The sequence below is a fragment of the Poecilia mexicana genome, unplaced genomic scaffold, assembly GCF_051168715.1.
Source record: "Poecilia mexicana isolate PSO_F unplaced genomic scaffold, ASM5116871v1 scaffold_17, whole genome shotgun sequence".
NCBI classification, from domain to species: domain Eukaryota; kingdom Metazoa; phylum Chordata; class Actinopteri; order Cyprinodontiformes; family Poeciliidae; genus Poecilia; species Poecilia mexicana.
The window spans coordinates 18,997,839-19,142,017 of record NW_028263386.1 but is presented as its reverse complement, the minus strand read 5'-3'; the positions used below and the strand labels follow the sequence as shown (position 1 = coordinate 19,142,017).

General features: G+C 40.9%; 1 protein-coding gene across 2 annotated transcripts; it reads right to left on the bottom strand.

Moving 5' to 3' along the window:
- Positions 1-32,153: 32,153 nt before the first annotated feature.
- On the bottom strand, positions 32,154-135,893 carry LOC106926308 (ephrin type-A receptor 3-like). 2 transcript variants are annotated; one of them, XM_088014615.1, is made up of 20 exons: positions 135,254-135,893; positions 126,077-126,151; positions 115,661-115,725; positions 106,407-106,607; positions 105,294-105,401; positions 103,282-103,633; positions 79,977-80,132; positions 77,533-77,868; positions 75,850-75,962; positions 72,353-72,515; positions 69,854-69,962; positions 54,975-55,042; positions 54,187-54,312; positions 53,442-53,627; positions 44,358-44,419; positions 41,620-41,829; positions 38,854-39,003; positions 38,535-38,728; positions 36,778-36,918; positions 32,154-36,611 (listed from the first exon to the last, which is right to left on the bottom strand). In XM_088014615.1, exons 1-20 carry the CDS (start codon positions 135,369-135,371, stop codon positions 36,512-36,514), a joined length of 3,033 nt encoding a protein of 1,010 aa, XP_087870741.1. In that variant the 5' UTR covers positions 135,372-135,893; the 3' UTR covers positions 32,154-36,511. The 2 variants fall into 2 exon arrangements, with proteins under 2 accessions (XP_087870741.1, XP_014856625.1); XM_015001139.2 differs by lacking the exon at positions 126,077-126,151.
- Between the last annotated feature and the right edge of the window lie 8,286 nt (positions 135,894-144,179).

Sequence of the window (144,179 nt, the reverse complement as noted above, 5' to 3'; positions counted from 1 at the left end):
TTCACTTCTTATGTGCATGTGCGCAAATCTGTTCTTTTGTCCATTTCTCCTTGAGTTTCCACTGTTTGAGCACGTTGCCTCATGCATGTGAGTGGAATATGCCATTCACGTCTGTCCTACGGTACTCATGTAATTTATGTATGGTTATGCCTTTGTGTGCATGAGGGGATTCATATTAGTGCCTGTAGATTTCTTTCTTTTTTTTTTTCCTTGTGTTGACTTTTAATTGTTCTGTTCTTTTGAGGCAGCATGTTTAGTTTGGTCTACAGCAATTGATCTGGAGAATATTGATTGGAAGAGAATCCCATGTCTCCAGAACCACTGTCTGAAACTCCTTGTAATTACCTTAGGGGACGTGGGCAATGAAGGCAGAATAAGAGGAATAGCAATAATATGTGAGCAGAGTATGAGGCCTAATTCTTGGCAGTGAAAAATTCCGCTAGTTTCAAAGAGGAACAGAGGGCTTCGTTTGCCATCGTAGATAAAGCACGATTTTTTTTTCCTGAATGAAAAAAATGCACAGGTTTTGTTCATTGATTCGAGGCAAAAACAAAATCACAGCTGACATAAATAAATACTTGAATTATATTGCTATGCACTTGATTAAGCTGTGCAATACTCAAGTGTACAAGCGTTACATTTTGGTTACATCAACTATTCTGTAATGCCTGATAAGCAAGTATGATTTGTGTGTCGTTCTGTTTCATAAAGAACTCATTTGTTTACATTAATGACTCAGATTTATTCTGTATATGGATAGAGACTGGAAGACAAAACAATTTAAAGATTTGGAGTCCTTCCCATTAGTTGTTAAGCTGCTAGCAGAAGGTCAGCCCAGCTGGTGTGCATGTGTGTGTGTTGTGATTCAGCAATCAGGAAACATGTTCATACAGAGCAAAAGGCCAGACACAAATCCACATCCTTCAGATTCGCAGCACTAACAAGAACAGGGGTGCAGCGAGCTCCCAGCAGACCAGCTCCTTTGGCAAATCATTTATAGCCATTATTTCCTTCTGACTCCCCGAACCTGTCATTTTGATTGTGCAGTACAATCTTGAATTGATCCAAATCTAAAAGATAAAGGAGAAAATTGAATCGCTGTTTATGCGATTGTACTTCTTTTTGGGTAAATAAAGGAACACGAATGAACAAGCGCGCACAAGTACACAAACACTTTCCTGAAAACAGAGCGATAAGCGTCGACAGTTACTCCGTCAATGTAGCAAATAGCAGTGCGCCTTTGTTGAGGTATCACCCCCTCTCTTTCGTTGCACATCCACAGAACGATCACAGCGGAAAGAGCGTGCCGACAGGACCAGGGAGCAAGAGAGCATGGGGAATAAGAGATGGAAGGAGGGACGACGGCAAAATGAAAACAGGAGATTACCAATCGACGGGGAACCCTGAATGAATATTTGATTTAGCCTTTTGTGTTGTTGTTTTCTTATCTGAAATCACACAGCATATTTCTATCTTGTGTTAGGGGAAAGCAGGGTTGGAGTTAAATGCTGGGTTTCCAGGTGGAGCATAAAAGCCAGCTCCTGCCAACGTTACGGGGCGTTTTGGAGTCTTATCCTAAATGCATTAATGGAAAAACCTCATCGATTTTGGTGTCAGTTTTCACTAAATCCTCTGAAGTACAAGACATTATCCAGATGTATTAAAGCAATTGCTAATGTCTGGAATTTTTGCAGAAAGTGTAATGACTAGCATAGTGCCATAAAAAGAATTAAAAAAAAAAAAGTTTAGCCCTTTTAAACTTCTTCTGTAAAGAACCGAGTTTAGAGTTTAGTTTGGTGCAAAACATTTTTTATAAACATGTTCAAGGAAGCATAATGAGTCACCTTTAAGGAAAGTTGTTAAGATTCAAAGACAGGAGGAGGAAGAGTTTAATTGATGCATCATTTCTTCCAAGTTTGAGTCGCCACATTACTGGTGCAGTTTCAGTTGCCACCGATAATGACGAGTCACTGATTGCTGCCAGTGACTCATCGAGGTGGGCATAAGAGAACCAACCGAAGAACTGACGGCCTCACTTGCATCACTTAGGATCAGTATTGATTGACTTAGTATCAAAGAAGATTGAGCAAAAATTTGAAAGTTTAAACCAAAAATTATTACTGACCTAAAAGAACACAAAGACCCATTTCATATTTCCCAAAAATAAGCACAACAAAAACAACAACAACAAAAAAAAAACATCATGATAATCCCCTACACTTAGGGGGAAAATATTCTGTTGACTTATTAGTGTAATAATCTGCAGCTGAAATCTTCATGTCCACCTCATGATGGATAAAAAAACAACAACAAAAAAACAAAACTAAAGTTTGACAAGCGGTCAAGTTCGAGAAGTCCATACTTGAATTTGATCAAAATTCAGTAGGATATCCTTAAACAAGTGACTCATGCTTCCAGTTGCACCAGTGAAGCTGAATTATAATAAGAGTTGGTCGAAATTGCTTCACAGCAATAAATGAAAAGTAAAACATAAATATCATTGCTGATCGCATGGAGGCAGCCGTTGCTGCCAAGTGTGGCTCAAACAGTTAGGGTTTTGGCTCCAATTACTTTTTCGCAGAAGGCTCAGTTGGCTTGGATAGCTTTTTCTTTTAATAAATAAAATCACATTTTCAGAATTGATTTTTGTACTTACTCAAGTTGTGTTTGGTCGAAAAAAAAAAATGTTGTGATCTGAAACTTCAATTTGTGACAGCGCAGCAGAAAACTGAAGGGGACCAGCAGTCAACACTGTGTGTGTGTGTGTGTGAGACACTATTTCAGAAGAACTCTATCACCGTTCATGTGAGCATTAAAGCACTAATGTTTTACTGGCTCCTAGATAAGGATTACGTCCTTGTACTGAAGATCATCAGCAAGCAGCGGTGCATGTCCAAGGGGTGATAACATTTTAAAAATGGATGCGACTTTGAAAATAACACATTAGTAGTTTAATGGCTTTGAGAGGTAGAGGCTGGCAGGTGTGTTTGCGTATACACACACGCGCACACACACACACCAGCTAGTCATTCCTGCCCTTGTAATTGCTCCTCATATTGCCCAGAAGCAACGTGATCTGGCATATAAGCTCCGTAATAAAGCATATTATGCGGGCTGGTAATGCATTTCTGCCTCTTCGTGCCTGATGACAGGCCAAATTGAGCTCTGCATGTTGCAGAAGGTGATCCATACTAAATTCCTTCAGGCAGCTTGGAGCACCATGTCACATTGCTGACCTTCCTCTGACAACTAGCATAATGAGTTTTGGAATAGCACTGTCTTTTGTGAATGAACAGGCTTGATGTTTTAGGTGTTACTTCGAAGTCCTCACACTTTGACCTCAGTCCATCGCCGTCTATTTATGTTCATGCAGCTTTTCCTTCTGCCTCCCCGAGTTTGTCCAAGACAACCAGTAATCTGAAGATTATCTTTCAGCTGTATTATATATATATATATATATATATAAAAAATAATCTTAAGTTGATAGAAGTCGAGCTGGATTTCAGGATTGTGGTTATCTCCAAAGCCATGCCAAATTTCCTGAGCTTTAGACTAAAATAAAGAAAACACTGTAGAAACCATGTTGCTTCTTAATAACAATCTCTTGCAAAGTAGAGATCGTAAAAAGCCTGTATTTTATAGTTTTTATGGGAAAGAATACCTTTATTTATGCCATTCGAGTTCAAACAAGTTCAGTCTATTTACTAATTCAATGACTTCTGAAGGCAGTTCATTGCACTGGATTTTTTTTTTTTTTTTTAGTGGAATAATACAGCTAAAAAAGTTAAATTCTTTTTGTATGCATGAGTTTTCCTTTTTGAACAGTTCTTGTGTTTGTTAGCGTTATCGGACTGTGACAGAATGAAAATGAAGATCGCCACTTTTGCTTTTGTCGCACCGCAGGTTTTGTGATAAAAACTGCACATCACCCATCAACAGTTCTCCTCTGTGGAACCGGTACGTCCCACTTTTTCCATCAGCTGTCCTCGTCAGTAGAAGCGGAAGCGGCGTCTTGACAAACATCTCCTTTCAGGGAAGTCTCCCTGTCTAGATTATCTGCCACAGACAAATCAGCGGCTCGGTAGGCAAACGCAAACTTGCCATTGATTAGATCTGTTGCGCACAACATCTGCCCGATTAACAAGCAAACGCATTCCACTTTTCCTCTCGTCTATGCGTTACCTCAGAATCCATCTTTTTTAGTCGATAACGGAGCCAAAGTGAAAATGTGCCGTCACTCATCACAGCCGCTCTCTTTAACAGATGTGCTGCTTTGAAACGACTCAGGGCTTCTCCGGCTGAAACAGGGGTCTGCATTCTTTGATCTGAGTGAAGGATTGTGTTTTTTTTTGTTGTTTTTTTGTGACAGCTGGAGATGATTTGGGAGTGTTAGAACTGTGAGACAAGTGATGCCAGAAACAATGGCAAGCACCTGCAGGGGTGCCATTTTTGCGCCTTCGCTGTAATTACATGAAGCATCCATGCTGTAGGAAGTATTTGAGAATGTTTTTTTTTTTTTTTTTTTTTTTAGGGTACCAGTAAATGGTAATGAAACATCTGCAAAATTTGTAACGGCACAGCACCACATTGGTGTTGACTGAGTTTTGGAGATGATGTCACTATTACCTAAAGGTTTCTCAATTTAGATTTATTGGTTTTCCATGGATAAAAATGAAGCGGTCTTGACCTTAATATTTTTAAGTGAACAGAGAGGATTGTTGGATTAGACACTTAATACCTGAATTTAATTTAATAATTCTAATAAAATCTGCAGATTGCACTCATTTATCGAATACACAGCACACACTTTTTTATTTGTTTTCTAATTCTTGTTTATTTAGTTGTCAGTGGTAAGTGGTTCTATTATTTTCATGTTTTTATCTTTGTTCAATCAGAGAACAAAGATAAATAGTTTACCTAATTTTTGAAGTCAATCCCAGTTGTACCAGGCAATCATTAACTGTGGAAAAAGTTCTATAACTCTGCAAATATAAGTTGTTTTGTCTTGTACATTTAATTTCCCTCCTCCCAACACATGCACAGTATGAAAAATATTTACATCATAAACATCTCAAGTGTTTTCTAAATCAGTGGTCCCCAAACCCCGATCCGTGGACCGGTACCGGTTCGTGGACCAATTGCTACCGGGCCGCGCAAGAAATAATTAAATATTTCCGTTTTATGTATTATTTGAGTCTGGAGGATCTTTTATTTTGAAAATCCTTTAACCGGATTCTCTCAGTTACTTGTACGCCAACACTGAGCCCACAAGCAGCAAAATGAGTAAGAAACGGATCAGATGTCTTTGTAAAGTTTCTTGGCAAAGGGGAAAAGGCCCAGAGAAGAGACAGGAGAATGGATTTATCCCGGACCGGCAGGTGAGTCAAACATTACAAGCCGCTCTGTGTAACATGCGGCGACGGGTGTTATGCCCAGAAACGCATGCCTGCCCAAAATTGCATCCCCTCTCGCGGGAGCGCGCATCGCTCAACGGACTGAAATATGACCGAAGAGGAAATTTTAAAGATATAACACCGGTCAGAAAGACGCATTTAGTTCAGTGTCCATGAGATGATATTCAGAAAGGATTCTTTTACTGATTGATTTTAGTTTCCTCTGCGATGAACTCTTTGCGTAAAGTCTATCACGTCCTCGCATGAGGGTGTTAATTATAACCTGTCAAATGACCGACGGGCTTTAAATTTTCATGTAGTTAAAAAAAAATAACCGGTCAAATACGGAAAATATTCCGCTAACGCGACCTCTGGGTCGCATGTAACGAAGCACAGCACATGGCGCTACACCCCCCCGCCATGAGGAGGCGGCACCCTGCTACAGAGCCAAGAAGGGCCGGTGGAAACGCGGTCACTCCGAAATAGAGCCGAGCCGAGCCGAGCCGAACCGGGTTGTTTCTATTGCCGGTGGAAAAGGGGCAATTGAAAGTCATCAAGCAAATCAGAACAGCGGAGAGAACTTAACAGAATGTCGCCAGTGAAAGTCCATGAGTAGGAGGAACAAAACAAGACCACCAGAGGGCGGTGTTGTCACATAGAACAGAATGGAATGGTCAAACACGTCACAGGGTCCGAGCTGCGTCACGTGTTCCCTCATGACGTAATTATTATAAGACTTAAAAGTATTTTTAGGCATTTATGGCGTGCTGCACAGTTGGCGCAGTTGGTAGAGCTGTTGCCTTGCAGCAAGAAGGTTGTGGGTTCGATTCCCGGCCCGGACGCTTCTGCATGGAGTTTGCATGTTCTCCCTGTGCATGCGTGGGTTTCCACCCACAGTCCAAAAACATGACTTTCAGGTTAATTGGGGTCCCTCTAAATTCTCCTTAGGTGTGAATGTGTGTGCATGGTTGTCCGTCTCTATGTTCCCCCTGCGACAATGATGGCGATCCGTCCAGGGGCGTTAACCCGCTCGCCCCCGATGTTCAACTGGCGAACGATTCGGAGTAATGTTTCGTCCGAAACGTTACCCTCTGTGAGGGCACCTGTTCGGGGGGATACTCACAGGGGGCTGAGGGTTAAAGTGAATGATGAATGAATGTTTTACCTCACATTCAAAAAATAACATTTTTCAAATAAAAATATTTGTTTACACGATTGTTCCATCAGAAATGGACGTGTTTGACCCTGTTCTATGTGACAACACCGCCCTCTGGTGGTCTTGTTTTGTTCCTCCTACTCATGGACTTTCACTGGCGACATTCTGTTAAGTTCTCTCCGCTGTTCTGATTTGCTTGATTGACTTTCAATTGCCCCTTTTCCACCGGCAATAGAAACAACCCGGTTCAGTGGTCGAGAGGAGATGAGTAGTCACTATTTCGGAGTGACCGCGTTTCCACCGGTGTTATGCCCAGAAACTCATGCCTGCCCAGCAATGAAGCTTCAAACTGCTTTGCCACGTAGAGACCAAGCAGGCTGTGGATATAAGCAACACTTCGGGTGTCGTTGTCTCCCATCACTCCCAGATGGGCCGTCTCGTTGCAGAGAAACAAGCTCAGGGCTCCCGTTAGTCATTATCGTGAGTTAAAATCTTCACGAAAGTAAAATGCTCGTTTTTGTGGCGCATCTGTATCTTATTTTGAAGGGATATGTAAAAGTTACCATAGCGACCAGAGTCAGAGCGTTTGGGCAGTGGTCGAGAGGAGATGAGTAGAGCTTGTGAGTCTTAAGTCTGGTTTAGACGGCAAGACTTAAGGATTGTCGGCCGATTCTCCAAACCTCTGTGACCACAGAGCTGATAAAAGTCCAACAGGTTCGATCGGTTCGTGTGTCCAAGGCAGGAGGAACCACCACACGAACATCCCGATTCCAGAGGATAATCCAGTAAAACCCCCAACATAGCATACGGGAATTTAGAATAACCAAACACGGATGACGATGTAGTTCAATAGTGACAGTTTGTGGAGTCATTTTAAGAGATAAAAGACGTAACAAAAAGAAAAGGCGGTGGATAAAAGATGCACTATGTCTATAAAAGACATAGTGCAGCTCTATTTGCTGCACTATGATTTGGAGGTGAATATGTTTGTTCATAGTTAACATTTTTAACTGAATAAACATATATAATAACGACCTTTACATAAAATAATAAACATTTCCACATATCTTCTCCGATATCCACTGGACTCTCAGTTGCGCGATATGTCAGCTGTTTGGGATTCCCCTCTGTTCTTATGTCACCGGGCTTTCTGATTGGCTACCTGTCACATTCAGCAGGTTGTATTCTCGTTCCCAGTCAGGGTAAACCCCACAGGCTGCGAAAAAAAGCCCAAGACAACCCAAATTAGAAATATTCAGGATTTAGTGGGAACACCAACATGCAGAAGCCTTATCTGACGGTTCACCCCCACCCCGGGCCGCAGCAAAATTTTCCAAGTCTTCACCGGTCCGTGGTAATAAAAACGTTGGGGACCACTGGTCTAGATGGTATGAGAAGCACCACAAAATGTGCTTCTTCCCTTTTATACCCGTGTAAAATGAGTTTTTAGATAAAACAACATATGTGGGAAGATCGCTGTGATGGCAGCTCAATTATGGCAGGGGTGTCCAAACTTTTTGGGCCAAAAGCATCAAGTCAGAAGTCCTTATGGGCCAAAAAAACCCAAAAAACCTAAAAAACAAAACTCAAGCAAGTATAGTAAAGAGATGCTGTTTGTTGTAGATCCAAAAATCTAAAAAGGATTTTGCAGGTTTGCTGTAATTGAAAGATATGCCTCTAGTTTTCAATTTTTTTTTTTTTTTGTTTGGCTGAACTAAACACATTTTATACAGGATTTGGGTCACTTTCTTTCAAAATGGTTGCTATATTTAACCAAGTTAAAAAAAAAATTAGATTAACGCCGATTTGGGTGCAGCAAAGTTGCCACTTCAGTAAAAGCTTGGTTATACAAACACTGATACTTTATCTTGTACTTAACACTTTACATTGTCAGAAAATCTCGTTGGTTATAATTTTACTCTTATCCCAAATAGAAAGCTTTCATCTGCATCAGCCCTTTGTGCTGGACGGGACAAACTTGTATCATTCTTGAATTGCATTTTTGGGGCCTGCACAAAATCAGTCCAAGGGTAACAAAGGGCCAACCAGGCCGCACTTCAGACAACCCTGATCCAAGGAAACCATGGAGCTGGTTTAACAAAAATGGCGCAGTATAAAATATTCCTATCTCTACCTGCCGCCAGAATAAGTGAAGAACAAAGAAGATAGTTCATCACAGCATGCTCACATCTCTGCTGGTTTCACCAGGCCTCATTATTATCAACGGGAACACAATAATGCATATTAAAGATGAAAGATGTAAAAAAAAAAAAAATGACATTATGCATACATATATAAGAGAGGCTGGTTAAAATCTTTTTTCCTTGCTGTTGGGAGAGTGTGTATTTATGTTCTGTGAGGGTTACCATTGCACCTTGTATTAAACTGGCCTGGAGGTGTATTGTCAGGGAATATAAGAGAGAGGCTTTGGGGGGCTTGCAGAGAGAGAGAGAGAGAGATAGGATTGTAAAAGAGAGCAGAGGTTATTTAATGATGAGAGCAGTGTAATTACCTCCCAGTGAGGTTCAGCCTTTTAGATGGATGATTATTCAAGGGGAGAAATCTCATTTGCATCTTGTACAGTAATATATAAAAGTGTTCATTCTACACTAAATTAAATCGCCATGTAGGTTTTTTTTCTTCTCTCATTACAGGAAGTCTTTTTTTTTTTTTTTTGTCAGGTGAATTACGGTTTCACATCTAGCTGAATTTAACTGTAACCACAAAGAACACGATAGTGTTTCCACATCCAGCAGATTTCCTGCTTCCTCTTGTCTCTAGCGCTTAACTCGCAAATCATTAACAAGGTGCCAGACGTTATGAGATGCCACAGAGCGAAACCGTGTCAGGGCCTTGTAGCTCGCTAAGGAAGGGGCATGGAGTATGGCTGTGAATAAACCTGTTCTTGCCATAATTATCCAGATATCTGCTGCACTCGCACTTGCAATCCACTTACCTTAGTCTCTCTTTAACGCGGCGGTTGCCGTTTCGGATTCCACGCCGCTCTCGCAGACACGTGGCTCAGCTCGACGAGCGCTCTGCTGGCTGTCGGTCTCTTCAAAGTATGAAATCATGGACCTTACTTTCATTCCCCGCACTACCAATTATAGTAGGAGTGAAATAGCATGGACTGAGTGTAATGATGGCAATCTAAGCTGCTTGGGGTGACGAGCCAAAGTTTCTTCGTTACCCTACGTTGCTGCATAGCACACAGAGACGAATACAATGAAATGGAGCGCATAAGAATACCAATAACTTAAAAGTGACTTAAGTAGAAGTAAAAGAGGCGTGGTGACAGATTAAACTAAAAGAGAGAGAATGACTGACAGAACAGCCGTCTGTTGAACTTCATGCTTATTTGGCTTGCATTGAGCCTCTCTCCTCCCCGACCCCCCTTTCCTCGGCCGACTTGCAGGTCAGCTGGGACCGATAGCTCGCGCTGATGTTTTTTTGGCTGACAGATGGGCGCAGGTACCGACACTGGTGCAGCCTGGAAAAGGATTCTCCATGCCTCTGTGTGCTGCCACAGCCATTTTACCCAGCTGTCAGTCACAGACAGCACGGTTGACGTTATCAGTTGTACCGCGCTTAGCTGGTGGAGGTCTGCTGCCGGGAAGGAGTCAGATGGCAAAAGAGAGTGAGAGAGGGAGGCGGTGGTGGTGCTGGGGGGCCCTGTGGGGTAGAAATATAAATTGAATTGGTGAGAGTGAGGGCAAAGAAGATTTTAGGACGGACTAAATAAAACACGATGACTGAGGGCAGGGGAATAATAATGCTAGAATTATAGTCAGCATGTAAATTTGACTCAGATTAAATCATTTTAATGCTATCAAAATAAATGTATGTTTCATGACCTGTCAATGAGAACAATGCTGTCTGAAGATGAATCCTAAAAAAAAATTTTCTGTGAGAATTTTACACAGCATTCAGAAAGAAGAAAACACCTCTTGGGCTAATGTTAATCAATGTCGTCTTATCACTGGTAAAGCTAAGCTTGCTAAGAGAAAGGAAATGATAAAAACAAAGGCTGGTTTAGATGTGACACAGTGATTGATTGAAAGTCAAAGTGGAATTTAAGCTCTTTTTTTAAGTAAAAACTAAGCACACTGAAACCCTAAGAGACATCACACATTTGTTTAATCCTCAAATACCCAGAGGAGGATTGACTGGAAGGTCTAAGCAGGCATCTTAGCACAGACATGTTGAAGGAGAAGAACTTGGGAAAAAGTTCTCATGAGACAAACACCCAAAGGATCTGCCCATATTCACATGTGCATCAGAACAACAACTGTTTCATTTTCAGCGTAAGGGACCGTAGCTGCGTGTCCATGCAGCTTGGAAGCATTTTATTCCTTCAGCTTGTGTCGATTCAGAGAAATATTTTTTTAAAAAGGACGGTGGTGGTGGTCTGCTTTTTGTTGGGTTTGGATGTACATCATTTTGGTCATTAGTGCATAGAGGTTGTTCTTAGAAAAAGCTACTAAAGGTTTAAACTGGGGCCAGGACTTTAACAAAAATCATTACGATTAATTAATTTCACAGATTTTAACTCATTAAGAGTTTGTAGAAAATTAAGCGCTTTTTATTTTCCACATATTTTCTGGCTGTATAAAAAAAGGTTCCAGCCGGAACATTTGTATTTGCGTGTTTCTGATAACGCCAATAAATCTGACACACAACAAGCGACCTGCTCAAACACACAAGACACAGCTGCTTCTCTTGTTTCAATGGGAATTAAATTTTGTTTAAAAAAACAACAATCTGATGGGACGATGGAACGGTTATTTTTGTGTGCAGGTTTTGCAAGAGAGAGTTGGTCTATCACCGAAGCTATTCAAGGCTAAAATATCATTTCATTGCAAAATATATTGCAGAAAGCGCAGACCTCCTCAGCAATATTGTCAGCACCCCCAGTCGACAATCCAAAAGAAGTTACATGAATAATCAGGAGTTAATAAAACACTTCAAAACTCAACAGGTACAATGACACTTTGCACCAATCTGATGGCCGGGTAATCTGAATAACAGATTAAATACAATGAATATGTTTGTTGTTGAGCTAATGTGTCTATTTGTATTCAATAATTTAGCAGCAAACAGGATTTTTGATTGAAAATGTTTCTTATTTTTGTTTAAATATAATGTTGTTTTTATTAAAATGCAATTAATTGTCATTAATCAATTACAGACTTTGCAATTAACTCCAAACAATGGGCTAAAGGCAATCTGAAATAAGCCAATTAGTCATTCCTCTGTGATGCCCAAGAGCTGCGTTGTGTCGCCACAAGTTCTCTTTACGTCCCTAGTAAACAAGAATATTCTAAAGATGGTTCCTAAGCCTTCTTTCTTCCTCTTCGTCTCAGTTAGAGATTTACAAGGCAAGTTATGACAGCACACAGTAATGACAGCCATCTATTACGCCTGCCAACGAACAGCAAGAATCGAATCTACCACAGAACAAAGATGCTATTTATAATCGTTTTGTGTGTGTGTGTGTGTACATTGAAATTCGCTTGTCATTGCCAAATGTGATTGTGGTACAATAAGTCTATCTGCTCGATTTATTGCCGTCGGTGATAAGATCTTGAGGACGAGAAGACTTTTATTGGAAGCACATTAAGAAAATAAACATCCATAAAAGAAGTGGTTTCAATCACTCAGAGATGAATTGCATGGACGCATGATTAAGAGATGTGTTCCTGAACAGAAATCGGAGAAAATAATGAAAGGAAAAGAAATAATAATAATACTAATAATAAAAGCTGCTTGAGTCTGAGCATCTAAAAGAGAATGACAGGAAAAGAGGAAAAATGACGATGTAAGGGGGGGAAAAAGGCAGCAAAGAAGTTACTTAAAACTGAATAAAAGTGCACATGGATCAATAGATATGGATGTGAATGGGGAGTCTTAAATAAGGCTCTCACTTGTGTCCTCAGATCCTGTTTCACAAAGAAACTCAAACTCTGCAGATCAATACCCAGCTCATCTCTCTCTGGCCCCTGTCCTGTACAGCCTTTAGCCACTGGCTCCTCTTGAATGTGTGCCTGTTTTGTCTCTTGTGGGACTTGAAACCTAGTCAAGCAGTCTCTGTATCTCTCAGCTCCCTGGCTCAGTCTGCATCTGAATAACCTTTGCTCAACTGATACTTGGTTATCCATTTTCCCAATGAAGCAGCCATCATTCCGATCAGAGACGGACAGATGCGTGCAAAGATTGTGCACACTTAAATAAATCTGCCATTTACAGACCTGCTTCAGATTCACTCTGCCAGTGCTTTTTGCTTTAAACTGACTTCTTACTAAACTGTATAGTAAAATAATGAAAGTGAATATGTGAGGTATTGTGCAACTGCTGTATTTGTAAGCAAGGTGTGTAGCATTTAGAACAACTATTGCACTAAAAATTAGACACCTAGGGTTGTTGATGATAAACTTAAATAGATTATCTTCGCAAACCCTGGAAACTGGCAGTATGCTAAGAAGTATTACCAGTGAGATGACCAATAAACACTCTATCTACATTTAATATCTGACTAAGAACCAGTCAGAACCAGCCAAGCCAAGAGTTATTGTGAAAAATAGCTTTTTTTCCCAATTTTTGTACGTCTGCTTTAATTTCTACTGGTTCTTGACAGCAAAAGATGGCTACCAACCCCTCCGGATGGATGGATGGATCGTTTGCAACATAGACTGTACATGTATTGGAATGTTTTCATCTTACATTCTTCTCTTCTGAGGTGTTTCTTAACCTTTTCATCAGCTAGTTAAAGAGTAAGACGATCATTGTGTGAAACATATTGCTTCTAACATACGGTTTTAATATTCCTGACCATCTACGATAAATAATTGAAAGCCCAGGGACATCTGTTATTGAGAGTCGGCAAGACTGCCAATAGGCATACCAGACCGGGACAAAGCTCGAGCTTGAATGAGTTGCAATAGCCTGTGGTCAAGACTGTGTCAATGGGCAGAGAGTACGGCTCCAATCTCCGTCGATGAGATTTTTCGAAATTTGGCAGTGGAAAGCTTTTGCATAAATACAAAGCTATGCACACGCGTTTTTCTTTCTCTCTTGCTTCAAGTAATGATTCGTTTTAATTTGTCAAATTTCTGACACAGACTGAGATTACATCCCCACGTCTGGCAGACTCTGCTCACACCCTGCTTTTGGTTTCTTTTCATTAGCAAAATGCTGTGACCAATGGTTCTGACTGTGCAAATGTCACCAAAGTCCTCCTCTCTGTGTCACCTCTTTGTGTTCCCCACCGCTCCTTGTAACACCTCCGGGAGCCTTCCTGCCCTTTCTCTGACAAGGAGCCATGGTGGTCTGGGTACATGGTGACCTCCTCCCCCCAACACACACAAAACAAAAGTGTGTGCAGACAAAGAAGGCGGTCCCCGAGGTACAAAGATTATCCTAATAGATGACAGAGTTTCATAAAAACCAGTGTGGCTTTGGACTTTTGCACCGTGCAAATATACAGCAAACTCTCCACTAAGCAGTTATGCATATAATTCAACACGATTCTTATTATTATTGTTCTTTCTTTGTATTAGACTCAGCTGAATGTGTGGGTATCAATCTCTATAATATATTTTATTCACTATGGTAACATTAATCAAAAGCTGTTCAGAAGTTAGTTTTTATGTCATCAAAGTGTCACATTTTATAAGAAACATGAAAAAGCATTTCATGTTGTATACAGTGGAGAAAGTTACGTGCAGACATGCTTATTTCTAATGGGGTTATTCTCATTATATTCACACATAAACTAATATTCAACTGATTTATCATGTAGTAATATGAAAAGTTATCCAAGAGCCTTGAACCACTCAAAAACACATTAACAAAGGCATGCAATTAAGACATAGTTTTTCTCTAAAAATGAATTAAATTATTTTTTGCCAAACTTAATTTTGGCAAAGAAAGAAAAAAATCACCACCTCTTTTGTGCAAAAATAAATAAATAAATCTGTTTAGGCAAAAAAAGAGAGACTATTATGATTTTAGGAAGGTGGCAAAATGTTAAAGAGAAAAAAAATCTGCAAAAAAGAACTAATCAATAGAAAGATACTGACAATGTGCCATTGAACCCTTGTCATGTAGGAAGCATTAGAGGAAGCAGATTTGTCTATTTTCCAAATATAGTTTTACCTTTTTAGCTATGAGGCTTTAAAGCTTTATAACACCCACAGTAAATGAAAACAACACTCCTTATGTTGCTTGGCAATAATAATAGAGACACCCACAACAGCTTCAGAAAGGCATAACGGATCCTTACAACAGGAAGTGTTATGCTGATGAAGAGGGCCGAATAGGAACAGAGAACAATCACCTAAAAATACCCTAAATAACAAAACAAATGCGTGTCTTATTAGAGTACCTATTTTAGCTTTTTGCACATGCAACACTTCAAAATGTGAAAAAACAGAAGTTACTGACAGTATTTTTTTTATATATGTATATGACATATCTAAAAAAACTTGTTTTTTTTTTAAATATGAAGTTGGATTTATCAGGAAGTATTACTGATGTTACGCGGCATTGTACTCTGACGTCTCCTACAAGCTGAAGATACGTGTTTTATCCAGGGAGCAGATGAAAGACTGGCTGCTGGGCAGGATGGCCCTGCTGAAGTAGCCTGGATTTGCCTTCCGTCTTGTTCGCCTCTTAGTAAGGCTGCTGCTCAGGGCGAAGTACAAAAGACGAGGAAGGCCGTGGGGAAAACCAGCGAGAAGATTAAGACGTCAGCTGCAGCGAGTTAGGAAAGTGTGGAAGAGCATGAGGAGACCGGCTGTAAAATATGACACAGGACATTTTAAACTCATGTAAATGAACAGCAGAAACTGTGACTTGAAGAACTTTTTTTCTTTTTTTACTTTTTCAGTTATAATTTGGCAAGGTCTAAAATGGCAAAAACATCTACCGATTAGAGACAGCAGCTTGCCTTTTACCGTTTAATTGTGCAGCATTTTGCAGAGCAGACCGTTTCAGTGGACAGAGGGAGTTTGAAGAGAGTTCAAGTGTGTGTGGTGGAGTAATTAGTCACGTCATCCCTCTCTATCAGGGACCTTTGTCGATAGTCTCTCACTTTGCTCTACCATGAGGGAGCAGAGGGGCCATGTCTGTTTATGCCACAGCATCCACACAGAAAAGCATTTAGGCTCTTACACTGATAAGTGATTGGAGTTTGATTTTGAGATCACTGAATAAAAAATATAATTGTCTGATGGTTCATGTTGCAGTGGAATGTCTGAGTAGTTTTGTTTTTTCTAATACTGCAACAAGACACACTGCAGTAACGCCACTTACCCCTTTCATTTCTGCCAAGCGTTTTCTAGTGTATAAAGTTGCACGCTCTTCACAATCCCATGATCACACGGATCAAATGGCAGTGACACCATTTTTGTGATGATTTATTTGGTAAGTGCAAACAAAAATAAGACAGGCATACAACATATTACCCTCACTTAAAAGTTCAGTGTTGCTTTTTAAATCAATCAGCTTCTATTTTTTTTTTTTAAATATTAGAGACATTAACGTGGTTGTTAAAACTGCCATTTGGATCATGGTAACTTTGATAAAAAATCTCAGGTGTTATTTTCTGTACTTTAAAGCTGCACATGCAGAAGCACAAAACTCTGGGCAGATTCTGAAATGACGAGTATTGAGGATAAAGAATCCTGATGGCCAAATTTTTGCAATAGATCTTTGTAAACATTTAGTATGCTGCTAAACAAAAACAGAAAAATCCCATAATAAGGCTGATATATCAAATAGTAAACATTTACATTTCACCCTTAAACACCCAACCGCAGACAGTAGGAGCTACCACTCTAATCATTTTCTCTCATGGTGAGCTGTCCGTCCAACTGTCGTATAAGTTGTAATTAAAAATGACAGGCTTCAATTTTTTTTTGTAAAAATACGACGACTCTTCAACATGACAGAATGTGTATGGACAATTTTTAGAACTTTTCACCCCATCCAATCCAATACTGACAAAACTATTTATAAAATTATCAGGGCAAAGACACACCAAACACAAATAATCAGCACTCCTGTTTTATATCATGTCGTTACTCCATGTAGTCAATACTTGATGTTCCCCTCTTACTTCATCAATCTATTAGGCAATCACTTTTTATTGATTTCTCTCGTACAATTGAAGCTCCTGTGAAATTACCACTGTAAAAACATTAAAAAAAAACTGGTAATTGTTGGTTAGTTGGATTGAGGTCAATTATCTTTTGAATGGTGAACATAAAGAAAAACGGGACAAAAGGGGACTGCGCTATCAGGAGTTTAATGGTGTATTAAGATTATATATAAAGTCATTTAACCTTTCACCTCCTTGCAATTATGAATTTCCTTGCCATGTTTCATCAATGGCGTCGATCCCTGTTGTTAGTTTTCTGTTAATTGGACTTATCAGAAGCCACAATCCTGGTCGCCACGTGTGAACAAGAGAGGTTATCATCAGCTATCGGCATGGAATAGCAATGAGGGCGAATGGGCGCAGGAGATAAAACCGGAGGCTCTGTGTGCGCAGCTGTTGTGTTGTCCTTTCGGGTGTGTACGTGTAGCAGGTTAGGGCGTCTGGAATGCTAATGGTGACGACACAAACAATGGAGAAAACCTTTATTCGCAACAACAACAGATCTTTTACTTTCACCTCATGCGCGCGCGCTGACTAATTGCTCCGTGCAGGAGTAGCTTCAGACTTGCAAACAAGAAGATGGCCACCGCAAGGTGAACCCCCAGCAAAATGAACTGACAGAAAAGGCACTGAGCAGTCAACATATGCCTGAACTTGTAATTATTTCCTTGAAGATAAATATCATTTTTCATGTAGGCAGGTTTTCTTTTTTTTTCAGGCAATCTAGAAAGTTTAGTTTCTGAATATAGTGTCTCACTTTATTATTATGAGAATAGTGGAGCACTATGGATCAAAACTCATTACTATCATTAGAGATTAATAGAGACTTTTCTGGAAGCCAGATTTTGTCTTGACTGTTAGTGATGCTCATTCTGGTCAGAACAATGCAAGAATTAAATGTAAATCCAGTCAAAAAAGACGCCGTAGATCAGTGCTTACAGGTCTTTCTGTAACAACACTCTTCAGAGTGACAGCTATTACTGAGTAAAGAAGACTTGGATATTTTCAGCGTCAGTAAAGTGTTTAAAACTGAAGTCAAGCTGGACAAGCTATTTGAAATGTAAATGTATTTTCCAAGACATTCTGAGGCAAATCTGCAGTATATTAAGGCTGAGGAGACACAAAGAAAGACCCAGGACATGCTGGAGGGTCGGCGTGTTTAGCTGCCCTGGGATCGCCCTGGAGGAACTGGGTCAAGTGACTGGGAAGAGGGAAGTCTGGTCTTCCTGTGCTTAAGCTGCAGCCCCTACGAAATGAACCCAGATTAAGTAAAACAAAGCAAAAAGAGAGAGGAAAAGAAGGAAAGAAAGAAACAAAAGAAAGAGAGCAAGAATAAAACTTATTTCTAATATGCCCAAAAGTAGAATTGAGTTTTTTTTTTTTATTATTTAAATTTTGGTTTGATTTCAAATAATTACATTATTTGTCAGCAGGTGCATTTGGATTAATCATCCCTGAGATGTGCCTAGATCTTTATTGGATCTCACCAATGTCAAACTGAATTGATTAGGCTCAGACATAAAAAAAAAAAAAAAGAAAACACAAACAAATCACGAAGTACAAAGACTTCCCTAAAGGCAGATAAAACTGCGGTGGATCATGAATCACTGCATGAGTATAAAACCATTTTTAGAGCTATGAGTGCTCCCCAGAGTCCTGTGGCCTCATTAATTGTTAAATGGAAGCATTTTCTAATTACAAGGTGTTGATTTGACCAAAGAGAGCAACTGAAGAAAAAGGAAATGTACGGCAGTGGGTTTTTAGTATGATATGCAGCATTTTAAAAGACATAAGAGATTCGCTTAATATGAAGTAAATATTTTTTTTCTGCTTTTTAGCAGCTACGTTAGCTATGGATGCTAACTAAAGAGAAGGAAAGTAAACAAATATCAAATCTTCCTCAAATCGCGTGAAAGGCGCAACACACCAGTGGCTTTTTAAGGAGCCCCTGAATCCGTAGACGACACCTTCTAGACAAGAGAGTGGCTCGTTCTCTGATAAATGGATAAATGTGGCAGTTCAAGGGTCTACGAAGCTTGCGGAAGCTGAAATCAACTGTGTGTCGTTTCCTGCAGGTCGGACTTCGATTGCTGAAGTTTAGGGCTTGAGGAAATACATGCATCTTTCTGTGTGTCTACAAAAACTTCTGAATATTGAGGGAAAATCCTTACATGTACAGAACAGATGCAGGTTGACTAGGAGGATATATGGCCTGTTGTGTTATTGCCTCTCGACTCAGGCGCAGCCTCCACTGGGGGTGGAGACATGGAAAGCAACATGAGCACAAACACATAAAAATGCATGTAAATCGATCTTCTTCTTCAGTTGTTCTTAGCTATGAATGAGCGCAGCAAATTTAGGGTCAGAGGATTTGCTTTTGTTGTGAGTTTTATCTGTTACATCAAAGTAAGTATTTGATTTTTTTTTTTAAGTTTCCCTCACATAAAGGAAGAAGATGCTTGGATGATTTATTGGGCAGACAGGATAAAAAAAAAAAAAAAACATCCAGAAAATCACGATATGATTTTTAAATTAGTCATTTAAATTTTATTTCTTGAAGAAAGTATTGTATCACATACCAAACATGAATTCCAGCTTTTCTTTTTTAAAGCCCTCCTATCATCCACTCATTACTTTTATGAATAGCAGCTATTTGAACTCATTACCTGTATAAAAGACACCTTTCCACACATTCAGTCAATCAGACCAAATTTCCTGCTACGGTGTCACAATTATGAACAAAGCTTTCAACCAAATATTAAATTCGATTTTTTTTTTTTATTGTATCAAATACCTATTTCATGTAATAAAATGCAAATCAGCTGCTAAAATATCTCACAATATGGTTTAATTTTTGTTCTTTTGTTAGATTTTGCCCCTACAGTGAAAATGATAAAATCTCTCCATTCTTTTTAAGTGAGAAAACATGAAAAAGTGGCAGCACGTCAAATAGTTATTATCACTTTAATAAGTTAAATTACCCTAAAACAAATTAGCTAAAGATACAGAAGTGTGAATTGTTCCTCTCTAATAAATGTTTCTTTTATTAAAAGCAGATTTCGGCCGGTTTTTCCATCCCGTTGATCCCGGCTTTGAACGGCACCTCCAGGCTTCGATCCCTGTAAAAGTTTGAACATGTCCCAAAAAAAAAAGACCTTCAGCTCTATTATTGTACGCTCACATTTAATTTTAGAGGTGATAAAGAAATGTTTTCTAGCTGAAGTCTCTCTAATTTTCTGGAGCTGGCTGTGGACCACAGAAAGAATGCCAGTTATCCTCTTAGAGTTCAGCATCATAGTCTTTTGCTGTTTTAATTTGGGGGAGTGGAAAAAGTTCGAGGGGTGTAAATACTTTTCCAGTACACCCTACAGCCTTGCCTACTACAAGCACCATTTTTCAAAGCTCTTAAATCCCCGAATTCTGCTGTGAGAGATCTAATGTCATCCTCGGTTCCTGTTGTGTGGCTCTGACATCAACGCTTACCATCCATCAAGCTAAACAGCTCATCACACCTTCCAGGCTCGCAGCAGAAAAATATGCAGATATGGCGGAAATCCTTTCTCAGCTGTGAAGGGCGGGAGAGTAATAAAAAAAGAAAATCATGAAGAGGAATGCAGGGAGGATGGGAGGAATAAAGGGGGGAAAAAAACGAGGGAGAAGAAGAGGAGGAGGGGGGGAAGAGAAAAAAAAAAGCCTCAACCTTTTCTAATCAATATCCATTCCCTCGAGCTGTCATGTCGCTGCACAAATGGCTGTTGCATTACCAAACAGAGAGCGTCTGATCCTAAATAAAATATCACCTTCAGTCCAATCCATCTCATTCATCTTCATTTAACAAACGCTCAGCTTTTGGCAATACCTTTTTATATTCCCGCTCCTCCATAGGCAGAATGAATATGTCAGAATGACAAGTCCTGGCACCCGAATGCGGGAACGCTTCTCCTCAGAAAAGACACTAGTCTGTAAGCGTCATTGTTCCACTGAGCACTGCAGACGAGCGATTCCACGGGGACGGATTGCAACGTTGCGGTTTAATTTGCAGTTTATGACTCATGGCCTTGTGAGTTGTAAATTGCACGAGGAAAGATTTTAGAACACGCAGACGTGAAATAAATCTAAAGAGAACGAGCACAATGCAGCGAACACTGTTTCTGTGTAATACAGAGTGGGAGTACGCTGGCGTTTATGTTCAGTGGGAACCCCCACCCCCCTTTTCCCCCTCCGGTTTGACACAAGCACACTTCCTCGTACTTGTGCTCGTGTCTGCTGTAATCTTGCAAAATCAGCTTTGCTGTGAGGCTTCGCACTCAGCCGTGCACGTGTCTGTTTGTGCATATTCGTCCCCTTAAACAAGTGTAGACTGACAGCTGACCTTATCAGCAGAAAGCAGCACCTAATTTGTGCAATGATAAGTCAGTGGAAAAAGAATATGTGAACGCAGAAAACGGCCATCTTCTTGTCCTCCCTCGCTACATCCCCTTTTGGCTGTTTTTGTTATTATTTCCCTTTGCCTCTTCTTTTCATCCTCATTTTTGGGTCTGTCACGAGTAAACAGTCAGCATTAATTAAATTATCTCTGTCTGCGAAACAAAAAGAATAACAGGAATATCATTGCATCCTTTCTGCTGGCTTCTAATGTCTCAATGCTCTCTGTCAGTGGACAGTCATGCAAAAGAGAGCAGATCTCATGAAAAGAGGAAAATATTTAGCCCATAATTAACAGAGTGTTACATCTGTGGGGAAAAAAAAACATTTTTTTGCATCTGAGAAGGTCAGAAAAAAGTAATTTTTAACTTTTTATTACCTCTGTTCTCTTGCTGATTAATTATAAAACAGTGAATTGCAAATCTCAAATCTCCTTGATGTTTCTCACATGTTGTTGCAGTGCACTCACTTGAGTCTAATTGTACTTGATGGTGGACCTATAACAAAGTAATGCATAGTTGTGAAGTGGAAAAAAAATACAATGTTTTCTTTTCTCTCCGCCCAAATAACCATAAAAAAGTGCAGCATGTTTGTATTCAGCCTCGTTTAGAAGGAGCCCGGATATTTTTGACTTGATTGCTGTCAGTATTCTACAAACTGGTAAAACTAACTGTGCATTTAATTCACATTGCCATAAATACAACTGTTCTCTGGAGGCTTTGGAGATTGTGATTAACAATTGAGGGCAAATAGTTATTTGATAGTGCTATATGATGAGGCTATATGATGAGGCTATGTGCCTGGGGAATAATGCTGCCTCTTTAATTAAAAAAAAAAACTATGAGAAATTCTGTTTGTAGTTTGGTCATTGCAATTATTTGAATTTGTTTCAATTCGTCCTACTAAAGGTCAAAACTGGGGACCACAGCTGTAAGAATTCACCTAGAACATGGATGGAATAGTTCAATCAGAGCTTATTCGTGTGTTTGAATGGTCTAGTTAAAGTTTAGAACATAATCCAGTTAAGAATCTGTAGTATGACTTACAAATTTGAATACATAGAAGTTCTACCTAACCTGTACATAAGTTAAGATGCATAAAACTTCTACTTTGTATCTCGTCTCCATGTAGTTGGAGATTAATTTGATTCCTCAATTTTAATGCTTTAATCCTTAATTGCAGCGTCTTTCTCAGATTGTCCTGAATAAGTCGGCGATCTGTCACGGGCTCACATCGGACAAACTGTTTTCACGCAGAATCGAGTCAAACGGATAAACGAGAAAAGAAAAAAATGATACGAAAAGGAAGTGGGGAAAGGTCTCCTCTCATCCCATTTGCCTGTCTCTTTGACCTTTCTTCTCTCTCACGGCTTTCTGCTGCTCGGCGCTCTGATCAGTGGCGCGGTGACAGGATCCCGATCCTCAGAGCTGCTTCTCCACTTCGAGTGCCAAGCCAAATGACCCGATGCCGCACTGGGAGAGCAGCGCGAGCCGAGCCATCATATGCATGCACACACGACGGCACACACAAAGCCTGCAGCCTGTGAGGCCTCGGGATGCCTCTGCTGCTCCTTTGGGGTCCGCTTGAGATGTCGTGTTTTTTAAGCAGCTGCTAACAGTCTGCTCCGGCCACTAACCCTGCCTGTTTTGGGCCAACACCTTACAGAGGAGCACTAACGATCTCTCTCCTTCTTTCTGTCTCGTTCGCTCTTCCATTCATCTCTCGTAGTTTTTTTTTTTTTTTTTTTTCCCCCCACTGCCTTTATTGCTGTTTATCTATCTCATTTATACTGCACCCTCTCTCTCGGTTTACTACGTTTCCTTTTGATTGCATGTATTTATAATCCCGCCCTTCAGTACCTGCACCTGCTCATTATTTTTTGTTTGTGAACACGTGTTGCTTGTAATCGCGCGTGCCACTTTGTATTCGCGGCTGGGCATATCTGTGTTAACCCACTGTCCATTAACATTGTGTTTACTGCCTCTGTATCATTAAGAAGCACAGACAAGTGTCCTAGTAAAAGACTGGGACATAAACTGAAGTGATGCAGCTCCGGTCAGACTCACATTATTCTCTGTTCTATTTCCATGGCTGCCTGGAAGCCTAAAAGCCCTCATAAATTACACTGTTATTTGGGTCAAACCTCTGTTAGTAAGCACGGGCTTGATTTAGAGGCTCGGCTTCCACCCTTATTTTTGAATTTGTGCTGTGCATGTTGTGTGACCTGCACACCACACACGTGCACCGGCCGATGCCCGGTTTGCGGTAAAACAAACAATAAACATTAATTCACATCCCACTGAGTGCAGCATATAGACGCAGTCAAACAGAAGAGGCTTAAATGGGTTTTATTATTTGCAGATAGACCACAAGAGGGGTTGCACAGTCTTTCTACATCTTGTGTGGTCAAACATCAGCTATCGCAGCGTGTGCGCGCTCATTGCATGTGGTTCTTTTGTGCACGTCAGCAAGGACTTATGTTGCTAAAACAGCAGAGCTAAAGTCAGTAAGAATGGAAAACATGGGAACCTTTTTTTTTTCTTTTGCCTCTAACTTGTAAGCAAACAGATCAGCTGCGCTTTCTTTCCACGTCTCTCATGTTTAACCTTTATTTTCCTCAACTGAGTTCAATTAGTGTACAGAATTTACTAGTTACGAAGACCAAGATCAGATTAGTCTGATCGGAGTTCTTACTCTGTGAAGAACTGAGTAATTGGTTATAAAAATTTAGGAACCTCAGAAGAAATTGAATATAAAACGTTGCACATATTGACGTAAATATACATTTATACCTGTATAAATGTATACCTGTATATTTATATATTTACAGGTATGTCATGTATGTTTTTACCAAATACAAAAAAATAACAAAGAAACTGCAAAATTTCCTTAGGCCTCAGCCAGTCAATGTCAAGAAGCAACACCCACTGGTCGATGGCAGTCATTATGTGGGTGGTAGTTAAAGCCGGAGGAGGAAGTGGCGTTACAGTGGATCAGTGGTGTTGGTGGGAATTTCACATTCCTCCTTTGACATTGGGTAGGTGGGTGTGGAGGATGATCTGATGATGGTTGACCAACAATTTTTTCTGAAATCCCTTTCAAGAACAAGTTGTGCTTTTCCAGAGGCTCTTCAGATATCTCCTCAAATAATGATATATGATGCGCTCTTGAAGGAACCACTTATCGTTAGGTACTTTCGAATACTTTTTCTTTACAGTATTTGTCTCCACGTGTCGTGTCCCTTAAAGTCTCGTGGCCATTAAAGTCCTGGGCCTTACAATAAATAGCACAATGTTAAGATAACTTATTTTTGGATGCAACACTGTTCCAAGGAAAACTTGTCTAGCTTACATGTTTTAAATACTTTTGCTGCCATTCAATATTTGTTGTAAGTAGATTGTAGAGAATGCATAGGTGTAAAAACAATTGCCTTTTTCATAATTTTATAGTTAATACTGGAAATGATTAAATATTGAAATGTAGCCAGGAGTTTCACACAAATTTGCAGTAAAGAAAAAAACAAACAATTGTCTCTACTAGTCTTTGAAAAAAAAAAAAAAAACCCTGAGACAAAATCAAGTAAAAACTATAGTCAAAACCAAAACTTTGAAAAAGTGCTCACAAGATTGGTCATGAAACTAAGACTGGCCTTGATTATCACACATAACCATGATCTAAACTTCTCCAGCACTGCTGCCTATTGTTTCTCTCGGTCTTTGTAGGTGTTCTCTAACCCAGTGGTTTTCAATCTCCAGACCCATTGACCTTCATGTTTAACTGCTACAGTACGCCTGAATCAAATTAATACATTACCTCCTCAGCATGCCATTAAGTGCTGCAGAGGCCTGGTAATCACCCATTTATTTAGGTCAGGTGTGTGCCCGCAGGGAAACACCAAAAACATCCAGACCAGTGGATCATGAGGACTAGGACTGAAAATTAATGACACAACCCAACTCTAAAGTCTTCACAAAACAGCTGTTTAACAACTGAGATTAAATAACACTCAGGTGGACTAATTGACAATTAGATGAATCCTGAAAACTTTGATTTCACTTTGGGGCTATCAGATTAAATGCGAGTAAAATGTATGCCACACTTTTCAGGTTTTTATTTAGCAAAATGTCAAAAACTAAACACAGTTTCTTTTTTGTTTTTTTTTAGATTCACAATTATTTTTTAACTCACAGGGAAGTTTGTGCTTGTAATTTAACAAATTCTTGATTAGATAAAATTTGTTTTCTTTTGCGAGGCATTGTGAACAGCTGAATTTGTAAATGGGGGCAGAGATTTTCAAAAGCGGATGGATTTGCACTGGGCAAAAAACAGCACTCTGTTTTTGAGGAATTTAGATTATATATATGAATAGAAGGAAATTAAATTATGATATGCTTATCCTCCAGTGGGAATCAGAACAGTTGTCATGAATATCCTCTTAGCTTTTCATTGATTTAGGCTACAGACACATTCTGAATAATACCACTGATGTCCTTATGTTGAGGCATTTCTAATCCTAACCAAAAGTGGCTGATTTTCTAACTGCGAAGGTTCTACTTGCACTCACAATTGCAAATGTTACACAGCAGAAAATGATGGGCCGGGCCACTTCTGGTGTAGCATATTTGTTCAGTTCAAACTGTGAACAGAAAGCACAGCAGTTATAGAAGCTACTCCTAATATCTGCTATAAGCCGTTTTCTCAGCAATGGCGGACTTTTTCATCGGACAGTCAACCGCTGAACACAATAATCAGAGAGCGGCACAATAGTAAAAACACACATACTCACTACTGACGTCAGTGTACATCTACTCCAAGTAACTTTCATTAACTGAACTCAAAATACATATATTTAGAAAATATTTTGCGGCCCTATTAAAGCCGACCAACTGAGCCAACACGAGCGCGAGCCATTAGCATCATTACTTTAGCCTGGTGCTAACTCCGGCTTCACATTAAGCTCAGCTGTTCAGTTCTGTTGAAGCACCTTTTTTCTGCCAGACGGTACATATCATAGGCTACTAGCGTTATAATCTGTATGTATTATTTATGACTCAGCTTATCTGTGAACAGAAAGCACAGCGGTTCTAGTAGGTGCTTCTAATATCTGCTGTAAGCTGTTTTCTCAGCAATGGCGGACTTCTTCAGCCTGCCGGAGCGTCAACCGCTGTTACATACGGCGCTGAGCGCCCTCTGATGGCGAAATTCATACATTGCTAGGTATAATAAATTCTAAGTTTCTCAGTAGCCTTTAGCATAAAAATAAAATGGGGGGGGGGGCTACTATTTTCATGCCTTGTTCTTTCATAATGCCACACAAAGGAAGAAATGGAAGAACCGAAAAACCTTTGCAGTCTGTATATTAGGGCAATATAAAACAAGTAGCACCCAAGCTTCTTAAAGGCATCATTCCAGCGGGAATTGGATTCCTCAAAGATGACTGGAATCTCCTCTTTCTGCCTTTATTTAGTTAGCATTTTTAACACATTTTTAGCAGAGAGTTTGGATATTGGTTTCTGCTGCAAATACAATTCCTGTATTTTTCCTATTTGTTTTTAATATTTTCACAAATGTACGGGTGTAATCCGAGACGGGAGCATTGGGAAGCCATCAGCAGTTTAACCGCGTTCTACTGCTGGAGAGCGCATGAATACGGCGTCTTTACTTCTCATTCTCTGCAAATGAGAAACAAAAGAAGTTGAGATGACTGAAACAGGAACAAAAATATGAAACAGTCAAGCTGCAGCTTGTTTTTATTGCATATACAACTGAGAAAAGATAAGCCAAACAAACGAAAAATTGCAAAGTAATGTAATACATGCTGCAGTTCTAAACCTCACCATTGTACTTGTGACCCTATGTTCCTCACATTTGAGTCTATTTACTAATAAGGTGATTTCAGAAGGAAACTGCTTGTACTTGTTCATCATTAATGCAGTTTTTGGCATTGGAACTGAAACACTTCAATTTTTTTTTATTATTAATTAACCTGCAGGAAACAGGTTAATTAATGGATAAAGGTGGTTTCTCTGGAAATAAAGCTCTACCTTCTAAAAAAAAAAAAAACAGTTTTTCTGATAACACTAAGCAGTCCAAGGACACGGCTGCAGCCTGAGCTGTGAGAAATCTGTGCTTCCTTTGACAAGCTGATGGGAAGTCCCATGTTTACGTAACTGGTGAATAGTCTAGTACTATCCAGGGAGTCTCATTTTCTCTGCTTGGCCTTTGCATAAATAATAATAATCAATTCGATTTTGATTCGTTCCTGATTGACTCAGTGGTTCCCCATAAATAGGATTTATTCATCTCCGTAACATCAGTTAATTGCTTTCTCAAACCTAATTGATATTGGTTGGGATTGAGAGAATATTCAAGCTGTTGGTTGAATTAAAATGTGTTGCCCTGAATGAGACATCGTAATTATGGCTGTATAAAAAAATCTTTATATTAAAACTATTTTTTTTTCAATTATGCAAATCAAGAAAAATAGTTTTAATTTCCAATAATTAAAAATTTCCCTCTGTATTTTATTTTATGCAACCTTCTACACTTGAGACACAGAAAACCTCTTCTCTGCGAATCTTCTATCAAGTTTCAAACTCTGCTCTCTCAAGATTTCTGTTTTAGTTTTTTTTACTTTATCTTTGACTTTTAACTATTCACGACTCCACTAAACTCAACCAATCTGCTATCGATTTGACACTAAAGCAAATGCCAGAAATTTTTCCACACACAATCAGACCCAGGTGTATCATCTCTGATGCTATTTGAACATTCTTCACCACTGTCTGACTTTTCTGCCCCAACAAAGAAGAAGAAGAAAAAAAAAAAAACTCGCATGAATCAAATCTCAACCCTGTCAGCATCCATTTTCCCGTTCCACCGCATCCTCAAGAGGACACACAGCGACCGCGATTCAGACATGCACCCGGGGTGGCGTCTCATTCCTGCGGCTGATGAGAGCCGGCATGATGGGAGTGAGGCATATAATGTGATTTATGGAGCTCGGCTCACTTTTCAAATTCAATCAGGAACTTTGATTACTGATGAAAATTTGAGACAGGAAATCGCTTTGATAGCAAACGAAAACCTCATGAGACACAAGAGTACTGATGTGTGCAAGTGTGCACAGGCAAACAAACACTGAGCCCATCTGAACCTGACCAAATCTGATTAGGGGGAACACGCGCAATGTAATCATAATCGACAAAGCAGGAAATCCTGAAAATCTAGCCAATAACTGATGAATCCTCTCGTCTGCTTCAGATCGGGGTGTCGGTAGACACAAAGCCAAACTGAGACACGATATCTGAATATAAATCAAGTCCAAACTGATGTTTCCATTTTTGTATATAGATACATAAACCATGCCTCCATCAGCTCTGATGAACTTTTCTGTCCCCGTTGAGGAAAAACATCCCCACACCATGACACCGCCACCACCGGCTGGTACTTGGTAGTCGATGTGAAGTTTTCTGCCACACACAGTATCTTGTAGTTTGTCACGTGGGACACGTCTTTTCCTGTTTTAATCTTTTGGTCAGCTTGCACTCATTGAGAACAAGAATGCTTCCTTTGTACATTTTTTTTTTCCTTCCGTCCAAGAGATTTCAGCAACAGCGGGCCAACCCGTGCGTCTTTCTGCCCAACCCAAACCCTCGGCGAGTAACGGAGGAAATGAAAAATGCGAGAAAAATGATGCAAGCCGATTCACTGATGCCTGTGCACCAACAAAGTAGTTTTCAGATAAAATATATGGTTTTCACAGTTCTGCGTTGGTGAAATGTAAATAAAAGATGCCATGTTTGTGAATGAACTGCTGTAGGGCTGCTTGCACATCGTTACCGCGTGAAGCATACAACTGCGATGAGTGAGAGTGAAAATAAATAGTGAAAGATTTGAGACTCGTCAGTCCACAGCAATTTAGTTAATAAAGATGAACCCATTATGTGACATTTGAGTTAAATTTGGTACCGGACAAAGGTACAGCTTTGCATATAGTATTCTAAAGTGACATAAGGTTCTCTAGCTTTATTATTATTATTATTTTACTTAAAAAAAAAAAAAGACACATTTCTAACCACTGTTAGGATTAATTGCTGTCATGACTGGTATTTATTTAACAGTGAGACTGTTAATGTCTTATTTAAAGGCAGTTATTAACCCTTTGGCATGTGACGACACTTGTCTTCAGAAAGTGTCCCACTATGTCACGATGGACGTCGAAACGACTTATGCGTGCATTAACTCCTGTAAAGCTAAAAGCAGACAGTCGGTAGCCTGATACTGCTTTTGTTTAATTGATTTCACTGTGAAAAAAGGGCCAAAGGATGCTGTGCGGTCGGGTGCACAAACAGACTTCTGGCTTTGTTAACGATGTGCCCCAAACATAAAATATGACTGCACAAGAAAGAAATTAGCAGCAGGGATTAACACGTAGAAAAAGAAACAAAATGTGTCTTTTGCAAAAGAGAAATCCTATTCAGAGATTTTTTTTTTTTTTATCAAACTGGCTCCTGATTGCCAAATCTTGTGCAAAAACAAGCCAATCTTTGCACTTAAATTTTCTAGCTTTTACATTTTCTTGTATATATTTTTTTTAAAGAGCATCTTTGCACACTTTCAGTTGAGGAAATAAAATGTTCTGTTGAAAACATATCTGTAATTCAACTGGCTCGCAGACGATGCATTCTGGCCCAGTAAATCGGAGCTGGTGATGGGTGTGATTCAGATCCTGCTTCGCACGCTCCAACACGCGCGATAGTTTCAGAAACCCAAGCATCACAAGCACACCGACGCAACCATCACACGTAATGTGCCCGACTCTTTGACAGAAGTTCTGGCTGATCTATGGCTGTTTGGTCTCTTGTGTTATTATAATGACTGCACATGAGGGGGACACTCAAAAATACACCTGACAGCATGACAGAGGGGCCCAATTACCTTTCCCCAGAGAAGAGTGCGTGTCACACACACAGAGAAAGAGCAGAGCGGAGGAACAGATAGAAAAGTGAAGGTAGAAAATGAGAGGCGCGCTGCTTGTGCATGTATTGCGGCAGAAACACGACAGGCTCATCAGTCACCAATGGCCTTTTAAAGCGTTTTCTGTGGGGACATCTGACCTTTTCACTTGATGTCAATAGCAGCTGCATGATGAATCAATCGCCTAAGCCTGTGGCTCCTGGAAGCCCCTGTTATCCAAAGTAAACATGTGAGATGACATTCGGCCTGTTGAGACACCCGCAGACAAAAGCCGGAGGTAATGGATCGGCTTTTAATGGAGAAACGGACCGAAGCGGTGCCGGCGAGGAGACCGAACCACGCCGTAATCCCCGTGGAGGAAAACCTTTGGACGTATGGCTCAATGTAAAGAGCTACAACTGCATATCGAGCATAAAGCGAGGCAAATGAGATAATGACGTAGTCAAGGTCAGAGAAGACTCTGCAACCTTACTGTCTGTCTGCACAGGATGGATAGGAAAGGGGAGGAAAAAATGGAACAGAACGAGGCCAGGGGAAAGATAAAGAGGAGGGCAAGGGGATGAGATAGATACTGCGGAAATGGAGAACAGCAGGGCCTGGATTTTTTTGGATGCCGAGCTGTGTGTGTGCGTGTGTGTGTGTGCGTTTGCCGAGGAGCCTAGGAGTGAGCAATAGGGGAATATGAAGCCTAATATGATGGACTAAATGAGGTGGAATGGAGGTAACATAGAGTGACAGCAACTGAGCCAGTGCATTAATGGGTTAACCAAGGCCAGGAGTCAATGACCTCCCTCCTCCCCCGAGACCGAATTATCTTTCAGTATAAAACACACACACTATACACACACTGATAATGAAGATGTGGTTGCCAGACCACTATATTTTATCAATCAAGCAAGGATGATTGATATTTTATCAATCATCCTTGCTAAAGCTATTGATCAGGAAAACCCGAAGGAAGGACTGAACAATTCTGAAGTAGTCATTGTTTTAATGAACAGATGCACTTAAAAGGGGTTAAGCACAACCCACGATAAGGGGGCCTCAGTCCTCATCGCAGATTCGATTCCCGGCCTAGTGATCTTTGGTGCATGTTTTCCCTCTCTCTCATCACCCTACTTTCCTGTCATAGCACTTTCAAATAAAGGCCATTAAAGCAAAAAAAATAAAAATAAAAAAAGGAATCCTTGAGAAGCACAACAAGCTTAAGGTGTTTACCAGAGATGGAATGATTTGAAAAAAAAAAAAAATCACGATTATCAGTGACAATGTTCCCAATCTGTAAGGGCAGATCTATCCACTCTAGTTCTATGCTCTGTGGGCTGAGTGACATCATGCTTTATTCATTTTACATCACATTTAGAATTCCTTATTGCACCTTCTGATCCATTTGAAAGGTTTGTTGCAGTTTCTGTCTATTTCTTACATGTTTGACCAAGCTTGTGAAGCTAATGGTGTATTTAAGTGTGTTGTGCTGGTGCACAGTTATCAAATGAAGTTGTAATTAAGTACATTTCTATCTGTATTAAAAAAAAAAGAAACATTTAAGTCAACTCAGCACTGTTTTTCTCTATTGATCAATGGTAAATCTCAGATATCTTTTCTGATATCAATCCAGACAAGTCAGATAAACGGAGGCCTCATAGTTGCATCTTATAGGTCTGAAAGGATCTGCTGCTAATATCTTGGTGCCAGAAGTTTTATGGCCCAGTGTAGTTTATACCCAGACGAGTCCCCGACTGTTACGGCGCAAAAAGTAGGATGAACACCTATTAAAGCTGCAGTCATAATGATGTATAAACTCAAATCTTTGTATAGGAGATTGCAGATACTCAATGGAAAAAAAAAAAAAATAGAAATGTTCTCTAAGAGCTCTTATGTCCCTCTCATATTAAGAGACATTTGAGTTTTATATCACTATGACATTTAAATTACCGTCTGCATTGATGGCTGTTCTGAGTAAGGGTTTCTAAGAGAGACAGAAAAAAAAAATAGATGAGCAGAGAATGTGTAAAAAGAAAAAGACAGTGCAGGCTGCAGGTGAGAAATTAGAAATATTAGCATATTTATTACAGCAACATGAAGACACAAAAATGCCTACACTCTTTACAACAAGCAATGCAGAGCAAATTGGCATAGGAACAAATAACCTTTATTGGTGGGCAACAAAAGAGAGAAGAGAGATGGCCAAGGGAGGAGAGAGAGAGAGAGATTCGACTGAAAACATCAACTGAGAATCTGATGAACATTTAATGTACGTACCAGGTGAGAAACAGAAACAAACACAGCATTTCAGATCAAGAGAACCAGCCCACATAGCTTAAATTGGCAAGGTGTGGATTGACAGTGGTGTGGGATTTAAGAAAAGGAGGTGGGTATGGAAGTGCTGAATAAGAATGCAAAAAGCACACTAATGATTTCCTTTATTTTTTGAGGCATTAATTGAAGACGCATTCCTTGCGGAGTTTTCCCATTTTAAAACAATTATGTAATGAAAACTTTTTTTTATTTATTTTTTTTAACTCAGCCAATTATTTGAGATATGAAAAGAAAACCCACTTCCTACTTCTTTCGTTTGCTTTTCAGGTTGAAGATTCTCAAACATTATTTTAGAAAACGACTGCTGGGGTGGCTATGTGGAGGTTTCTGCGATGTTACACGAGAAGGGTGCTGATGTGAGGTCGCCTTAGGTAATGCAAATAAATACAACCTGTATATACACTTTACTCTTAATATCACCTCTATATGACCATGGAAAGTATATAACTCAGTAAATAAGGCATCTAAAAGGCCAGCAGTCCCAGATAGGCCGCTAGAGTGTAATTATAGAGTTAGGAAGAGTAGAACGAACAGTTTTACTTGATCCCACTTCGACTTGTGTTGTAAAAGAGATGTGAAAATTGTTTGAAAGGACAGAAAAGTAAATGGAAAATTAGTTTTTGTTTTTTTATTGTTGGAAATTTTTATGAGCAGAAAAAAAAAGGTCACTTCACTGCCCTTGAATCCTCCATCACGTTACACGCTTAGTTTTTGGGATACAGCTGATGATGCACCTTATAATTTCCATCATAAGGAAGACAGAATAAGCCTTTAATTTCAAACTAACAAGCCAAACTTACTTGAAATGTGATTTTAAAAAAAATAAAAAAATAAGTTAACATTAACTTGGAAACCTGCATATGATTGTATTTTGTTAATTGTTCTGGTTTCAATATAATCAATAAAGTTACAACTCCTATAATATTTTAGCGATTAATATACTTTTAATACTTGACGTAGCATACTGTTGTGCAGTTAGCAGAATTCTAATAATTAGTCAAATTGTAGAGAAACAAACATGTTCTTCTGTGCTATTTTCTCAAAAATAAGATTGAATTTTCTACTCTTTATATATTTTGAGTTTGTTTACGAGGCTTTTCTATGCTTTAAATGTAAAGTCGCATTACCCGCCGTATGCGGGGAGCTTCAGCAATAAATTTAATTAGAAGTTTTCTTTTTTTCCTTTTTAATCACCATGCGCTTTCAAAAAGTGGCGTTTCGTGCAGTAAACTGGATGGAAAACAGGAAATGCGTAAAGTTTAAAGTGGATATGCAAATAAAACAAGCTCGAAAGTCCATTCTACTCATCCTAACGCCGTCATAAAAACTGCAGGCGCCGTCTCCCGTCTTTCAAAGCCGACGCTTCTCTCCTTTGCTACATTCCGTGTTCAATCTGATGGTTCGCCTCATCCTTCACTTTCCACCTGTACGAGCCGCCCCCTGAACGTAAACCTCGAAATCTCTTTTTCATATTAAAAGCACATCAAAGTCGTCGTCATTGTTGTCATTACAAACATTCTAATATTGGAAATTAACGCTGTACATATTTTACACTATGGTACAATCAAATACTCTACTTCATGTCACTGTTGGTCCTATGGATCACCACATGTATTAAAACCGAGTTTGGGGGAAACATTAAATCCAGGCTCAGTGCTATTAACGCAACGAACATGAAAAGGGTCCCTTTGAGTCTAATCGCGTAATTAATGTCATGAGCGAAAATATCAACAGACGTGTTGGCTTATTCTTGTAAACATTGTACTGTAAATTTGTAAGCAGTGGGTAGTGACTGAAAATAAGGATGACATAAACAACAAATAAGAAAATACACATCAGACAAAAAAAAAGAAAAAAGTTTTTTCTTTTTTTTATGCAAGATTTACCCTCTTGTGGTGGCACGTCTGAAATCCAACACTTCACCTCGTCAAGCGATGACGTCGGAAAACACAACTCTGTAATCGTGGTGAGAGTGCTGCGTGGCCGTAAGGACAGAGGAAATGAAAGTGCACAGCTAGAATTAAGGTATGTCGTCGAGATTAACTTTTTTTTCATATTTCTGTACATGGCACAAACCCGTAAAATCAAGTTAGACGTCCTCAACAGTGTCACTGGCTTTGCATCGCCTTTGCTCCGCACAAAACACTACGACCGTCTAAACACACCTGAAACAATGGAAGGCTTCATCTTAAGATGAGTTATTCCTTTAAAGTATGCTGTAAAACAAATATACTTTGCGCGCCTTTCAAAAGGACTCAGACCCTTAGAATTTTTTTTTTTTTTTCCACATTTTGCCACATTGCAACCACAAACTGTAATTATCTTCATTGGGATCGGCACAAAGTGTAAAAGAAAAAGAATTATGGTTTCCAATTTTTATTTTCACAAATAGACTATGAAAAGTATTGTGGGCAATTGTGTGCAGCCTGCTTTATATTCTGGCAGCTCAAAGTAAAATCCAGTTCATGTCTGTGCAACGTATTCTCGGTATGAATCAAGTCCGAGAACAAACAGCCTAATGAAGACAAATACATAAGAGATATTTGGAAAAAAAGTTGTTGAGAAAGCAGAATAGGCTTATGATGCCTCCGGAGTACCTGAAGAGATCCACAACTCATGGAAGAATATCTGCAGGACAACTACAAGCCATTCACTCCACAAATCTGGCATTTATGAAAGAGAGGAAGAAGAAAGCTGAAAGAAGTCAAGTTTTCAGTCGAGTACAGGAAACGGCAGAAGTGGAAGAGGGTGCGCACGAAAGATGAGACCAAAGTTTTGCTTTTTAGCCTTGGTGCGGTGGATCAATCTCAACGCCGCTAATCAACCTGAACACCGCATTTTCCACTTTATGTCCAATTTATTTTGAGACCAAGTAGGGAACGCCTTCATGTCTACAAGTGAAAGACAGAACGGGACCTACTGAATATGAGTCACAGCTACAATTTTAGCAAGAGTTGATTCCACCGAGTACACACTCGGTGGGGCTGAACACAAATCCAAACAAAACTTTTCATTTTTTGTTTTGAAAAAAATGTAAAAACCTTGTATTCTTTTCCTTACACTTAACTGTTATGCATAAGTTTGCAAAAAAAAAAAAAAAAAATCCCAATGCAAGACACTACACTGTGCTTAATGTGAAAAAATCTGAGGTACGGATCCTTTTCACGAGGCTCTGTAAACTATGTTTATTTTGTCAAAGATACTGGAAGAGTAACATTTCGTCATGTTCTGTTATTTCTTTGCAATCTGTAACACCGCACAGCAAGTGCACGCAAACAGGCGTACGTATATCGGATCTACTTTCTATGGAAGTTTGTCTGAGAGCGGTCTCTAAGGAAGCCCTTTTCCCGGCCAAATAAACTTATTAAAAACATACTTCCGTCCTACACACGAAATCTACATCCCCCTTATATGTCTACAGGTCCATTTATTTATCTCCTCACTCCCTTCACATTCATGTCATCCATAATCTCTTAGCTTTCTTTGAGCAGACACCAGTGGAAGAGTTGATACATTTACAACAACTGCTGTTAGCGCTGTGCAACCACAGATACAAACGTTAGGTCCATCTCTACGCTCGTGGCATACGCCGCCCATATAAACATATATCTACACATGTACACCGTCTTATGACCCCTTTTTGAAAACCTTCGCTATGAAAACGTAAAACAAACAAAATGACGGTAAAACCAACTGTACACCTGACAAACAGTGACGAGCATTATATTCAGTTTTTTTAGTCATTATGTTACTTTTTTTTTTTTTTTTTTTTGCTTTTTCTTCATTTATGTTTACATGATGTGAAATGGTCTCTGCGTGCGGCTTTGTTGGTCTCTGTGCTGCCCTGACATGGTGAGCGGTGTTGGCCAAAGGGCACGTCCAGGACGGGAATTATGGGAGGGTGAAGGAGTCAAGCGTCAATGTTGTCTCCATCTTAGTGTGCCACAAAAAAATAAAAAATAAAAAATAAATCATTGGAGACCCAAGCACAAAGTATCCATTACAGCTCCATTTGAGTGGCGTGGGGGGGAGACTCTCCACAGGAGCGTCCAGTTCAACTCTGTCTCTCTGTGGAAACTGTTATACTTGGACGTGTGTCCCCTGGGCTTGCAGGCTCTGCACGCTGGACAAAATCTTCTTCTGGTGGCCGGCCAGCGTCACTCCCATCTTCGCCAGTTCACTAGACGAAAGATTTAGGAAGACAAGCAAAGATATTATAATGCTGCAAATTGTAAATACACTGTTATGATCGTTACATTGGACATCCTCCACAAAAACACTGGAAACATTGAGGCCCAGCATGAGAGGTGCTCATTTGAGCAGGATAAGGCCCCTTGTGTCTGTACCTGACGCTGATGTAGAGGATGGAGTCCAAGCTGACGTATCCGGCGCTGGAAAAGTTCTCCTTGTACTGGCCCATCTTGATGGTGTCCAACCAATCGTCCACAGTGCTCACGCTGAACTCTGGGGTGGGCGGGTCCTCCCTGCTGGAATGGAAAAGCACACTTCAATCCAATGGTAGTCGATGCAGCTCAGAATTTATGCCAAGAAAAAAAACATATATGTGCAAGTCAAGTTAATAAAACACCCACATTTCAATTTTTCAGAAAAAAAAATTATAATCATAACAAATAAAAGCAAACTTTTAGGATAGAAATGGGATGTTATAGCCTGTAGAATCATGTCACTTCTGACTTGAAAGCTGTGTAGCAGAGTCACTGATGCTCTCCACGACAAGGACGCTTATCGCTAAAGAATATCCAAGTTTATCATTAGAAAGTTTAGTGGAAGGAAAATGTTTTGTGGAAAACGATGAAACGTGGAGTAGTACAGAGTAAAAGTTGCTCTTTGTCCATTGTGAAGATTTCAGAAGAGCAAAAAAAAAAAAAGGCTTGCAGTATGATGTGTCATGTTGCCTTGGTTTGAGGCGTTTGTGTCTGCACCCGTGTCATTTTTTTTATGATGTGTGTGTTTTTATTCCAAAACCAGATTTAAGAAATGAAGATGTATCTGCATTTAAACAGAGACATACATTGTTTTGATTCTAATGTATCTGTGCTCCCTGTGAAAAACAAAACAAAAAAATACAAATACATTTCCGTTAATGGACGAATATGATTGCAGTCTTTTGCCCCTTGGAAAGGCTTCTGAGTTTTCCATTTATTATGAAATGCTATAAACTATCTTAGCATTCATTCATTTCCATAAATCCGTTAAAAAAAACATGTATGGAGTGCAAGCATGAGCACATCAACAGAGATGTACACTCATGGTAAAAAAAAACAACAAAAAACGTGTATGTAAGTGTAGAAAAGTAAATTAATGGGTTTTATGTATTTTGGAGGCATCCTGGATTCTTTTGGGGAAAAACCTTTTTGTCTGGCTTTGTTTAATATTTAATGACATGCAGAAATCTGTGGTTTTAAGCTTGAGGTTCGATTTATATGATTTTAAAACGCAGCAAAGACCGGATCACAAACAGTAAAAGTTTTTAAATTAGAGTTAGTATTTTTTATTTTTTATTTTTCACCACATCTGCCCTGAATTACTTCCATCGATGTTAATGTAAGACGTGTTTCTGGTCCTGTGGTTTATTCAGCCTCTTCTAGACTCTCTGGGGGTTTAACTGAAGTAATTTTGAGCTTCTGCCGTCTGTTGGTTTGTGTTGAGCCTTGTTTTTTTTCTTTTCCCTCCACTTTCTGTTTAGAGCGTTTGTCTCTGAAAAAAAAAAAAAAAATCATTGTATGCTGCACTGATTCTGAACATCAACTAAGCGCCTGAGGTGTAAAATGTAAATGTAAAAATAATGATATTCTCCGGGTGCGGGCAATTCAGCTGGGGATTCAGAAACTCTAAATTGAACAAGGAGAGGGAAGCTACACCAGCTCCCCCGAACTTATATTCTTTCATTTTCTACTTTCAGAACTAGTTATTATGTTGGAAAACAGCTTTAAAGAATAGAATATATTTGAAAAATAACATTTCCAGCTTACGGATTTCAAAAGCAGTCTCATATTTTTTTTTTTCCAACCCGTTAAACCTTCAGACTGTCCCCATACTCTCATCCGACTGTACGTCGGTGAAATCCTTTGTTTCCACTGACCACGCTGAGCTGTTGGCCAGCTCTCTGAGGCTGGCTGGGTTTCTGATGAGCTTGTCCAGGATTGTGACAATCTGTCCAAACTTTGGCCGATCACTGCGCCCCTTCTCCCAGCAGTCCAACATGAGCTGGTGCAACACCACCGGGCAGTCCATAGGAGCAGGAAGACGATAACCCTCATCTATTGCTTTGATCACCTTCGCAGGGAGAGAAATGCAAAAAAAAAAAAATTCTATCGATCTGGTATTGCTTGAGATTAGCAATCTTTTTTTTTTTATTGTTTAGAAATGTCTGAAAAAGTGTCTGCAGGTTTGGGACTCACATCCTGGTTGGACATCTCCCAGTACGGTCTCTCTCCGTACGAAATCACCTCCCACATGACAATGCCATAGCTCCACACGTCGCTGGCTGAGGTGAACTTCCTGTAGGCGATGGCCTCCGGTGCCGTCCATCTGATGGGGATTTTCCCTCCCTGCAAACACACCGCGTAGACATCGTGCTTTCGCTGAAATTGTCTGACGAAAGAGAGTCTCGGTGCTTTTTTCCGTTTTGTTCTGATTAGTCGAAATTCGACATGAAGCTGCGAACATGTCAGCATTAAATGGATGGCATGTTGTTGCCCTCTGAGTGGAGGTACAGTCAGTACACAGATTCATGAAACAGTTCAGTCCTGTGCTGTAGTGAAGTGCAGTTGAATCTTAAGAAGCTCTAATAAGCTGTCTACAGCTAAAATGATAACATTTTGAAATACTGACTAGTTTGGACATTACCTAAAAAGATCCTGGGAAATTTAGTTTGTAAGAATGTATTCTTTTTTTTTTTGTATTCACAAGTACAACACATTACACAAAGTGTTCATACTCCCCCCCCTTTTTTTTTCTTTTTTAAAAAAAACAGACTTTAATGTATTTTGAGATTTTAAGGTGATGCAGAAGGGAAAAAAAGGACAATAATAAATAGCTTACATTTTTTTTTGTCAAATTTGAAAAGTGTGGCTTGTCTTTGAAATTAAACCCACTATGTCAAAACTTTACACCGTTCAAATTTTCACTTCCTTTTCAGCTCCCATCATTCTTTCTTCCTGGATGGAGAGGGTCTGTAAACGGAAACTTTACGGTCTTGAACTGGATTTCGGTCTTAGAGCCACTCCAGAATCTGAATATTTTTTAATTTACACCTTTCCACTGTAACTCTGGCTTTGCGCTTGTGACCATGTCCTGCAGGACGGTGGACGTCCAACGCCATTCTCTAATCATTTACAGTCTTTCACCGTTATTTCGGTGTATTTAAGTGAAGTGAAACTTTTCAGATTTTTATTTGCAGACAATTTTTAAATGAATGTATAATTTTCCTTCCACTTCACAAATAATGTATAATTATTACTCTGAATAATCTTCAGATAAAACCCCATAAAATCCATTATTGCTTGTGTTTGCAAGGTGACAAATTGGAAAAAGATCAAGGCAATATAAATGCACAGGTGATTTAAAGGGAAACACGTGATAGGAAAATGTTTGAAATGTCGTAATAAGTGGCGTTAACCAAATATCTGTCTCATTTTTTTTTTAGCTCCATCGTCTCATCAGCTTTGACCATTTTCCCCGTCTCTGCTTACGAGCTGCATCATGCTGCCACCACCAAGTTTTACAACGGAAATGACTATAGACCCCAAATCCTAATTTTATTCACATCTGACCAGACTACACTACTTGTATGGTGTCTCATTTGTGGGTCCATGCAAACTTTAAATGGCATTTCTTGTCTTGTACCTATTTCTAAATTTGTCTAAGAATCCAAATAACAAGTGAGTGTAATATCCCCAACACTGTCAGTGTTACAATGAAAACTGCGCACAAATTTATATAACAGCCACACAACAGTTTCCTGGGTAAGTTGGGGTGTTTTAAAATGTAAAGCATCTTCCATGTTTAGAATTGGAAAAAATGAAAAAAAAAATAAAACAATGCTCCACTATTAGTAGTCTTCTGGCTGTTCCGAGTGTGGAAAAACGCTAACCCTCAGTTCTTACAGTCTGTTCTCATTTAATGAGAGAGGTGGCGGGATAAAGAGTGTGTGTATCAGGTTTTTTGGGATGAATTCCCTGAGCTCCCCCTGCCTTTGTTGTTGACACGCAGATCAAAAGGATTCCATACAGCCCCCTGTATGTATAGGCGCCCCCACCCTCCCCGGTTCACTGACGCACGGAGGCGTCGCACCTCTATAGGCTCGTCTCGGCTTTTTAACATGCGGAAGATGCCTCTGCACCACCTAGCATTCCCCACCTCTGCTCGGTGAAAGTCAAATGAAAGACAAAGCTGCCAAGTTGCTCAGCACTGTACTTTAGTTCCCCCACCCCCCTGTCCACCCCTACCCAACATCATCTTTTTTTTTTTTTTTTCTCTTAACTGCTCTCATTGGATCACCATTCTTCCCCTCCCGCATCCTCTCTCTCTCCCCTTTTTTCCTCCCCGGGTCTCTGGCTCCTCCGTCTGTCTCTTCCCCATCTCCGCCTTTGCTCCCCTCCTCCATCAGTGCCTGCAGCTCACTATCTAGGTCTATTGACATCAGTGGGAGTTTGTGTGTGATTGCTATAGAGCTGTCAGCGGCTGATCCACTCCTCCTAGGGCAATGCTAATGCCACATTAAGAATAACTTCCCTAACTTTTCTTATGAATATGAATAATGCCGTCTCCTTGTGGACATTTTTGATGAGTTACTCCACAGTGGTTTAAGCTCATTGATGTTTGAGTTTCTATAGTTTTACTAAAGGGGCTGGGAGAGGATGCTGCAGTCACCAAAGACTGATTTGACTGCATAAATACAAAAGTGTTAGGGGGTTGGGTTTTTTTTTTTTTTTTTTGCCTCTGTCTTCTCTGTGTATATTAATTAGTTTTGTGAACAGTATATCTTCAATATCAATGTTATTATTTAAGTTAATACTATGTAGAACCGCTACTACTTGTCACAAGGTTTTGTTGGACATCTGTTAGCAACAACTACATTGTGAAAGTGCCTCAACGAAAGCCAATCGCGTTCTGTGTCTGATTGGCTGTAATTCAGCCAGCGGCAAACGGCGAGCAGCTCTTACCCTCGTAGTGTAGGCGGCCTCGGGGTCGTCCTCCAGAACTCGACTCAGGCCGAAGTCGGACACCTTGCACACCAGGTTGCTGTTGACCAGGATGTTTCGAGCCGCCAGGTCTCTGTGAACGTAGCTCATGTCTGACAGGTACTTCATACCCGAGGCGATGCCGCGCAGCATACCAACCAGCTGGATCACCGTGAACTGGCCGTCGTGTTTCTGAAGCAAAGCAGAAACAAACATGAAACGACGTGCGGAAGTCGAGTGTTTCTGCTGACACCGACCGGTAACGTGGCGGCGCACTGACAACGGCTCCAGCTGTAACTGGAGGGTTTATGCCAGGATTTGAGCTGCACTGGCAGCGTCCCAGAATCCCCAGAGGTTCCAGAGCGTGGCGTCGTATCGCGCTCAGCTCCTGCTAACCCTGCGCTCTGACCTTAAACTGAGGGGCTAGTGGGGGCGGATGAATTTCTGCTTCCAAGGATCAAAGGGGGGTGGGGGGGAGATCATGAGAACAAAAAAGTCCCACTTACAGAGGATTGAACCTGACAAAACTTTCCTCTTTAGCACTAAGCTTGTGTCGGCCCAGCTCTGCTTGGATTTCAGGTTTTGAGCTGTGGTTGGCTAAGACTTTGCAGCCTGTTGATCGATGATGGTCCAGCTCACCTTCCTCTGCCAATTATTCCTGCCCTGGGCCAACGATCTCTGTTAAAGAGCCATTCATGTTATCAGTCATCCCCTCTCCTTCATATCATTTCTCCTTCTTCTGTCCCTTTGTAATCTCCATCCATCTCCTTCTCGTCCCGCTTCTCTGTCGCAGAGAGGGGGAAGAACTCGGCTGCACTTTGATTCAGCCTCCGTCTATCTGTCTCCGTTCATCTTTCTGTGTCCATGCACCCCTCCCCTCCCCGCCTGTCTTCTGTCTTTTTCTTTCTCCCGTCCCTCGGCAGCTGCGGAGTAAGTTAATTAGCCGGTGGTTTTGTGAGATGCTGATTGATTGGACTGTCTAACAAACCTACAGACTTCCTCTATCAATCTGCCCACCGCACTGTACTGCCAGAAAGGAGGAGGCATGGCAGGAAAGGAAGGAGAAAGATAGGTTAGATGGCAAGAAGCATCTTTTTTTTATTCAAATTAATAAAATGCATATCTAAAAATAAAATCACTTCATGTGATGATAGATTGTGTTGGACCAAGAAGAGGGAAGCTGGTTTTGTTACTTCAGAGGGATTTCTGCTTAATAAATGCTCATAATTAAAGACAACTGTAAAGATACCACAGCTGAGCTGTTAAAACCATAAAAAGCCAGGCTCTGCAGGCACTTTATGACCTTCCTTTCAACACGTAGCATTGTACAACCCTCCCTCCCCCCCAAAGAAAAAAAAAAAAAACATGTATGTGGCATCTTTTTATTGCGTGTGAGTGAGCAGGGACGGTTGGGAACAATATTCTTGAGTCGTTTTGCATCTTGTCACTGCACTGTGCTTCAGTGCTGCAGATGGGATCTGCGCCTACTTAGAAACGGGCCCATCATCACAGCCTTAATGGCTCAGCAGCAGTGCAGTGATTTTACTGGCTGACAAACAAGGCTGAATATGAATCAGGGGAATGTCGAACATGAGGCGCACCAGGAACCATGTGCCATCTATCTGGGCCGATGCAAAGACGCGTTTCAAGGTTCCCCAGTTAAATCAGTGCAGCATCTTTGATGATCATAGCTGAAAACATATTTTGAATTTTCAAACACTGCAGAGAGCTGGGCATATTTATTGGCACCCCTCATAACAATGCATAAAAAGCCTGAAAGTAAATTGATTTTTTCTTTTTTTTTTTTTTATTACAGCTGCATCTTCTCATACTCATAAGAGTCCAACCTTTTAATTTGAGTACATTTATTCAGTGAGTGGGAAGAAATAAAAGTTATTAAATCACCTGGAGCATAATAATTGGCATCACTGCATTAAAAGTTAGCAATTCTTGTTTTTTATTTATCCTTTGTTTTTTAAGTTAAGAGTTTCTAAACACTTCTAATTAGTCGTAAACGTCTTATTTCACTTGAGTAGGAACCAGTTGTGATATATCCAATATTTCAAAGGTCTTGGTCTATTCCTACATTCTCTATGTTGAAATTCAGAAATCAAAAGTTTCCTGGAAGTTTGTGTAGTCTCTTTCTGATATTACAATCATGTATATTCTCAGACAGAGTCTTCAGTGAGTTTTGTCTGACATTTTATGGTTTCTGGAGACTTCTTTTAGCATAATAAGGTCTGCTGTCAGGTTAAAGTCACTTGGAAAGCCTGATCTAAGCATGTGGTAGCTGTTTTAACATCCCTCCATTGTAAAGCATTTTTTTTTTTTTTTTTTTTTTTGCAAATCTCTTAAACGATTTGTAAGCGTCAACAATCTTCTTTCTGAAGGCTAGGATCTCAACATGGTGTCTACTCTTACACATTCAGGAGCACACACAATTAAATATCTGAGGTTTAAACAGAGGAGACCTTGTTCAAAATATAGAGTAACACTGTTTCAGTCATATCCCCCCACATGTGAAACAATTGCATGTACATTTTAAGTGGGAACAAAAGTGGTGGTGCCTGATTTATTCACGTAGTTTTTTCTTTTTTCATTTTAACACTTCAAGTCACATTCAATAATAGCCTGAAAAACTATCTCGGGGTAAAGAGTCGTGATGCTGCCATAAGAGAAAACGAAAGTGCGGCGCTCTGTCCTGCCGAGACGAGACTCACCTTCAGGAAAGTGTCCAGAGACCCATTTTCCATGAACTCTGTTATGATCATCACGGGCTTACCTAAAAGAGGCACAATATAGGGCGGTCGTTAATAAGCCACAGTTACAAGGGAGAAACGCACAAAACTATAAAAAGACGGAAAAGAATCAGAGTCCACAGCTGTGACCATCCTCTCCCTTTTCGCCTCCGTGCCTCTCTCAGGGGGATAACGTGGTGTGTCGTCATCAGTCACACTGACAGCTTCTAATCAGCCCTCTCCATAAACGCCAGGAGATAATTAGAATAGACCAATCCACCACAATATATATGTGCATGTGTGTGTGTGTGTGTGTGCGTGTGTGTGTGTGTGTACGTGTGGGAGCCTCCTGAGATCTCATGAATACTAATCAGCCTCGAGGGAAGTGGTGGTGGGGGGGGGGGGGGATTGGGGGGACTTGCGGTTTGATCGCTGTGCACCTGCACCAGTGTGTGTTTGTGTGCAACTTTGCGGGTGATGAAGGGGAGCCTGAGTGACAGACCCCGCACCCTATGATCCTCTGCTTGGCATCTGGTGAGGCTTACAAATGATTAACAAAGTACCTGCAATCACACGCGCGCACACACACACCAAAAACAGCAGTTGTCCCTGGTTTACAGCTACCTCCACCCAGACCCCCACCCCGCCGCAGACAGGCATTGCCAATCACCAAACAAACTCTCGGCGTGCAGCTACAAATGACGGAGCACGGCTTGTAAACACACAGGCTATGTCACTGATAATGAATAGTTCGCATTTCCCAAATCAGACCTCTATGATGCGAGGGGAAAAAATAAAAAATCCTGGGGGAGACAACCTAACATAAGGAGGAAGAAAGAAACGGGATGTCTAGACAGGGAGTGCTGCTGTAAATGGGTCTAAACTAAGACAAAGGATGAGCAGAGCTAAAAATAATTTGACAATAAATGGACCTAAAAAGATTTTTTTTTTTTTGCGATGGAACCTCCAAATGCCATTTTTTAACGTTTGTGGCCAACCTTTGAACTCTGGTTTCTGTACAGCTCTAACATGCTGATACCTTTTTCAGTTAATTTCTTTAGATACTCTGAAACAGCAGCATTATTTTTTTTTTCCAGCATTCTTGCTGTGAGAGGTCTCTATAATTATTTAGATTAGAAGTAGAGGGAGTACCACACTACGTGTCTGGGAGAGCAGGTTTTGAAAAGTGGGCTGGCACTCATTTAAAAGATGAGATTGTTACAGTCAAGGTTCCTCCAGGGTTCTTGAGGTTTTAGGATCTTCTGGATATTTACACAATATGAGCCTTTAACTGGTGATATAGTAAAATGATCTTTTTATATTTTCCCCAACATGAAAGAAATCTCTCTGTAGCGAAGAAAACACATTTTAAAATACTTCTGTGGTTTATAAAACACTGAATGGCTGAGCACCGAAACACACTACAGACCTGTCATCGTCGCGTTAACCTTCCACACCTCTCAGCTCCTCCAGGTATAATCTACCCGGCATTCCCAGGACCAGAACCAAATATGGACACGCAGCATCCAGTTTCCTGGAAAAACTTCCAGAAAACTGCAAAACAGCTGAAACACCAAGTTCCTTTACATTGAGGCTAAAAGTCTACGTGTTTAGGAGTGCCTTTGTTTAAAGGACCTGAAACATTGATTAATACAGTTGATGTGTATTTGATGACGTTTCTTCCTGATGACTGTGATGTTTGTCGCTCGTTTCACAGCTGGTTATCCTGTCATGCTTGTTTTATATGTAATTTAAAGCACTTTGAACTTCCTTGTTGCTGAAATGTGCCATACAAATAAACATAACTAGACTTGACTCTCCAAAGAGGAACGCTCTGATTTTCAGTGTGAAGTTCTGGGATATTTAACCACTTTGGTGACTTGGGACTAAAATAAATCTGCTTCATTTCAAAATCTACAACTCTTGGACTTGTAAGTCATTTTAAATCAAGATTGGGGTGATCTAATTTAATGAAAATAAATAAATAAATAAAAATACTTGTGGAAGACAAGTGTGGAAAATCAAACATTTTCCATACTTTTTTTTTTTCATTGTAATCCTGACATGGGGATTACAGGTCAGTTCTTTTCTGCACTGCTAAGTATGAACATCAGCCACTTTGGGTGAATTCAGACCGTTTTCCCAACTTGGATATTACAAAATTCAATTGGGCTTCTTATGTCCACACAGTAAATGATAAATTGACTGAATTTGTATGGTGGTTTTTCTTCTCAAAAAGACCATTTAATTAAAGTGACTAAAGGGCTTAATCAAAGGTGCGTTAAAAACAGTCACACTTCTAAAATTCGCAAGACACAGGATGGAATCTGACATACGCTTTACTTTATCTACTACCTTTATTTACTACCTTTATCTACTACCCTACCCTTACTTTATTTACGCTGTATGTCTTTGCTTTAATCAAAAGTGAAAGAAAGTTATGACGACTACATAAGTGAAAATGTAATAAAACGCTAAAACACACACAAAAAAAGAGAAATTAAATATGTGGAAAGAAGGTGGCAGTCAAAACATATGAAGGAACAGATGAAAAAAAGAAAGAGAACAATGACAAAAAACAAGAAGTGGCAAGAAGGGAGAGAGGAGAGCAGACGGACATGAGGGAGGAGGCCGGTCACACGCCTGTCACAGACGGGCAGCAACAACACCACCAAGGCCTACAGTAAGATTGTAGGTAAAGACAGCAATACATCACTTTAAATGAATTCACTATCTTACTGCAGAAAACAGACACACACACACGCCCCCCACACACACACAAACAGAGTCGCCTGGTCTCTAGTGGTGGTGTCTTCTTTGACAGTAACATTAGTCTCAGGGATAAAAGTGAAAGAGAATTGGATTTTCTTCTGCTGGGGGTGAGGACTGCTGGTCACATTTATCTCCACACAGAGCCTCTCTCTCTCTCTCTCTGTGTGTGTGCGTGTGTGTGTGTGTGTGTGTGTATACAGGAAAGAGAGAGAGCTGGTTTCAGGCCATGGCATGAGGGGACGGATGGTGCTATAATGACAGGCTGATTTGAGCTCTGTTTAGAGAGGGAGAACATTTGTGTGCTCGGTATGCAAATGCAGCTGTAGATGGGTCTAATGCTGGCTGAGAGGGCAGCCGACTCCTCGCTGCTTTTCTTGTCGGTGTGTGCAGGTTCGTGTCGGTGCTCGTTGGTGTTCGGTAAATGTGGACACGTGTTTTGTATTGCATGCACATGTTAGCACCGTACAAAGTTAACACCCATGAAATGGGAAAAGGGACGATAAAACATACCTTAAAAACCAATTATGTGTGTGAGTGTGTGTTGGGGACCACACATGCAGGTGACGTTGGATATTGCCTTTGGGTTCGAGGCGTTGGATACGGTCAAGAGAGACGGACAATGAAACGCATTCATCCTGCTGTCCGGGCTTAGACAGCTACATGATTTGGGTGTGTTCTCACACACATGCTGTCTGTAGCGATAACAGCCTTAAAAGATAGAAGGAGCAGCAGATATCTGAGGGCTTACATTAGCTTGTTTTGTCTTTTCTGTGTGGTGACTGCAATGCTCTACAAAAAACTGAGATTTGGAAAGGGCCACACATTTCTGTTTAGTGGATTTCTAGTTGGGCTGCACAGTGGAGCAGTTGGTAGAGCTGTTGCCTTGCAGCAAGAAGGTTCTGGGTTCAATTCCCGGCCCCGGTCTTTCTGCATGGAGTTTGCATGCTCTCCCTGTGGATGGTGGGCTCTCTCCAGATACTCCAGATTCCTCTCACTGTTCAAAAACATGTCTGTCAGGTAATTGGTTTCTCTAAATTCTCCATAGGTGTGTGTGTGCATGGTTGTTTGTCTCTATGTTGCCCTGCAACAGACTGGCGACCTGTCCAGGGTGTACCCCACCTCCCACCTGGAACGTTAGCTGGAGATAGGCACCAGCACCTCCTGACCCCCCTAGGGACAAGGGTTTACAGAAAATGGATGGATGGATTTCTAGTTTTGATGTTTTACCTGTTAGCTTGATATGCAGTGGACAAGAAAGAAGCTTTCAGTGTGTCACAGTCCTTTATCATGAGGGTCGAGAAAAAGGCTGCTGTCCTTTGATAATGGTCTAATCATGTAGGAGTGGCACCTGTGTGTGAATGCATTTATCAGCCTGCAGACTAAGCACGCAGTCCAGTAAATTACATTATGAGAGGAGGTTTTGCTTCGCGTTGGTGTGAGTGTAAACGAAAGCGATAGAGTCTGTATACATCCGGACAATTACATTACGAGTAGATATCTGTGCGCGCGCCACTAGGCCACATTACTGCTTTATTGAATGAGGCGGCCCAAGGTACAAATGAGAAAATGAAATAACTTCTGCATTGATTAATGTTAAGGGCCTGGACTAAATGATACAAAGCTTTTAACACAGGGCAGATCTCTGTTCTGGGAAGTGCCATGTAAGGCTGTGGAGAACACAGACCGACAGAAACTCAATAACCTTATCTCCTCTCCTCTCTTCACCTCTCCTCCTACTTCTCTCCTCCTCTCATTTCCTCACGTTTGTCTCCTCAGCATCTCCTCTCTTTCCGTGCCACCGTCATTTAAGCTCAAGCCTCATCTTCTCTCAACTCCTCGCTCTCGTACCTTATCTCATCCATCCATGCCCCCCCGCCCCTCCACGTTCTTCCCGCCGTCCCGCACCCGTCGTCACCTTTTCCTCCGTCCCGTTTCCTGCCTGTGCTTTGCAATCTTCCAATCTCCATGTGTATTCAAAGCATGAATACTTTAAAACACTCTGACAGGAAACACTGAGACGCTTATTGTTCGGCGGACAAAGACGCGCGGTTAAATCCAATCACTAGTTTCTTCAAACAGAAGACGCCTGGAAAACACGACTTTGCCAGTTTTAATAGCACCTTTGTAGACCGGCCCTTTAATGACTGTGTGCATACGTGTGTGTGTGTGTGCGTGCGTGCGTGCATGCATGTGTGTGTCTGTGTCAGATGAGATTGAGTCCTGTAATTGAGGGTTTTCCAAATGAGCCGATTGTTGCAGTGATTGTACGACACATAAAGGACGGATGGATGAAATGAGGGACTGGGGAGATAAAGGGAAGATAAGAAGGGTGAGGGGAGTGGGGGTAGGGGAGGGGCAGGGATGAGCGGATGAGGGCAGATTGCTGCACTTTCGTTATGTGTAAAAAGCCCGATAAAGAAAAGAGGGACTTTTTCTGCATGCAGTGGTCTAATTAGCATAAGAATGGCAACAATCAGGTGACAGACAGCGGAGTAGGTTATTAGAGCTGCACATGGCAGCGGCTGGGGGGCTTATGAGGTTTTAAGCAGAAAACATTCACCCACCCACATGCACGCAGACAAGCAGAGCAGCTGGAAGTGGAAAATTCAGTTAAGAAAGAGACTCATGCATATACACAATCCCAGCACAATTACCAAAACTATTGCTCCAATAACTACTACAACTTGGTTATTTCAAACCTTTTACCACAGGCAAAAAAGATTGAAAGGGCTGCATGTAATTTTAAAGCTGCTATTAATACAATAAAATCTAAATGGAAAAGAAAAAAAAAAAGATTAATTCTGCACTACCATTAACAAAACTTATTATTTAGCATGCTGATTGGGTAAGTGGCCATACATCCAGCTCAGGAGGCTTTATGAGAACAATACTTTTGGAAAAAAACTAGGGAAGGCTTTTATATTTTCATAAACATAATAAAGGCTACCAGGATGCAAACTGTATTTAATCAAAGTGGAACATTTCTGCCCAGGTTGGATTAGTCCACATATGGCCTGAATTATAACCCTGGCATTTTTAGATTTAAGGTAAACACTTACATTTACCAAGATGTTTCTTCTGACTGGAAGCTTTTAATTACAAAAGGGAGTCATTGTAGTGAGCTGGTGAGTAAGAAAGCTTCAAAAACTCAAACACTTTTAGCTCACCAAAGATTAAGTTGTCAAAATTAAAGCGGCAACATGTACAAAGCTAGTCAGCAATTGCAAGAAAGATCTGACTGTCCTCATGCTCTCATGTTTTTCGCTTAACTTCAATCTCAGCTAGTGAGATCAAAAGTCTACTGACTCCTCCTTCTTGATATCATACCAGGGCTACTTCAGCGTTTTTTTTTTTTCTCCCAGCTTTTGCTGAACTAGCTTCAACGTAGCTCCTACTCCCACCACAGCAGAAAAGCAATTACTCCCAGTCCAACTTAAACCAATACTACTACGGCGTCTACTTCTACTCACACCTACACAAACCAATCCAGCACACCTGAGTCCAGAGCAATCAGGTCGGCCTGTCTGATTAGAGTGAGGGCAGTGTGAGAGGACCAGCTGGGGCCAGGGGGAAAAGGGGCCTGAAGGAATTATTGACCCATCTCAACTCTCACCCCCTTTTTGCTCGCACGTGCACACCCTGAGCCGTGACCTGTGAAATTACTGCTCTGCTAGTGAGATTTGTTTCTGCAGGGCTTTATCAGCTCGTCAATGTGCCGTGAAGGCAGGTGAGAAGGGACACAAAGAGACACGTGTGGAGAGGAGACAAGCACTCGTTGTGTATGGAGAAACAACGGCGACGCACAAACAAAAAAAATAATCGCACTCACAGAACACTACAGAGAACTTTATTATGCTGAAATAAATTGCTTGTCAAGTCATTTTTCAGTTATTTAGCTGTTTCTGCCGTCAACCATGTCATTGCTGTCAAAAAAAATCTTCAAGCACTTCGCAGTAATTATTGGATTTATTTTGGTGTTTCAAATTAGACTTGTGAGTTATTCAAGCGACTTTGCCATAATTACATGTCTACGTGTTGCGCGCCTCTCTAATGTCGCCAAGAAGAGGAAGAAAGGGAGTGAAACAATAGGAAGGAATTAATAAGAAGCTCAGTATGGTGTCATTCATAATACACACGCTGCTGAATATTCATGAGGCTAAAAACACAGCCAATTAACTTTCCCCGAGTATAAATATTCATGGTCGATGCAGGCGTATATCCGTTTGCTCTTTTGTTATTTGGCCCGGGCGCCGTAGAGCACTTCTGCGTGAAGGACTGAAGATCTGAGCGTGTGTGGCAGCGGCGTTGGGTGACAGAGGAGTGGGGGGCGGTAGGGGGGCAAAAGCGGATCTTCGTTTGTCTGCCTGCGTGTTCAAAAATCCTGCTTCTTTGTACCGCCTCTCTCCATCCCGCTTTCTTTGTTTGCGTCTAGATCCTCTCGCAAACATCTGCATAACAAGATGTCAGATCAGAAGAATGATGGAGCGGCGCACACCGAGTAACAGGAAGAGCACAGGGACACAGAGAATGTACAGTGCTTTAGATCGTTAATCTAAAGAGACCGAATGTGCTCACGCAAGTGGTACTTCTTTCTGCGTAGTTTTGGGATGTTTTAAGGGAGAGCTGCATCATAATAAAGTAAAGATATATAACACTCCTTAACATCTTGTTAAATCACTGGAGTCAGATAAGGTACATTTGTTGGCAGCTTTTCATAGTGCAGTTGTTGTACTGTAGTTACAAAACAATCCTTCTTGCAAAATAAAGTATTTTTTAAAGTTAAATGTTATTCACATTCGGCATTCCTTTAGCAATCTTACGCGATTAAATACACATTTTTTTTAATAGCAAAATGGAATTTGTTTAGGAAGTTATTTTAATGTTTTACTATTAAATATTACACGAATGTAATAAATTATTATTACATTTGTGTAATATTTAAATATAACATGTTTTTATTTAATTGTTAATGTATTATTTACTAATGATGGAAAAATCTGATTAAAATATTGCCTGGTTTTGCGTTACAGGCCGTTGCCGGTGGTTACAGGTGCAGGAAAGTGTGGAGGGTGCTGCATGTTTCATCACTGGAACTAAAATTAGCACAAGCTAGTGATGTCAGTCAAAATGTGGAAACTTTCTTTGACTTTTTTACGGTTTTAAAAAGCTCTCCAAAAGCATTTGTCGTAAAAATAAGTAGTAATTGAAGCTGTGTGTTCAAAGGCTTCGTGGAGAATGGAAAGAATGATTCTGTGGTTTGAAGTGGGGAAGAAAAATAAAATTATATAGCGGGATTTTTTAAACTCTGGTCCTTTAAAGTTGTACTTCAGGAAATGTTCTTTGTTACATTCCAGCCCTGAACACAGAGTGGTGCTGTCTTTTTAGATTTACTACCCAATACGTTTCTCATTTTAACTCCCATGCTTGCTTTTTGCAAAGGCTATCATGTGAGGTGGGTGTAATGGGAGCCACAAAATGACGGCTATACTTTCAGATCTATCATTATTTGCTGCTTTTTTCTTGCTAAGAATCAAACGAAACTTGGATTTCTGCTGTTTCTGATTTCAGTTGGCAGGAATACCAATTTATAAAACCATATTTTTAGTGTTTTCTTGTAACTGGGCGAGTTGTAGAACCAGTATTGAGTATTATGCAAAACAGGACAAGTACATTTCATATGTTGCCAACTTAGCATGTCTAGATTTGAGAATGCAGAAGAAACAGAACGATAAAGTGAAAATGGGGGGGAAAAAAATAGACGGAAAGAGACACAGAGAGAGAAAACGAGAGACCGAATGAGACGATTAGATGGACACTGACTGGGGAGAGAAAGCAGGAGTCCGAGATAGCGGCATGAAAGCAGGATGGCTGGAGAGAGCAGCGATAACAAATCAGGCTATCTTGTTGAACCAGGCCTGTGTCTGTCTCACCTGCATCAGCAACACACACGCTCACTCTAATTGCTCAAACACAATCATGTGAAGTAAACAAGTGGCCATTTGAGTGGTGGACAGTTACATCACGTGCACGCTGCCGTGCCATGCGTCACCGCTGTGTTGCCATGGTAATGGGGCTTTTATCTGATTCCAGGGTCAGCTCTTATTCACATCGATGACACATCTGCTGTGTTTCAAACAGGTATGTGACAGACAGACACCCACACCCACTCGTACGGAGAGGAATTAATTGAACGCTTTGCATGATTCGACCAAAATCTGGTTCCAAAAAAAAAAGCATAATGAAGAAACAGGGATTTTTCTTTCTTTTTTTTTTTTTTTTAACGTGTCCACTCACATTTCGTGACGACACCCTCCAGCCTGATGATGTTCGGGTGGTCAAACTGTCCCATGATGGACGCCTCGGACAGGAAGTCCCTCCTCTGTTTGTCAGAGTATCCGGCCTTCAGGCTCTTGATGGCCACGTAGATCTCCCTCTTCCCCTGAACACGCAGGCGGCCGCTGCACACCTCCCCAAACTCTCCTGCACAAACACACAAAAGAAAGATCAAATCTCAAAATGAATCGTTTAACATTGTACATATACACAACGTCCTTAAATGTTTGCTTATGAAAGGACATTTTAGTTTGGGGGTGTCCTATAACAACCACAAACATTTGTTTATTGACATTTCAGGCAAATAAATAAATAAAATACTACACATAGTAATGCCTAATTGTAGAGGTAAAATAGGCAACGGTTTTAAAAATACTCTACAAGACACAATGCTTATTAAACTGCTAAGTAAACTGGTGTCAAAATCTATTAGAGTATGCCCAAACTTGTTTTGCGCATGTAAAGTGTGAAATTGTTGAGCATTTTTAGTTTGTAAAGCAACTCAAATCCACTCAGATTAGATAGAAAGCGTCTGTGTGCAGTAACTCTAATATCCGGGAGCAGATTCTCAGTTGAATTTAGGTCTGGGCAGTGAACAGTTCTGAGAGGGACTGCATGTGCTCACAAAGTAAAAAAGCATGCACATATTGATGGTAATGTTGAACAGATTTCTGAGAAATTCTTCAATGCTTCGGCGCCAACTCACCAGCTCCAATGACTCTTTCTATGCGAATGTTGGAAGCATCTATCTCTTTGGCAAAGTCTCGGACAGCTTGGTTTGGGTCTTCGTAGGTGTGAGGATGGATGTACGTTCTGCTGCCTGGAAGCTTCACTGCATTGGAGGAAAACGAGAGAAAAACATAGACATTACTTACTTCCCAGATAAAAATCATCCGAAGTATAGTTCATAAAACTTCTGATCGATGTTACACACGTAGGAAAAAAGCTTTTTGCTGCTGCAAATCGCGAATCCTGCGTTTTTCAAACAAGGCCGCCCCACTTTGTTGAAACTGGAGCTTTATTTTTGACGCTCTCCATATGATGTAACACATAATAACACAATTAGACAATTCATCAGCAATGGTGCTAAAATGAGTCATAATTTTAATAGGAGTCCATATGGAGCAACACTCTGCCAGAAGACATTTATATAAGATTCTGTGAAAAAACAATGACTTTGACTGAGCTGCGAAGTCTGCGCACTCAGAGATCCGGGGCCTCGCTCTGTAACTCAATTATGATCAGCTACAAGACAAGCAAAAAAAAAAAAAAAAAAAAAAAAAGTAGTGCTCTTGTAAACAAACAGAGTCAAGTTGTTCTGCGCAGCGTCGTCACATCAAGCTTTTCCTCCCTCAGTCAGATGCTTCTAAGCTCCACATGCAGCACGGAACTGATTCATCTCAAGTGGGTGTAAAGTCTGGTTTTAAGATGAATGTCACCAAGAAACCGTTCCTTCATTTATTCACGAGGGCGCGAACGCATTCGTGTCTTTACCTCGGCCATGTTGGAATTGCATCTTTTCTTCGTCGGGGTCCTGCTTGGCCTTTATGTATCCACAGTGTCTGAAACAGAAATGCATGGTTGCGTTTTCAGCCTAGAAGGTAATGGCAGTTCTCCAGCCAAAAGCAGCTTGAGAAGACTGAAAATCCACTTAGATGTTTGCACATGATGCAATACTACATCATGTTTTATATGTTGTAGCATTGCGTGATGCGGCTCTTACCCAAACTATAGCTCAAAAACACTAACGAATCACGCTTCCTGAATCTACAAATATTTTTTCTACATCAGTATTTTCATGTACATACATACGTCTTTGTTCTATTCAGTTTTTAAAACTGAAATAAGACTTCAAGAGAGGAAGGTAATTTATGATTGACGCCAATTTGAGTTGGGTTTCAGTTCTCGTCATGTTGCAGCTAAATCAAAGAATACCCTGTAATGAGCTAAAAGCTAGAAAAATATTTTTTTCAAAGGATGGTAAGGTAATGGTTAAAGTGGAAGCTGACTGACAGATACGTATTCTGGATTACATTTTTTTTTGCTGGTTTTCTCTTTCTATGTGACGCTTTCAGTGTGAATAGGTGCATAAAAGGCTTCAAACTATTTGTGTTTAGCTGTTTTGGTTTAAAATGAAAAAAAGGGACTTTTTATGACTGTTTATTTAAAGAAGAAAAAATTCCTTGAATCATTCGTTTTACCTTTCCCTGACCTCGTGATGCACTCGTGATGTTAAAGAGAAGGAATGTTTGTGCCACAAATTTGTGTATTAAAAAAAAACAAAAAACAAATTTTGTTTTACCAGTCTAACCACGACCATCAAACACAGACCCACTAGTGTGTGCTGCTCACCTGCTACTGCACACTCGTGCACGCCTTTGGGCATGGGTCAATCAAAAGATCAATACAGAAATACTGACAAATTGATCAACTAAATCCTGCAGTGCAGCTGTGAGGATGTGTTTAACTTATTCTGTTCCGCAGACCATTGCCAGGATGTGTGTGTGTTTGTATGTCTGTTTTTTTTTTTTATCTCTGCTTTTTTGCAGCTTCTGTGTCAAACACTGCTAAGACGCATAATCAGCTAGTAAAATAACAACAAGAAACCTCTAAGATTTAGGGATCTGCTTTAAATTCTTAAGAAAGCAGGAATGTAAAACATGCACTAGCTTACTGCTGCTTGTCTCGTCCTTTTTATTTAGGGAACAGAAAACAGTTTAAACTAACAATATGACAAAAGAGCAACGAGACAAGAAGGATAATGACTCAAGTTTGGACTCAAGTTGCACTCAAGTCAATAGTACTTATTTGTGCGATAGTACACAAATAATTGTCTACTATCGCTATAAGATCCAGGAGGAGTTATTGCTGCAAGTCACTGACTCAATGCAATCTGTTGGTTTTCCTTGGATAGAAAACTCTTTAGCCAATGTGAATGGTAAGCTAAACTTAAATGTATTGTTTGATAAGTAGAATCCATTTGAAAAGTATTTACTGGACTTTGAATCTGCATGACTGGATTGAATTGACTTCTTTTGAGATGACGTGTTTTTTGAATTGTCACTATTTAAATAAAGTGAGTAGAAGTAAAAGACGCTCGTTTGCCACTAGTGCTTACTTGGTGGTTTATTCTTTATTTCTAAAAGGTCATTTTGTTTTACGTATCCGCAGACAGCCAGTTTAAGGTTGCAGGTCTCCTGGTACCGGGAGCAAAGCATCTAGTCAGTATACCCGTCCTTCGAGAAGATCAATTGAATTGGGCTCAGGACCAGGGGTAACTGGGAATCTACGGTACACACAGTATGTGATTTAAGAAATCAGCAGAGAGAAGGACAGAAGCGAAAACCGAGACTGAACGAGACAGAGAGCAAAGATTTGATAAGGAAAAGGAGTGGAGAAATGAGATGAAGATGGACAGAAGAAAAGCGGAGGAGATGGAGGGGCCTGCTGTGACTGAGAAACGAGATGGCGGAGCAGAAACGAGGAAAATCCGGGGTCTTACTATGCTCAGCAGCACTCACTCATTTGGTGTTTAGTTCTTCTGTTGACTTTACACAGCTGAAGGCCTGCTGTAGCCCTAACATCAATAAGCTGCATTGGGAATACACACACACATGCAGGCACATGTGCATAATGGTGGAGACTGCTGGTTGGTGTCTGAGGATAAAGAGGTGGGGGGGGATAATGTTCTTAAGAAGGGCTCATTTGGTCCCACCTGGTTATCAGCTGAGATCAAGCTAGCCGAACACTAAGGGACTATCATTACCCCCTTGACTTCCACTCTCATATACTCAGTGCTCTGGGCCATGTGTGTTAAAACATATGGGGAATGGGGACATGGGTGACACCTCTGCTCCGACTGTGAGAACCCCCAAGGGAGCCAAAGCCGTACACAAAGACACACACACGCACACGCACGCACACACACGCACACACACACACTCATATGCATGCACATGTTCTGCAAAACCTGTCGGAAACAGCTCCCCACCTCTACCCTCCGCCACTGCTGGGTGTGTTAATGTGTGTGCGTGACTCACTGAGTGCATGGCTGCATATGTATATGTGTGTCTGATGGGGAATGAACACATTTCCATAGTAATTAGAGAGCAGCTCATTCCTCCTCTCCAGTTAGAAGTGTCATGACTCATTAACGCAGCAGTCTTAAACATGGTGCAAAATCTGACACGGACATGCTTTTTTGTTTCCCTCGACAGCTGCGTCTGGGTGTATACGCTCCAAACAGCTATTTAATACTTTTAACTGAATGCGGCTGACCTTCGGTTCATCTGTTAAACGCAGTAGAATTGGACTCAGGAGGACAATGCGGCGATCGTTTTCCGCCAATATACGTACTTATTTGCCTATTTCTATTCCTTACTTGCGCACAAGGTTACAGCAAGTTTCAGAACATCAAAATTAAAACTGTGTTCTACTCTTTTAAGCCCGTTCAAATTTACATTTAAGTTACGCGACTTACTAAAAATCAGTTCAATGAGTTTAATTATTAGCCTTATTAATTGTATTTAGCTTATTTAGTACCTTAAGCTAGCTAAAAATAACTTTGTTAACTTGCGTTGATGTTTTTGACTTTGGCATACGAGTCTTTAACTCAGTGTTGTCTTACAGTACACATAAAGCCTCATGATGGGTTATTAAAGCAGATTTCACCCAGCTTTTGAAATGTGCCTGAAGTAAAAAATTTTTATTTCAATTGCACAGTCCTGTTTTGTCAGAAACAGGTTCAGTATATGTTTGTGAAATGTAGACAACAGAACAAGCAGTTGGTTAGATCAGAGAAGGACTCAAACGTCATCGACTGCCAGTTTGAACTTTATGCTATAACAACATGATCAAACTTCACTGAACCTCTTCCACAGAATTAAATATAAGAGGAAGTTGGTACAATCATGTTAAAGTGTTGTACTGATTGTGTGTACAGTGTTTTTTTTCACTGCCTCTAACGTTACCCTTTGAGCTGCTAAATATTTAGCTACGCTTACCAGTCGAGCTTTGACCACATAACTGGTCACAAAGCGTCACACGTCAAAGATTCATTTTGTCTTGAGAATTTCAACTTTTTCTTAATAGATATCTTAATCAACATTAAGCATTTGTTGTAATTACCCACAATTAATTGTTAATTGTGGGGATTAATCGGTGAAGTAATCCACAACTGCTTCCAAAAACCACCATAAAGAAGAGTTATTTCTGTGTCGGCATACATACACTCTTGAATTTCCTCCATTTCTACCCAGCTTTCACCTGTTGCGTGGTATGAACACCACCATCGACGGGGGGAGAAATTATCGCCAAACTTAGTCATCACCCAGCTTCACATAAAGTAGCACTCCTCCTCCCCCCACCACACATGCTACACATCCGACCCTGATGTAAAGCACACACTCTTGCACCGATGAGACAAAAACACACACATTAATGGACCACTGTATCGCTATCAGAATCCCAGCTCTCACCTTTCTCTCTGCCTCTGTTCTACTTCAGAGAGGACAACAGGCTACCCCTGTCCTCCAAAAGCCACACACTCCACATTTGCATATCAATTTACTTTTTAATATAATACTCCGTCACTTGAGACCCATTTGTCATTCCACTAGCAAGCCCCCGTCCATATATTATCGTTACTGTTGCCCCTCCTCCATTTTCCTTTTCTTTTCCATCCTGTCTCACTGCTCTTTATCTCTCTTAAGTTTCCCCATTTAAGCAAAGTATCCCCTCTTCCAAAAAAAAAAGTCTATTCTCCTTTTATGTTTACTGCAATTTGTTTATCCTCTTTAAAGAGGCTGTATCTGCTGTCCCAGGAGGGACTGTTTTTCCCTCCTATTTGTTATAAAGAGTGGACATGAGTGGCTGGGAAAAGGGATGAGGAGCGAGAGGGAGACGGAGAAAGAGAGTGATGACAGGCAAGGAACGCGCAATGGGGGTTCGAGGCTGCATACCCACTAACAAGCAATCAGATGGAGGGAGGAGCAAGGAGGGGTGGAGAGGCAGATATAGGAATAGAAAGTCCAAGGGTACCATAAGAGATGCAGGCAGAAAGTGAGGCAAGGCAGTGTTTGTGCTGCGACAACAAGAGCTGCAAGTTTAAAGGAAGGGGGGAGGGGGGGGAGTGGAAGTGCGAGAGGGTATGTAGTACAATAGGTAGAGAAAAAAAACAAGGGATGTTAAATTTTAATAATAGGGACGGGTGAGACAAAAAAGGATGTAGAAGTCAGATATGAGCTGTGTAAATCGAGTATTAACAAGGACAGAGGGCAAGTACAACATAATCAGTACATAACTCAGCCCTGGGAAGGGAAAGCGAAAAGAGAAAGAATAAATGAGAGGGAAGAAAAAGTATGGTAAAGAATCCCCTCTCTGAAAAACGGAGCACTTTTCCTGCATCTACTATGTTTTTTTTTAAAGCTTTTTATGTTCTCGAATCTGTTTAACATTTTGTCTCAATAGAACCACAGACCTCTCTAAATTTTATTATGTGTTCATGTGATGCACCAACTTGTGGTACTGAATGATTGACTGTAAAGTGGGAAAACTTGCACTGAGCCCTCCTGATACAATCTTTTGTTGCAGCGTTCCTTTTGCTATTTTTGTTGGGCTCAGTTAGACTGGATGGAAAGAATAAAAGAGCATACATTATCAATGTTTCAAATCTGGTTGGATTTGAATCTAGTCTGGACTTAGACTAGGACATTAAAAATAAAAACAAAATCTTAATTTGTGTTGACCGCCATTATGAAATCAGAGCAGGGGACAGAAATGACTCCCAGACCAAACTTTAGTCACCCCTGGTCTTGTTTGCTTTGCAGTTGTACCATACTTGTCATGTTTGGTTTTTGTCTGTCTGTACTTTGAACATTTCCTTGTTGATTTATTTCAGCTTAGCTCTCGCCTCCCCTAGCTCGTTCATTCATACTTTTTGTATTGTTGGTGCGTTTTTGAGTTTATTAGTGTGAAGCCCTTTTCAGTGTATACTTCCTCCTCAGATTCCATTAAAGTTTATTAGCAGAGAACGACCCTCAGCCTGCCTGTTTGCTCCCTGCTCTTACTTCACACCAGTTCCTATCAGTCATCTGTTTCTCATCCAGTAAACAGGATTCCCTGTATGAAGCCCCTCTCTCTCAGTCTTTCTCTGTTGGATCCTACCGTCTTATTTCTTCCCTGTGACTGCTCTGCGCTCGTTTCCCCTCCTGGTATTTTAATAAGTCTCCTCGTTTTGATGTTTAATAAACATTCACTACTACAAATTGTCAGTTAGTGGATTGAACAAAACTCTGTTGCTTTATGTTAAAAGCTTTTCATGTTGTTTCAACTTTATCCATGATCCTTGGTTTTCATTATGCTGTTTATACTCTTTATATTACCGAACAAACCTCTTGGGATTTCATATAAATGGGTGATGTCTGATGGCAAGTTGTTGCAGTAGATTTTATTTAGGGGTATCAGAGTAAAATGGATGAATTCAAATGAACACCATACATTTTTTTATTTGACTTTGTAAAATTACAAAAAATTTTTTTTTGTAATTTTACAAATTTTCCTTTCTCTTTACAAGTCTGCTCTACTTTCTATTACATGCAAGTAAAAGTATTTCAGTGTTTAGGAACAATAAGTGAAGGACGCCATTACATTTCTAAAGCGTTGAAGGTACAGTGCCTTTACTGTCACTGTTGCAAGAAACTGCAGAGGATGAAACAAGCCACTGAACAAGCATTTAAAATTACACCTTCATTAACTCCACCTCATAAAACTGCAACTCTCAGTCCATGTTCCTACCCACTTACTCCAGTTTAAGATAACAGGAAGCTGCTGGATCTCGTCCCAGTGAGCACTACCCAGAAATCATGGAGGCATCCCGGGCAGTTTGCCAGTCCATCATAAGACGAGCACCAGATTTACTCAAAAGCACAATTGAGATTATTCAGTTAACTTGACACTGGGAAGAAGTCTCGACCCAGTGGGGTCAACCTCGTGAACGCGGAGTAGGTAATGAACTTCCGTTTCTGTTGTCAAGTGATGGCTCCATCAACGCCCAAGCAATGTTGTCAGCTCTCAAATATGTGAAAAATTAAGACGGTGTAGAGCTTGAGGTGTATTTTCTCATAAGATAAAGATTGTGCTGTTAAATCAGTGGCAGAGCCGTACAGAAGTAAAACAATTTTGTTGCAAACGTCAGGATATTTTTGGGGGGATTTTATGTGACGGATCAACACAAAGTAGCCAATAATTGTGAAGTGAATGGAAATTATAGACAGCTTAGACCTAAAAAGTGAAAAGTTTGGTGCACATTTGTATTAAACTCCCTTGACTTTGATACTCTTCAATAAACCTTTGTGCAACCAGTCACCTTTACAAGGCAGCTAGTGAACATCCCATCTGTGCATGATGCAATTTCAGTAGAAACACATCTAATCTGTCATCTGACGTTATCGTTTCATTATATCAGCATTAATTAACCTTTTGCCTTTATGCGTGGTTGAAAGCTAACGCTGCAAATAGCCCAGGACTCACCACCCCAACATGGTCTGTACTTACATAGCGCTTTATCAAGTCCAGAGGACCCCAATGTGCTTCGCACTACATTCAGTGTTTCACCCATTCACATGTACACTCAAACACTGATGGTGGCAAGTTACTTGAAAAAAACAACAATAAAACAGAGCAAGTGACTCTGCTTTGCCAGAGCTACAATAGACTGCTAGAGGTCAAAGCATATTTGTGTGCTGGAAATGGCCTAGTCCAAGTCCAAACCTAAATCTAATTGAGAATAGAGTTCATGTTGGTTCCTTAAAACCCCAATAAAACACACTGAGGTTTGTGGTTGTAGTATGAAGTAGTACATTGCATCTGAATACCTTTGGGAGGAACTCTATGGTATTCGTATTAAATATTTTAACTAAAGAGAACAGAAACTTGCTGCCAATTTAAAATACAATTTGATTAAATTTGATAAAAAAAGACAAAATGTAACATTTCATTCTTCAGTCTGCATGGCTAAAGAAGCACGAGAGACAACGTTGGCCGTTTTTCTCCTTTGCTTGTATTTTTCATTTAAACATCAGCTGACCCCGGGCTCTGAGGCTGATTTTGCTTCCCTCTCAACTTGTCTCCTGCCTAACCTGACAGACACAACACGCCCCAGCTCTGACTTGTGTTGGCTGACAAATCCTGCGAAATCAGAACTCCTTTGTTGTCCTCTTTCCCGCCTTCTGTCCTCACCTCCTCCTTTCCTTCTCTCTCTTCTTCCCACCTCTAAAAATTTGCCCCCCCCCTCTTTCATTTCCTGTCTGTCTACGTTATTTTCTTGCCGCTAATCAAAATAACCGGGGGGGAAAAAATGGAATCAGTTAATCATTAGTCACCCTTCCAGTACGACACAATAAACTGACACATCTACCCTACTTTCTCCATCGCTCTCGCCTCGCGCTCTCTCACACAAACAAGCCGCTGCGCCCTGCTGAGGTTATCTGCTCTCATCATTACTCATGAAAATGGTTATTCCATTTAATATCAAGCCATTGAATCAAAAATAATTACAAGGAATGAAATCAATGGCTTTAATTCACTCATTATTCCACGGCAAAATTAAGCCTTCTTCATCACCTGAAAAAAACAAATCACGTTTGCTGCTCGGGTGCTAAAAAGGCCGAACGTGGAATCCGAGGAGCTTTGCAAATATGAAAAAAAAAAAAGGAAAAGTAACAAAAAGTCAGGGTGATTTAAGTGAGCGGATCAGAAGTGAGTGAGCTTTCTTTTCCCGGCCTCCTCCATCTCCGTCCTGGCTCCGGTTCAGCACTCTCTGACCACAGTGTAAAAAGATTTACTCAGCTCAGCCTAATTATTAGGAAGGGGAAATGATTAGCTGGAGACTTATGACTAATAAATCTGTCCATGTTTCATTAACACCCTGTTTGGAAACATTTCATTTGGAAGCCGCTCATTAAAGTGAGTGGTAAAGCTAAGAAAGGAGGAAGAGGACCGGGGCCAGGGAAAGGAGCTACGTTGCGGTAATTGGTGTAGCGTAGTAGAAGTTTTAACAACCTGGTTGAAAGGTCAAAATGGCAGGAGACAGAAGGAAGCAAGGAGGAGCATGTGATCTGCATCATTAATTGAAGTGTATCTTTATATTTGATCTGCGCATGGGAGTCAGTGTGAAACTAATTTACCTAATGATTCTAACGCTACTTACACCCACGCATCTTGATTAGGTCAAGTAACGCGTCCGTCTGAATGCGTTTACAAGAAGCAGACAAATTACTTTCACTCCCCCCCCCCCGTGACGTTTGCCGGACATTTGATCCATTTTTCTGCAGCAGCTGCTCATTTGCGTAGAGCATGTGTGGAGAAAAAGTTCTGCACCTGCTATCATTGCGCTGTTCCTTAGCTACTTTCAAGGCATTCTGCAGACAAAGCTGTATTTAGGTACACCCTGCAGCTTAGCCGCATTAATTGAAAACACCATATCGTTCAAGCAAGCACACACAAAATCTGGCTAATGACATTACACGCACCTTGCCATCATTAAGTAAATGCGCGCACACACGCGCACACACCTCTAAACACTGGCCTGTTTTGTTTCTGAATTTGTAAACATGGGATCTTTTTAGCTGCCAAGTCGTTATTAGTGCCGTTATCAAGCAAACACACCAACACCACCTAAAGGGAACAAAATGTATTGGTAAATTTTTTACCTTCACCCCCTAACGAATCTCTATCTCTCTATCTCTCTCTCTCTCTTTTTCTTTTGTCTCTCTCTCTCTCTTTCTCTCTCTCTTCTCAAAGGCATGTTTTCATTAGCAAGCTTCCCCCTTTTCAGTCTGCCTTTCCTTGTTTGTGTCATGAAGTTTTTAAGAATAACCCTGGGCTGCATGGCAGCTGCTGCTGAGGTAAAAGAGCTTAGACGCACAAACATACAAACTCGTGAACAAGACTTGTTAATGTGTACAGAAACTAGAGCAGTTAACACTCTCTGTTAGAGAGACTGAGAAGTCTGACGTTATTTTTATCATCCTTTTGATGACTTACTTTGCTTTGTATGTTTCTCCCTCAGCCGTTTTCGTGTTCTCCAATGAAAGAACGTCTCATTGAGTTTTTATATAATAGATACAGTGGCTTTGCAACCACAACTTTTGATGTACTTTACTGTGATTTTATGTAGTACAGCAGGGGAAAAGCTCAGAAGTCAGATGTCATGTTTAGACTCTCCACTGAAGCTTTTGTATTTTTATTTTTTAATGCATCCTGTCTTTGGCATTTCAGGCATACCATCTAGAGAAGATGGTTGCCTGCCCTACGTGTCCCAGGTGGGCAGGCCACATTGATGAAACAGTAACCTGTGTTTGTCTGACCTTCAGCCATTTAATTATATGTGTGTCAGTGCGTGTGAATATATGTGTGTGTGTGTGTGTGTGTGTGTGTGTGTGGTCAGAGTGTATGGGAGAAATGATTACTTTACACAAGCGGCACCCTACAACAGACCCCAGCCACTCCAATGCTGCCGTCAGAGGCCCCCAGGTCGTCCCCACACCTCTTGGGGCACGAGCAAAAGAGAACCACGATCCGCAGTGTTTGGTTGTGTAACTGTGGTAATGTGAAGAATTAGGAATAATTCAGATGTGTTTGTCTAAAGTGCTTTACAACTGGGATTGTGACTGGGTTGTGCGAGACTCTCCTGCCTGCTGAAAGCAGGGTTTCCCCCACCTTAACCCTAGAGCCCTACGTGGCTAGAGCAGTGGTCCTGCAACTTCTGGATGTGTCCCCTTCAATTAAATGTCTAAATTTTTATTTGCAAGAAAAATTCTGTGTGCTTTTGGTTCAATTTCACAATTTTGTGTTACACGTGAAATCCCAGTGAAATACTTTTGCAGTTTGTTAGAAAAAAAACAAAAAACCTTTGGAAAAGTTCAAGAATGTTATTCTTTTTAAAATGGTGAAAACATGGAGTACTAAAAATTGGAATATGAACATGTCTGACAAAAACTAATATGAATCAGATTTTGGGCAATTTTTCTTTTGCACTTCTTTTCATTTCATGACCCTGCTGAACAATATGCAGCTCAATCAAAAGTTATCCCTCAGCTAAAGAATTTAGGAAACGAAGTAGATAAACCATTTTAAAAATGTGCCTCGGTCAAAGACGGAACAAATTCATGTCGACTTGTCTCCAAAACTCCCACATTAAAAAAGATGCAGACAGAAAAACACACAGGAATCTGGCGTGCAACCGAAGCCCGCAGCAAATCAGAAAAGGAGATGTCTGATCGGCCGCAGGATCATTAGATTCCAAACAAAACGACGCCCCAAACCTGAGACACGCCGAGACACACAGCCAAAGACGCTCAGAGGCAGAAGCTGTAAGATGTTCAACAAGGAGTGGGAGAAAGTGAAGACCAAAGGGGGAGAATGCTTCATGAGTGAAAGGCCATCTGCTAAATCCATGGCAGTGCCAGTTTCCTAGTCGCTCCCCATCGTTTGCACCTGCCAGCCTGCCAAGGCAACCTCAGGAGGACAAAAGAGCAAAACTTCACATGCAAGCCACACAATGCTTGCAAACGCAGACTCGCCGAGCTGAGCAGTAATGGCATGCACACAGCAATAACTGGTGTGATTTGTCAGCAGCGTGCTGCGTCTGAGTAGCTTTGGGTGTTTTTTCATGTTTTCCCTCCCGCTGTAACAATAGCATAACAGCACTTTATTAAATGAGAACAGGAGAGAACAGAATCGCCTGCAAATCAGCTTGTTCATGTGGCAGAGTCGTTCGGTACGCTGCCGGCGAAGGCTGCGGCGGATGGTGAAAGTGTTTGAAGGTGAACATGGGACAGGAAATGACAGTATCAGAAAAGTGCATCTAGTTTTGTAATTCAATTCGAAAAAGTTCTATTTTACTATTTAACGTTTACCCCACTTGTTTTTTCTACTTAACTTTCCGATTTTATGCTAGGACAGCGCACCTTTAGGAAAACTCATCCTGCTTGTCAATGGTGTTTGATGGATAACTGTAGAGGTCTTCTAGATGGTTGTGTGCTCCCATACTATAACATTTCTTTGTTAAATCCCCCCCTTTTAAATTTGTCTTTATTTATGACATTCGCTTTTCCAAACAAACTTTAATTTTGATCTGTATTAGTTACATTTTCTAATAATTAAAATTGAGAGAAATACACATTTGAAATGTATCACTCCCAGTGTAATCTCTGTCTCTTCTTTGAAACATTTTATTGGAATAAATTTACATTTGAATGCATTTCTAATTTCTTGTAATAAACTGTATCCTTCAAATACAGAATTGTTGCTCCAAAAGAACAACAACAAAAAAAACCCTCAGCACTTTTATTCAGTTTAATGATTATTTAAATAGCTGGCATTTTGGAAGAGACGGGGGTCCTTCAAACGCCTGGTAGAAAAATCAATTAAAACCTGGCTGCCTCTCAATGTCAATTTCAGCCCAATCATTGTTCATATTGAGCCGGTCACAGCGAGTACATGTGATTGTCGATGGATTCATCCAAATGCAAATTCCAAGAACAAAACAGGAAATGAAAGCTGGAGAGTCAGAAAGAGAGAAGAAGGGGAAACATGTCAGAGAGGGTGGAGGGAATTTGAATGACGGATGAGAGGGGAGAGATGAAAAACGTGGAGGAATAGACAACACAAGAGGAGATTAGTTTTAGATATTTCCCCCCCCTCCACCCCCAATTCCTACCAGCTTCAAGGATGACAGTCCTATTGGACCTAACAGCGCAATCGCCCACCCATCATCTCCCCTTACCCTTTTCTCTCCCTGTTTCAAACACACTCGCAATCTGCCTTTTCATCTTCTGCTCCTTGCACCTCCGCTTTCTTTCCCCTGGCTCTTCGCTTTCCTCCATCAATTTCCTCCAGGCCTCCACCTCCTTCTCTCTATCTCTCACATCATCTGGAAATGTGGCTCTCCGGCGGCACCATTATGCTTCAGATGTACCTCTCCCTCCCCTCCCCCAGGCTCCAATCCGTCAATCCTAGCACCTTTCTAATATGTTTATTCTCCACTTGTGTCTCTCCCTTTCTCCTGCTTCTGTCCATCCTGACCAAATTTCTCTAAGCGCGCACGCACACGTGCACGGCACTCGTCGGCTCTCTCGCGATTCGGCTTTGATCTTTATTCTCCGGTCACAAACAAGGCGCACACTCCCACCTGTGAGCGCACGCATTTCGACAGATGTGCTTTAATAGAAAGCAGCCATCACCGTGTCTTCCCCCTGAGCGTCCAAGCCTCTCATCGGACAGAAGATAGAGACAGAGGGGAGGAGGAGGAGGAGGAGGAGGAGGAGGAGGAAGGCCTGAAATTGATGGTACGGCATCGACCTCTCCGTAAAACCTAGTTAACACCTCCCCAGCCTGTGAAATCTGATTAGATGAGTGTGAGTCTGTGTTTGTGTCATCACATGTGTTCATAACGCAAAATGTTTCACAGGTTGTTTTTTCTTTTTTGTGTGTTTTTTTTTTTTATTGGGGGGGGGGGGGGGGGGGACAAGCCTGTAATCCCTGTCTGATTAAAAACACGTTGATGGGTTCCCGTTCGTGTGCCCTAAGTGCTCTGTGTGTGTGTGTGTGTGTGCGTGTACATGTGTGTGTTCCACAGCAGCCAGAACAGTCTCCGCTGATTACATCCCTTCGAGTCAATAGTGAATAGAGCACTCAGCCTGATAAGCAATCACATGAATCAATACTAATGTTTTTAGCGTGTGTACATAAGCATGCGCGTGTTTGCCCGTGTGTCATTCCTGAAATGCGGGTAATCTAGTCGGAGCGCAAGGTGGGTAAACATTTGGTTACAGGTGTTGTGGTTTCAGGTCCCCTCTGGTCCGTTACTTCCTCTCCAAAGAGCTTTTTCACCTAACACCTGATGCTTTCATCATGTCACCTCTTAGAGATCGGAGCTCTTTTTATCCTCTCCCCCCTGCCCTCCCTCCACCGCTCCTCCATTCTTTCCGTCTCATCCGTTTCTCCTCTCTGGCCTCCATCGAGGCTGAGCCTTAACAAACCGTCTAACCTTCAAAGTGAGTGACCAAAGAAGTCCACGCTTGTCACATTCAGCGGAGCCCAACCTTTAATCAGACTTTTTGGTAAATGTCAGAGATGGACGCCCTCCTTTTTCACACCTATGTGTAATCTCTCCACAGACTGATGTCGAGAGGGACAGGAGGGAAAATCAGATTATAAATAGGTAAATGCAGCTTTAGATTGCCAAACATGCTCCTGGCATGTGATTGCTTTTAGCAGTGAAACGAAGTGAGCCTCAAAAAGCTTCCTGTCAAAATGTGCTACAAAAGTATTCGCTCCTCTTGAACATTTCTACATTTTGTCACGCTGTTTATTTGGATTTTATTTGCCTGGTCAACAAATAATAGTCTGTTATTATGAAGTTGAAGGAAAACTTGGCACTTTGCAGTTAAATTAAAGCGGCAATGTAATTGCCGCTTTAATTTAGTGAAAAGAAGACAGTCCCGATGTCACCATTTTTTGTATTTTGTTCTACTGTGGGGATGGTTTGGTTCAGGGTTACATGCAGAGTTTTCTCCCACACAGCAAACTGCATGCAAGTAAAAAATAAAAATAAAAAATTGAATTGTGATCTCCTACCGCCACAAAACCCTATTTCACGATTGATGCCTTCTCTTCAAGGGCTTTAGCAAACTACAAACAGGAGTTTTTATGGCTTTCTTTTAACAATGACTTTCTTCAAGCCACTTTTCTTTGAAGACCAGATTCGTGGAGTTCATAACTAATAATTGTCCTTTCAGCAGAATTTCTCTGTAGTTGTCCCTTACCGTTCCCAGGTTCAAATGGGAACAGCGCTCAAAACATGCTTCAACTTCTCCACTATTCAATCCTTGACCTGTTTGGTGATTCTCAGACTTCATGATATTGTTTGGCAGCATCAAGATGTGTAAAACACTTGATAAATGGCAAAGACCCTGAATAAACAGCCAAAGCTGCAATGCAATTGCTGAGATCAAGGCATATTCATGGGTTCGTGTGGCCCTGTCAAAGCTCAGAGCTGAATCTGATTGCAATTGCAAATCTGTGGCATAAAAAATACTACTTAAAGTAAAACAAAAAAAAAAAAAGAGAAAATCAATTTATAGATGTACAAAACTGTTAAAGACATAAACCAAGAGATGTGCTGCTGTAATCACATCATAAGGTGGTTCTAAAAAGTATCTCAAATACAAAACAGCTCCACACTTTTCAGATTTTAGTTTTATAAAACAGAATGAGGAAACATTACCTGTGTCTCGTTTTACTTGCCGTACTGTTAAATTTTACTTTCATATAAGACTTTGGGTTTTTGGGTGCCCATATCTTTCCCTTACCTTCCACTAACAACGAAGCAGGTCACCAAGAAGATGAGGAGAACAATCCCTCCTGCAATGGACACAACCAGAATGGTGGACTGGTTTGGGTCCCCAATGGCCAAGACGTCTGCAGAGCCAGGGAAGCAAAAAAAAAAAAGAAAGAAAGAAAGTGAACGTTATAAAAGTTTATTAAAGCAGGTCTTGGCGAGAAACGAATGAAGCCCACGGCATTTTCTGTTGGAGGTAAGGTGAGATTAAGGCAGGTTGGGAGTGAAAAGACAGAAAATGATACCACGGACGTGGCGAGGGAAAGAGAGAGCATGAAAAATTATAGTATTAGAAAAGACATAAAAGACAGAGGCAGAAGGGAGAGAGAGAGAGAGAGAGAGAGAGAGAGAGCAGTAGCAAACAGAAGCACAAGAGAGGAAAGGGAGGCGGATGGAATAGTAAGTAAGGCTCTTGATGAAAAGCTTTCTCCCTCTCGGTATCGCCTGTGAGGGTACAAGAGGAGACATGAAAGCCATTCCTATTCGGCCGCGCTGTCCAAATGGATATGTTAACATTGCACATAACAAGGCTAACGCCAAGAACTTTCTGCAAAGACGCATCGATTTTTACGCCACACCAATCGAGCCATTACTCAAAACAAATACCCCCATTTATCTGGCTTAGCTGAGCGTGAGCAGACATCCACGTCTGCAAGTGTGCGTGTGGCGCACATATGCATAATACGGCCGGGCATCTTGAGAAGTCGTAATAATCCAGGCATTGATCTCCTGTTACAGTCGGAGGCTCGCTCACACACACACACCGTCCTGTAATGATCAATGCAGCTGATCTGATTAGATAACTTGCACGTGATTGGTACAAGATCAGCCAATTAACATTTTACGACGCCTTTACTTTGATGTGGACCCGTTGTTGTGAGGAGGCTGTGGACCACAGAGACCCGTGCAGCATGTTGAGGCATCAAATTAATGATATTTGTTGGAGCGCCGGAGAAGAAGTAAGGCTCTGAAATACTTTTATTGACAACTGAATGATTTATAGGGTAATGCATGCCTTTTCTGTGCTGCACAGTCAATGTACTTTGAAGCGCTACACATTTACTGATTCACTCCACTCTCCCTGCCTGTCTAGGAATCAATGATCGCTTTGAAAGCCACATTAAAGGGAGTAAAAAAAAAAAAGAAAAGAAACCCCAAAGAGCTCATGATGAAGCAATATTAAAGGTGGCGAAATGGATACGTGACAGGGAGTTTGACAACTATATCATAGGGATTCCACATAGTGTGCATAGTATGAGGCTTATCTGGTCTGAAATAACAGGGCTTGGGACAGCCAGCTCTGTGACAGGGAGGGGTTGGATATAAAAAGATAGCTAAATCCTTGTTCTCTGACTTTAGTTGGAGAAAACCTGTTCAGTCAGTCATTTCACTTTGCTCCAAAAGTCTGTTTGAATTAAGATCTCCAGTCCAAACCCCTATTCACATTTTCCCCTTTCTTGTCAAACTGATTTGTCTTTCGTTTACCGGAAAAAAAAAAAAAAGTACTTCAGCACACTTTGAAGCCACTGGCTCAAATACGTGCACGGCAACACGCGAGACCGCCAGGGCGTCTCTGCCTCACAGCCAAACCGAGGAAGGAGCTGGGGTGAAAAGCAGGGAACTTTAAAACCACAAAGTGAATTCATTTAGTGAATTGGAAGGAGCGACTCATCTGATAATCATCATGGCAGCATGCATGTGTAAATATCTCGTGGTCTGAGATCTCGCAGTATCAAAACATCACGTCGGACTTCACCGTAAAATGGAGTGTGACTGGAAACGAGTGAATCGATTTCTGTCTGCTGTAAGAGATACTTATAAAAATACACACTGTACAAAACAAAACTTAGAATCTTGATTTCCTCAATGTCGGACATTACGTCAGACTTACGTTTTCCAACACTGCCAATCAAAAAAAATCTCTAATTGCATAATATCAGAATACAATAAGATCTACGGCAGTGTCCTGTTTATCAGTTCAAATAATTATATCTGGATATAAAGACTATCTGGCCATTACAACGTTTAAGAAGGAGACATTCGGTGCCACAAAGTTAAAAAATGATTTGATTTGAAGGTTGAAATATGTTTGGTAATCCAAAGTGACCTAAAACAGTAAAGAAAAAAAAAAGAAGTAGCCTGATCTACATGTCAGAAAAATTTAAGAAAAACACAATTTTTTCATTTCTGTAACCTTCACTAAGCTAAGGAGATCCAGAAACGTTACATGTGGCACAGCCTCCTCTTCTGTTTTTCTTTTATTGTTCCTTTTTGGATCAAAGGTTTTAATATTATTGATAATTCTGTTTGAAGAACTAGATTATTACTAATGTAGGTACAATTTGAAGTTGCTGCACCAAAACCATAGAAAAAACGGTGAGTTTTGAGCAGAAAAGACAATGGAAGGAAAACGAAAAAGTCAAAATATCTAATACAAAAAAATAAATATATATATATATATTTTTTTTACCCTCATGGCTGGTTTCCAGTTCAATCTCCCCACCGTACGTCCCGTAGCCCCCATCAGTCCGAGCCCTGACTCTGAACACGTAGGTGGTCCCAGGCTTCAGGCCGTCCACTGTCATCATGTTGGATCGAGTCTTTAAAACCGTGTAGTTCTGTTCCCGCTGGTTCTGAAGAGGAGCATTAACCAACAGGAAATAAAATAAATACTCAAAACAAGACATAAAAATGAGGACGGTTTTGATCTAGAGCTCTGGGCTGTGGTATCAAGAGACGCAGACTGAATAGAGATGTTTAAATCTAATAGAGCGTCTTAAATTGTTGAATTTAGCAGTCTCTCGGAATCTAATGCACTTCACGACATTTTCGGCACTGGCCCATTTGGCCACGTTTATATTTGAGCATCTGTCAAATCCCAAATCTTATCTTCTCTTAACTCAGGGGCAATATGTGGTTACTAAAGCTGCTTCGCTTTGTTCCTCGATTACCTTCCAGGTGCGTGCACGCACACTTAGATGTGTGTCTCAGTGTGTGTGTGTGTGTGTGTGTGCGTGTGTGTGTGTGTGTGTGTGTGTGTGTGGGGGGGGGTGTGTGTGTGTGTAGGTGTGTGTGTGTGTGTGTGTGTGTGTGTGTGTATGCAGAGGGATGATGAGAGAACAAGTTTGTCCGCCAGTAAGCTGATTCCCTGCTGAGACACTGATACTCCACCTAATGGAAGACCTTCTACAATACGGATTAACACGATTTTACTGTTAATACATGCCAGCACACATAGACACACAAGTCTAATTTCATCACCTTGGCTGTGTTTTACAAGGTTTGTTGGACAGATGTGTGGTTAATTAGCTTGATGTGAGCAGTGGAGGGGATATGAGAAAAAAAAAAAAAAAAGGCAGAGGAACCAGAGCGATAGCGGCACATTTGTGATGAAAAAGTCATTAGAGACATGGCCTTAGGCTAAACCCATATCCTGCCAACATGTAGGAGGAGCACAAGGAAAACAGGAATGAGCATTTAACTTTAATAAATCTGAAAAAGGCCTGCTGCAGTCAATTTGAAATAGTTGATTTAGAACAAACAAAGAGAAAGAAACAATGAACAAATTTAGATTACTTGCACGCTACACGTTATTGTCAAGACGTCTTTTAGGGTCAATAACTAACATCCCCAACCGCATTTAATGTCTACAGATAATTCAAATCTTCTGGTGTAAAGAACTACAGTATAAAAAATTATAAATTTATATGCAAATATGAAAAAATTTGTGAAAAAAAAATCATTTTAATGAGATGTCACAAAAGGTGCTGAAGCCACCACCAATTTCTCAGAGCATGCATCAATGTAAGCACTCCTCCTCCCTGAGCTGGTGCTGCACTCTTTTGGTCAGCTGGCTGAAATCAGGCTAACCAAACCAGACAAGCAAACCTGCAAAAACAATTTCAGATTTTATAGCAACAATAAAAACGTTTAATTGACAGCAGGTATTAAAAGGGTTTTTATTCTGTACTTTTGTTCTGATCTAAAGTAAAATGACTACACAAAGTAGCGCTGCTTTGCATCAAGAACATCCCCGAGTCATGGCTTTCCTCCACAATCCAAAAACATGCATGCTGCGTCAATTGTTCTATTTTAAGTTGCCCTGAGGAGTAAATGTGTGTGTCCTTCGTGTCTCTGTGTTGGTCTGCAAATGACTGTTGACCTGGTGATAGTCACCAAGGATACGCAGGAGTAAATAAAGAATGGATGGACACATGGCATCGATAACCCTTTGAATGATTTCTAAAGAAGCTGAGACTGCGCAAACAGACTCTCAGCATTGATTCTTGATCAATGCTGAGATCAGTGATTCTTGAGAATAGGGACAAAACAGGTCCTATGGATAAAGCATGAAATTTGAATAAAATATACACAAAATATATTTTTTTCAAATATCTACCTAAACTAACCTGGGTCATGTGAGCACAACAATGTATATTTTTCTTTTTTTTGCTGAATATTTTTTTATTTTAAACATTGTAGTCGGTGGATGATGCCTGTAAAAGCCCTTGTCCAGGAGCAGAACTCAACACATTCTTATAGTTTAAAACAATTAAAGAAATACTAAAATTATATATTATGACAATTAAGTATAAGTAGTCATATAAATAATTATAAAAGTATCGATAAATTGAATTAAAAATAATTTTTAGATATTTTCCAAAATCAGGCATTATTGGGGGGCACCAGAACTTCTGAGGACCCCATGACGTTGTCTTTTCTCTTCCTTTGCTAGGAGGGCTAGTTAGCTCCGGTTAGCTTAAGTTATTCTTTAGTTTTTTCTTCTGTTTTATTCCTAAGTTGTTTGTCACAACCATGATGTGTCAACACCATAACTGACAATTTACAAAACTTTGATGAAATTTTGCGAAATAAAAGCTTAATTTTGGTATAATGTAAAGATTTCATGGACCTGACGAGCTACAATATGGCCTCCTTCAGAATAACATCATATAAATTGAGGTAGTTTGGCATTTCGTCAACTCCGTCAGATGTCAACTCCATCAGAGTTTTTCTGACTCTTTCAGTGAAATTGCTGTCAAATCTCACTTAATTGTGCAACTAATTCATTTTAATGTATTTTACATGAATTGCATTACTTCACATGTACCAAGTTTTTCATTTTACTCACTAGTTTGTCACCACCTTCAGTTCTGTGTCAACTCCGTCATGCACTGTCAACTCCATCAGATGGACTTTTTCTTGTTTTTTGTTTTAAATAATATTTATTTTATTTCTTGAGAAGCATTTGTCTGTAAATTGAGTAAAAATATCACTAATGGGGTATTTTAAAAATCATTTTAGATTTATTTTTGTCAGATGGTGATGACAAAGTTTTGGGTCAGGTCGATTAAAAATGTAATTTTTTTTTAAAAATTCGCAACTGGGAGCCTGTACCTTAGCATCTTCATATTTTCTAAACATTATTTGTCATATTTGCATACATAAGGTTGAGAAATAATTAAAAAAAATATGGGAAAATTAAAACCCATTTTGTCCCTATTCTCAAGAATCACTGCATAATATATAACCTCAATGGAGTACAGGAGAGTTGATCTGTTGTATCCTGTGCTGAACCTCGGTCACTGAACATGCAGGAGTTGAACATTTTGGCAACCTTTTGGACTTTTCACTGATCTACAGTCACACACATATAAACTGTGGTTTCAATCATTTTTAACAGTGTTAATGAAAGACGCTAAAGCCAAATTTTGGAGCTGTTCCAACATTATTACGGGCAGGCGAAACCAGACTGCATAAAAAACAACAATCTGAAGTCGGATTCAAGTTTCTGATCAGTAAAACTCCACTTCAGAATCTTTAAGAAATAGTTTGATACAAATGTTTTGAGTTTCCAGAGGACGAGGGAACATTTTTATAACATAACACGTTTTTTTCTACAACAGAAAAATCTAATTATGTTGTCCCTATCGGCAGAGAACAGTGCTTTTCAGTGCCTCCCCTCACCTTCTCATAGTAAATGACCTCATACTCCACGATCGCCCCATTTGGTCTCTCCGGACCCTGCCAGGCCAATGTTACACTGTCCTTGCTTCGCCTTTCTTTTAGCACGACGCTCACTAAAACGACAAGGAGAAAGCAGGAGCAGCAAGGAGAAAGATAAGTCAAAATGGTTACAAAGGAGGAGCAGAAAAGCAGATGGTTTGGCTAAACAAAGACATCAGAAAAAGCATGCCCACGACGCTTTGTTGCACAAAGCCATATTGCAGTGTGTTTGTCATACATTTTGGAAATCACACAGCCCACGACGTGTTATGTGCAGTGCACGTGTGTTCGCAGCGTCTCATGAAGCGCACGTTTATGCTGCTCATATCACGTGATCTCAGCGTTATCAACGTGAAACCACAAAAGCTGTGTGATTTCCTCTGCAGTGTTTCCACACTGGGACACCTGCTCTGGTGGGATGACGGTGTGGGTTTACTCGCCTGCGCCTGTATCTGTGCAAATGTGTGAAACTCGGGCTTATAGCTGCGAATAGCATGTGCAGCACATAATGTGGTTAACAGCCTCCTCCGCCCCTTTTCACTTTCCACTACACACACATCCACGCGTATAGTACGAGGCCTATTACTCATCGGCACCTCGTCATGAACACCTATCTTTTACACACATTTCAGTCCCACCAAATGACAGACACACATACTATCATGCCTACACGTGTAAGCGTAGACACGTCAGGGTCATTTTGTGATATCAGTGAAATTCCCCATTGCAGCAAATTAAGGTTGTCACATTTTTTTTTTTTTCATTTTGACGGTACAGTGCCTTGTAAAAGCATTCTAAATAATTTTACGCATTTTAACATTTTCTCACGTTGCAACCTCAAATTTGAATGTGTTTTAAAGTGATTCTGTGCAACAGACCAACATAAAGTTTAACGTAAGTTTGAAGTGGACAGAAGGAAATTAAACCTTCATGCTTAAAGATTTGCAAATCAAAATCTGGAAAGTGTGACATGAATTTGTACTCAGCTTCACAGAGAATTCTGTGCAGAACCACATTTCATTGCCTCGAAAAGTGCACATCTTAGCATTTTTTGTATACTATTTATGCACGTATAGCGATTAATTTGATCTCCCAGTTGACTTAGATTAGTGGAAGAGCTTCAGCAAAATGCACTTTTAAGTGTTACCACATATTTCTGATAGCATTTAGATCTGGACGTTGAGTCATTTCTGAAAAGGTTTTAGCTGCCCTGTGTTCAGTGCGATGTGCGTCATACATCCCATTCAGCATGTACACCAAAAAGTGCCAGAGTTTCATTTTCAGCATGTTTGCCTTATTTGTGGAACGTTTGTAGCTTCGGTTCTTCTTATCACTGTTTCATTAAGGCCAGCTTGAAGAGAGCACAACTAATCGTTGTAAAGTTTCGGCTCTTTGCAGAGAAACCATGAACCTCTTTGCAGCTTTTCTGATTTCTATTTCATTCATCAATAACATGTACACTTTTGAAAGGCGCTGTCAGTTCTCAAGAAAAAGACAATCTTAATTTTACACATTAAAACTCAAACAAACTCTTTGCTCAGGAAATATAACAATCCGGCAGATTTCAGGTTAAAATTCTGCTCTTTGTGTTTTGTCGACGGTCATGTTTAAAACCTTTACTCCAGCAAATGTGCACGTTCTCACCCGTCTGCGATGTTGTAACATTTATTACCACCGTGCCTCTGGGGGTCGGACTCAGATCTGAAACTCCGTTCTGGCTCTCGATCGTGAAGGTGTAGTTGGAGTCCGGCTGGAGGTCAGTGATCAGCACGCTGGCCGACGCGAGCCCGAACTGTCTCGGGACAAAATGGACGCTGCTGCCGCACGGCGCGCACTTTTTGCCTTCGCCGGAGCATTTTCTGCAATGGAGGCTGTAGGTAATGTCCCCTCTGCCTCCCGTGTCGCGGGGCGGCGACCACTCCAGGGTGACGCAGGTCTCATTCACAGAGGAGATGGGGTTCTCTGGAGCAGACGGAGGACCTGATGGAAGAGAATGGAGGACGTATGTTTCTGCACGTGGAAAAACGTCATTCAATTGTAACTGGAAAAAGAAGAAAGTTAAACCTTGTTCCCCCCCTAAAACACAGTCTCTTCTTGTCGTACATCTAACCAGACGTATAAATGTATTGATACAGAGATCTTCTTTTAGACTTCACATCTTGTATTTCTGGTACGAGTTTTGATAGTTGAGAACTATTGCTTGAGAGAACTCTGTTTAATTAACGCTCATTTAAGAAAACCCTTCAGGATGTTATTCACCTTTGTATTCACACCATCCCCTAAGTACAGGTAACGTCAATTTCTATTCAACTCAAAAAGATATTCTTATCTGCTTATTTCTAGAACAGTTCCTGAGCTGCTCTGTGGCCGCCTCGCTCTGCTTTTGAGAAGATTCCAGCACATCATCAATGAACACTGAGCTCATTCAATGCCATTCATTTTCCATGGAAACCACTCGAGAGGAAGCCTCTGATTTTGGCTGCTTACAGCCCAGCGTGGTGCAGGGATCCCAGCCATATGAAAATTTTGCTGGACACAGATGCCAATTTCTCATGACATCTCATCAGGTCCCAGCTGAGCAGCGAGCCTCGGGAGGCTGGGGATCAGCGGGGCCTGGGACCTTGTCTGATTGGTCTCCCCCGACAGTGAGCGCCTCTTCGCGGTGGAGGACGGGTGGGTAAATGTTACTGTGCTGCAAATCCCGCCATGGTCTTTTCGCCATCCCCCAACTTCATTGAGTGAAACTCGAGAGTCTGTCATCACCATTACTACTGATCAGCCTTTTTTGACACTTTTATGACACTTAGATTATATGACTTTTATAGACTCCTATTTCCCCCCCACTGTTCTATTCTTTCCCTGGGTCTCAAGTGTCATTCTCCATGTCTATGAATAATTCTTTCACCTTTTCTCCTTATTTTCTCATTTTTCACTCTCAAACCTGAAAATGGTGCTGCTAACCACTCAGCAGAGCACATGTGTGTGTGTGTGTGTGTGTGCGCTCGCGTGTGTGTGACCGTATATATTCGAACAAAACCGTTACTCATTTCCAGCTGATAACACCTGTCATATTTCACCTGCTACAACGATTAATGAGTGTAATCTACCATAACCCGATAATGGGTTTGGGTATATCTGTCCATGCTTGAGTGTGTGCATGTGTGTCGTATGTCTGCACGTGTGTGTTCCTCCCCACTTCCTTTTTCTCTCCAACATGTCCAATACGCCATTGTAGTAAATCCAAGTCTTATTATTTACTTCCCCTGCATGTTCTGAGAGAATATACAAAACGTTAAGATTGTTTATACTTCTTGAACTTTTTACATTTTGTCATGCTATAAACACAAATGTTATGTATTTAATTAGTATAGGAAGTAGTTTAGTGGAAGGATGAAAAGAACCATGCTAAGGTGAAATTATACCTGTAGATTCTTTGGGACATGTCTCTATCTGCATACCATATCTAGAGAAATGTGTTTTCTTTGTTACAAAACAGCACAGTCATGTTGCCAAGACAGTATTTGCTAACAATAGGTTGTTAAAAGTCTTGAAAAGATTTATAATTGGAAATACGTACTGACTTGTAAATCTTACATTAATATTTTTCCAGACCATTCCATAAAAATCTCCTGCTCTATGTTTAGTGACGTTGTCCTGCTGGACGGTGAACCTCTGCCCCAGTCTAAGGTGTTTTACAGGCTCTAACAGTTTTATTTCAGGATTGCCCTCTAGTTAGCTTCAATTAGCTTCCCATCTACTCTGGCCAGCTTCCCTGTCAGTATCTCCACAGCATGATGCTGCCACCACTTTATGTTACCCTTAGGACGGCTGCAGTTGAAAACAAAGAATGAAAATGTACTGACTGCAACCACAAAACTATACTCCTTGGATGCATGTGCACTGTAAGTGTGCAGGCTGGGAAGTGTACACATTTAAAATGGCAAAGCAGTCATGCATTGCAAAGTCTTGTAAAAGTTTATCATCAACCTATTAAAGAAGATGCATTAGCATTAGAGTTGTTGGTGTAAACGACATGTCAATGTAGCAAAGTTTTTTTTTTTTTTTCTGTTTGTGTTTGTATTACTCACGTGTGCAAGCCATTGAGCGTGGGTCGGTCTCAGCACGGTGGAAGCCTTTCTCACAAATGCACTCCATGGCCTGTTCATGTGGAGACGAGCTGTGAGGAGGACATTTGGTGCAGTAGGCATCTGTGGCTGAAGCTTTGTACGTTCCAGGTCTGCATGCTGGAGAGTAGAAATAAAGAATTTAATTATACAGACTTTAAATATTAGCCGCTCAATATAAAAGCTTAGCAACCCAGTAACTTTATTCGAGCTTTTGAAATTATAACGCCTGCCGTGTATATGAGGTTCAATGCATTAGTTTTAGAATAAAGTTATCCCTTCTTCAATAAATATTATACGCCTTGTTTGTGCTGCAGGTGCAGTGATGCCCCTCTTGGCCAAAAATGCCCCAAAAAAATTTGTATCTTTTTAGCCTCAATAATGATCTGAATAATTCTGCATTATTAAAATGTTTCTCCCACCGAAGCAATTACAGCAGTCTCTGTAGAAATCCAAAACATAAAAAAAGCCTTTTTGGCTCAGTTGCATGTTATGAGTTATCTTTTAAAAGTGGGAGCTTCTCATTTTTAATGATTCATAAATTAGAGTTCACTAGCATAAAAAGATTCAAGTTTATATCTATAATATGATTAAATCCAAGAAAAAGAAAAAAAAAATGTAAAAAAGTGTTGCCTTAAATAACAGTTTAGGATTTTTGAAATGAGGTTCTGTTAAAAGGTTATAATGAGTCAACTTCTTATCTTTAGGATGCGACCTTTAAGACGTCTTAGTGCAAGTCCAGATTCCTTGGACCCAAAGACTGAAGTTAATGGCTAATCTAAGAGAGGCTAAGATGAAACTGAACTTCTAGCATCTCTAAACCGTTAAAGTCTGTCAATGTAGTTTATGCAATGACCATTCAGACCTTCATCAGACCTTTAGCAAATTTGAACATTTTAAAGCCGCTTAACTATTCACATGAAGGGTTATGATGTTCTTGAGATTTGAATTGTTCCAAGATGGTACAAGGTGATTTTATAAATGGCCCCATTAGGACTAGAAATTAGTTTTACTGTCCGCATGTAACTAATTGATTTAGACCAAAAAAAAAAGATGCCATGAGAGTTTTCTACTGCCAGAAAGAAATCATCTTTCAACAAAACCACATTGAAAAAAAGATTCAAGACGTTTCAGTTTGATCATTGCTGCTGGTAACCAAGGGACTGTATCTGTGTCAGTCATTGGCAAAAATGTAAAATGCAATAAATACATTAAGAAAAATAAAGTCAGAGCAGTGATTAAAGGCAGTAGTTACCTAAATCTGACATATAAAAGGTTAGTTTTGTTCGCATAAAACAACAAATAACATTTTAAACCGAAAGAAGAAAGAATATGTCCACAGGTTAAAAAAGAAAAGAATAATAAAAAAAAAACTGCCGAGCCGTTCAGCACCCACGGCAAAGAGAAAGCAAACAATGTTGGATTTAATTTATTGTGACATGAGTTCCACAAGAGATCCTTTCTCATCAGGCTAAAGGCTTGCAGAACTACGGGCCGTTTCACTACAATAACCCGACGCAACAGCAGATCAGCTGCCTTTCCTCCTATGTAAGAATTAGATTTTGACAAAACCAGGAGAACAACGGTACGCGGCCTCGGTCACAATAATAATCGCAATAACATAGCACTACTTTTGCGCTTGGTGTTTCCGTGGTTGCATATTAGTCGTTACGCGGAGTCATAAAAGTGAGGAGGGAAAGCCCTGATACCGCTCAATGGAAGCAGCCCGGGGACTTGAATGATTTCCCTCTTGCATCCTACGGAGGGAGAAGGAATTCCTGGCTTTCCTTTCTAGCACCATGGCTCCAGATTACACATGTATTTATTTACACATCTGCAGGCCTGGCAGTCCCATCCAGGCAAGCCTTTCTTACAGCCGTGCTAAAGCACCGTTGCGGCATGAAATGACGGCGTCTCCAAACATTGTGTACGTATTTACATTTACCGCAGGTTTGCTTCTGTGTATGGATCAATAATGTGACGCATTCTGCCAGGTGCTGATTACATGTTTGTGTGCCAAGAAGGTGTTAAGCATGCAGCAGGTGTGTGAATGCGCCAGCTGATTGCTTGTACCGCTGCTGAAGGTCACGGATTTAATCAAGCGACACGTCACTTCTCGCAGGAAAGCTGTAGATTCTCACATAAGTACAAACACACCCCCCCCACACACACACACACACATACATAAATTTGCTCGATGTTTCTGTAAACCAAGGGGCAGCAGAATGGAAACAGGGGCCTAAAAGTAATGTGAAATGTCCCTATGGCTGGAACTTCTTCCACCTGGATGATGTACTCTCTTGCATACAGACAGTATTTTTAGGCAAATCATTCATCATACAGGAGCCTAGTCCACTGGTGCAAACCCCAGAGACCCAAAAGAACACCGAAAAAAAAAGGATATGTGTGCTGTGTGTGTGTGCGTGTGTGTGGAGGAAATAGAAAGTAAAGGAAAAGGAAGAAAAAGAAAGGAGTGATAATTCTCAGGGGCTTTCAACTCTTTCCTCCATCCTGTCGGGTTCTAAGGTATAGGGGTGCCTGTGTGCTGTGCTGGTGACCGTGTTTGTGTTCCTGTTGGCTGGGCTGTAGGAGCGCGGTGGAAAAAGCAGCTTTTCTCTAGAGGCCGTGCATCCGGAGAGTCCTGGCTGTCCAGCCAGAGGGGCACAAAGGATCCCACTGCTAAAGGACAGACATGGCAACACATGCCAGGCCTGGCGACCGAACAACCGCCCGATCTAAAACTTTCTGCGAGAATGGCGGCCTGGCCATGTGTGGAGCCCGCTTCACCTTATCGGTTCTGCTTGCTGCTCCGGTGTTCTACCTGACTCTCGTTACAGTTTTTATTAAACGTCTAAGGACATGTTAGACTTTTAATTTTACACCGCTATACACAAAAGCTAGGTTTGCAAGCTGTTACACTTGTATGTGAACCATTTCTCACAGTTTTTCATTTAAAAATTCCTTATATTTCTAGCACAAATTTCCAGAGCTCTCTGTCTCTATTAGCCCATGTTTAGGTATAAATAAAAATGCACTGATGGGAGTAAATGGACAAAAAGGCCTGGATGGATGGACAGACATCCAATCAATGGAGTGAAGGAATAACAGATGGGTAGGATGGATTGACAAACAAATGAACTATACAACATTCAAACAAGGGGATAGAGAACAATGTCTGAAAATAAAAAGTATTTTTCCATACCCTCTTTTTTTTCCCCCCAGTTCTTATCCAGGACACGGAAAATACTAGAATCAAATTTCCCGTGTCTTCCAGGCTTTATTTGGAATGCGCTCAATAACTTATTTTCCTATAATCCTGATAAAAATTGGCCTCAGATGCAGGGTCCTATTAATTATTCATGTGGTCACCGGAGAGAGTAAGTGTATTCATGCCAATCGATAGCTCTTAGATATGATATAGTGCTGCTGTTGAAGACAGGCCCTCAGTCACCACGCTCTGATTGAGATGGGAACAGGACGACGTCTTCCCTCGGGAAAACACTGCACATCCGAACTGATTGGAGTCTGCTGATTCAATTTCTAACCTATTCCACTCTTTATAAGTCTGAAAATGGTTTCATTAACCTTTCAAGGAACATCAGAAAATGGAAACGCTGTTCCAAAAGATTGGGTGATTTACTATCATCCTGCCGGTCAAACTGATCAAATTTGCTTCATATATGTATTTATTATCAGGTTTTATACATTTATATATAATTGTGAAGAGGAAGAAAAGAGAACAATGGCTTAACTTAGCACCTTTGATTTTGATAAACCTAATATCACACTATTCACTGAAGGTTTCAAAGGGCAGGGCAGGTCAGGGGGAAAGTTTTGGACGACTGTGAAGCAGGGTTAGGTATGAAATCAAATTCTCGGTTATGAAGAGCTGTTCTCGATCCACCATCTGTGATGTATTCACTAATGTAGTGTAAAACAGTTCAAAAGATATCCCAGTCACTGTTTTAGACTTTTTTACAAAATCGTTAACTACATTTTATTGAACTGTCGGGTGCAACTTTATTCATCAGTGTAAGAAGTTTTATTTTCACTTCATCTGACAAGTTTCACCACAGTCATTCTGATGTCTGGAAAATTTTAACCAACAAGCGCTACTGAAATCCATAACATCCGTCTTAAGATAAAACAAAAAGAATGTTTTGAGATATTTTTTGTCTCAAACAAAAAATATCTTTTATTATTTTTATTATTTTTGACTTAAAATAATAAAAGTCAGTCGTATGGTGACTTTTAGTTTATGGACAAACCATAAGCTACAAGTAATTAGGAAACCAGAAAATGTTATAATTTACTGCAACTGAGGTTCTGAGCTTTTCCATAATCATCACGCCGCCTATCAATACAAACCAGGTTTGTGTTTCAAACTCATTTTACTCAAACTTTATAAAAATAATAATAATAATAATAATAATAATAATAATAATAATAAATTCTGTTTTGTGTGTTTTCGGCACATGCCTGATCAGAATACCAGCTTCGTTCTACAACAAAGCTCTATCCTCCACTCCATTCAAGTGTTTCTCCTAGTTTAGGCTCTGATTGATCTGTTTTCCTGCTTTTCAAGGCGCTTGGTTCAAGTCAAACATTGGCCCAGTCCCGGCTTCAACATAAAGGGCAGAAAGAGGATGTCTGTGTGTGTTTGTAAATAGGCGGAGGGTATAGTTGGGTTGTTTATGTGTATGTATGTGTGTTGAGCGAGTGAAGTTGTGTAAAGCTTGCTGGCCCACGGGAGATGAGCTCCATAATGGTCACTATGGCAACAGGCTTTCAAGATAGAACCCTTCGAGTACCCCTCGAGTGGCACAGCTCCTGGAGCACAGAGCGGTCTGTGTGCTTGCATGAGCGCGCATGTGTGTGTGTGTGTGTGTGTGTGTGTGTGTGTGTGTGTGTGTATACAAGCGTTAGTTGAGGCAAGCTATTTAAAAATTGATACATCAAGCGTCAGTGGAGAGATCTAACAAGATTGAGTCTGACGTCCTTCGCGGCCACCGAGGTCGCATCTCCGCGTGTGTTTGTGTGTGTTTGTGCCCATGTGTACATACCGGTAAAAAAAAAAAAAAAAAAATGCCGCGGATCGAATTGACATTGCACTGAACGAACTTTACACAGATGCTAATGAAAGTTGTGCTGCACCTTATGGGTAAAAATAAACATGCAGGTGAACCAGTCAATGTGTAATTAACAGCGTAAACAAACCCCCTTAAGCTGGTATTTGCTCAGCAAAGTGGGATCTTTAGATTTTTGCGTCATATATTATATGTAATTTAGTTTCTGATAGGAAATAAGAATTTATTTGTATTTAGAATAAATACCATATACAATTGTCCTGAATCAACAGGAAAAAAATAAAATAAAAATCAGTTAAGCATCTTGTTAAATTTGCTGCTTTTTTGGATGATTTTTTCTGTTATTTTAACAGTTTCTCTTTAGCAATGAGGTTCAGTTCTTTGGATTTAAACGGTTTAAAAGGCCTCCTTGCCATCACCCTAATCTTTAGCTCCCTCCACAGATTCTCTATGGAACCACTCCAAAGTATTGGAGTGGTTCTTCTGACAGTGTCCTTCACCGTCAGAAGAAGCACAGTGATGAAATAAATTAAGGATTACTTATGAATGGGTTATGAATAATATGGGCTTAACGTAGCAAATGAGTATATAACTACAACTCAAATAATGTATTGCTGGCAATGACGCAGCAGCAACAACACTGACCTAGAGCTACAGTAAATTCACCTGAACATCAGCATGCTGGATGCTTGAAGCTAGCTGTAAACTGCAGCTCAACCCATGACCCACCTTCCTCTATATACACACACACACATATATATATATACATATATGCAGGGTTGATGTCTTACGAAATCCCCGTCCTTTCCGCACGTTTGCACCCTCATGTCATGCACATATCATGCAGATTGGAAAACATTGTGACAGCAGCTTACGGGCACAAGATGTACCACAGAAATTACTTCTGCCCTCAAGAGGCCGCTACTAGAGAAAGACAGGTTAGCTCCACGTGTGGAAATTGGACACGGGCGATGACCACATGGACACTACATCGCTCCATGATTGACATTTCAGAACTGATTGTAACGTTTCCTAAGGAATCTCTTGAGTCCCCCTCCGCTTCACAAACACACTGATGCGCACGCATGCGTGCACAGGGGGTCAGACCAGATATGAAATGCTTTATGATGACCACTACATGAACCACATGAGTACACGCCGGCTGCTTTCTGATCCACTCTGTCTTCTGGATACCAGCCAATTACTGAGAGCGACCAAGAGGAACTCAGAGGATTCCTGCCTACGAACTCTCTGCGTATCTGTCTCTTCCCACCATCTTTTATCTGCCTTTGTGTTTTTCCTTATCACTTCGCTTTTCCTCAATGTTTGTCAATTTTCTTTTTTTTTTTTTTGGGTCTTTGTCTGTGCCTTCCCTGTGTTACATACTTTCTCGGGATCTTTAGTTGAGTCATGTGTCTGTGAGTCTGCCTTCGAACGTGTGTGTCTTTATTTCCCACTGGGCTGTCTGTCATACTTTGACCCTGACCTTCTCTAGAGCTCCTGCACAAATATTTACTCTCTTGCTGACAGACACACACACATACATAAACCCCTCTGAGGAAAAAAAAAAATCACAGGGAAATAGAGGAAGCTCAATTTCATTGCAATTACGTGTCGCACACATCCACACAGACACTTTTCTAGCTGTAACCCAAGCTGATGGCACACTAATTTTGAGCCCGGGTGATTATCCCGCAGTCTAAAAACAGATTAAATTGATACCAGGTGCATGTGTTCGTGAGAGTCTGTGTGGAAAAGGGTCATGGACGAGAGGTGGATGGTGAAGGAGAGACAAAGAAGAGGAGGGAGAAAACATGACAGGCCTATCGTGGTCTGCTGGGAGTTAGCTCCACAGTCTGAATAACGTATTCTTCTGTTTGTGAGGCTACCAGGCTAGAAGGCCGGCAGAGTGAACGGGTAGCTTGTCTCTTTAAGGAACTTTCATTGCTTCAAGATCTCCAAATCCAGTCAAATGCACATGTGTGCCACTGTCACACCGTTTCCTCACGCAAACCGTTGGAGTATAAACGTGCCGACATCAGCCAGCCCCGTGACCACTGGAGTGCACGAGGAGCGGTGCACCTCTTTTCCTCACCCACGTTATTTTCAGTTCATCACTCTCAATAATTCATCCTCTCGGGTAGAGAGGGAACGGAGAGCTCCATGGTTCTTTTCTCTGTCGCTCTCTCTTTCTCACACACTCAGTGTCAGAGGTGGCTACAAAGCCATATTCTCTGTGTCCTCAAGCTAAAGTTGTAGCCGATTGAAGCAAAATGCGGCCCATGATTTGTTTCTTCTTATTCAATAAACGCTTCATAGAGTTACAGTTCCTGGAAAAAGCTTTCCAACTCCTCCTGAACTTTTCAGACCTTTTTTACATTCCAACTGAAAACTTTGAACCTATGTTATTTAGATTTTATGTGATAGACCCACACTTAAGTAGTGTGTAACTGTGAGATGGGAAGAAATTGTAACAAGGTTTTTGACATTTTATGGTCATAAAGTGCAATAATGGTCTCATCTGATCAGAGCACCTTGTTTGCCAAGTTTCGAAAGGATATTGCCATATCCTTTCAATTTTCTCTTACATTCTACAATTAGGAGCAACTTTTTGTTGGTCTATTGACTAAAAGCAAAGCGCTTTCTAGTCAGAATTGACAGTGACTATATTTGATTGAGTTTATAATGAGTACGTAATATTTGGTTAAAAAAAACAAAAAAAAAAATTGCTAGCTCTTGACCTTAAAACGTTGAGGTCTCGGCCTTGAGACCTCCTGAGTAAATCGGAGCAGAAAGACTTCAGCCATCATTAGTCAAAGCGTGCTTCTCTCGCCACACTCCCAAGTGATGACATGCTGTAAATTTGTTTGCGCTCCCTCTAAAACGCAGTTCAACATCTGCTCACCAAACCTTGTGATCAAAGCAGCGCTTAGGAATGATCTCACTTCCTGTATAGTAACTGGGCTGCCAATTTCATTTAGCGGTGGTGGACAAATGCTTTTGAAAAGCAAAGTTTCATGTGGCTGCTCTTGTGAGGCCTGGTGTAAGGTTGTAAGCCAATGTTGGTGAAGATTAAAGAAAAATAAAGAATGAGGCCTGGAGAAGATTTTTTATTTTTATTTTTTTTTCATGAAATCCACTGGGGCTAAAAATCCAATATTGGAAAATCTGACAGCACAGAGTGCAAACAAATAGATAATGAAAACATGACCTCCCTGGAAGAGGTAACTAACACTGAGGCAGCAGAAGAAAGTCACTCTGTCAGACAGCTACATTAATGACAGATCAAGGGAAATTATCCACCTGGATATTACTTTAAATCAATATGAATGACTCCATATGCTTCAAATATTATCGTAACCCTCCTACTGCAGAGTTGTCTGTCAACGAATAAAGCCTCCCGTAAAAAAAAAAAAAAAAAAACTTTCTACATGCCCCTGTGAATCCATTCAGCCGGCACCAAGTCAAGGGTGTCGCACACAAAAGAGGAAAATTGCCACTGCAGGTAGATTTTTTTTTTTTTTTGTGCTAAACAAAGTCCAGCAAAGGCTTTCCATCTGAGTAAGTCTTATCAAAATAATTCTGTCGATAATGCCACCTTGAAAGGTACGAGAACCCATCGAGCTTGATGCGGCTCTTTTCACACAGCAAGGCACCGGCGTGAAAGCAAGTCATAAAAAGAGGCTGCAGTGGTGGTGGACATTACTCTCGTGAATAATGCTTCTGTTTCCTTCACCTTTCACTGAGAATCATCAAACTAATCTATGTATGCATGAGTTGAAGTCAGCAATGTGCAAATCCAAATTCCTGTTTGTGATTAGCATCAAAAGGATGTTTCTTTCTTGGTTCCCAGTAAACACAATTTTGAGAATCTACTGTAGTACTTCACACTACAAACAGCAAAGTACTTAGACACATGTAATTCTGAGATGTTCAAGAAATATATATTTTTTTGCATGGTTACCGATTACTCCGCAATGTGAATAAAATGTTATAACGTTAAATTCTAGTTGTTTTCACAGCTGTTAATTTTAATTTACGGAGGGATCCTACCAAAACTCCAGCACACTTTAATACATTTTAAAAGTGTTTTACATAACAAAACAAAAATGGTGCATATTTGTGAATTGTAAAGAAATTATATTTTACAAGTAAAATCCTGTAACTAAAGTTATGCTTAGTTTCATGCACTGCTAGTTGGGCAAAACATTAAATGTTGTCCTATTCATGGTTTTTATCAAACTGCAAACAGGATTTATTATGCCACTGGTTGAGCTGCACTTTATTTTGTTGCATTATAGTAAATTGGACTTAACAGAAATTTAAGCCACATTGTTTAGATTTGCATGTATAAGCATTTTAAAAATCACACCTCACTTTTTTGTTTAGTATGCACTAGTCTGGGTTGGTCCATCACATTAAATCTCAAAAACATACATTGAAGTTTGGTTTTCATGCAAAAAAAAGTATGAATAAATAAGCTGGCCATATCAGACCCCTGGTAGCTTTCTTTACAATTCACACTGACAAAAACTCAGCAGTAAACACAGAGCAAAACTCAGACCCAAGTTAAATGTACCTCTAAATATTTGCACTGAGAGGCCACTGGACTCAACAGACCATTATTAATAGTGACAATGAATTTGCTCCATCTTTCAGCAGTCTTTGTGCTACGTTTGTTTCAACAATTTCTTTGTTTCAATTAATTAGCGGTTTCTTTTGGATGCAGAACAAAGGTGCAGCTGTAACATACTCAAACGCAGAAACAAATTGGATTTCAAACACGGTCACATCTGTTTGTATAAAAAAAAGAAAAAAAAAAAGAAAAAAAGAAACAAAACAAAAAAACGCCTGTTTAGCGCCGATCCAATCGTACATCTGGAAGCCATCCATGAACTAGAAAGAGAGTGAGGGAGGGGGGGAAGGGGAGGGAAGGGTCAATGGCTGCCTTCCTGTCCCTCTGTTTCCTGCCCAGCAAACCCACTGGCAGCCCCAACGTCTCCTCTGCTATCTGAATTAACACGGATTTAACACTATGGAAATGTGAAAATTATTAACTTCCCCATGAGTACGCAGATATTTATCCCTAACTGGAGCTCAGTAGCATATGGAAGACGACCAATTAATGAGAAGTGTACCCAAAGGCAACACGCTCTCCCCTCTACACCTCTCTCCTTTTGTGCCGCGTCTCCCTATAGGGAGTCGAGCTATATAAGGATGTGCAGAGCTGAAACATGCATGAACAGTTCTCCAGTCCTTGGCCTGCTTTTTCTGCTTTTCTCCTGGGGGTTTGCATGCACAGCTCAAACCACTGCGCCAGCCAGACCCAGCCTAGCTTCACAGTATCCACTCCCCTCCAACGCCAACCTTTTTGTCCTCAGGTTTGGCTTAGGCTAACATCTCAATGAAGCAGACATCCCCCACCTGCCCCCCCATGGTGCTTACGGGGGTGGAGGGGGGCATCCTCAGCTCACCGTATGCACGGCGAGCAATCGGCCATGGAGTAAGAGGGACTTGTGCTTGTGGAGAGTCGGTGCGAATTGACATTATCTGGGTCAGTGCAGAGTGGGTATGTAGACTGGGACTACAAGCGTAGGGAGGATACAGCGAGAGGCTAAGCCTTGTATTTTTTTGTCATTTATTCAAACACAAAAGAGAGAAGATGAGACAAAAAAGTGGGGAAAGGGATGGTGTTGAGGAGGGACACGTGAAAGAGAGGAGATAACAGGGAATAAAAGAGAAATTAGGAAGAAAAAGGTGACTGTGATTAACCAAATAAATGGACCTGGACAAGCAGAGCAGCAGCGAGGCTCGCACAGGCAGGTGGAGGACAGATGACTGGCCTTTACATGGACCATATATCCGTTTGTCCTTTAAGTACATCTGGCTTGTAATAACACCCTGCTGCCTGACACCTCAACAGCTTAATGCCCCAAAGCCTGCAGGAGCGTACACGCATACGCACACATTCACACACTCCACAAACTGTATACAGAAAAAAAAAAAAAAAAAAATCCCCTAACAAGCTTTTTAAATCCTTCTGTTGGCTGCCCACCACCTTCCTACACACACCTCTGAGCTCTCAAGTTTCCAAGCTGTCGAAAAGAGAAAAGCGTGTCTGTCTTTGTGCATGAGAAGAGGCTACTGGAGGGCAGCTTTTAGAACTCAGACGTCTGCATCTGATCTACATACACTGAGGCGCGCACAGGCGGATCAATGCAGCCACAGCCACAAAAACATGTGTTGTTTGCAAAAGCAGAGAAGGAAATTCTCTCGTCGGCCACTTTATTAGGTCTGCTCGCATTCAGCCTTCATTCTGCAGCTAGACGAGGTAAAGATGACTTGGTGAAGTGGATACAAAGAATTGAAATGCAAAAGAGAGGCGATTTATACAGATTTGAACACGGCATACGGCACGATGTCAGTCTGAATACTTTAGGAACTGTGGGGATTTTCCAGAACAGCTCAGGGTTAGAGCGACTGGTGGAAAAGAGAAAAGCATCCAGTGGACCAAACTGCTTTTGTTGTGGTTATTTGGAGGAGGAGTAGACGACAACAGGCAACAGGAACCCATTTAGCCACTTCCTTCAGCCAATGTATGCGAAATGCTATCTCCAAACGAACAACCTGCAGATCTTCGAGGAAGGTGAGCGACAGCAGCAGACAACCAAACCAGTCACGATTCCTGTCAGGAAACCGAGGTTATCTTCACACAGCCTCACCAAATTTCAAACATTTACAGATTGGGAAACATTTACCTGGTCCAGTGAGCCTGGGTTTCAGCTGCAACACTCAGATGTTTCATGTTGTCACAACAATGCCATCCCATTTGCCGTTTACAGCTGTTCTTAGGAGTGTGGAACACTCCAGAGAAACACTCCAGATATATTTCTGATGAGAAAATAATATCATCAGATAAAGCTAAAGAAAAAGTCAATTCTACATAATACCCTCCCTTATATCCATAATATTCCTCATAAAACTTTCAGTTTTCTCTGCACAAAGTGAAACTTTTCTCCCAGACAACAAAAGTTTTAACTTCGACTTCTTCCCTGCTGGGCTGCCGTCAGACCTTGGTCTGATTGACTGAGCAGCTGAGCAGTGGGCCTTTGATTGCTGCATGTTGTGTACTTCTTGACAGTTTTTTTTTTCCATCTCCATCCCTTAAAGCACAATTTTAACACTGGACATTTTTTTTTTTTTATGACTCACAACTGTTTCCTCATGCAAGAACTCCTGTGCAGCTTTGGCTGGAGTTTTCCAAATGGAGCCATCAATTTGGTTTTGATTTCTACTACCGTCCAAGAAAATAAAAATAAAAAAATAGAAAAAAAATGCACACATAATCACTTGAAATGCAATAACATGTGTTACCGTACAATTTATACGCAGATTCAAGGATATAGCGCAAACCTGAAGTTAATAGGTAATTTAACTCCCATGGTTTGTTAAGCAGAACCACATGAAGAACCGACTGGTTTAGGAGCTTTGAAAAAGTACAGTGCCTTCTGTCATTACTGGAAGTACAAAAACTTATTTCAATCCATGAAAAACATTGAATTTTCTTTTAAATGTTTATTGTAAGAACATTTATTACAAAATCGTTGATGCCACAATCAGTGTCTCTCCCTACAGTCCAAATAAAGTAAAGCTAAGCGGAGAATGAATTATGTTACATTTTAAGTTGATCACAACGCTTAAGAAGATTTGATTGCCTAAATGTGAGCCTGTTTCTTTAAGCCATTCTTCAAAACTGGAAAAAAAATAAGAGGACACACCCTTCAAGAAAGGCAAATGTGTACTTACTGTCGTGATACCAGAAAAATGGGCACTAAACTTGTTCATACTAAACTCTGATGGCAGATGAGAACCCTTATTTTATATTTTGATCACATACAGTGGGGAAAATGTTTAGGGAGTTAAAAGAAAAGATCAGAGTTAGAGAATTTCAGATGCCAAGACTCAACAACAAATATTTAATTTCATGACACGTTAGATAAAAAAAAAATGACTGGATTTTATTCAGTAAGGTCACCCAAGAAAAAAGCCGAGACAAACTTTTATAGGTGTAAATTCAGAAACGATCCTGGGTCTTAATTTGTTTTTGTTTTCATGTTTTCCTTGTATAGCATTCTGATGTATTCCTTAGTGGTGTTAATAGTAATCCTCTCCAAATCCATCTATTGTAAAAATGGTCAAAAACACCAAACCTAGAGGTTCTGTCACCAAACTGCAAGAATAATGGTTCCCAAAAGCTAAAAAAAAAAAAAAAAAAAAAAAAAAAAAAGTTTCAACTCCCTGAATCTGTGCGACTTCATTCAGAGCTACGTCCACGGCTGAGCAGGTGATTCACACAAAACCAAAAATGCCCACTGGACTCGTTCCTGAGTGGTTTGAACTTTGGGCAGTGAAAAGAACAGCGGGAGCGCTAAGTGGAATCAGTGACAGAAAACTCTGAAAGGGTCCTCCGGTAAACTAAGCTCCCGCTTCATGCTGACAGCATCAAACAGACAAACGAGTAAGAACAAAACGAGAGAAGGGAACCCATTAGACAGCTGTAGCTAGCAGGAACAAGTACAGATAGACGTGTCGTGCTGACCCACATTGCATTTGGCTGCTTTGGAAAAAGAGGAGACGAAAGAAGGAAAACTCGTGTTAAGGTGACGAGTGCCCGTCCTTTACGCGCTCTCCTCCATCTCTCTGGCATCTGATGAAGTAATTGGGGTTGTCAGACGCACAAAACGCACAAACATACACCTGGATAAACGTACGAACACTTACATACGCACTCACTCACGCACACACACACACACTCTAACCCCTCGGCATGAGCCCCTGGAGGCTTAAAGACAGAGAGGTTCCTACAGAAGCATTCACTACATTCCCTACCAGCTGTAAGAGACAGAGACAGCAGGAGAGGGCAGGGGAGTACCAAGTGGAAACGGAGGTGCTGGAGGAAACAGTGGCAGACAGACACAGAGAGGGCAAACAGGAACAGAATGCACAAGAGACACACACGGAGGGAAAAGAAAGCAAGCGAGGGAAAGAGGCAGAGGGCTACACCAGCACAGGGCGGGGAGAGATGGAGGAGAAGTGACAAGTGTGTGTGAATGTGAAAAAAAAAGGGATGTCTTTGATTTAGAGTGAGAGGAAGAAATAAATTAAACAGCTCCAGAGGCAGCAAACAAAGCAGAGCAGTGTGATTTCAACAGAGCAGAGAAGCTATGACCTCTGAGTAACAGTGCCTTCGGAGTGAAACTCAGTAAAAACAATTTTAAAATTGTTTTTTTTTGTTTGTTTTTTCTTACAGCACAAATTATGTCATCATTTCTTGTTAAATTAGTCTTCACAAAATGTCCTTTTGTGCGAATGCCGCTACACCGGCTCAGCAAATGTCAACCACTGCTTTAAGCCTGCCAACTGGCTGCTTATTTCCAGCAGCCTTGTTCCCTCCTCGCACCGTCTGGACGTTAACATTTTCGGAATCCCCTTTTCGCTCGAGAAACGGCAGCCTCGGAAAGAGCGACCTGGAAACTGAAAATGGCAATTGTAAATAGATCCGTATCCATCAATGTGGCCTTCGAGGGGCAGTGATATGTATTTTCCAGCCACATAGTGCCATTTTATAGAAAAATGAAGCAGCTATGTCACCTTCAGTTGTTATAAAAGTGCTGCATGTATCAAATATTGACTTAAAAGGAAATTGACTGTGCAATATGACGCCTTTTTGAAGCGCGTGCTCTTTCTGACATTGCCTTCAGCGTGTCATTGTAACATTGATTTCTCATGATGCCATTAACAGCTATTCTTAGGATCGTTGGACTGAAAAGCAGTTCAGATGAAAAGCTCCGCAAACATGTATATAAAAATTTAAAAAGTGACTTTTACATACCGCCTCCGCTTTAAACAACAATGATATGTTGGAGAGTTGAACTGTTCCTCACATAGTCAAGCGTTCTCCACCATGCCGTTACATGAAATCTCATAACCCCAACCATGGGGAGGTTTAACACAGGACTTGTTAAGCTCCAACTGAGGTAACAGTCTTGATTTAATTAGTTAACCATTTAGTTTGTGTTTGATTGAGCTGAACCCAAACACATAGCCAGTCTACTAATGGATCCACTCTGAAATACCTGAGAAAACACCAGACAATTAGTTTTTAACCAAACATCCCACAAGCACACTATTCAGGTAATAACTGCAGAGCAAACGTGTTAAAAAGTCGTGATCTGATGATTTCAATCAATCAACAGTCATGTCAAGAGAAATCTTGGAAATGGGAATTCAGTTAAAAACATCCTTTTATACAATTTCCGCAGCAAAAACAGCAGAAATAATAATAAAAAGTGGCTTTAACCACCACAAATGCTTGGTTGAAACAAATCCACTTGGATAAATAGTTCAGAAATAAATGAATATGGTTCCAACAGACTCGAGGCATTTCCATTTCCACACAGGCACCTGTGTTCACATATGTCCCACGTCACAAGAAGCTCGTGATCCAAACTGCGGCTATGTGTGTGAGCCGAGTCCGTTCTTTTCCTGCTGCTAACCCACCTGAATATTGGCTAACAAATTCAGGACCATAAAACAGCATGTACCATGCAAACTTTTTTTATCAACCTATGTTTTTTTTTTTTCCTTACAATTTAATATCCGCCAGCTGGACAGCTCGCACAGATGTTTTTCATGATAATCGTCAATAGGACAGAAAACTCAGAGTTCTGAGGAATGCATATCAAAATATGAGAATTTCTGACTGGCTTATGGTCTTTAATAAAAAAAATATATACTTCAAGCTGCAGATCTCTGATAGAAAACTTGTAATCAAGGTCACTTTATTTCATAGAGAATTAATCATTTTGATTTATTTTAAACAAGATGTTTCAAAGGATCATGATTTTATATTTATTGGTATTTGTGTGTTGTTAGTTTTTGCTTCTGGAACAAGTTAAAGTCTTTCCTGAATGGCCTGAAGGCCATGATGGCTCACCATTGTGAGTGGGTGAGGTCTTCACTGCTTCAGATAGAATCATTGGGATCATTGTTGATAATTCAGCAAAAGCATGCAGACAAGACAACAAACTGTATATGTGGGAGAGTTCAATGGCAAATCTATTCCCGAATCTAAAATAAAAGAGCATAAAAAAAACAAACATCCAATACAAGCCAAAAAACATGGTTTTCTAGAAAACATTATCTGCATTACAGAGAGAAAAGTGAAACTTTCCAGGAGGTTTGTGAAACGTTATATTTGGTGCAAAACTAAGCATTTTTAGAAATAGTATCAGAAATCCTGAAAGACAAGATCAAGTCATTTATTTGTGACCTTACGCTCCAGAGTGTACTTGGGTAAGGCACCAAGACAATGATTGAAAGGTCACCGACAGGCGCATCTTTGAATGGCCAACATTAACAAGACAATAGCATTTAAATCCAATTGCGATATTGTGGCAGGACATTCATGCTTGAAAAACCCATCACTGTGACTGAACTAAAACAATTCTGCAAAGAGGAGTGGACCTAAATCGATCAACAGTGACGCAAGAGATTCATTTACAGTTTTTGCAAATGCTTGACAGCCGTCGCCGCCAACATGGTTGGCACAAGTTCAACGAGATATCCTTTTATAAAAGTAAGGGGTAATAGGTAAGGGGTAATTACTTTGTAGCACAGTGCCAGATTATTTGGATAGCTTTTTCTCCTCAATTTTGAAATCATCACTTATAAATTGCATGTTGCAGTTGTTCCGACTATTTATTTTATTATTTCAGTGATAACTTTTTGATAAAAACCAGGCGAGTGTGACAAAAATACCACTTTACAGCCATTATCACCCTAAACAGAGACGAATTTGAATTATATGATGATTAAAATGACCATTTCTACTGCAATCTAGGACAGCACTTTCAACAAACTCTGCTTCTGCCCATTTCAGTCCGATGATTCTTCATCTGTTTACACGACAAAGAGCGAGCCAGTTTGTGGGGTTTTCATCTTTGTCCGTGCGACCAATTCATCCCATCGACACACACTCATTTATGCACGCTTCCCTTAAAGGGATTATGAAACATTGGGTTGGAAAAGACAAAAGGAGAAAGATGAACCCGTGATCTATAAATGTTTAACGAGAGCAGGCGGTGAAGATAAGGCGTGCTTGAAGAAGGAGAACAGGGACAGAGAGAGGAATGGCGAGGTGAAAAAGGAAGACGGTGCCAGAGAAGATGAGTGAGAAGCAAAATGGGTGGCTGGCAGAGAGCAAGAAGTGGAGAATGGTCTAATTATAGAAGCAGACATCAGAGCATAGCCAGAGAGCAACAGACAGAAAGGGGAAAGAGCAGGAGATTTGGGGGGAAAAGGGGCCATAATAGGAGGTGTCTGGTGTTTGTCTAACACAGTAAGGCCAGTAATGATTCCATTAGTGCTTCAGACCAAGACAGGGAAACAGAGGGAGAGACGCAGAGAGTGGAAGAGACGGGGTGTGAATGAGAGGCACGCTGAGAGATCAAGATTCACAAAGAACATCTGAAGACAATGCTGAGTACTGAAGTAGGGAAGTGATGGAGAGGAAGGAAACCTGGACCCACACAGAAGAACAAGAGGGAGAAAACTCGGGCGCTCCATTAAGTGGCTCGCTCACCTCCCCGTTGATTATACAAATGAAACTCCAGGCCTTTCTGTGTTCCTCTCTCCCACACTCACCCCTTTGTGTGAAAGCAAACCAGAGAGGATCATTTGAATGCATTAGTGGCACGTGTCGTCCCCATGGTAGACCTCCAGATTGTGTCGGGGCAGGAACCTTTTGTTCGGAGCCGATGCAGAGCGCTGGAGAGGAGCTCTTTAGAAGTGCAAGCTTCGTTCTCACAGGGACACATTAAAGAGCAACGCACCAAGCTGCCTTACTGCTCTGCACCCTCTTATGTCTTTTATGAATCCGCTTGTAAAAAAAAAAAAAAAGGCTGATTATGGATGCAGTTACATTAGCTGGCTAAGTGAGTTTTGACAAGAAAAAGAGGTGGGGGAGAAGAAAACCCCCCCACAAAAATAGAAACATTTGTATGGTTTGAAAAAAATAAACCCAGCACAAGCACCATTGTTATTCAGGATAAAAGAAATTGTGTGGCATTATTTTATGAGCAAGAAAAACCCCATGGGATTTGATTTGCTGACATATGCGGGGTACGTGACTCTTGCTTTGTGGTGGTGAAACTGCAGTTCTGTGCAGATGTTCTCCAGTAAATAAAAACCAAATACGTCAACAGTAGCACAGCTGCCAAATCCCAACACCTTTCTCAGACCTAAATCCACTCTAAGGTGGCACGATACGAAACCGCCCCTGGTTCACACCCAACGTTATTTTTGGGCCGGTGGAGTAAGCCCACTCCTCCAGTTCAGGATGGTGCACAGAAAAACAAACGACACATAATCTATATGCAAAGATCTCAAAGTAAGGCGTTAAGCTTAGGATAAGTCATTTGGTCATCAGAGCAGGGAATTTGTGTCCATCTCACATGCAACATTATCCAAGTCATTGCAGGGGTTCCCAGACTGTTGCAGGCCATAAGTGATATATATTTCCACACTTGCCCAGGAGGGGTCTAAATAGGATCTATTGCTATTTTCAGATGAAGCAGAGCAACAGAATGATGGCAGAATTTATCATCTTATCTCCAAGTCTTAGTTTGGCCCCTTATTTCGGCTGCTTGTATGCAGATTTTTCACTTTTTACAACCGTTGGTGAAAGTTTGAAAATAACATTTCTATTAAATTGAGAGCTTTGCTTTTTAGCTTAGCTCTTTACTCATAATGATAGACAAGAGCACTTCACTCGTCTTGAAGGACCTTCATCCCCATGGGTCAGCCTTTCCGTAACTCAGTAGACAAGGGCCACATATATTTTCTGACCTCTGACCTCAGTGTCAATAAGACTGCATCATTTCAAGTCAATCAAGCACAGAAATATAAACTAGCCTTTTGCCACTGGGTTAAAAAGCAAGCTTGTTAAATCTCGCTCTATTCTCTTTTGGAGTGATAACGCTAAAGGACCCAAGTGATGACTTCACGGAGGTCAATCGTTTCACACCATAAAGCTGCATCTTAGTCCCAAAAATGTAGAAAGTGACATAGACCAGCACACCGAGGAGAGTGAAATCATTTGAAAAGCTGTCAGTGAGATCACCTGTGATATAACCACGGCAGACAGACAGGCAGACAACTCAGCAGTCTGTGTCTCATGATTGAGATGCAGCCAGCATTCTGCCACGATCTGTGCACATTACCAGTCTGCAAACTGCAGAGCACATTTTGTTCTTATTCACTTGTCTCTAAGGACCAACTGCCAAGTTTCTGAGTGTCTTGGCGGCTGCTTCTCAAAAACAAGTGAAATTGCATCGTGTGCACCCATTTCTACTCTGTTGAGATGAATATCTGTGCTCCAATTTTCCCAAGGAAGTGAGTCCTTGGGGATAGGTGACAGCATGAGCATAATGCGGTTTCCTCAATTCAAAATGCACACATGCACAGTGTGCTTTGCATGCACACATGCTAGCTCGCACTCATGCACCACACACACCACTTGAGAGAGCTTTACAACTCAATAATCTTCCTCCACAAGGCATACCTTTTCCCTCCACAGCACACATCAATGAGCACTGCCTTATTCTCTCGCTCTCACACACACACATAGTGTCTTTCTGTATTTACAAAGACTTTGCATTGACTTCCATTCACTTTTCATTCATTTCTATAATCTAATGCTGACCCTTACCCTAAACCTGTCATATGGTGTGGGTGTTGGTGGTGAGGAGAGACGCTGAGACCCAGGTTATGGTGAAGATGAAGAATTTAATGATGATGCTCACAGTCCAAAACAGGCAGCACGGCAGAAAAACAGGCACACAGCCAAATACCGGTAGCAACTGACACACCGGACTGAAACGAGAGCTAACGCTTTCCAGGACTTCACAGTTCTACTGGAGCGACACAAGACGTGACTTAGACACTGAACACGACACAAACGACGCTGACTTCGACACATACGACGAGGATCCGACCAGGAACACAGACAACAGGTGGGTTTAAATACACACGGGGTAATTAAGGGAATGAGACAAACCTGGGGAGCAATCAACGGGGAGGACAGGACAGAGACTCACAGGGAAACGGGACTGAACACAGAAAACTCAAAAATAAACACACAAAAACACGGATCCTGACAGTACCCCTCCCTCAAGGGCGGATACCAGACGCCCAACAAAAAACAGAAAAGTCCAAAAACACAACAACCCAACAGGGTGGGCGGAGGGGCGACGGAAGGAGGGCAAGAGTCCAACAAAAAACAACCCAACGGGGTGGGCGGAGGGGCGACGGAAGGGGCCAGAGTCCAGAAACAAAAAACTACCCATCAGAGTGGGCGGAGAACCAGGAGGCTAATCCGGCGGACGTTGCCGGCGCAGGAAGCGAGGAGACGGGTCCGGCGGTCTCTTCCGCCGGCGCAGGAAGCGAGGAGACGGGTCCGGCGGTCTCTTCCGCCGGCGCAGGAAGCGAGGAGACGGGTCCGGCGGTCTCTTCCGCCGGCGCAGGAAGCGAGGAGACGGGTCCGGCGGTCTCTTCCGCCGGCGCAGGAAGCGAGGAGACGGGTCCGGCGGTCTCTTCCGCCGGCGCAGGAAGCGAGGAGACGGGTCCGGCGGGCGGCGTCTCCGGCGCAGAAAGCCGAGGCGAGGAGACGGGTCCGGCGGGCGGCGTCTCCGGCGCAGAAAGCCGAGACGTAGAGGCGGGTCCGGCGGGCGGCGTCTCCGGCGCAGAAAGCCGAGACGTAGAGGCGGGTCCGGCGGGCGGCGTCTCCGGCGCAGAAAGCCGAGACGTAGAGGCGGGTCCGGCGGGCGGCGTCTCCGGCGCAGAAAGCCGAGACGTAGAGGCGGGTCCGGCGGGCGGCGTCTCCGGCGCAGAAAGCCGAGACGTAGAGGCGGGTCCGCCGGGCCGGCGGGAAGGCCGGCTGGGGTCTCGGGGGGAGCAGACTCTGGAAACTCGGGGGGAGCAGACTCTGGAAACTCGGGGGGAGCAGACTCTGGAAACTCGGGGGGAGCAGACTCTGGAAACTCGGGGGGAGCAGACTCTGGAAACTCGGGGGGAGCAGACTCTGGAAACTCGGGCTCGTCCGCAAACTCGGGGGGCGGAGCCACAGGGAACTCAGGAAGCTCGGGGGACTCTTGGAGCTGGGGAGACGGGGGCCGCCTCGGCGTGGGGACCGGAGGCGGGGGACGCCTCGGCGCGGGGACCGGAGGCGGGGGACGCCTCGGCGCGGGGACCGGAGGCGGGGGCCGCCTCGGCGCGGGGACCGGAGGCGGGGGCCGCCTCGGCGCGGGGACCGGAGGCGGGGAAGACTGACGCCGCCTCGGCGCGGGGACCAGAGGCGGGGAAGACTGACGCCGCCTCGGCGCGGGGACCGGAGGCGGGGAAGACTGACGCCCAGGGGCCGGGACCTCCGGCGGCGCAGGGCGGTAGTAACGTCGGCGCCCAGGGGCCGGGACCTCCGGCGGCGCAGGGCGGTGGTGCCGTCGACGCCCAGGGGCCGGGATCTCCGGCGGCACAGGGCGGCAATGTCGGCGGGGCCCAACCCCTGGTGGGCACAGCACCAGCCGTGTTCCCCACCAGGGATTTGTCCAGTCGTCCATGTAGGTTCCTCACCGTAGTTTCTGGTCGGATCCTTCTGTCATATGGTGTGGGTGTTGGTGGTGAGGAGAGACGCTGAGACCCAGGTTATGGTGAAGATGAAGAATTTAATGATGATGCTCACAGTCCAAAACAGGCAGCACGGCAGAAAAACAGGCACACAGCCAAATACCGGTAGCAACTGACACACCGGACTGAAACGAGAGCTAACGCTTTCCAGGACTTCACAGTTCTACTGGAGCGACACAAGACGTGACTTAGACACTGAACACGACACAAACGACGCTGACTTCGACACATACGACGAGGATCCGACCAGGAACACAGACAACAGGTGGGTTTAAATACACACGGGGTAATTAAGGGAATGAGACAAACCTGGGGAGCAATCAACGGGGAGGACAGGACAGAGACTCACAGGGAAACGGGACTGAACACAGAAAACTCAAAAATAAACACACAAAAACACGGATCCTGACAAAACCTAACCATCACCAGTACATGTCTAACCCTAAACCTAACCCTTACCCTAACCCTACCCTAACCCTAACCCTAACCCTTACCCTAACCCTACCCTAACCCTAACCCTAACCTAAACTCATTGCACACCGTAGTCCTAAATCCAATCCCTAACCCCATAGCAGCACTTCATCTTATGGGGCCCAGGCTGTGAGCCCCATAAGGAGCAGTGGGTTGTCACAACATAAGCGACTGTTATAAAAACTGGGCCTTACAAGGTGAGAAATGCTAAGACACACACATGCGACTCTTCTCCATGAACATCAGATATTCCCCTTTGATAAGCCAACACACAAAAAAGACATTGTGCTTTAAAGAAATCCCTACCTGTTCCTCTCTATTTGCTGTCTGTGCTTTGTTAGGAGTGATGACTCACAAAGTATCATCGTCTCCCTTCTGGGTTAATTGTTTAACTCAGAAGGCAGACGTTGGATCATGTTGGATCTATAAATGTTGGCAACCTTCTGAAAGGAATCTACATTCTCTCCATGCAACATGCACTATTACACCGTGATACATGTAATCCTTGATTTGCTAGCTACTCTAATTAGTGACCATCTTATCTTCCTTTAAAAAGCATAAAATGCTCCTGTAAATGATGATAGGAAGAGTTTAATGCTATCGATATATGTTTGTGTATTATAGTTCTTAAGGAAAAACTGCAACAAGCTAAAAAAAAACTTTATCAGCAGGTCAAAACTTTGGAGATCAGAATTTGCCCACAAATCTAATTGGTGGATCTACTCTTAAATATTTCCTTAACTTTGACTGACTTGGTGACACCACGACATGTTTATAAGGATTCCTTTGCTTATACCACCTCAGACAGCATATTCGTCAAACTTACTTTGACAAAAGATGTGACTTTCCAGCAATCAAACATATCTGTTATGTCTCCATTGTTTAATTTATGTCACTTTTTTCTAAGACACACATATTTATCATCAACTTCGATTCCACTCAATCCTCGCCGTCCCCACCCGACTCACGTTGGCAGATGTCCTTGTTCTCCTCAAAGCCTGGTTTGCACACGCATCTCCCTATGGGGACCAGCCAGCCTCCGTCTGCGCTGCAGTACATCTTGGGCGGCTCAAATTCCTCAGAGGCATTTACACAAACTCCATGGACCTCCACCAGCGCCGTTTCTCCTCCCGTTATTGTGTCGGGGAACTGGGCCAGGTTGCGCACAGTCAGAGGACACTTCTTGTAGAAGACCCTGACTGAGACCAGAGCGATACAAGCACCCAGGTCTTGGAAGGCCAGGTAGAAACCCTTTTTACTCAAGTTGCTGATGTCTCGTACTTCTGTGTTCAGCTTCAAGACTCGGTCACCAACGTCCACCTGCGAATGAACAATGCATTTTCTGTTAGTTTCTTTGAAAGACGTCTGAGGTTAGTGCATAGCCACAACTAGGCAAACGAGCAAAAATCAACTGGCTACTTAACAAAGATGACTGTTTTTTTATTTACGATGAGCATTTGTAACATTTAGCTTCACTGATGCACCACGAAATCAACTGGTGACTGGAAATGGGAGATTTTACTGGCTGCGATCAGTGAACAGAGGTTTGCAAACTAAAAAACGTATTTATTTTTTTACCATCAGTTACGACTGAAACAGGTTGTGTGAAATCTACACTCCTAGGTGTAGACGTTTTACCTGAGAAAAGTTGCATTCAGCTTTTTTCTGTGTTATCGAGGTGTTTAAAAATAATCGAAACATATAAGAAGCCATTTAAGGGGAAAGTGTATTTCCAGTTCATTCAGGAAGCTACTTTAAACAAGAACAATCTCCAAAATGAAGCTGAAAATACTGCAGCAAAGATGCGCCGTCTCATCCTTTTGAGACAAATTCTTTCATGGGTGACGCGGGATAAGGTAATGTTGGCAGTCTTGGAAATTTTACAATTAAGGTGAGGCTCCTGTTTGCAGCAAGCAATGCTAATGTCACTAATCCTATTAATCATTTTAAACAATAAAATAAGAAACAAAATATAGATTAAAATATCAAACTTGAAATTATTTTTGCTTTAATTCTGAAATATGTAATATTCAATTCTCTCCTCAGTGAACTTTTACCTTCAGGCCCAAATAAATAATCAGTCATGACAAAAGATTCATAATAAACTAACCCATGAAAGCAAAAAGAGTCTCTTTTTTTTGCACAAATGTTAAGAAGGAGACAGATTTTTTTTTGTTGAATTGTTTTGTCATCAAAAAATGTGATAAATTGTAGTTTTGCACTCTTCTACATACTGAGGTGCAAATAAGAGCTTCAGCATTGTCTTGTAAAGGAGTAATATAATGTAATTCTAGCTGGGTTCTTATTTTGATGGATTGCTCTGTCCCATAATTTGAGGATAATGTAATAAAGCAGCAAGCAGACTCTTATTTCACCTGAAACATTTTCTCGAATGGGAATTTTTCAATTTATGTAGGATGTGTAGTTTTTTTTAAGGATGAGTACAACCAAGTTGGAAGTCAACTTGAAATTGTCCACAAAATGTCTTGCTCTGTGAATTTTCAATTTATCAAATGAAATCATACTAACTTCATTGGCCAAAACAAGAGCAGTCAAATCACACCTCAAAGAAAAACAGTTCACCTCTACCGAGTTGCTGATCATTTCACAGCTAAACGGAGCAGGGCACCCAAGTTTAAAGTCCAATTTTATTTACTGCTCAAGAAATGTCTATTGTTCAAAAGCCTACCTTATCAAGTTTCATCATGCAACCTTTCCCTCTTATTGAAAACATATCGACAAATTTGCAAATATAATTTTACAAAAATCTGTTCAATTCAAAAATAAGAATCGTTGTAGATGTTTATGCATATATTTGTTTGCATTACATTGAATCTGAAGAGTATAATCTGAGATATCAGTAATAAGATGACCAACTTTTTTTAAAAGAACTGTTAACATTATCATTTGTCGACCATAACACTGGAACTGATTCATAAATGCCATTTCATCCCAGGTATGTCAGTGTGTGTGTCCGTACCTGTGTGAAGCTCTCATCTGCAGCGATAGTGTCGATCTTGACATACTGGCTTTCCTTGATGAACCACAGGTTGGCATTGTTGGATTCATAGTAGTACATGTTGAAAGTCTGCAAAACAAAAAGCATCTGTCAATATTCAGGTTGGACAAATGTCACACTTTTAAACTCTGACCAGCGATAAACTGGTATTTGTTTATTTGTTAAAATTCCTGCCATCTGTCTGAATGTTTGGGAGTTTTCTCACTGTAATGCACATGTAGCTGTGTGGGAGTGTTACTTCAAGTTCTCACCTCAGTAACCACAGTGAAAAAAGAAAACAAAAAAATTCAAATACACGTACAATTTCAGGAGTATCTTGTTTCATGCGTTTTTTTTTTCTTGTCTCATAATTCTTTATCTATTCAATATCCGTCAAAGTGCACTTCAGCTTGTATGTGTTTGTTTTTAGTGCTTATTGAAGATAATAGGCAGACAAAATGAAACAATGCTCTTTTGCTGCTCTGCAGCATAATGTGTTACGTTCAAGAGAAGCACTAATTTCATCCAAGTGATAATTAAATTACAAACATTTCAAGTCAACACTCCACAAGCCTGACATGAATAAATATGTTAATGCGCTGCCTACGAACAAATTAAGAAGGCAAAATGTTGTAAAAATTATCCAGCATAATGAATTAAATGTTTATTTACCGTTTAGGGACTCAATTCAGTTCCCATCATAAAGAAAAAACAAATCCTTTGTCTCTGAAACTTCCATTGCATGTGCTTAGGGATTATTTATTCCCAATTTATAAATGTTTCAATCATAAACATAAAATGTTTCCCCACATTTAAAATGTCAAAAATAAGTCAGATTACTACGAAAAAAAAAACTAAACAACCTCTGATTCAAGTAGCCCAAAGAGGCAGATTAACACATGTTTTTTTTTAACTTTGTTTCAGATCTGACTGTGATATTGATTCTGCCTTTATAAAAGACAAAAAAAATGTGTTCAGGGCACCAAGAGGGAACAAAAAGTAACAAAACGAGAAGATCAGGACGCAGGACGTTTCTTATACATCAACCTCCCAGGGTGTCCCCTTCTGTTGCCTGTGTGCAAAAATGACGCAGACCTCTTTACAGGTGCCAGAGACCCCGGGCAGGCTGTTGCAGTCTCTCAGGGTGAATTTGATTTCGATGTAGACTCGCTGCGCTCCCTCCCGGCTGATGTGCCGCGTCCGCAGCCAGTTGTTTTGATTGGCCTCCATTACGCTGCACACCTGGTAGGTCCTCATCGGGGTGTTCCTCTCATCCATCACGCTGATCTCCTCCCACTGAGGATGATAAAGAGAGGGATGTGTTATCTTACCGTTTCAATTGCATTTCAAAGCTGGCTTAAGGCTTCAGGACACTATGAGATTATCTTTTTTTATGTACAGGTGTTCCTAAATACACCATAATACCCATTAAATACACTTTCTTTCAACAGTTATATTCAATAGGTGAAACTTACTTTACATGTACAATTGATAAATTACTCTCTGAGTGATGCGTTAATTTTGATGACCGAGGCTTACAGTTAATTAAAACCCAAAATTCAGTTTTTCGTTGAAATCTGGGTTTCTTGCAAGTAACCCAAGAACAAATGAAAACATTTTTTTTTTTTTTTTAAACACGGAAATGTTATTTTATGTCCTAGTTTTGGCTTAGAAACACTGCCGACTTGACAGCTGTCCAGCAGACAGTCAATCACATCTTCCACAAGGAGCACAAGACATAAAAAGTTATTGCTGAAAAAGCTGGTTATTCACAGAGTGCACATTAAGGAAAGGTTAAGTGGAAGGAAAAAGTGAGAAACAAACATGCGTTAGGAGTAATCAGAGCCTTGAAAGGGTTGCGAAGCCAAACGCATTTAAAAGTTTCGGTGGGGATTCACAAGGTCCAAACTGCGGCTGAGGTTAGTGCTTGAAAGTCGCCACACAGACTGGGCTCGCAATGGTTGAAGTCATCTACTCCCGAAGCCATTACAATGTCTGAAATGTCTTGTTTGAACTTTTGATTTGGAAATTAACGTTGCAGAGTCTGGAGGAACAAGAGAGTCCCAAGATGTTTGAGGTGTGATGTTTCCAGAGTCGGTGATGAAAATGTTTGCCATATTATTTGCTGGTATCAAGTCAAGAAGCTGCAAAAGAATTGGACTATTCACAGGATACCTGCAATCATCTGAATAGAAAGTTGGGAAAAAAGGTAAACCAGCAACAGGAGTAACTAATTATAGCCTTGTGAAGCAAAATCCATGTAGCCATGTTGGCTTAAAATCAAAACAAACATAAACCTGGAAATTTTTCAAGCTTTATAAAGATGCTAATTTCTTTTTGCAACATGACTTAGCACCGTATTAACTGAGCTAAACTATAACAAACGGCACAGAGCAGGTTAATATTTCTGTAATAAAACTATTTTAATTATTTTATTTAATTTACAACTTTTCATAGAAATTGGATTTTGGGCTTTTATCAACTGTATGCTATTATGATGAAAGAATAAAACAAAATGCTTAAAAGTATCACGACATACAATAAGTAGTTACATAAGTTTCATTTTAATTAAAATCAATAAATTAACTTTTTGGTGACCATCCCAGTTTCCTGAGAGGGGAATTAAAATATTAAAAAATGAGGGACAAAAAAGCGGGGATTGAAAATAAGAAGGAAAAGTATGACGAAAGATGGTTTGGAAGATCCAGTAAATGTGCAAGCGATGAGGAGACGGAGAGAGGAGGAGCACAAGTGGGAGCGCTGCAGAGGAAAATATGTGCTGAAGTGAAATCTCTTCAACTAAAATATAAATCTCTAATCAAAGCCGATGCAGCTGAAGCACAGCAGACGTACATTCAGCCGCTCACGACTCGCCTGACAAAGGCACCACTCGGCTGCAATCTTGTTTATCATTGCTCAATACACAGAGACAATGTAATTCAGTCGCTGCTGCAGGGAAAACTTGGCCCAGGCTCCTTGAACTGTGGTTTAGAGTAAACCAACACTGAGGCCGTGTGTTCTGTTTTCATGTCTGCATGAATATGAGCGATTATCTGAGTCAGGATAGCTGGAGGAATGTCTGTGACCGTGCTCCACATTTGCTCAGACCTAGCGTGTTTTTTTTTTTTTTTCTAGAAGGCACGCGTCTTTCTAGAACGCTGATTAAGAGCTTAAGAAGAAGCAGAAGCAACTTGAAGGACCGAGACACAATGAGAGAAACCTGGAGAAGAAGGGAGAGAGAGGAGAAGGGGTAGGTAGGACAGAGCTACTTTGTCTCCTGTCATCTGCTACCATCTGTTTCCACTTCTGACTAAGGCTGTAATTGAGAACACTTCTTGCATGAACAGGAAAACATTTCTATCCGCACTCGCGCACACACGCACGCACACGCACACACACACACACACACACACACAAACAAAGAGAACATTTCTTCTCCATAAAGAAAAAAAAGGGAGAAAAGAGAAAATAAACCAATGCGGTTTCAGTGACTTTAGCTGTACGATCCATACAAGTGCAGGACAAATGAATTTTCTTCTGCGCACACAGAACCTCTCAGACACCATCTGGACGAGTTCTGGTCTGCGGTGGAGAGAAGAGAGAGGACCACCATCTTTGCTCTGAGCTCCTGTCATTGTCATAAGACTGAGGCTTTGACCTCCACAGCGATGGGCACACTTCCACATACAGCTGGCAAATCTCCTAAATCTATTATGCGCATGCACATATGCATGCACCTGCAGGAGCTTAAGTATACACCAATCAATCTTTCTCCCAACCAATGGAAAACTGAGCAGATTCCCAAGATATCAGATTATTACCTTTGTTCTGAGTCTTGTTTTTATACTATGTGTATGTGGATCCTCACAATCAGGAGAGGAAGGAGGAGGAAGGAGAAGAGGAACTGGCTACTTATAAAGCCAATATATATAAACTACAACGTACTTTTGATGACTAACTCTAAAGAGATTTAAAAAAAAAAACAACATGATAATAGAAATTGTTTTTAGGTCAGTCAAACTTAACATTTTGGAGTTTACAACAGATTATTTTATAATGTAGCAGGAGGATGAATGGGTTGTGATTATTCAAGTAGTTGTTTGAGTGGAAGAGCATCCATGCTAATAAACATACAAATGAAAGTAATTTCTTTGTTCAAAGTTCTCAACAGGTATTATATGGTCTAATTGTTATGTGTTTTGGAGTATTTAGTCGCTGCCTTTAAAAATTGCATACTAATGTCTGCTGCAAGTTAACTAACTAATTGCATAGTATACAGAATCCATGAAAATGTGTATTTTTACGCAAAAAGAAAACCAAGGAAATGCTGTGTTGATTTCAAAGTTTCTAAAAAAAAACTTGGATATGAATTTGTTTTACAGCAGCATAAGTCCACTTTGTTCTTGGCCCTTCTCAGATGAACCTGGAGAAGAAGGGAGCTTTAATCTCTGTGTCCAACTAATATGGACTTATAGAAAATGAAAATGATATGAAAGTTAACCTCTGACAGGTGGGGTATTGGCTGCTTCCAACCTTTTAGAAAACCTCTGCTCAAAAGTCCTGAACTGTTCCATCCATCCATTTTCTTTACACCCTTGTCCCGTGGTGGGTTCGGGAGGGTTGCTGGTGCCTATCTCCAGCTAACGTTCCGGGTGAGAGGCTGGGGTTCACCCTGGACAGGTGATCAGTCTGTCGCAGGGCAACACAGAGACAAACAACCATGCATACACACACTCACACCTAGGGGCAATTTGGAGAGGCCAATTAACCTGACATGTTTTTGGACTATGGGAAGAAACCGGAGTACCGGAGAGAACCCACGCATGCACAGGGAGAACATGCAAGCTCCATGCAGAGGGACCGGGGCTGGGAATTGAACCCAGAACCTTCTTGCTGCAAGGCAACAGCTCTACCAACTGTGCCACTGTGCAGCCCCCTGAACTATTCCTTCAAATAAAAAACAAAAAAAACAAGGGTGGAATCAAAATTCGGAGTTCGGTGTAACAACAGGAAATGTGAGACGAGGAACAGAATGGGCAAGTTCGATGTTAGACAAAATAAATCAAAACGTCTTATAATGACGACAATCTCAGTCTAAAGTGAATAAAACAGCAAGTAACCATCCGACGACCAGAGTCTGAGCTGAGATTAAATGTCTGAAGTTAATCTGATGTGAGTGCTCACCATCACATCAAAAATTTGATGCATTTCCCTTCAGAGTCCCTAGCACTAAAACACATCCGCACACACATTTTGAGCTCAAAACATTCAGATGCTTTTAATCTACCCAGGCTCCGCTGCGTATGAGTTGGAGCTCAAACAAAACCGGCTCCTTCTTGATCCAACTGCCTTCCACCAGAAGCCCAACAGTCTAAAGAAGAAGAAGAAGAAGTAGAAGACACACACCAAAGTCAAGAGGCAACTTAAACATTTAAAGAAAACACAAATTATAAAGCCTGAACCACTCTGCGCGCACAACTTTGATAGCCATTGTGATAAGCAACACTCCATTCAATTAAAAGAACACAACACAAGAAAGAGGAAGAAAAAGGGACTGATGGAGGGGAGGGGGAAATAAGTGTTGGTAAATTACAGGCGCCTGGCAGCTAAATAGACCCATCTGTGCGGAGCTGAGAGCAGTCGGACATCACAGGACGGTCACACACATCCACCCACACAAACGCAAAGAGCTGAGCCCCAAGGGATTGGTGATTAAAGCATTTATGGGAATAGTCATTGAGGGATAAAGAGGGCTTTATAATAATGTCTTTGTTTATTTCTTTGTGAGCAGAGTTTGGAGTGGCTGGATTACTGCCATTTCCTGGTGAGCGACTTATTTCCCTAGTTGGCGAGTCTGTTCATCATCACTTTTTTTCCGGCGTGAAGGACAGGTGTGTGCGAAGCAACTTTGTTGCCCCCAATATCAGCCACTGATACAAAAGCCTAAAAGCTGAAAGTACAACTGGGAAAAGTGTGGGGAGACATCTCTCTTTATGTTCTTCACATCCCATGTCCACAAATACATGCAATCTTCAGATCATTCAGTGTTCATTTTGTTCACAAGTTAATTAAAGTTGAGAATGATTAAAAAAAAAAAGTCTCCTTGGTCCATCAACTTGAAGCTCATCTGATTGCTTTGAAGTGAAGCAAATATGTCAGATTGAGGCTGAGGTTCAACCATTCACCAGCTTAAACTAATATCCGTCCTTCTGCAACCATCTGATGGCTACACCTACACGGACATAATTGGCCTACAAGCCTTGGCTTAACAGAATGGGGAGTTTGGGAAAAACAGACATAGAGCCTGGGAAGGCAACAAAAAAGGCTGAGGAGCCTCTTGGGGAGTTGAGAGGCTGTGGGGGCTCCTCTTTTCAAACATCATTAGGACGTCTCTGTTTTATGTCTCTCGCGAGGAACAACCCCCGCCAAACGGTGACAGAAGTGGGTCGCTCTGCTTAGTCTCGGCCATATCCGGCCCTACGCGACCTGGATTAACGATGACCTGTGAGGGTCAAGTGTCCTTTTGGGCTAATTCAGGGAGACACTGGTCACATATTAGTGGGAATTGGCTCTCGCTGGGAATAATCCTCAGGATTATGGTTCAAAGGTCAACTAGATAATCCTCTGATATGAAACACAGAAGCTTCTCACAACCCTGGCACCTCTTCTATCATTTTGTCTCTCTCTCTCTCTCTCCGTAGGCAAACCTTTATTTTCGCTTGCAGTACTTTGCGGAAGTTTTCAAACTTTTTGAACTGTTTCACATTAAGTCACGCTACAACAACTAACTTCAGTGTGTTGTGGGGGACTCCATGTGCTAGGCTAAAACAAAGTAGTGCATAAACATAAAGTGAAAAAAATACAGTATTTTCCGGACTATAGAGCGCACCATACTATAAGCCGCACCTACAATAAAAAAACAAACAAACCTGGAAACATACATATATATATATACATATATATATATATATATATATATATATATATATATATATATATATATATATATATATATATATATATATAAATAAGCCGCATGGGGCTATAAACTGCTGGTATCTCTGCTGCACTCAGTTTTCCAAAAGGGGGCTGCGTCCTTAATCCGTTCACGCTGAGTTGACGTGCAGCGGCTCTATTTCCCTCCTGTACTGCCAGATCGATAGCCCTCAACTTAAAAGCTGCATCATATGAGTTTGAAGAAATTTCTCCGTCGATCCTGCTGCTAGCATATGCTTAGCACTTTCTTCTTTGATTTCCAATTTTGACTTCCAATGATTCACTTCCTGCTAAAGAGCCCCCTGGTGGTGGAAGAAAAATCCACAGAAAAGCCATACCGGACTATAAGCCACATGGTTCAAAGTGTGGGGGGAAAGTGGCGGCTTATTGTCCGAAAAATACGGTATATGGCTTTTGAGTTCTACTAAGAAAAGTCTGAAAACAGTGCAAGCCCAACCTTTGTCAAACTGGACTGGCATCTTTTGAGAACAGCAAAATGCCCCAAAGTTGCTGTTTTAAATTGAATATAAATTGAATTGAAGTACTTTGACTGGGCCATTCTAAACAAATTAAGATTGGAATCAATTCCACTGTAGCTATGGCTTCTACTCTGTCCTAAATTGTCTTCCATGTCAGAATCTCTCTGGTTGTGAGCTTGAATCAGCAACAAGTCATGCAGTCTTTCTTCTATTATGCAGAATAACTATAAAGTTGACCTCCTACAGGTTGATGTGAGTCAAGCAATGTACAATTTTTCAAGTTGCATAACGTGTGCTGGGCTTAACAAGTCTTACAAGTCTGTACATAAAAAAAAAAAAAAACTATGCAACTCACACTGTTTACAGACAGTTCTAGTATACGTTATCGTAATAAAAACACATTTAGTACAAATCAATCTAAAAGTAAAATTCTTTTTCCACATGCTTGTCGTATCCCCTGCAGCATGCCTTGAAGAATACTTCAAGCAAGAAATATGGTTTTCTCTTTGCCAAGGCCTGCCAATTTAGGTGCAAAGTAAATTTACAAGACCTAGTACTGTAGTTCCCTCTCATCATCTTCTTGGCTTCAAAGAGTTGGCTTATTTGTGCCAAAATTATTGTTTTAGGATAAATAATGAGGATACAAGATGGATTTCTGCAACTAGACTCATAAATTACAAACCCTGTAGCCAATACATGTCTGTTCTTGTTTCGTTGTTTTTTTTTCCCCAGCAGTACCAAAAGTCTAGCTTCAGTGTAGCAACTCAGGGGAGATGTTAATGGCTCAGCCCTATGGGATTAAAGTGGACAAAGGCACAAAACGGCAAACGATAACAGACACAGCAATCCTTTTAGCACAGCAGACCAGACTGCAAGACAGCAGGAATGTGTGCAGATGTTCCCGTAACCTGGTTAACTATTAAAATGTTCATAAACAGTCCCTGACACACTTGAGGTCTGTTCTACAAAGTATTCTGATGTCTAAATGGTTAAATTGCAGTTTTTGGTACAGAGATGCAACAACTCAGATGGATTCTTCAGGGGGATGTTTGGGAGGAAAATAATGCTCTTGGGATAAATGAAAGATATTCTACGTTTCCCAGTCGTCTAAACATAGCTTTAATAATTTATCTGTCAGTTTTGTCATTGTATTTGGAAATCTAATTTTGCGTTTCGCTTTATTTTGGTGTTTAGATTCGGCTCCATAGTTCTCTGTGTGTTTCATCAGCCGTTTCTCTTGATTTCTTTGGTTCAACTTCAGTTACACGCTTTCCCTCACAGCCGCACCCAGTTTCTAATCAACCACCTGCTCCTTGTCCAGTAATCAACTCTCCAGTTTAAATATCCCTCAGCTGGTCAGCTCATCTTGGTGCCTCCATCGTGTCTCCTGATCCCTGTGGCCTTTGCGTGTGTTTGTAAAAAAAAGAAAAACAAAAGAAACACATGTATCCTCTGTGCAGTTGGGTCCTGCTTTTCATGGCAGCTTTATTTTTGTGAAATCAGGAGAAAGCTTTAAAAACTAGGTTTATCAGAATCCATCATGTAAAAATGCTTAAAGAGAAGGTAAAAAACAAAAGTAGATACTTTGTGACAATATATTAATAAAGTAAAACACCACAGCAGTTCTAATCAAAGTCAAGCTTGACATGTAAGTAGCTACGTAGATGCTGTCAGGTGAGTACTTATTAAAACTGTAACCCTGAGGGAAGAAACGTTGTGCGTCAAGCGCATGAACAGCTTGTCAAACTCTTTGAGAGAACTCAGACAAAAGGCCACTGAAAAAGCCTCAACCACTTCAGTTGTTAGTGTTGTAGTATTTTTTTGTTAGTGGGAAACCTAAACATAAAGTGCACTCTTCAGAATATGTTTTAGGGAAAACAGTTCCTCACTGAAAATTGCGTTCCTAGAGAAGAAATTGACCCTAATGTTGAAAACTTGCTCAGAATTAAGTCAATTAGTTAATTTTTCAGAGTTATTTGTTCGGACGCCGTCAGTCCAACGCTCACCTGAATCTAACGCGTATCCCAAACTAAACTGAACCAGTCTAAACGAATGCACACACAAACAACCACAACATGACCCAACAAATGGAGTACTCCACTTAGGAGAACTTTACACACTTGATTGCTTGGGAAAACAACATTGCTTGGCTTCGCTCGCTTTAGTCGTTTCTCAGCCGCACAAGACCATGAAACTGCATGTGGCATCCTGCAATTTAACACACCGATGCTGAATGGGGAAGCGACGGATGAGAGGAAATAGAATTAATTCTGAGCCATTCAGCAAGCTACAGTGACATACAGATCTCGGGCCATCAAATGTGCCCTTATTCTTTCCCCCGCTGCGTTCTTACTCTTTTCCTCTCCTCTTCTTGTCATTTTCTGAGTCATGGTGACTGCACTCTAGGCTCCCCTGGTTCTTGTACCTGAAAAAGGCCAGTTATGCAACAATCCCCACCCCGCCACTCTTCCCCCTGCATGTTGCACTTGAGCACCAGGAATCTGTACACACACATCATTTCTTATGTAAGAACATTTACACACTTACAGTGGTCCCTTCAACTCATCCCAAAAGTTACAGCACCGCCAGGTGTCGACGCTTCAACGCAAACGTATTTTCAGCACAGCAGAAATAATCCATAACCCCCCCCACCACCACCACCACTCAAATTTAGCATCAGGTGCATAAGATCCCTTTGCTTTTTGAAATATTCCCCAGTTGAACTGCTAACGTCATATGCCTGTTTCCCAAAAAGGAGAGCACAACCTGCTTGATTTAATCAGTCATACTTTTGGTGGCAGCTCCAGCATAAAAATAGTTTGTTTGTGTGCGTGCGTGTGTGTGCATGTGTGTGTGTGTGGAGCAGATACTCACTCCTTCATTAGGGTAAGCCTCCCAGCCGAGGTCGGCCAGTGCCGACATGGAGTCTAATAAAGTAACTGCAACAACAGAAGGGAGGGGGGGAAAAAAGCAAACACATTAGTTAATGTCCAAGAAAAAAACAACTAGATATTTTGTGATTCTTTCAAACATTATGTTAAACTAAAAACAACCACATAAATGCTCTTAAAAATGTCCTCATGAGTCATACAATGCGTAATGTGTTGCTTTGGAGCGTTTTAACGCTGGAATCACAATCAGTTTGGGTTTGTAATTTTAACTTCAAAATAAAGATGTAAGGGGAAACAAATATAGTCTATGAGAAAGCATCACAAAGACAAAACACTGTTTTTCCACTTAAAAAGGTAATGTCATGTCTTAGAGCCAGAAAGGATGCAAATCTTCAAAGTGTAAAAAAAAAATTATGTCACAAATTGACTTTCAATTATTTTTCCAAGCACATTAATTATTTTTAAATGCATTTTCTGAGAAAGTCTTTGGAGTTGAGCTTTTCTAAAAAAAATACTACCATGTACTGACGATCCCTATGGATATGAAAATGCTCAAATTAGTAGCTTCAAGAGGGAGAGCAACCCTATGAAGGACAACTCCACAGGAGCTAGCATCCAGATTAGTCCAGCAGTCGTTTGTGAGCATAAAGTTTAGCACTTAAAAAAAAAGCATTAATTTGCCACAGGCATTTACTACTTCTTTTTCCTTTGTCAGCACATAATGTCTGCCAAGTGTCCTATCAAATCAACATTCACCGACTCCAAAAAATCCTTCTTTTTGCAGGTGAGATAATTAGGAGCAGCTGTGACTGTTTTCATTTTTAACGAGTCAAATGAAGGAGAGAGCAGATGACTGCCTTTTGATAATCAGTCCATCGGCTTCACTCTTAACTTCTACAAGTGTAGCATTAACTTGACGTGACTTTTAGGGCCAAAGTAGATCTTGTTACAGCTTAACTAGTTTATTATTCCATATGGTGGCTCTGGAATGACATTTCAGTGAGAAGTGAAACCTTCACACGTAAAATCTGACATGATTTTTGTGTATAAAAGTGAGATTTTCTGCTGCATCTATTCACCCTTGCAGCAAGGAGACTCTATTCCTACCACAAGTTTCCGTTGTGTTATGTATTGATAAAGCCCTGAGCTTACCTTGTACTCCTTTTTTTTCCCTCATATTTCTTGAATTTAGACAGAAAAAATGAAACTCATAAGCAGCAAGACCAAGGGCAAATAAAAAAAGTTTAAAAATAAAGATATATTCCTGTGAACACTGCATTTGATATTAACCCAAATTAATTTGGCCTATTATTGAAATTGATTTTCTGAAATACTTGAGTGTACAAAAATGTTTTTCAAAGCAAAGTAAATCATTTAGCTCGCGTAGAAACTTTTTAGTTAAATCCTCTGCAACTAGGCTCAAGAGACTAATGAATGAGCAGTGAATAAAGTTAAAAAAAAAAAAGAGTCAACAAAGCACCACAAAGACCCGCAGGAGGCGCAATGAAAACCTAGACAAATTGTCGAGGAAAGTTCCAGGCCAGGACATGCGACTAGTTCTTACCCGTTTAGGTGAGGGGATTTATTCAGGACCGACTCACTCAGGTCCTAATCGGCACCTCTGACCATCAATATTTAATCAGCATCCATCTGCAGAGACCGCCGCATCTTTTCCTTCAGCTTTTTCCTCTGTCAAACGCACCGTGTTTTCTGCCAGGTTGCATGTTCTCTATTAAAAATCTTAAGGTTAATACCTTCAGCCCCCAGATCACAGATCAAATTCGTGAGCCAAAGATTTAGCGCAGTTTAAGGTAGTAAACATTTAAAACGAAAATGTTTCGTTTTATGAGAAGCAATAATCTAAATGCATTACACTTTTGGGAATGTGACTAAGTGCTCTTAGAGAATTAGAAGTGCCTGTACTGCTGATGTATGTAACTATTTTTTTTTTCTGCTTTCTGTCCCTCTCTGCTTCTGGTTTTCATGCTGTTCATCAGACAGCCTTTCTTTTTTTTTTTTTTTCTCCCAACCCAGCACCCCATGACAGCAGGGTGGGCTGCCATGCTGTGGAGATGTGAGCGTATGTGAATTCTGTGCGTGTGATAGTTCACCTAATCTTCCTGCCTGTGTCTACGCGCGCTCGCACATCGCAGTCAAGCAATATAATTGTACGCATTGCATAACGAAGCAGACAGAGACGTTGCCCAGCGGAGCTGAGCCGATGGATTAAATGAGAGGGATGAGACCGACAGAGGAGAGGAGAGGTGCTGTGCAGCGAAAGGTCAGAGTAGACCTCCAGCCTGCGCGTGTATTTAGAGCAGCTAAAGACTCTTTAGAGTGTTTTCCTAGAGGTCCAGGGCTTTAGAGTGCCATGGTGAAACAGGACATAATAGTGTAATCATATATGATTTTAAGAGAGCGGTGAGCTACATACTCCCCAGTATAATCATCTATCAGGGATAGAAAGAAAAGAGATTAAGGCTCGTCAGTGTGGTGTCATTATGCTGTTTTAACACTTTCACAGATTACAACGCTCTTGAAACGAAGGTGTTTAAGACTACTTTTTAAAAAAAAAAAATACATTTACTTCAACTGATTTACAATATATGCTAGTTTTCCTCAATGCAGCCAAAGTGCATCTTGTTGTTCTGATGTAAAACAGGATCCGATGTATCACACTGCATTTAAAAAAGATCGTCGTAGACTAGATGTGTCGAGTCTACTTACATGAACTAGAGTCATTGTTTTGACAACTGTTTTGATAAGCGATTGAGCCTGTTTAAATCTTCCATTCATCAACTCTCCGCAGCTGTCTGGCTCTGCTGGTAAATATGTTGTTCTTTTCGACATTTGGGCTGGTTGAAACAAACCAATTTATTATTTTCTCATGTCTCCGTTCACTGCGTCGGGCTAAACGGTGCAAATCAGATGAAATACCTTACTTGCTTAGAAGGCAGCAAAGTTATTTCCAAAAGACTACTGGAAGGCAGCTACCTGGACTTTAGAGAACCGGGTTGGTTTAAATCCACAAAGTGTTTTTATACATGTCATAGTTCAGTGTAGTTTAACACCTGCTACAACAACCATTTAGTTTATAGCTTAAATCTACTGTATAGCAGTGTGTTGTGCTTCCACACACAAATATGTTTATTGCTCATACCAGAAACACTCACCTCTTTCTAAAGCATGTTGTTAATGTATAACTTCAACATATTACAGATTTGTTTTGATGCACCAATAAGGGCAGCATCACCTTCTCAATTTTTAGACTAGTCGATATTTCGCTCTGCACCGACTTTTAACAGTTCATGTAGACGAGTTGCAATTGCGTGACAAAACGGATTTTTCCAAGAAGATTAAAAATGAGGAACTGGGTGGGGTAAATTACAAAACGGGAACTGCAAACCCTGGCAAATGCTACCGAAATATTGTGCCGCAAGTTATATGTGCACGATAACCTGGCAGCTTTGCACTCTTATAGAAAAAAAACACTGACACAGCGACTCTTCTAAGTCAACTTGACCTGTGGACCTTGACTTAAAACGTGAAGACGTGCGACCCCTACTCACCAAACTGGTTTGTGGACATAATAAACAAACCTGCACCTTCGACCAAAGTGCAAAGCTTCCAAAAAGAGCTTAGAGCCACTTGCTAATCTAAATTGCTACTAATGTCGTTGCATATTCAAAAGCCATTTTGCAGCCCTTTGCCAACCTGCAGCCTTACATAAAGCTACACATAAACACTTTTTCTCCACTCTTCACACTTATTGTCAATAGCACTTATTAGTTGCAATCAATGTCTAGACTCATCAATAATGTATAACCTATGGTTTCCAGTCTGCTGACACAGCCAGTATGCAAATAGCCTGTGTGTGTGTCCTGTATGCATTTGCGTGTTCAGAAGGTGAGAAAAATGTAAAGCCTGTATTGTGTTTAAGTTTGACAATCATAAATCTCGCTGTCTATTGCCATGTAATCTGATTACTTCATCTTTGTTCCATGTGTTGAACAGGGAATTGGTTTAATACAAACTATAAACCTGGGCAGAAGTGGAAGCAGTGAAAATCACGAACAATAAGACCTATATCGGAATCAAACTATTTTCAGCAAAAAGACACTCAAAAATCTAATATTTTCTTTTTTAAAATATTAAGCAAGTGCGACGAAGCTGCGCTGTCATCTCTGACAGGGAGGTGTGAAGAAATGAAGTCTTAGGAAGAAGAACGGTGATGCAAGAAGCTATTTATGAAAAAAATGGGCAAATGTTTACATGAGGAGAGGCGAGACTTTGGCAAACGATAAGCCTAAATGTCTAGTTAGCTTAGGCAGTGAAAAGGTTAGCAGCATATACATCATAAATCTGCAACAAAACTAATCCATGGTTCTCTTTTTAATAATCTAAAACATAATCACTCACTCCAAGACATGTTTTGTGAAATCAAATCCCCGGCTTGATTAGCAGCCAGATATGACTTATTACGCCCACGCTGCAGCTTCTTTCGAGCGCTGCTGCTCTGCGATGGCATAAGGGTAAAAAAAACGTGAGTCATGGACAAACATTACCTTCACTTTCCCAGGCTCTTACCAGAGGAACTAAACGCTCAGCTCCGTGGATATACACATGTGACCTGATTACTGCGAAGGCTGTTTGGTTACAGAGAGACAAGCTGTCTCATCGATTTTCAGCATCAAACTGTGAGGTTTACATTCTGGAAGTGAAAGATGAGGAGAAAGTGGGGGTGGGCGGTGTGAACCTTTGAATCACAAATTCCTCTACAGACGACGCTCTCAAATTCTGAAACCTCAACATCCAAGTGTCTTTTTCTTTTTTGTCTCCTCATCTCCCTCTGTGTCTATTTTTTTTCTTTCTATCTCCTCAGTGCCGTTTCCTCTCTCTGGGGTGTCTGTGTCTCCTGTGTTTTATTTTCCTTGTTCCCTCTTTCTCTCCGCTCAACGTCTCTCGTCCCTCTCTCTCTCTCTCGTTGGACGCCGTCCACGGCTTCAGCTGGGCCGCGAGAAGCTGCAATCCACACGCCAGAAATCAAACAAAGCTGCCAACAGCCAGACTGGCACACAAAAGAGCCAGGACGCTTACACACAATCAGCCACACGCACACACAAGCACACACTCACAAAACAAGACAAACACACACCTTAAGACGGTGCCAGGGCCACAAAGACAAAGACCGCTCAATGAGACCACCGCACAGCCTCGGCAGTGAGCACAATAAGTGACTACATAATGAGTTCATTAGATCTTTTCAGCTTAAATCCATGACGGTTAACGTAAAACAGGTAGATGTGGGTCACCAGGTGGCTCGGCGGGAGAGTTGACATCGGTTCGATTCCCATCTCTGGACCATTTCCTGCCCTTCTTTCTGTCCAGCTACTAATTAATAAAGGGTGCCACAAAAACATTTAAAAAAATGTAAAAGTGTAAGAGTTTAAAGAAGTTCCACTATGTTCATTATGCAAAGTTTTTTTTTGTCTTTCTTTGATTGAGTTTCTCCTTCTTTAATAAAACTTTGGGGGGGGTTTTTCTTCAAGAAAATGCTAATCAGAGCTCCGAGTAATCAAGGTCCTGCAGTGAAAATCTTCTGCAAACAGGAAAATTTAAAAGGAAATGTAAACGAGTTGCTGATCATTCATTTTGAGATAAACTTCAACACAGTAGTGGGTGTTTTGCAAATAGCATGAGTGTAATTATTTCCATTAGTATAGAGCCTGATGTTCATATTTATGCTTTTTTTTTTTTTTCAAATAAACAGCAAAACTTGTGGATTTCACTTCCACGGAGTCTCATGTTTGTAAAAAACACAAAAGTTGTGTTTTGGTAATAAATTGACATGCACCTGTTCAATTTCTATTTAAAGAAATTCACTGCAAATGAACACAATCCAAGACAACAAGGCTGTTAACATCAAACATTTTTCTTGCCACGTTTTGCTTCTTCTATAATTTTCATTATTCACTGAATGTCACAGAATCTGTTGCTATTTTCGTGTCATTAAAGAATCTAGAATTCCTCTAACAAACGTCGATTCCCATATATAATATTTTATGTCCTAAACTTAACAAAAGCAGTAGATTTTTTTTGTTGTCAAAATGGGGAAGCTAGTGATATTAAAAGCTTGAAACATGCCATGTTTGTTGGTGCCAGGTGGACTGGTATTGTTTGTGGCGTGTATATATCCACAGACAGACACACACGCACTGAAAGTCTAATTATTAGCCATGCAGTCACTGGAACTAACACCATGATTGGCAATAATAACACCAATTAATGTCAACCTGCGGAGCAATCTCCAGGAAGTCTATATCGACGAACAAATCCCTTACTCAACTGTATGATTTGAAATCCTGATCTGATATCAGGTAATAAAACACTTCAAAATCACCATGGCCTTTGTCTGCTTTCATGGAATTTAGCTACTTTATAGTTTTATTTTGTTTTGATCTTATTTGCACCATTTCTGCCACACAATTCCACATCTCTATCAGCACCTAAACTCTGCTGAGTAACTGTACCAGTAGACAGATACACTTTTAATGTCTCCGAATATTCCCACGACACACACGCAGACCTTTCCCCCCTTCCTCCTCTCCAGTGAGCATGCAGTTCAACAGGCGCTAGTGTTGTCAGGGCAACAAATGAGCGGATGGAGAGCAGGATGAAGGAGTGGGAGGACTTGAGCTCTGAACTTTAGGAATAAATGGGCATCCTACCAAGACAGCTACACTTGCTGTCTTTTCATCAGACTGCTCTCCACTCATCCACAAACCACCAGAGGCTCTCAATCAGTCCTTGAGCTCTTTCACTGTGCACACTCTCATCTTTTCTTCATCTACTCTTATTGAAGCCGGGCGCTGCAGCATATCCCTCCAATCTCAAGATGACTTTTACTATATGTGATGTTTTTGTCAAAATAAACCATTTTTTTCCCCCTCCGCCCTTTGACAAAGAAATGAACATTTTCGAGTAAGTTTTATAAAATCTCAGCATGCTGGAAATGTGTTACAGTAAAATAACATGCAGAGAAAGCGGCTACAAATGGATATTTGCCAGTCAGAATCTTTACTATTCCATAGTCTTCATCAAGCATTTTAAGTGCCATTTTTGAAAAGATGTATTCAAGACATTTGTTCTCTTCATATTTTATTAAGTGAATTTTTATATATCCAGAATTTTTTTATTGGAATTATGATTGGCTTTTTAAGTGTGTGGGAAGTTTTCTTTTTTTGCAATAATGATACTCATTTCATTTCCAAACCGCTTCTTTTGCAAGAAAACAGAATCCAGATTGATTTCAGAGAAAAGAAAAAAAATAACTTTGAGCCTTTTGCAAACTAATTCTGTGTATGAATAATTTAATTGGCAAAAATTAAAGTCTAATCCTGCTTCTGCTTTGATTCACCACATTTTTCATAGCTTTCCCGCTATCTATTCTCTATGATTTTTGTTAAACTCTATAAAGAAAAAAAGTTGAATTCATTTTAATTTGGCCTGGACTAAATTAGGAAAATTAAAATCAATTATTATAAGAATCGTGCAGGGAAATATTACATCTATTTACATAACTGTTAGACGGGTGCAGATTACTGAGCATGAAAGCTGATTCTGCTGAGGAAAATTCAATTAGGTTTAACCTTGCATGCATAAATGATGGTTTCTGAATCATAGCTGGCTGACTTACAACATCAGAGCAGAAGATAAAAGCTCTGTTTAGACAGAATATTACCTCAATTTTTTTCCCTTAAATGGCAAGATCACACTTGCAAACATCTGGCTCAACAATCGGCTCCTGTTTTCAGATAAATTACTTCACAGCAGATGGTAGATTACATCAGAAGACTGAATAAAAAGTAATTTCTTTCAGGTATATAAAATCTAAAAAAAAATGCATTCATGTCTCTGACAACTGCTTACGTGTGTAAATCATTGACTGTTATTAATGTGGTTAAAAAAAACAAATGGATGCAAACAGAGAGACACTAGATGTGAGAATATTTCAACTACATATAAAGCGAAATGAATGGGACATATTATAAGCATTAAAACAGTGCTAGCCAGCTAACAGGTAAAAATAGCACCAGTCAACCTGTGTCATTTGCAATAGTCTGCAGAGAATCATTCAGCACTTTCAGAAAGGCATTACTGAATCAGGAGTTTATGTTCCCTAATATTCTGAGTTGTAAGGTCATGGAAACCACCAAACCAATACCTCTTTAAAGTAAACACAATCATCACAATGTATATGCCTATAAGATCAATAATTAGGAGGGCAGTACAGTGACAGTATACACTCCATTGGTATAACATAATGAACATAATTATTATGATTGTGTCCCAATTTCCATTTTATAAACAAAAGATTCTGAAGGATAGATTGAGCATAGTGTCTCAGCACAGGGTTAATCAGCACATTTAGTTTTTCCAGCTACACATACAACAATACACCCTGATTTTAGAGAATTGCAAAATCTAGACACATTCCTTTTTTGTAGTGTGCCTGACTTTAAATGACAGACAGTACACCAACATAGTTCACAAGCAGAGTTTAGTGCAGAGGTTCCCAAACTGTGGGGCGCGCCCCCTAGGGGGGCGCCGTGTCATTGCAGGGGGGGCGCGGGAAGCCGTCTGGATGAAAAAAAAAAAAAACATGAACACTGTATGCGCTGGGTTTTTACCTTAGAATGGCCAACTCTCTGTTATTCCTGTTAATTTGATACAGTAGAGGCTTCCACACTTCCCATATTTGTGTCCTCTGTCACTTTTATCAGCAGTTAAAACTGTTTAATCCGTTGTTAACATTTTGTAACCTGTTTTTCCGAGCTGCCTTTAAACGCAACATGAGCGCTACGACGCTCGCGCTGGGTTTACACCTGTGAAGGAGACCTGTTGCTGCTGTGCGGAGCTACGTAGGTTTGTGTTAGAATCATGGCAGCAAACCAGCAAAACGCAAAGAACTTTTCACAGTTTTTCCCTCCAAACTAACCGACTGAGTTGAGTAAAGCTGTTGGATGCAGGTAATGTTAGCTAAAAGATGACTAGCTAATATCAATACAGAACCTTAAGCTTAACAAGTACCTTGTAGGCTACCGATGTTGGTGTCTATTTTCAGCTACGTACATTCATTTTGCCCCCAAAAAAGTCGATGTCCCCCCCCCTCGTCACACGCGTCGTTTCAACCAGACAGCCATTTGTAATCCATAGGGGGGCGCAGAAAATGTTTGGAAACCACTGGGGGGGGCGCAGAAGAAAAAGTTTGGGAACCACTGGTTTAGTGGAGGATTTGACTGACTGAAAATGTAATTATCTGGGGCACATTAAACATCCTTACTTTCAAAGAATGCTACTTTTACAGACAACTCTCATCAAATTACAAAAGAGCATCACCAGGAAAATGTACCGCTGCCCCAAAAGAAAAAAAAAAAAAAAAAAAGAAAACTTCTTGGGAACACGAAATAGAACTTTGGGCATTTAACTCAGTTCCAAACATTACAGATCCTAATCTGACCAAACATCTGTGGGACGCCCCGGGCCAAACCACATCCACAAAGAACTCCCTCATCCACCCACCCTGTTTATATGCTCCTGTCTTTGCCCAAATCACATTTGTTTTAACATCATGAAGTGATGTTAAAGTACTCCAGACAGCTGGCTTGAAGGATGTAAAGGGTACAGTAGAATTAACAGGGATGTGGCCGTCTACATTTTTTGCCAACCTTCAATTTATTCATTTCAGGTCTGCAAAAGTAAAAACTCTGGAATATTTCTCACATGAAAAGCTTGCACCATTGGAGCTCCACTGCAGCAGAAGGCATATTAGCCTGTGCTGCTGACAGCGCTAGCAGGGACTGAAAGGAGGATATTCTTACAGACAATGACAGGAGCACTGCACTAGTTTGTCGCTTGAAGAGGCTCCGGAGTATGTGGGGAGGCCGGGAGGCGGGAGGGATTGGGTCTTCAGTTCGCCTGTGCATGCTTGTTGAATGCTTACAATGTTGAACTCTGACACCCAGTCAGATCCAGACACTTGTTTTGTTTTTTTTTTCCTTAATAAGCTTCTTCCCTCGGTACGTCCACGACTCATCAAGCGCACAAAACAAAGCACATGAGCAGCACGCACAAAGAAACCTGGAGGATTCAGAAACAAGTTGCTGTACAAACCAGACGCTGTGGCACGCTCTGCTCAGCTGAATTAAACAGCTATTGAGAGCCGAGAGCAAGAGAATAAGAGGTGGCGTAGGTAATTCACAGCTAATGGTTTAGGAATGCCTCTAATGTCGTTTACTTCAAATGTGCATTTTTTTTTTCTTTTCTGCTCTTCTTGACCTTTTTTGTTCTCTGTCTCGAGACATTCCGTCTGACAGAGCATACACGCTCACACTCGCGCGCACACAGGCACAGAGAGCTGTCACACAGTGGTTGGTCACAGGAGGGTAAATTGGCCTGGAGTCTCTGGCGTTGGCTGCAGCGTTGGAGGCAAAGAAGAAATCACATGACACATAAAAGTGTGCTTAGGCCGGCTTCTGTTGTGGATGCTCACATCAGTTCAAAAATGATGAGACCCTGTGACCTGCACCTCATCTCATAGGTAGCGATTATAGAAAAGCATGCAAATATAAGAGGTAACATTTATACTTTTAAGAGGCGTCGATCAAAGGTTTGTGGGTAATTAGGAATTTCTGGTTAAGACCTTCCGAAAATGATTTTAGCAGATTTCGATTTTGCTTTAAGAACTTCATTAAACAACATTCAAAATAGTGTTTTCTACTCTTTCTGAATATGAATATGATGTCATTTATTTAATTAATTAAATTTATTTATCACGAGCAGAAGCGACTTCTCGTCACCTGCGTGTGAAGGACCTTTAAATTTAAACCGTGTTGTTCTTTATAGTAAAGATTAGCATGCAATACATGTCTCCATAATATTAACTGGCAGGGCAGGTGAGAGGTTTTATTGTGAAACTCCAGTTTACTTAATACATTAATCATGGATGGGCATTTTGAACCAATCAGTCGATTGTTCCATCAACCAACTATTTTGTGGAGATACTGTATTTTCTCATGCAGAACATGCATGTGTAACACAATAAATAGAAATAAAATACTAAATACATGTAAATAATTAAATGCTTGCTAAAGTTCTGACTAACGTGAGTTGATTATATGGTGTTTGATAAAACTGTTAATTAATTAAATGCAAATAAATGAAGTTTTCAGATCACAAAACCATTTTCGATTGTAATTAAATGATAAAATCTAAACCTAAAACCTAAATCCGAAACTGAAGGCTACGCCATCATTCACAGGCGCAGCACAAAACAAGCCTGCAGAACAAACATGAGAATAACAGAAGGATGGGAAAGAAGGAAGTAAACAACATTTGATTCAAGCTAAAATGTACAGGGCTAGGTGGAGAGGGAGCGAGGGGGGGAAAGAAAGAGAGGAGGACAAGCTTGACAGTGGTCAAGGCCCACTGATCAGTGATTGGAGTAGCAGTTAAGGGCTTGTTCAGAGAGAGGGGGAAGGGGTCAGTAAACGTGCTGATGGTGAAAAGGTGGGAACCCACTTACACCCAAACCTCAGCACAGCCATCAGACACCAGAAAATGACAGAAGGGTTTCTCTGACATTAATGAACTCTGCATCCTACAGGAATCATTCAACCTTACGAACTGTCGAGACATACACGAGCCCCCTTACTGTGAGAACTGAAGTGGTACTTTAAGTTGAAGCTAAAACGATTCACTATTTAATTCAATGAAATAGCTCTTTTTTCTTTTACATGAAAAGGTCCTTCTGACCAACTGTGTTCCAACAACAGCAAACATTTCACGCAGAAAATGATTGAATAAGAACACAGATTTGTAGTAAAGACAGTCTCTGAAACATTGGCAGGAAAAACACATTACGACTGGCACTGTAGTCACTACCTGTTAATTATTATACGAGTTATCTTCTCTCTGAAAATATCATGACAGCGTCATTTAGGTTTGCATCAAAATGAACCAAAGGTTTTTGGAACAGTGTCCTTTGGCCAGATTACCAAAGTGGAGATGCTTGGCCACAACGCACATCTCCACACAAAGCCAAAACCAAGCATGTGCGGCATATCAGCACAAACAGCTCATAACAGCTGTGCAGCATGGTGAGGTAGGAGTGATGATGTGGGCTAGATTGTGAGTCATGGAAAGGAACAAAAACATAACCGTAAATCTACAATGACATGAATGAAAAGCAAAAAAAAAAAAAAAAAAAAAAAAAACCAACTGGGGTCGCCCCAGATCTCAGCCTATTGAAAAGCTGAGGTTGGGACTTTATGATAGCTATGCATAAACAAACACCCACAAACCTCAAGGATTTAAATAAAGCAATTCTGTAATGAGATGTGGGTAAAATGCCCACCACAACACTGTAAGAAACTGATGAAGTTAAATGGAAAACAACACCATCAAGATGAAGGCGGTTACGGACTAATGAGTCACTGGGTGCACTTTTCTTATGACTGTAGTCACAGCCATGGGAACTTTCTATTCCTATGTTTGTAAGATAGTCGCTAAATTCTAAATGTTCACTTACTCACTACATCACATTTCATGCTTTTAATAAAGTGGCCAAGAGATTTACTTTACAGGTTAAGAAACAAAGGTTTAGTACACGTTTCCTCTTAATCTGGAAAAATTAATCTATCTCAGAGAAGTGACGAAAAAACAGATTATATATGGTAAATGACCAGACAAATCGAAATTCTGAGCCGTTCACTTTTTGAGCTCCCTTCTGAACGACCCAAATGGCTCTGAATAGTAGCTAATGCCTGCATAAACACGGAGAATACATTTAAAAGCTTGTTTGTCGTTTGCAACGAAACATGAACCAGTCAAGTTGGTTGCTATATTCCAGTTCCTGAAAGGAAATCTGGTACTACCCCCTTCATTAGCATTAAAACACAGTTCAACTGCTACTCTGCCGCCTCAATCTGTCCTAATGAGCGTGACTTGTTGCATCTTTACAATATACGTTTTATGGGGAGTGTTTTATGTGCCGAACCAAATTCGGTCCCGTTATTTCACAGCAACAACGAGTTCGAACACCATAAACCGCACATAAAACCACAAGGAGCTATTTGATGTGTTAATTCAATGAGTTGATTATGTTTTGTGCTTTGTTGTCTGGATTAAAGAATATATTTGATGGTAATGTCATATAAAGCATTACCAGGAAACGTTTACCAAGTATGCCGGCGCTACGGATGCTTACGCATCCTCGCATTCAAACCACCGCGGTGAAAAAAAAAACTTGTGCCCAGCACGACAAACATGGAGGCTCAGTATGGAAGCAGAGCTGTTTATTTTATCTTGGGCTGTCAGTCTTTGTTCTTCTTGTCCTTCTCTCGTTTGATTTGTGTCCCCTCAGCTCCACACTGTACCGCCCAGAAGCGCGCACACACACACACACACACACACACACACGCACGCACGCACACACACGCTCCCAAACGCACAATGAATCCATGATGAGGCGAAGCCCTCGTGGCAGAATCATTTTCTGTCACCGGCTCATATTTATAACCCCATCTATCAGTCAGCCCCCGGACTATGTGACACTGTTCTCTGACCACCTAACTGCCCCCCAGCCATACATTGAAACAGGATGAGTGGGTGTAGTTATGCATGTGTGCCTTGATTCTGCGGTTTGTGGGGGTTTGTGCTGTTTTTTTGATTTTTATCTTCTTCCCGTCTTGTTTTCATTTACTTGTCTTGTCTGTGTTTTGTTTTTCATTAGTTTTGGTTTCTACGGTTCTTTGTTTGTGTCCTTGCTTGACTTCCAGAGCCTCCAGTTGGTCTAGCTCTCTGCTTCCTGCACACCAGGATTCGGTTTACGTGCTAGCAAGCTTCCCATGGTTACTGTGTCCTTTAGATTCTTGTCCATCTGTGTGTTGGTCCTTTAAATGTCAGACTCACTTTTGTTTCTGCGTTGTTCCGCTTTGGTCTCGTCTTAACCTACACTCGTCGGTGCATTCAGTTTTGTCTCAGGTAATAAAATTTATCCGTTGCACATCCTCCGTTCTCATGAATACGAGGTGGTGCTTGGGTCTCATAAAGTCGCCATGCCGACTTTATGTGTGTCCTATGAACAGACATCCATCTGGATGTGTTTTTGGGCTTGTGCAGAGAAGCAAAGTGGTTTCAATAGTTGCCTAGGATCAGTTGAACAATGAGAAACTCAAGAGTAACATCAATAGCTGATCAGCTGAAGCACTATCCAAACTATTGCCAGGTCATGCAAAAACAACACTCTTCAGTATGGACACTATTGCTAAGGAGGGAACACTCAGAGCTAGTGGATTTCAGTTTGAGTGAGATGTTTAAAAAGTAAATTAAGAGATGAAAAATGCACCAGGGTGCAAGAAGCTATTTAAAAGAAAACTGTAGGTCAAAGCATCTGCAGCTCATTTAGGTTCAGAGAAAGCAAGAGCGATTGAGAATCGTACTGGAAAACTTTGAGGAAGCATTTAGACTTCCAACAACTATTTCTCAAGAAAGCAACTTCCACAAATGTATAGCTTTTTTCTTTCCATCACAGGGGCAACAAAGAGAGCAAGCATACACTTATTCTTGGGAAAACTTAGAGAGGCCAAAGAGAAACTAAAAGTATCCAGAGAGAGAGAATATGCATGCAAGGGGAGAACATGCAAACTTCATGCAGAAATGTTTCAGGCTTGAATTTATCCCAAGATGTTGTTGATTGAAGGCAACAGTGTTAGCAACAACAGGACTGTGCACTCTTCTTCACCTTCCCGTTAGCGTAAAATGGTGACCAATTATACAAAGAAGTGGCGATGTTATCTTGCAACTTCTAGACACTATAAAGAAATATAAATAAATAGCTATTTTCCTTACTAGTGGTACAGAAAAATTGTAAGAGTTAAGAAAAGTTTATCTACATTATCAGAAACTGGCTACAATGTTGATTGGTGTATCTCTAAGTACACCAATTAGTCTCATTACAGAAGCTGCACCATGTGTCGGCTCTGCCCAGCTGCTCATCCAAAGTCACAATAAATGTAGCAAGGCAACCAAACGGAATGAAAGCAACTAGAAGGTAAGAAATGGAGGGCACAAGGGAGGGCTGAAAACAGAAAACAAAGAAGAGCAGTTATAAAAAAAAAAGGGATTAGAGAGAAATTGGAGCAGAAGTTATATAAAAAAAAGAGAGGATGCTCATGCTTGCTGCTCCAGTCTGCTGCTCTCTGATGAGAGGGGAGATCTATATCCTGTTTGGTCCAAGGTCACGGCTGTTACATGGGAGCAGAGCCATCTCTCGGCCTCACTCACACGAACGCACACACGCGCACTGAGGTATGGCTCTGCCGATAACTACAAGCAACCATTATAGATTGAAGCAATTAAAGCAGATGAGACCTTTGACCCAACATTATACCTAAGTCAGGAACTTGTGTGAATCGCAGCGGGAGTGTGTACGTGTGTGTGTGTGTGTGTGTGTGACTAAAATCGAGGGGAGGCTTAACATAAAGCATGCTTGCCTTTGCACTAAAACTGCTCACCCTCATGTTGACCCTGAGAGGCAATAAAGCAATTTCCCTGCACACCCTGAGGCCAGTTCAATGAAAAGCTGTATTTTGCCAAATTGCGACTGAGTAACATTTTTTTTAAGTGTTGTGCCGTTTTTCTCCACCCTCCTTTTCTTTAATTCAGTTTCATGTTTGCACATCCAAAATAAGCAGTTAAATTATTCATTTGCTTTTAATTAGTGTACAGTCATCAGTGCTCAGTTGCACGAGAGGAAATCAAACTCCTTCTTAGAGTCTAGGGCTTAGCAGTTAAATGAAGCAAAAAAAAAAAAAAGAACATGATTCTGCACAAAAGCAACAAAACTGCCAGAGAATAACACGCTATAGGCTGAGGTAAAGAGGACCCAGAGATGAGGACACTCCTAGAAAAAAAAGGAAGACCTGTGAGCATCCTCTCTCCAATTACATCAGTAAGCCCTCAGGGTCCGGATGGAGGGTGTTTAGGGCTCCCTCTGCTGGTGCGCCACAGGGTCATCATGTCCTCTTCTTTTTAACATTCATAACTAAGACCTTCTGTAAATCACTCCCTCTCTCAGCGTCTGAAATGATCCCTTCCCGTGAGCCGTGGTGCCTACAGGGGAACAATTCTGTCGCAACAAATCCACCTTCCGCTTTAAGCGTCCTTGTAAATGTCAACAGTTTTGGACCAGATCAATGTCTGGTACTACAGGAAGCTCTTAAAACCCCTACAGTTTTCTGATAGAGCTCCTGCTATCAACTCAGTCAGAGAGAGTATGTTTTTCTTTCTCATTTCTTATAACCCCATTTTGCCAGTTCGCTGGAATACAACGAACACTGAGAGGAATGACTGTGAAACATACACACAGAGAGAGAGAGAGAGAGAGAGAGAGGTAAAAGGTATAAAGGTGTGGCCACAGCAATAACTGGGAGGCCAGACGGTGAAGCCAAAATGTGCTTTATTGAATTATTCTCCCGCTGGACCAAATGAATGCTCGCTTCACTAGCACTTCTGCAAACACAAGACGAGCTATGGGATTTAAGGTGCAATTTAGCTCATGAGCTGACCAAATACACCACAAACAGATAAACACGGGGGTATATATATATATATATACCCCCATATATATATATATATATATATATATATATATATATATATATATACTCCAGCTTGCATCATTTGATAAACGTTTCAAAAATGTGAAGCAACTTCAACCTATCAGCGACCTCAAAATGTGTCATTCTGAAACATGAACCGCACACAGACCAAATCAGGAGCTGGGTTTCACACTGTATGATACTCCTGGGTAAAAACACTAACGTCAAATTGCATCAACATAAAACTTTTAACAGAAAATGTATGGCTCTAACTAACTGTTTTCATTTAAAACAGAAAAGCAGAAGTGCAGACTTAAGCTGATGTATTTATTATTAGTCATATCAAGGTTATATAAAATTTATTTAAAGTTATTTTGATACTGATACGTAGCCTTTTAAAAAAAAGTAATTCAAAGTGTGGTATTGTGTGAAATCAACTTTTTTTTTTTTTTTTAGCTTCATATATTATATTATTCTCTCATCAAAAGCATACCTGGCATGTTCCTTTGATTCAATCAGGGATGTTTGAGAAACCATTGAATCTCCCGTGGCAACCACTCAGGAGTGCCTAAACGTTTGCTCACCCAAAGCGCCGCCTGTTTCCACGCAGCTCCTCCTTGGAGCCTCTGCCTCACAGATCACCCCTCCTACCCCCCCGACCCCCGCCTCCCTAACTGTGCCCCGCCAGACAAGTGGCAGCAGCAGCAATTAGCAAACCACCAGGTGGAACTGCGCATCTGCTGAACTCAGCATAGAACTACTTCTCAGTCCGATGCTCCTAGTAACGGGTGTGAATGGCATAATGAGAAGCACTGCTGTGAAGACGTGCTGAAGGCAGAATGTCGGAAAAAGCAGAAGTTTCTTAAAGAGGCGGAGGCCACTTTTAACGCATCACATTTCTAAGTTGTATTTGACATACGCAGCATTTTTATAACCTAAAGTAATACAGTTACTTGACTGTGCTACACAATGGCACTACGTGGATGGAAAATACATAATACTGCCCCTTACATAAAAATCCACTCCTCTAGTTCTTAAGTGCTTGATGTGCAGAAACCTAATACCTTTTGGCCATTCTGGTCTCCACAGAATAACACCAAACGCTATGAACCTCAATTAGCTTGTTAATTAGTTGGGCTACCTGCTCCAGTAGCCAGCCAACTGTCCACTGCCTAACAAACATGATGCTCATAACTTGGCAACTAGACCTGCACAATGTATTGAATTCCAGTCATCACTGAAACATCAGGGTGTGCAAATGATCTCCAAGGCATGATACCATGATGCTTGTTATATGCATTTATGCTCCGTATATCGTTAATATATCTGGCCAGAAGAATTAACTTCTTTGCATCACTTGGAGTTTTGCTAAAGGAAAAGCCTCCTCCACGCCATGATGCTGCCACCACCTTGATTTGCCATGAGGACCCATCCTCCATTACCCTGCACTCCATTAATCCTGAGAAAAACTATAACCATTTAAACCTTTGGACAGAAAAAAACAAAACATGGGCAATTCTGAAACTGAATTTTCAAACCCTGTCACCTTTAATAAGCCCACGCCTACGCAGACCAAAACACATGGCTTAATGCCGTTATCTAAATCAACAGGAGTTTCCTTTGGCTTCCAGTTGGTTTCATCATACATGCTCATCTCAATTAATATTTCAGCAGTGTTTTAGAGTCTCCTTCACGTGTTGTATCATCCTCCTCCTCCTCCTCCTCCTCCTCCTCCTCATCCGTACCTTCACATCCTCCTGAGTCCGGGCTGTGACATATGTTCAGCACAACGTATGTACAAACATCTTATGCAGTTAACTCAGGCAGAGACAGGAGGTCCCATTACACCTTCCGCTGTGCGACGTGAGTCACTTGACTGTGACATCTATCTGTGAGCGAGCCTGGAGTTTATGTTTTCTGTGTGGTTGAGAAAAGAAAGTATCACAGGGATGGAGCGCTTTGTTGAGCAATCAGATCAAGAGTAACTGGAGATTTCAGAGAATATCAAATGAAAAGATTCACAGAGTGACAAGTCACAGCTGTATCATCTTCAGTCAGACTGTCTCTTCCAGTTTCCATCAAGTCACCCAGAAAAAAAAAAAGGAAAAAAAAGAAAGCAGCTTCACTGACAGACTTGGGTCACGTTTTTTTTTTTTTTGTTTTTTTTTTTGGTGGTTGGGTGGGGGGTAGGAAAATAACTTCTGGATTTAGTTCAGCTTCCCGTGAAGACAGCCCAGCTCCCATGTTTCATTCCAACAAGCAGTCAAGAGTAGTTAGAGAGTAAATGTATTGGCTAATTTCAGGCTGAGCATCGATGTTAATACAATAACCCGGAGAGGCTCAGCAGCAGCGTGTGACAAATTTAATGTAATTGCTGCTCCTCATTTGCAGACTGAGGCAAGAGAAGCAAAAGAAGAAAAAAAAAGAAAGAAAACGAAAATCACCATTTATCTGTATTTAAAAATGAAGATATCAATAATTAAGAAATGTTTTGGCAGATATGTCAATGTTGTTTGGAATAATCATGATTAAGTTAAGTCGGGGGAAGATTTGTAACGTTAAAAAGAGAGAGAGAGAGAGAGAGAGAGAAAAAAATCCTTTCTCGGTGTCAGAAAGTGAAATGTCTCCAGTCATCTCTAGCTGTCTCTCACTGTACATACAATACAAATTTAATGTCAGCATGCTCGGGCAAGAGAAACGTGACGAACACTCCCCGCTTCTCTCAATGCATGATTTATAACCGAGACGAGCACTTAACGGGAGTCTGTGCCGCCGCGCCGCGCAGCGCTCCGCTCCGCTCCTTCCCCGGGAAGAGGGACCGCCGGGATTACGGGGCTTCCCATCCGCCGCCGACACGGCGCGCGAACACCCAAGTCATCCCCACTCAACTCCTTCCCGAAGCCTCGCACACCCACCTTCATTCTCCGGGTAATTCCGTAAGGCCGTGCTCGGCGGAGACGCGTGGAAAACGAGGAGAAGGGAGGACAGCAGGGGAAGGGATGGATAGATCCACGGGACGCGTGGTGGTGCCATTTTCAGGCTGCGCTGCGCCCTCGCTGCATCCCTGTTGGCGGTGTCGAGTCGTTGAGCGCAGCCTTGCGATTGAGTGGGAGAAGGAGAGGAGAGAGAGGAGGAGAGGCTGGGAAGGAGGGTCCACAATCAGCAAAGTCCTGTCAATCAGTCTGACTGTGGTGTGATCCAGAGAGAGGCCTGTGGGGGACTTGACAGTTTTACACTCTAACAAATGATATTTGATTATCATGCGAGTTTTAAAGTTCTGTTTTATAGTTGATGGAAAATAACAACACTTAGGGGGAAACTACACAATTTCTTAGCAGAACAAGTAAAAAAAAAAAAGAGAACATTAAACAATACAAAAAGGGAATAAGAACTGTTATAAAAGAGAAATTTAAAAGGCATAAAGTCAGGATATCTCCCAAGGAGTTGATATTTCCACAAAAGACAGAGCCTTGAAAACATTTTCATACCCTTTTGGCTCACATTTATCTGCACTACTCACACCGAGAGGCTGGAGAGGCGACTTTATGAGGTAGACCAACATGGAGTGGTGTCTGGTTGTGAATAGGATGGAAAATAATGGTTTGAAAAAAAACTGTCTACAAATAATTGGGGAATGAGGGATGCGTTCACATTCAACCCCCTGAATTAAACTTCTGTGGGACCAACATCTGCTGCAGATACAGTAAAATTGTTTAGTAAAATCTGTTTCAGTTTTCTACATCTACATAAATATCTGCCCATTCTTTGCAGTCTCAGTCAGACTGAATGGATTGTATGTATAACACCAGTTTTCAAGACTTGGTGAGACTCCGTATCGTACTTAGCCACGTGATTTGACTGGGTCATTGCAACAAAAAAAAAAGTATGCTTCGATCTATTGTTGCCCTGATTGGTACATTTAGGATTGTTTTGCTAGAAGGTGAATCTCTGCTCCAATCTAACGTCACATTTTCATCTAAAATTCAAGCGTAATCGGCTTCCTCAGCAGATCAGACCTACGTACGGCCACCATATGCGACCACCATCATGTCTGCAATAGGTGCTGTGTGATGTGAAGCATATAGTTTTCCAAGAACCATGATGTTTTTGCATCTTGCCAGAGAGCCACAGTTTGGCATCACCTGACCAGAGCACATTTTCACATGTTTGCAGTGCATGGCTCACAGGAAACTAGAAACAGACTCCTTATGTCTTTCTTTTCTTCAACAGTGTGTTTTGTCTTATCACTCTTAAATGTATGACTGATAGTTATCCAGTCACCAAATTCTTTTGCTGGTGCAATAGCTAATGTTTAACATCAGAGCTAAGGGTTGTGAGTACAAACCTTTTTTTTTTAAAACCATTTATCTTCCTCCTGTGTTGTTTATATCCCTTAAAAAGCAAACAAATATAGAAAAGCTGTTAATTGAAGATGTGACAGAATTTGAAAAAGCTCAAGAGGTGTGATTTCTTTTCAAAGGCAATGTTTTTGACAAATCACATGAAATTATCGAATGAATGATTTAGCAAAAAAGCTTCAAAAATTACAGCGTTTGTTGTTGTTTTATGGAAAAAAATAAAAAATAAAAAAAATGTTCAGTTCACTAAAAATAAAATCACACCCACAGAACCAGAACATTGCTTGCAGGAACAAACCATGACAAAACCAGACCTCTCATTACCAATCCTCTGGGTTGGGATCACCTGGATAAACAGTCCTTTCCCACAGTTTTTTTTTTTTTTTTTTTAAACGCTGTCAATTATTTTGATAAGTGACACGGCTCATGGCAATTACTGCTTGGCTCGCCTCGTTCTTCTCCGGGCCTTCGCCCAGCTGTTGATGCTGTTCCACTGGATACCAGCAGTATCAGAGAATGCAGATGCTTTATGGAGATTTATTCAACCCATGTTATATGTATGGGACAACCTGCATGTCTCCATGTGCAATGTTTTAGTGAATGCAGCTGTTGGAAAAAAATAATAATGAGTGGAAGTTGTCTTGAGAAATGTTGGAGGAAAAACTGAGGTTAGGAGGTTAGGTGTGCAATCTTTACCACACAATGTAACACAGCTATGGCTAAATGTTAGGTTTAGCAGCAAAATAAACATGATGGCAAGTTTCGTTTTTGATGCAAATTTACAACAAGTACGTATGGAATACTTTAAGTTTTAAATGATTTAGTAGAAGTACCATGCTGCGGTTTTTGCAGAGTTGTCAAAAGAATTTGAAACTGCGGATCATAACCTGTTATGTCTAGACTTCATGACATTGGCTGTTCAGACCAAACTGTTTGCTAGTTTTCAGACAGTTTTCCTGGTGGAATAATGCTGTGTGTTAAAAACTCCACAATTGCTCCTCTTGTTATCTTGATGTCACAAAAGGTGTGCCTCCAGGCTCTGTATTAACTCCTACAGTCTTTGCAATTTATATTAAGAAGTTGGAACAAAATGCAGGTGTTACATCTCCATACTGACGACACCATCATACAAACACAGTTGCCATAGTTTTTAATCATCTACTGTCTGTCTATGACACAACTTGGTCACATGTTTTCCATCTCACATTGGTGCTTATTACTGATAGGTATTGCAGACAGGTAAAAGAATTTGCAATTTGTGTCTGGCATTTTCAATCAATACAAATCTTTCAAGTCATATATTGATAATATAAACTTTTTTTTTTTTTTTATAAAAATAGGATATGTCAATTAATAAAACAGCCTCCGATCACAATATTGTATTACTTTAGCTCAGTGGTTCTTAACCTGGGTTCGATCAAACCCCAGGGGTTCGGTGAGTCGGTCTCTGGGGTTCGGCGAAGCCTCTGCCACGGAGATAAAGACACACTTGTGTAAATTCGTGATGACGCCCCGCTTTTCCATCATTTGCTGCAGAGGATCACGTTACATTGCTTAGCCAATCAGAGCTGCGGAGGAGCACTGATTGAAGGAGCTCCACTGTCAGCATGGATTTGAGCTTGTGTCTTTAATTACTTCAGCAAAACTCACCGTTTTTTACCAAATTGTATAGTCTAAATCTGCTCCTTAGTGACGTCTTTTCGGGGTTGCTACTGCCTCTAGTGGCGTGGGGGTGGTAACGCAGCTAATATAATTACATTACTAAATCAGAATTCGGTGAATGCGCATATGAAACTGGGGGGTTCGGTACCTCAAAAAAAGTGAAGAGCCACTGCTTTAGCTGTTCCTTCAGTTTGCACAGAATTTGGAAAAGTGGTATTTTCTTATAATGCTCCTTATACCTTGAAATAAATTACCTGAAATCATGCAGATTAATTTAAGCAAAGGATATTAAACATATATTAAGGTCAGTGAAAGAAGCTCTTAATGTTTTATTAATTTTGTCTTTTTTTTTAATTCTAGTTCAAGCTGGTCAAGATAAGTAGGAGGATTTTAATGAATTTGTATGTTTTGTCATGCTCTTTTTTGAGTGTGGATATGTAAAACAGGTCTCTCCTGAAAATGAGACTACATGAGTAAGGTGATAAAAAAAATAGATGCATTTAAAGTACACTTTCATAATATCCAATTTGGCGTGTTTCTTGCTTGTGAATGTCCTGGGGTGGGTGTGGGGGGGTGGTGAGGTGGTGGGATGAAAGAATGTGGACTGACATCCCACAGGTCAGCTGATGCATTGGAATCTTTTCCCCTCACGCTGCCACCAGGCAAATGTGATGCATCCACGCCATGATTTATGGCAAGATCGTGACCACAATTATATTTGCCACGAGTAACGTTCTTCTATCATGCTTCTGTCCCAAACGAGGCTCCTGAAAGAGCAATGAACCTGTCAAACATTTTCTGATTTATGCCAAACTCCTGTCTTAACCCCTCGCAGCTCTTTTGTCTTTCTTGCTGCTGAAGTGTGTTTTTGGTCGCCGTGTTTGTGCGTGTAAAACGGCCACCTTTACACACTTTTAAGGATCCAATTATGATGATGATTTGCTCCCAGCAATTGCTTCACTTAGGATGACCTAATTTCCTCACCAAGCACATGTTGAAGAAAGAAAGAAAAAATATTTTTTTCTTTTTTTCCCCTCCCCTTAAACTCGTGCCTTTCTCCTTTCTGCTTCTTTTTCTCCATCTTCCTCTCCTGCCGCGATGCTGCGCTCATCCGTGCAGTGACAAAAACACTGCTGTCATGCATTCCTCCAGAGACACGGGGTGACACGGCCCCTGAAAACCCGCGTTGCTCCCCCTATTGCACACGCTCACACACGCATCCTGCATGGCTTGTTGAAGAGCCTGGTTTGTGCATAATGACTTGTTTTAGGCTACATACACACGCATGCCATCTACAGTGACAGAGTGCTGACAGCGTTGATGCGATGGCTCCCCGATAAACATTTCAGATGTGGGTGTTTCCTTATGCATGTATGCTTATTTTGCGCCGTCAGCGTTCTCTAACGAGAAGGAATTCATACCCAGCTGTCGCTGAAGTGTTTCCCCAGCCTTTCAATTATCTTGAAAATGCACATTTCCTTTTCTATTGACCTCTCAGTCTAACCTCCCCGCACCCCCTGCTGGGCCTGGTTGGGTCAACCATTCACTAACCATCTAAACAGTTTATCTTTTGTAAGTTGATCACATGCTATTGCGTAAATGTAGAGTCTCTCACTCTGGAGGGGGGGTAAAAAAAAAAAAAAAAAAAAAAAAAGACGGTTACAAACTTGTTTAGGTGCAACAGGCCGTGCGGCAGGAGTTTGTGTAAATGTGCGTGCCCGATGCATGCACCATTGATGCCGATCGGTAGTTTGACATGGGGCAGAGGTGATGACAGGGTCGTCTGCCTTGCCATGAGCTCCCCCATAGCCACAACACTCTGTATACACACACACCCCGAGCCCCATTCAGAGCCACTCACTCATGTGGTAATGTCTCTATTGTGACAGCCCAAACACTTTATGGGCAGCAGCTTGGCGCTGGCATTTAGGCAGAGGCATGGGTGTGCATATGAGCGTGTGTGTTAGTTTTTCGAGCCTGCGACCGACTCTCCCACTGTGAAATCTGCACACTGAGAATTTGACTTGTTGGAGACCCTTAGTTTACTGCTCCAGGGTGCTACCGAGACTCGTAGCAGAGAAAAATGCGAAAAGTTGCTGTTTCAAATAAGTGGAAGGTCTTGGAAAAAGTATTCATACACTATTAACCTTTTCACTTCAAAGTGTTTTTTTTTCTTCATTTTCATGAGTTAAGACAGCACTAAGTGTAGTGTGTGACTGTACAGAGGGGAAAATGGTCTGGTTATTTTTTTTATGCAGTTTGTCTCTTCCTGTCTTTCTTGACACACATGTGTGGCTCATTCTTAGTTGCAGAACAGTTTGAGCCGAGTTGGATTGTTTGGGTAGAAACTTCAATAAATAATTTGTCTTGCCACAAATTTTGATCTCATGTGGTCTGAACTTTGACTGGGCCATTCTAACCCATGGCTAAGCTTTGATCGATAGATTTGATTTCATATTAATGACCCTTGTCCTGGTGGAAGTTGAAAGTCTGTCCCAGTCTCAAGTCTTTTCTCACTTCTAGCATTTATAATAGTGTCTCCCCACAGCATGATGCTACCACCACCATGTTTTGAAGAGGGGGTGGGATTTTCAAGTAGAGCTGCAGCGAAGCCCGACACCATCATTGAACTGTATTATTATCTAACTGTCTGACAGGTTTGCTGTGGTCTTTGGACTTCACTAGTGTCTATTAGAGGTGGAATCTGTTTACTGATTGAGTGGGTGGTCAGTGGTCTTGTCTGTTTCTTCTTTTTGCTGAATTTTATTTAGGGGTGTCATTGTAATGCATTTCATACTTTTATATACAGTATTTATTTGTAAAAAAAAAACAAAAAAACAAAAAAAAAACTTTCCTCCCACTTTACAATTATTCACAACTTTATTTTGCCCTATTGCTTAAAATCTCAACAAAATACATTGGAGTTTGTGTTTGTAAGAGACAAAATGATAATAAGTTCAAGGATTTTTTTTTTCTTTTTTTTGCAAGACATCCTAATATTCGTTTTAAAATTCCACTTACTTTCCAGTTGCTGTTGACTCAGTTAAGCAGGCAGAGCAATTCGTCATGTCAGAGAGCCCTGGTCTTTCCTCACAACAAAAGGTGAAAAGGAGTGTGGGAAAGGGCGGGTGCACAAAGCCCTGCCTGCCCCCCCGTCTGTCTCATCGTCTCGATTGCATACGCGAGTCAGGAGCCCCAGCATCCCCCAGCCAGGGGCAGCAGACGTGGCCCCTGTCTGCAACAACACAATCAATCTTCCCAAAGCTAGATATATTTCTATATTTGCACTCTGGGATGGAGTGGTTGTTTTACTGCCAAATTCTTTAAAGAAATTCTGAGGGTGGCAATATCTTAACATCAGAGCTTTTCAGTACTCAAAAAAAAAAGAAAGAAAAAAAGGATGCCTAAACCTCAATAGACTGTCTTTCACACAGGGAAAGAGGAAGAGAATGTTGGGTAGAGGGAGAGAAAAAGAGATAAAAAAAAAGGCTATTCAGGGAGGAAAATCTGCTGGTATCTGCCAGCTCTGCCCACATAAATACGGGGCGCTGGAAAGAGAAGGAGCCTCTCCTTGAGACCGAAGCCAGCTTTGTAGACAGGGAGGCAAACAAACAGGGCAGACAGACAAACTGACAAAGGGCGAGAGAGGAAGACATTTACACCATTCCAAGCGTCTTCTCTTTTAGTGCTGCTCATTGACCTGCTAAATCGTTTGGGGGCGGGGGGATTGTATACTTTAAATGCAAACCCACCAGCACCGGGTATAGATTCAGAAAGTGCTGACTTGAGAGCAAAGTGGATATTGTCTGTCATATACAGCAATGGAAGCATATTTACCGTAAGTCTATCGTGGAGGAGCAGCCGGTGTCTTCCCTTCTCAAAGAGGAAAAAAATGATTTAGGAATCAATGAAAGCCAACCTTGCCTTCTTGTATCACATTCCCTGTGGACTTGACCTATTATCCAATGATGAGAAAACTAGAAAACATGTAGATTTACCAGCTGGGAAGAGGCAAAAAAAAAAAAAAAAAAAAAAATGTTTGTGCTAAGTAGAATGAGGTCAACGTTCTTCCTGCTGGATCTACCTGTACTTTATGTTCCACACAAAGAATATTTTTGAACACAACAGTAACCACACAGAAGCAAGTAAGGGCGTTTTTCTTATCTTCTCACGTTCTTCAGCCAGTGTCACATCATTTAAAAGGTGTTAGAGGAGATGGAGAAAGGGTGGATTAAGAAAAAAAGAATGTAGTCATCAGGATGAGTTGGAGCATGCCCAAGGCCTGTCAGTCTGTTGGCAGAGAGAGTTAGGAGAGATGCCCGGCTTGGAAATCTATCACTCTGCGAGTCCTGTGTGTCGAGGCAGCGGCTGAGATCAAGTAGAAGATAAATCCGGGGTCAGACTTACTTTTAAATACACAATTGTAAAATATATTTACATTAACTGTACATGGAGGGAATTACCTTCCCCCCGTCCCCGTTGAGATTTTTCCACTCAACTTTTTTTCTGTTTTAAGTCTTTAACTTTTTTTTTTCCTCTATACGTAGATTTTCTTATAATTTGATAAATGTTCCTTCTTAGCCGTATGCACTGGATCAAATGTGTTTTTTTGTTGTTTTTTTTTTTTGGCAAATTTCATCAAGCGTCCAAAATAGTTTGCAAGAAGTTTGCCCCACAGTTTTGACGTACAGTTCCTTCAGGCAAAGTTTGACAAAGACTTTCGTGTCTGTAAAGTCAATAATGATTGTTGCATTAATGGTAATGTATACGTAACTTCAACAATACATTTTTTTCCCCAAAAGATAAATAAAACAACCGTTTTTTTAAAGTAAAATAATGCTTATTTTACATTTTGTGTTTAACTTTAGTTTTTCTTAAAACAATCTGGCAATCCTTATACAGTAGCAGATTTTCCATTGAGTTGTGGCATGAAAGACACTCTTCGAGTCAAAATATGTATTTAAAAATCATCTCTCTGCTTTTGGGGAAAAACAGAAAAAAAAGAAGCTAATTGTGAGTGAAGCATGTTTCTCGCTTTTAAAACGTATCGATGCTGGCTCTTTGGAAAATAAATTTTAACAGTGAAGGGTGAAACTGCGTAGCGTCTTTCAGCTTCTGAGCTCCTTTCAGTCACCCTCCTCCAAAAGTACAGGGCTACATAATATTATTATCCAAGCCATCAATTTTCCTGCCGTTTTAACTTAACTCAATAAAGTGGCGTAACAGACAAAAGTGTTCCAACCTGCAAAAATCACTTTAACTCTTTGAAACGTTAAAGCTGAGCTCTAGGCAGATGTAAGCTACAGGTATGCTGATTGAGAGTTAGAAATAAATGACTTTCTAACAGCAGACACTTTTCCTCTTAAAGCTTATTTTTCTCTTACTTTACACACACACACACAAAAAAAAGAGATTCACAATAATGTGCACAGATCAGATACGCGCTTTGGCTTGATTTGTCACCATTTCCCTTGGCACCAACAGCCTCTGTGCTAATGGACAGACACTCTTTGCCAGCTAAACAAATTAGCTCCATTACTAAGAAGCAGACAGCTAGGGTGAGATGGAGTCAGAAACAGAAAGGGGACTTTGAGAAGAGCTAGAGAAGAAGATAAATGTAGCGAAAGGTAAACGTGGAAAGACAGAGGAGCAGGGAGGGGAGACGTGTTCCTCACGGTTTACCGTGACGAAGTCAGAAAGCTGTCTTATATGACACGATTCCTGGAGAGTAATGTGTGGAGCCTGGCCAGACATTCAAGCTCTCCGCAGCGCTTGTGAGAGGGGGGCCAAATGTGCATTATCGTCCATCCATCACTCACTC

Excerpts from the sequence above, each read along its gene's own strand:
- LOC106926308 (XM_088014615.1), bottom strand. The coding sequence starts at position 135,371 with ATGGCACCACCACGCGTCCCGTGGATCTATCCATCCCTTCCCCTGCTG. Across the intron at positions 105,402-106,406 it reads TCTCTGGCACCTGTAAAGAG|ACTTTCAACATGTACTACTA; the intron begins GTCTGCGTCATT and ends TTTGTTTTGCAG. Across the intron at positions 103,634-105,293 it reads CAGATGAGAGCTTCACACAG|GTGGACGTTGGTGACCGAGT; the intron begins GTACGGACACAC and ends GTTCATTCGCAG.